Genomic DNA, 144,179 nt, shown 5'->3' with positions numbered 1-144,179 from the left:
TGGTAATCTTGCACGATATGCAACCGAGGAAGTTTCTACTGACGCCAAGAAGCAAGCAAGGTTCCGTAAGGGCCTTAGTCCTGAGCTTCGTCGCGACCTCCGTCTGCATGAGTGCACATCTTTTTCGAAACTTGTCAACAAAGCCATCAGTGCTGAAACTGGTCAGACTGATTATGACGCAACACGCAAGCATGGACGTGATATGGGTTCCTCATCCGGTGCTGGTCCTCAGAAGCGCCGCGTGTGGGTACCCAATACCGCCCTGCCACCCAGGTTCACACCGAGGCCATCTTTCCAGGCGCCTCGCCCTGTTCAACAGTCTGCACCAGCCAAGCCCTATGGGGGTCCATCCAATAATGCTCCTCCACGTACCAGTTTCGTGACTTGTTTCAAGTGTGGGGAATCTGGTCATTATATGCGTGAGTGTCCCCAGACCAACCCCAATCAATCTGCTAAAGCTGTTGGCCGTGGCAAGCCGACAGGAAAAGTGTTTCATGCTAAACCGGTCACCGCTTCACGTGGCCATGTCAACTGTGTCTCTGCCGAAGAAGCTCAAGAGGATCCCAACGTCGTTCTCGGTACGCTTCTTGTTAATTGCCACCCGGCATCTGTTCTTTTCGATACAGGAGCCTCTCATTCCTTTATATCTGAAAATTATGCTCGTTTGCATAACGTTGCATTCTGTGATCTGCCGTCCACTATGGAAATCTCTACCCCTGGGTCTAGATGGCAGACCTCTAGGGTAAGTTATGGAAATGAAATCCAAGTCGACAGACTTGTTTTTCTCGCATCTTTGATAGCCCTTAAATCTTCAGATATTAATATCATTTTGGGTATGGACTGGATGTCAGCTCATCAAGCCAAAATTGATTGCTTCTCTAGGACCGTTCAACTCACCCATCCTTCGGGGAAGATAGTCAATGTTTTGACCCGAATAGCCAAGCGGCAGTTATATTCTCTTAACGCCAGCCCTTTACCAGACCTTGAGGACGTTCCGGTAGTCCGTGACTTTCCGGATGTCTTTCCAGAGGAATTGCCAGGTGTTCCACCTGACAGGGATGTTGAGTTCGTAATAGACCTCATCCCCGGAACCATTCCAATTGCTAGAAGGCCTTATAAGATGGCACCCCTAGAACTAGCCGAGCTTAAGAAACAACTCGATGAATCCTTGAAAAAGGGTTTCATCCGTCCCAGTTCATCTCCGTGGGCTTGCCCCGTCCTATTCGTTAAGAAGAAGGATGGTACGGACCGGATGGTTGTAGATTACCGACCTGTCAATTTGGTCACAATCAAGAACAAATACCCGCTTCCCAGGATCAACGATCTGTATGATCAGCTCGCTGGATCCTCGGTCTTCTCCAAGATGGATTTGAGGTTGGGCTACCATCAAATCAAAATCAGAAACGGGGACATTCCTAAAACGGCCTTTGTTACTCGTTATGGCCAATACGAGTACACCGTCATGTCCTTCGGTTTAACCAACGCTCCAGCCACCTTTTCTCGGTTAATGAACTCAATCTTCATGGAGTATTTGGATAAATTCGTCGTAGTTTATCTCGATGATATACTCATATACTCCAAGAACGAGGAAGAACATGCCGAACATCTAAGACTAGTGTTGCAGAAACTTCGAGAGCATCGCCTTTATGCCAAATTTTCTAAATGTGAATTCTGGTTGCCAGAAGTGACCTATCTGGGTCATGTAATATCTGGTAAAGGTATTGCGGTTAACCCTGTGCGAGTTCAAGCCGTCCTTGACTGGACTCCACCCGAATCGGTCAAGCAAGTTCGGAGTTTTCTAGGCTTAGCGAGCTATTGCCGTCGCTTTGTCGAGAACTTCTCCAAAGTTGCTAAACCTCTAACCGAACTCCTCAAGAAAGATAAGAAGTTCGAATGGACTCCACAATGTGAGCACAGTTTTCAGGAACTGAAAAGACGCCTGACTTCTGCTCCTGTGTTGGTACCACCAGACTTCTCCAAAGACTTTGTTATCTACTGCGACGCCTCGCGACAAGGATTAGGTTGCATTCTCATGCAAGATCGACACGTAATTGCTTACGCTTCACGGCAATTGCACCCACATGAGGAGAATTATCCTACTCATGATCTAGAACTTGCAGCCGTAGTCTATGCACTTAAGACCTGGCGAAATTACCTCCTCGGTAATCGTTGCGAAATATTCACTGATCACCAAAGTCTGAAGTACATTTTCACCCAACCGGATTTGAATCTCAGACAAAGACGTTGGGTTGAATTGATCACTGACTTCGACCTAGGAATAACCTATACCCCAGGGAAAGCCAACGTCATGGCTGATGCGCTAAGTCGTAAATCTTATTGTAACAACCTGATGTTACAACAAAGTCAACCGCTTCTCCATGAGGAATTTCGGAAGCTTAACCTTCACATTGTACCTCAAGGTTTTCTCTCCACCTTGGTGGCAAAACCTACCCTTACGGATCAAATTATCAAAGCACAGAAGGTAGATCCGGGAATCTCCCGCATCAAGAGGAACATTCAGAAAGGAGTTGCGAATTGTTTCTCCGTTAATGATCAAGGAGTCGTATACTTCGGGGATCGACTAGTGGTTCCCAAGGTGCGCAACCTGAGGCGATTGATCCTTAAGGAAGCTCATGAATCTCCTCTCACCATTCATCCCGGTAGTACTAAAATGTATCAGGACCTACGCCAGAGGTTCTGGTGGACTAGGATGAAGAGAGAAATTGCTCAATATATTGCCAATTGCGACGTCTGTCGTCGTGTAAAAGCAGAGCATGAACGGCCTGCTGGCACCCTTCAACCCTTAGCTATTCCTGAATGGAAATGGGATAAGATTGGTATGGATTTCATTACCGGTTTTCCCCGGACCAAAAGAGGGAATAATGCTATTTTCGTCGTGGTCGATCGTCTTTCCAAGGTAGCTCATTTCTTACCTGTTCGTGAGAGTATAACCACTAGTCAACTGGCAGACTTATACATCTCCCGGATAGTGTCCCTCCATGGTGTTCCTTTGGAAATCAATTCGGATCGAGGAAGTCTTTTCACCTCTCGATTTTGGGAAAGTTTCCAAAACGCTATGGGAACTCGTCTCTTCTTTAGCACCGCTTTCCACCCTCAGTCAAGTGGTCAAGTGGAACGCGTCAACCAAATTCTAGAAGACATGCTTCGAGCCTCTGTTATCTCTTTCGGAATGGACTGGGAGAAGTGCCTTCCATTTGCCGAATTCGCTTACAACAACAGCTATCAATCTAGCTTGGGTAAAGCCCCTTTTGAAGTTCTCTATGGACGACGATGTCGAACACCCCTTAACTGGTCAGAGACCGGGGAAAGACAATTCTTTGGCCCGGATATGATTCAGGAAGCAGAAGAACAAGTTCGTATCGTTCGTGAAAAGTTGAAAACAGCCCAATCCCGTCAAAAGAGTCAATATGACCGAAAACATAAGGCTATGACTTTCGAGGTTGACGAGAAGGCTTATCTTCGGGTCACCCCTCTGAAGGGAACCCATCGCTTCGGTATCAAAGGCAAATTGGCTCCTCGTTACATTGGACCTTTTCGCATTCTTGCCAAACGAGGAGAAGTTGCCTACCAATTGGAACTACCTCCGCACCTCTCCAGAGTTCACGATGTCTTCCACGTTTCTCAACTCAGGCGTTGCTTCTCAGATCCTATCCGTGAAGTGGACCACGAAACGCTTGATCTCCAAGATAATCTTACATATCGGGAGTACCCCATTCGTATCCTCGATCAAGCCAAGCGTACCACGCGACGTCATAATATCAAGTTCCTCAAAGTTCAATGGTCGCACCATTCTGAAGATGAAGCAACTTGGGAAAGGGAGGATCGTCTTCGACTTGAATATCCTGCCTTCTTCTCGGAGGAACCCAAATCTCGGGACGAGATTCTTTTGAGTGGGGGTGAGTTGTCACACCCTAGCTAGTCATGCATTAGAGTGTTGCATCATGTTTATTCTTTCATCAGAAACTTGAAATGGGGATGACAGAACCCCCAGTCCCCTCTGAAACCAATTAGGGTTACTAAAATAATTTTTCAATGAACCTGAAATGCCCTTCTAAAATGTCCATCATTTTAGCCTTGGTTCAGAACCTCTGACAAAAGTGGTGCACATTTTTCTAGGCCATCATAGGGTCTTTGAATTAAATCATAGATATTTGAATTTGGGCATTTGAAATAATATAAAATATTTAAATGCTCAAATATCTCCAAACTGAAATGTTTCATGTTGGAAATATTCCAACTATGGACCAGGAGTAGTTTGGTGATTTTTGGAGTTGCCTAGGTATTTTATTTAACTCAACAAAGTTGCAGAATTATTAAATAAAACAGAAAATAGAAAAAAAACAGGGAAAACCCTACCTGGCGCCACCGCAGCCCACTAGCCAGCCCACCTGCCGGCCCAGCCCAGCACCGCTCCAGCGAGCTGCTTCGGCCAGGCAGGCAGGCAGGTGCCCGACGGCGACCGCGGCGTGCGCCACGCACCTGCTCGCCGCCTCGCCGCTCCCCTCGCCAGGTGACGACGTGGATCGTCCTCCCTCTCTCCCCCGAACCCCCCAGACACCCCCTCTCCTCTCCAGCTCCTCCCCCTCGCACGCCCCAGCCATGGCCGACGCCACCATCGCCGCACCACCGTCGTAGCCGTGCTCCCCGTCGTCTCCACGCCGTCTCACCGTGTCCAGGAGCTTCGCCGCTGTCCACTTCATCGAGCAGCCGAGCCCCGAGCGCTCGCAACGCCCGAGACCACCGCACCGACCTCGCCCGAGCTCACCGTCGCCGGAGATCCCCTTCAACGCCGACGTCGCTCCGGTCCATCTCCGACCGCACCAAGGACTCCGTCGCACTCACTGTGAGCTTAGCCATCTTCCCCTCCCTTCCGTTCTTGCTCCCGAGCCGTGTAGCAACCTCCCGGAGCTCAACCGCACCCACCGCCGTGGACCTCGTTGCCGACGTGCTCCCGGTCATCCTCCGGCCACAAGATGGTGTCCATCTTGCTCACCGCGTTCCACAGCACCTAGCTAGCCACTCCACGAGCCTCACCGAACCCTCTAGCACCAAGTTCACCTCCGACCGAACCTCGGTGGCCGCCAAAGTCGTCGCCGGCGTCGACTCCGGCCACCCCGACCCCAACGGACTCCGCCAAGAGCCGCGGGTCGTCCTCAGCTTCACTCCGGTGGTCGCCACGTTCCATTTGGTGGCCGAAACGACCAAAACCACTATCGCCGCCGCACTGTTGGTCGCCGCCGGCCAGAACTCCGGCGAGCTGACGTGGCCTAGTTGATTAACCACTAATCCATCACCTACTGACGCTGACAAGTGGGCCCCAGGGGTTAGTCAAAGCTAACCAGCCCGGGGTCAACGCGGGATTAGCACCTGGTCACTGACGTGTGGACCCCACACGTCAGGTTTGACCCGAGCCAGCCCTGTTGACCTGCTGATGTCACTGTGATGTCAGGCTGACGCAGTAAATGATATTTCTGGATTTAATTAAATCAGGAAATTCCAGAATATTATTTAAACTCAAAAATTCATAACTTTTATTCTGTAACTCCAAATTGGACAAATAATATATGAAAAATGATCAGAAAAATCCAATCTATCCATCTGTACTATTTTCATGCATGATCAAACAAGTTAACTTGATGTTTCAATCAGAACAAGAAAAGGCACTTTAAAAGGCCATATTTGAATTGGAATTTGAATCTTTGATTCAAATTTACTCAAACACATCTGGTTTTAGTTGCATTAGCCCAACACACTCATATTGCCATGTTTCATGCATGCATCATATTGTTGCACATTGTTTGGTAATGCCTGTGTATCGTTATCCTTTGCGACAGGATCTGTTCCCGAGGAGTACCGTGATTACCCTAACGAGGAATCGTATCCGTGCAACGAACCATCAGGCAAGCAACCAACCATTTGATCATATCGATACAATCCCATGTTCTCGCTCCTGCTCTCTTTTACTGCATTAAGACAACGCGATTCAAACTGCTGTGTGCTACGGTAGTTGAACCCATTTCCTCTGCATGACCTGTCATTGCCACAGTAACTAGATGAAACCCACTAGCATGTGTAGGAGTTGATTGAGCCATATGTATGTGTTGTTCCTACCTTGCTATGCCTGCTATGCTTAGAGTTGTGTCAGGTCTGGTTCATCTGGGTGATGGGCTAGAGTGAAATGATTATGTCGGTAATGAGAGTGGTGTGGTGAACACGATTTGGTAAAGGTATCGATGAGAGGCCATGTAGGAGTACATGGTGGGTTGTTGCATTAGCCCGTGGGTATTGAACCTTCACATTGTTCCTCAAGGTTTTCTCTCCACCTTGGTGGCAAAACCTACCCTTACGGATCAAATTATCAAAGCACAGAAGGTAGATCCGGGAATCTCCCGCATCAAGAGGAACATTCAGAAAGGAATTGCGAATTGCTTCTCCATTAATGATCAAGGGGTCGTATACTTCGGGAATCGACTAGTGGTTCCCAAAGTGCGAAACCTGAGGCGTTTGATCCTTAAGGAAGCTCATGAATCTCCTCTCACCATTCATCCCGGTAGCACTAAAATGTATCAGGACCTACGCCAGAGGTTCTGGTGGACTAGGATGAAGAGAGAAATTGCTCAGTATATTGCCAATTGCGACGTCTGCCGTCGTGTAAAAGCAGAGCATCAACGGCCTGCTGGCACCCTTCAACCCTTAGCTATTCCTGAATGGAAATGGGATAAAATTGGTATGGATTTCATTACCGGTTTTCCCAGGACCAAAAGAGGGAATAATGCTATTTTCGTCGTGGTCGATCGTCTTTCCAAAGTAGCCCATTTCTTACCTGTTCGTGAGAGTATAACCGCTAGTCAGCTGGCAGACTTATACATCTCCCGAATAGTGTCCCTCCATGGTGTTCCTTTGGAAATCAATTCGGATCGAGGAAGTCTTTTCACCTCTCGATTTTGGGAAAGTTTCCAAAATGCTATGGGAACCCGTCTCTCCTTTAGCACCGCTTTCCACCCTCAGTCAAGTGGTCAAGTGGAACGCGTCAATCAGATTCTAGAAGACATGCTTCGCGCCTCCGTTATCTCTTTCGGAATGGACTGGGAGAAGTGCCTTCCATTTGCCGAATTCGCTTACAACAACAGCTATCAATCTAGCTTGAGTAAAGCCCCTTTTGAAGTTCTCTATGGACGACGATGTCGAACACCCCTTAACTGGTCAGAGACCGGGGAAAGACAATTCTTTGGCCCGGATATGATTCAGGAAGCAGAAGAACAAGTTCGTATCGTTCGTGAAAAGTTGAAAACAGCCCAATCCCGTCAAAAGAGTCAATATGACCGAAAACATAAGGCTATGACTTTCGAGGTTGACGAGAAGGCTTACCTTCGGGTCACCCCTCTGAAGGGAACCCATCGTTTCGGTATCAAAGGCAAGTTGGCTCCTCGTTACATTGGACCTTTTCGCATTCTTGCCAAACGAGGAGAAGTTGCCTACCAATTGGAACTACCTCCGCACCTCTCCAGAGTTCACGATGTCTTCCACGTTTCTCAACTCAGGCGTTGCTTCTCGGATCCTATCCGTGAAGTGGACCACGAAACGCTTGATCTCCAAGATAATCTTACATATCGAGAGTACCCCATTCGTATCCTCGATCAAGCCGAACGTACCACGCGACGTCATAATATCAAGTTTCTCAAGGTTCAATGGTCGCACCATTCTGAAGATGAAGCAACTTGGGAAAGGGAGGATCGTCTTCGACTTGAATATCCTGCCTTCTTCTCGGAGGAACCCAAATCTCGGGACGAGATTCTTTTGAGTGGGGGTGAGTTGTCACACCCTAGCTAGTCATGCATTAGAGTGTTGCATCATGTTTACTTTTTCATCAGAAACTTGAAATGGGGATGACAGAACCCCCAGTCCCCTCTGAAACCAACTAGGGTTACTAAAATAAATTTTCAATGAACCTGAAATGCCCTTCTAAAATGCCCATCATTTTAGCCTTGGTTCAGAACCTCTGACAAAAGTGGTGCACATTTTTCTAGGCCATCATAGGGTCTTTGAATTAAATCATAGATATTTGAATTTGGGCATTTGAAATAATATAAAATATTTAAATGCTCAAATATCTCCAAACTGAAATGTTTCATGTTGGAAATATTCCAACTATGGACCAGGAGTAGTTTGGTGATTTTTGGAGTTGCCTAGGTATTTTATTTAACTCAACAAAGTTGCAGAATTATTAAATAAAACAGAAAATAGAAAAAAAAAGGGAAAACCCTACCTGGCGCCACCGCAGCCCACCTGCCGGCCCAGCCCAGCACCGCTCCAGCGAGCTGCTTCAGCCAGGCAGGCAGGCAGGTGCCCGACGGCGACCGCGGCGTGCGCCACGCACCTGCTCGCCGCCTCGCCGCTCCCCTCGCCAGGTGACGACGTGGATCGTCCTCCCTCTCTCCCCCGAACCCCCCAGACACCCCCTCTCCTCTCCAGCTCCTCCCCCTCGCACGCCCCAGCCATGGCCGACGCCACCATCGCCGCACCACCGTCGTAGCCGTGCTCCCCGTCGTCTCCACGCCGTCTCACCGTGTCCAGGAGCTTCGCCGCTGTCCACTTCATCGAGCAGCCGAGCCCCGAGCGCTCGCAACGCCCGAGACCACCGCACCGACCTCGCCCGAGCTCACCGTCGCCGGAGATCCCCTTCAACGCCGACGTCGCTCCGGTCCATCTCCGACCGCACCAAGGACTCCGTCGCACTCACTGTGAGCTCAGCCATCTTCCCCTCCCTTCCGTTCTTGCTCCCGAGCCGTGTAGCAACCTCCCGGAGCTCAACCGCACCCACCGCCGTGGACCTCGTCGCCGACGTGCTCCCGGTCATCCTCCGGCCACAAGATGGTGTCCATCTTGCTCACCGCGTTCCACAGCACCTAGCTAGCCACTCCACGAGCCTCACCGAACCCCCTAGCACCAAGTTCACCTCCGACCGAACCTCGGTGGCCGCCAAAGTCGTCGCCGGCGTCGACTCCGGCCACCCCGACCCCAACGGACTCCGCCAAGAGCCGCGGGTCGTCCTCAGCTTCACTCCGGTGGTCGCCACGTTCCATTTGGTGGCCGAAACGACCAAAACCACTATCGCCGCCGCACTGTTGGTCGCCGCCGGCCAGAACTCCGGCGAGCTGACGTGGCCTAGTTGATTAACCACTAATCCATCACCTACTGACGCTGACAAGTGGGCCCCAGGGGTTAGTCAAAGCTAACCAGCCCGGGGTCAACGCGGGATTAGCACCTGGTCACTGACGTGTGGACCCCACACGTTAGGTTTGACCCGAGCCAGCCCTGTTGACCTGCTGATGTCACTGTGACGTCAGGCTGACGCAGTAAATGATATTTCTGGATTTAAATTTAATTAGGAAATTCCAGAATATTAATTAAACTTCAAAAATTCATAACTTTTATTCTGCAACTCCAAATTGGACAAATTATATATGAAAAATGATCAGAAAAATCCAATCTATCCATCTGTACTATTTTCATGCATGATCAAACAAGTTAAATTGATGTTTTAAACAGAACAAGAAAAGGCACTTTAAAAGGCCATATTTGAATTTGGAATTTGAATCTTTGATTCAAATTTGCTCAAACACTTCTGGCTTTAGTTGCATTAGCCCAACACACTCATATTGCCATGTTTCATGCATGCATCATATTGTTGCACATTGTTTGGTGATGCCTGTGTATCGTTATCCTTTGCGACAGGATCTGTCCCCGAGGAGTACCGTGACTACCCTAACGAAGAACCGTATCCGTGCAACGAACCATCAGGCAAGCAACCAACCATTTGATCATATGGATACAATCCCATGTTCTCGCTCCTGCTCTCTTTTACTGCATTAAGACAACGCGATTCAAACTGCTGTGTGCTACGGTAGTTGAACCCATTTCCTCTGCATGACCTGTCATTGCCACAGTAACTAGATGAAACCCACTAGCATGTGTAGGAGTTGATTGAGCCCTATGTATGTGTTGTTCCTACCTTGCTATTCCTGCTATGCTTAGAGTCGTGTCAGGTCTGGTTCATCTGGGTGATGGGCTAGAGTGAAATGTTTATGTCGGTAATGAGAGTGGTGTGGTGAACACGATTTGGTAAAGGTATCGATGAGAGGCCATGTAGGAGTACATGGTGGGTTGTTTCATTGAAGCCGACCTTAAGCACTGAGATCTGTATGTGTGATTTAAGAATCAGCTACTACCATGCATTGGGCCCGAAACCAATGAACCCTCTCGACTTCTTATTCACCCTAGTTCTCCGTCCAGGAGTTGCAAGTAGTTTCTGGTGTTTGTAGCCTACTGGAGGCCGTGGACAGCGCTGACCGTAGGGGTGGGCTGTGATGCGGTAGGTACGTGGCCGGGTGTACCGAATACCCGTTAGGTATCTCGGGAACCCTGTTCACATCGTTCGGGGCCGTATGGGAAACCTCGGCCGGACTCCTTGCGGATGGAACCTGAATAGGCGATAAACCTGGACTGGAGGCTTAGGTGATTAGGTAGGTCGTGGCCGACACCCACGTTGGGCTTCCGCTTGAAGGTTGCCGAGTACATGTCGTGTAAACGACGATAAGTGGTGAGAGCGTGTATGAAGAAGTACACCCCTGCAGGGTTAACATGATCTATTCGAATAGCCGCGTCCGCGGTAAAGGACTACTTGGTTGCCTATACAGTTCATAGACAAGTAAATGGAAACTATTAAAAGCCTCAAGATAAGTGTGAGTGCCGAGGATGGCTCTTCCGTAGGAAGACGGAGGTGGATCCTCGGTAGTGTATTGAAGTGGTGAGTAGTGGACTCGTGTGCGCAAAACATTTCAAGTTGGAGTATCGTAGGATAGTCTAGCCAAGAGTCAAAGCTGGCTTGCTGCAATAACTCCACCAACCCTTCTTGATACTATGCATGTATGTAGGGTCTGATGTAAGTCTTGCTGAGTACCTTTGTACTCATGTTGCTATAATCTACATTTTTACAGAAGACGCTGCAACCCCTTCTGATGGGTTCTATGTAGACGTTGACATCAACGAGTAGGCTAAAGACCCAGGTGGTGACCCTGAGCTTGTGATGGACCACGTAGTATAGTTAGGCTTCCAAGCCTCTTTTATTTTGCTAGTTGTCTGTACCCAGACGAAGTACTTCCGCTGTTGGCTTGTATGACTGTATGACTTGTATGTTGGGTCGTGAGACCCGTACCTTTGTGTGTATGTTATGTATGGCTCACTGAGCCTTAAATAAAGTACTTGTGTCGTAGAGTCATGTTGTGATGCTTCGTTGTATTTGCACATATCGAGCATATTGTGTGTATGATTGAAATGCTTGGTATGTGTGGGATCTGACTATCTAGTTGTTTATCTTTAGTAGCCTCTCTTACCGGGAAATGTCTCCTAGTGTTACCGCTGAGCCATGGTAGCTTGCTACTGCTCTGGAACACTTAGGCTGGCCGGCATGTGTCCTTGTTCGTTCCTGTGTCTGTCCCTTCGGGGAAATGTCACGCTTTGAGTACCGGAGTCCTGTTAGCCCGCTACAGCCCGGTTTACCGGAGTCCTGCTAGCCCAGTGCTACAGCCCGGACCCACTTGCTGATGACCGACACGTTCGAAGCTGGGTCATGGATGCCTGTCCCTGTAAGTCTGTGCCACTTTGGGTTTACAACTAGTCATGTCAGCCCGGGCTCCTTATCATATGGATGCTAGCGACACTATCATATACGTGAGCCAAAAGGCGCAAACGGTCCCGGGAAAAGGTAAGGCAACACCCGTGGGGATACCGTGCGTAAGGCCGCAAAGTGATATGAGGTGTTACAAGCTAGATCGATGTGACATCGAGTCGGGGTCCTGACACTTAGGTACGTGGCCGGGGATACCGGGCACCCGTTAGGTGTCACGGACCCCTGTACACATCGTTCGGGGCCGTATGGGAAACCTCGGCCGGACTCCCTGCGGATGGAACCTGGATAGGCGATAAACCTGGATTGGAGACTTAGGTGATTAGGTAGGTCGTGGCCGACACCCACGTTGGGCTTCCGCTTGAAGGTTGCCGAGTACATGTCGTGTAAACGATGGTAAGTGGTGAGAGCGTGTATGAAGAAGTACACCCCTGCAGGGTTAACATAATCTATTCGAATAGCCGCGTCCGCGGTAAAGGACTACTTGGTTGCCTATACAGTTCATAGACAAGTAAATGGAAACTACTAAAAGCCTCAAGATAAGTGTGAGTGCCGAGGATGGCTCTTCCGTAGGAAGACGGAGGTGGATCCTCGGTAGTGTATTGAAGTGGTGAGTAGTGGACTCGTGTGCGCAAAACCATTTCAAGTTGGAGTATCGTAGGTTAGCCTAGCCAAGAGTCAAAGCTGGCTTGCTGCAATAACTCCACCAACCCTTCTTGATACTATGCATGTATGTAGGATCTGATGTAAGTCTTGCTGAGTACCTTTGTACTCATGTTGCTATAATCTACATTTTTACAGAAGACGCTGCAACCCCTTCTGATGGGTTCTATGTAGACGTTGACATCAATGAGTAGGCTAAAGACCCAGGTGGTGACCCTGAGCTTGTGAAGGACCACGTAGTATAGCTAGGCTTTCCAAGCCTCTTTTATTTTACTAGTTGTCTGTACTCAGACAAGTTACTTCCGCTGCTGGTTTGTATGACTGTATGACTTGTATGTTGGGTCGTGAGACCCGTACCTTTGTGTATGTTATGTATGGCTCACTGAGCCTTAAATAAAGTACTTGTGTCGTAGAGTCATGTTGTGATGCTTCGTTGTGTTTGCACATATCGAGCATATTGTGTGTATGATTGAAATGCTTGGTATGTGTGGGATCTGACTATCTAGTTGTTTATCTTTAGTAGCCTCTCTTACCGGGAAATGTCTCCTAGTGTTACCGCTGAGCCATGGTAGCTTGCTACTGCTCTGGAGCACTTAGGCTGGCCGGCATGTGTCCTTCTTCGTTCCTGTGTCTGTCCCTTCGGGGAAATGTCACGCTTTGAGTACCGGAGTCCTGTTAGCCCGCTACAGCCCGGTTTACCGGAGTCCTGCTAGCCCAGTGCTACAGCCCGGACCCACTTGCTGATGACCGACACGTTCGAAGCTGGGTCATGGATGCCTGTCCCTGTAAGTCTGTGCCACTTTGGGTTTACGACTAGTCATGTCAGCCCGGGCTCTTTATCATATGGATGCTAGCGACACTATCATATACGTGAGCCAAAAGGCGCAAACGGTCCCGGGAAAAAGGTAAGACGACACCCGTGGGGATACCGTGCGTGAGGCCGCAAAGTGATATGAGGTGTTACCAGCTAGATCGATGTGACATCGAGTCGGGGTCCTGACAGACCCCTTAACCCATGACTCCCTCAACAATATTCATCACTTTTCCTCTCGTAGGCAACGATTTTGTTTAGTATGTTAATGGCAATACTGGTTATTCAATATCTTCTATTCTTGAATTGGAAGATTAACATTAAATCTTTAATTTGGCTTGTAGAAGCATGGCATGCACTTCAACACTGCCATGTGGACCACATGCACATGGGCATTCACTAGTGCAGGATGCTGCTAATGCGACACTACGATCATAGACCCTTCGAGAAACTGTGTGCAATGCACTAATCGCAAATGGCGGTGTAAGAGAACCATAAAAAATGTGCAAAACGTTTGCGATGACGGATGCATCAAACACAGTTCAGATTTTAGTTATGTGTGTGATGCAGGGCATACAGTTCAGTTCAATTAACTATTTGCGATGAGGAGTAACAAAAGAAACGGGCAGCTAGATGAAGGCGTGTGCAAGACACAACATATGGTTCACTAGGACGAATTGTTTGTGATTTGGGAACACAAAAGAAATAGTCAGCCTGATCAAGGTGTGTGCGATATACAACATGCGGTTCACTCGGATGAACTTTTTGTGTTGAGATGAGAGAACATAAGCGGTTCAATATAACAAGATCTGTGTGATATGCCGCAAATAGGTCTGTAATCAGAAATGTTTGTGAAGATCGATAATAACACAAGCAGTTGCTGTTAATATGACGTGTGTGTTGTTCGATGGGATTGCATACAGAACAACAACGTATATATTACATGCATGATTAACAAAATTCAACATCCAATTACATAGTTGTCTACTACATCATGGCATTTGCACACACCAAATTAAACTATTACATGCATAATTTCATAGGTGGCTACTACACACATGACACTTCCACACACCAATAAAGTAAACTATATATTACATGCATGATTAACTAGCATAAACGATCATCTGATCATCATCTACTTCTTCTGACGCTTGGTCTGCTAGTGGCTTGATCCGGGCTCGTCGATTTGGGTAACGAGGCACTTCCTCATGTCATCGATCCGCCTATGCATCTTGTAGCATGTGTACACGCTCTTGGCAGCGAACCTGAGGTGAGGTTCATCAAGTCGCCACATCCAAGCCCTGTGCCAGGATACAGGATTTGTTCTCTGGACATCCTGCTTCATATTTTCGTAGTAGGGGTCGATGATGGCTGAGGCAAGTTCTTCCAGGGAGTCCTTCTTCGTGCTGGCCCATACCCTGTAGTGGTCACGGATTTCAACAAGGTTCTGGCAGGACAAGCCCATAACACTGAGTGCTTTTACGTTGTTGGTGGTTTCCACTATGGCAAACTTGTAGTCGGTGCTGCTGACAAACCTATTAAAACGGTCGCAAGGCTCTCTGCCCATGCAGTAGTGGTAGATTAGGACATGATGACCCACGCACAAGTGGGCGACGGCAACCTTTTGATCTATGCCTGGATGACCGGCGGTGTACTGGAGGTCGATGCCGACTAGCTTGTACTTGTCTCCAGCAAGCAACTGCTCAAGGGTGTTTATGTAGTCGTCCACCATGGCCGGTTCGATGGTGTACACCACCGAGAGATCCGTCTCCCTCGCGTGGGTCTCCACTTTATGCTCGTTGAATGATATGTCTCCAACGTATCTATAATTTTTGATTGTTCCATGCTATTATATTACCTGTTTTGGATGTTTATGGGCTTTACTTTACACTTTTATATCATTTTTGGGACTAACCTACTAACCGGAGGCCCAGCACGAATTCCTTTTTTTTGCCTATTTCAGTGTTTCAAAGAAAAGGAATATCAAATGGAGTCCAAACGGAATGAAACCTTCGGGAGCGATTTTTTTGGAACAAATGCAATCCAGGGGACTTGGAGTGGACGTCAAGAAACAAACGAGGCGGCCACGAGGGTGCCCGGCGCGCCCCCCATCCTCGTGGGCCCCTCGAACGTCAACCGACCTACTTCTTCCTCCTATATATATCCACGTACCCCAAAAACATCCAGGAGCACCACGAAAACCTAATTCCACCGCTGCAACCTTCTGTATCCGCGAGATCCCATCTTGGAGCCTTCGTCGGCGCTCCGCTGGAGGGGGAATCGACCACGGAGGGCCTCTACATCATCTCCAAGGCCTCTCCGATGAGTTGTGAGTAGTTTACCACAGACCTTCGGGTCTGTTGACGCCTGATTTTGGCAAGATACAGAGTGAAAGGGTTTTCAGCATGAAAAGTTTCACATCACCGAGTGGAACAACTTTGATGTTTAGGTTATCATCGTCTGACTCCATCTTAGGGGCCGAAATTATATTCTGAGTGGCAGAATTCAATATTCCGAGTGGTTTTCGGCCGATCATGCCTTCGAGACGACCTCGGATGAAGGAGTACTCTAAAGGAATTGTCTTTGTCTCATCGAAGCAATCAATTTTGATATATAAACCATCTCAATCCGAGTTTGTATGCAAAAGTTACAATCAATACAGACCAGCCCTACCAAAGACCAAAATATTACGCTCGACACCAGACACATGTTAATGAGTGTCTAATACAATGCGTGAGCAATTCGGCCTTCTGGATGGCCTTGAATGGAAAAACTTTCAACATAAAAAAGTTTTGTCTCGTCGAGCCGATCGATTTTCATATACAATTGGTCTCAATACGATGTCATATGCAACCTGGAGAGGCAAATCAAGATCAGGCTGTCTTTTCAATCGGGAAATTCGAGTGGAAAGTTTTACCATCCGAGTGAAAACCTACCGATAGAGTAAAAGGTCGAGTGAAAACTTACCGATCGATTAAAAGGTCGAGTGAAAACCTACCGATCGAGTAAAAGTTCGTGAAAACCTACCGATCGAGTAAAAGGTCGAGTGAAAACCTAACGATCGAGTAAAAAGTCGAGTGAAAACCTACCGATCGAGTAAAAGGTCGAGTGAAAACCTAACGATCGAGTAAAAGGTCGAGTGAAAACCTATCGATCGAGTAAAAGTTTGTCTTCCGAGTGAAAATATAGTCATCCGAGTGAAAGATTGTTTTCCGAGTGAAAAGGTCGAGTCGGATGGTCCGAGTGAAAGTCTCTAATATCCGAGTGGATGAGCTCGAATCCGAGTGAAACTGAACATGTGCCCGAAAGTTTATCAAGATGAGCTCAGATGAAGAAGTGTTCAATATAGAAGTTATGCATATCATCAAGACGGTAAACTTTGGTTTTGGAATCATCATCATCAAAGATAGTATATGGCCTACAAGTTCACTACGAGACTCGGATGATCCAGTCTACTGCAAGACCGAGTCCGACTGGAAGGTAAAGATGACCTCGAAGAGTATTCAAGATGACCTTATTTGAAAAAGTAATCAACATGAGAGTTGTTCGTATCATCGAGGCGCACAAGTTTGATAATTGGGTCGTCTTAATCGGAGATCATATGCAAGCTCGGCGGCCCGCGCAAGAAGGAAGACAGAGTTTGGGCCAGATTCAGACTGAATCCGGGTTGGAATAGAACTAGGACTCTAGGACGCGAATTGATGTAATTTTTCTTGTAAGGAAAGCCTAGATGAATCCTTTACTTGTACGGGAAGTCCAGCCGCCTCTTATATATGTTGGGGGTGATGGCCGATTGGACAACACACAATCGAACAAATCAATATACTACTTTTCCTGTCTACGTTTTACCTCTCCACCATTTTCTCTCTCATTCTTTGATGTTCTTCGTGTTTGAGAGCTGCTAATCTCGAGGCTCTAGGGGCGAGCGAATCGACCTATGGTAGCCCATGGCCGCCGCACTCCCTGACGGGGTCGCTCCCGGGGGTGTGGGGTTTTCGGGTCTGCAAAAAGCGCCCTCCGATTGTCTTGCGTATCGCGCTGTCGGTCGGGTCTCCTTCGACGTGAGCTGCGGTGCATCACCCCTGGCATCGAGGGTACACGTGACGTGTTCGTGTGTCAACACACTTTTTGGCGACTACGCTGGGGAACGAAGATCAATCATCATCATCCACCATGTCCGATCTTCCCAAGCCATCCGAGGTAGACGCCGATAACATCATTAAGCCCAGTCTTGATGAGATATCGGCTGATCATCGCCAAGTCTATGAGGAGTACAACAATGCGTGCGAAGAGAAGGATTTGCAAGAGTTCCTTGCAAAGTTCAAGAAGGATCGCCAAGGCAACATCACTCCGATTGAAGAAATCAAGTTCCCTCCTCTTCAAGCCGAGCAGATTAAACCTTCTGTGAGTACTACCTTTTCTCCTGAGCAGTGGGCTGAGATTGAAAGTCGTATTGCTGATGGTAACAATCTAGTCTATCAAACTTTCATAGAAAATACTAATGCTCAGAAGAATACATCTCAATCGACTAGTGGTAATGATGGTGTAGCTGCTAGTGTGCAAAACCCTAATCTGGCTTCACCTATTGCATCGGCGCCTCCCGTGCCGATGGCTTATTATCCTACCCAAACAAATTAGATTGTGGCTGCACCCATTAATCCTATTATGAGCATGCCAGGTTCGGTGGCAACGCCGAACCCAACCTTACCTACAGCTACAACCACTCGACCACTAGCAAATTATGGGTCGACATACCTGCCACAATTCCTACCTACAGCTAGTAATCATACTCCTCCCATGCCACTGCCACAAGCTTCATCTTCCACTATGGATGATGGTCTAGCTAATCTTAGAGAGGATATGGCTAAGATGCTTCGAGAGAATTTTGGGGTTGAGTTACCTCGGAATCGGATTTACCAAAAGCCGTACCCTGAGTACTTTGATGCCATCCAGTGCCCTCCAGGATATATATTCCAGATTTTGTTAAGTTCAATGGAGAGGGTACAAAAACCACATGCGAGCATGTTAGTCAATACTTGGCACAATTAGGTGAAGCAGGTTCACTAAATGAGTTGAAAGTGCGTTTATTTCCTTTATCATTAACTGGTACCACATTTTCATGGTTTTCTTCTTTACCACATGGTTCCATTCGAGTTTGGTCGCAGCTAGAGCAGAAATTTCATGATCACTTTTACAGCGGCGACAATGAACTCAAGTTGTCACATCTAACATCGGTTAAACAGAAGCATGATGAATCGGTCTCCGATTACTTCAAGAGATTCAGAGAAACGAAAAACCGATGTTTTAGTTTGGTGATAACCGAGAGAGACTTGGGAGACCTAGTGCTGAGTGGTTTGAGAACTCCCATTAGAGAAAAGTTAGAAGGCTATGAGTTCTTAAATATTAACCAAGTCTTACAAAGGGCTTTGGCTCAGGAAAGCCGAAGCAAAGATCTCAAAGAAGTGCATAGATACAAAGCCTATCGTCCAAAGATGAATATGGTGGAATATGATAATGATCACTCGGACGATGAGGGTGATGTTTTTGCTACTGAATTTGTTTGGCCATCTAAGGCCAAACCCTTTACTTGCAATGATCTGAAACCGATTCATAAGAATCATGATGAAGATATGAAGTTTACTTTTAACATTGCTAAGTGTGATAGAATATTTGATGCTTTGCTGCAGGCTAAGATTATTAGAATATCTCATACTTTACCGCGTTTGAAGAGCTGAAACGGCGTGCTTATTGCAAATATCATAATTCTTTTTCTCATGCTACTAACGATTGCAATGTTTTTTGACGACAGATACAATCGGCCATTAATGACGGACGATTGAACTTTTCTGAGATGCAAGTTGATAAACAGCCCTTTCCAATGAACACCATGGATTTAGAAGGGAAGAAGCTGCTCATTCGGCCGAAGGTAGCCGAATCTGCTAATAAAGCTAATGTCATTGTTGGTGAGCCCAGGAATGACAAGGAGGGCGACAAGGTTTTGGGGAGACATGTTGTGCTTGATAAGCAACCCGATGGCAAGAAAGTGATCAAGATCACCATCAAGAATCCTACACTCGGGGGGCAAACACAGGTGCAGCAGGACACTCGAGTTAAATTTGTCAAGCCCAAGAGTCCAGAAGTTGGCAAATGGAAGAGGAATGAAGCTAAAGTGCAATGCAAGCGGATCAAGCCAACTTTTGATATGTTGCTATCCAAATATGCTAATTAGTCGGCTGGTTCCAACTCTAACCGGCCATCATACTTGAAATGACCAAGGTCACCATCAGATGATATATTCAGTCAGTATGTGAAACCGAGTGGACCAAGGGCGTAGTTTTCAGAAGAGCAGAGGCAATCTGTGTGGAATCGACTTGATTACTCATATAATGGCCGACTGAACATTGGTGACTATCAGTCGGCTGGTCAACATATGCGACCAAGTGGAAACTATCCTAGTGTAAGAATGCACCCAGGTGGAAGCTATCCAAATGAAAAAATATGGATGGGTAGATTTCATCCGAGTGAAATCCATCCGAGTGAGTTCCATCCGAGTGGATTCCATCAGAGTGACGCCCATCCGAGTGGATTCCATCTGAGTAAAAAGGTGCGCCCGAATGGAAATTTCTTGCATCTGGAAAGTCGAAAAGAATGGTGTGTTAAGTCACCAAGTGTTGCAGTAGTTGAGTCGGGAAAAGGCAAGGAGAAAATGGATGTCGACTCACTTATCTTGGGCACCGAAACATTCCCCATACAGCAGCCGACTTTGCATAACCACTCGACTGAGCCGATACTTGCTATCGCGCCAAAGCACTCGGCTAATGACCATGAAGCAAGCACCAGCCAAGTAAAGGTGAGAGATGCTAAATACACTCGACCAAAGTGGTGTCCTCTAGGGCTAACAAAGACACAGAAGAGGAAACTACAGAGGTTAAGGAGTCAAGAGATGGCAGAGCAGGAGACCGAGAAGCAAAAGGACAAGTTGTTCAATGACACTCGGCCCATGGTTCCAGCAAAACAAGTGTGGAGGCCTAAACAAATACAAGATACATCAGCTTCTACATCTATCACAGAAGTGCCTACACCACCCAAGGAGGATGATGTGACAGCTATTACATCGTCTGCAACACTTCTTACTTCTCCTTCACTCGACCAGATTTCAGAATCGGTCGATCCACTTGAAGAAGAGGCTGATATGTTGGACTATGAGTCTACACCGGTCCATGAAGGTATGGATATCAATATGGTATATTACTTACCTGCTGAGTTTCGTGCTGTAGATGAGGAAGGGGAAGTGGCTCAATTGGATTTTGGCCCTAAAAACACAATATTCGAGAAGCCAAAAGAACTAGTAACACATTTGAAACCGTTGTATCTCAGAGGTCATATCAATGGATCGCCACTCAGTCGAATGCTTGTTGATGGTGGTGCTGTGGTAAATATTATGCCCTATTCGGTCTTCAGGAAATTGGGTTTGCCTGATGAAGAATTGATCAAGACCAATATGGTGCTCAATGGGTTTGAAGGCAAAGAGAGAACTGAAGCCAAAGGTGTGATGTATGTGGAGCTTACAGTCGGAAGCAAAACTTTGGCTACTGCATTCTTTGTCGCTGAGGTGCAAGGTAACTACAACGTTATACTAGGCCGTGATTGGGTTCATGCAAACCAGTGCGTGCCATCCACTATGCACCAGTTTTTGATTCAGTGGGTTGATGATGAAGTGGAAGTCATTCATGCGGATAACTCGGCCTGTGTTGCTTTGGCCGATGCATCGGTGGATTGGCAACATCCCAATGCTACTTGCTTGACGGGACGTGACTTATTAGAGTTTGATTTTCTCAGCGCAACCAAGAATGGTTTTGTGCCCGTGTCTTTAAAGCCGACTGAATGCAATCGGCTCCAAGGTATGATATGTTTAAATGGATCCTAATTCTGAGTGGTTACAAAAACGTCTTGTAAAATATCGGTCCAGTGAGGACGATATGTATGAGTCTATAGAGGAGTTGGATGACATGGATAAACTTGGACAAGGTTTTACATCGGCTGATCCATTAGAAGAGATAGATTTTGGAGATGGTTTAGTCACTCGACCGACATTTATAAACAAAAATTTGAAAGCCGATTGTAAGGCTAAATTAATCGAGCTATTGAAAGAATATGTTTGTTGCTTTGCATGGGAATATCATGAGATGCCAGGGTTGAGCCGAGAGCTAGTGGAGCATCGGTTTCCTATAAAGGCCGGTTTTAGACCTTATAAACAGTCGGCCAGAAAGTTTAATCCGAAAACATATGACCGGATCAAGGAAGAGATCGGTCGACTGCTTGAAGCTAATTTCATTCGACCATGTAGGTATGCCGAGTGGATTTCTAACATTGTCCCAGTGGAGAAGAAGGGATCTGGCAAGTTGAGGGTGTGCATTGACTTCAGAGATTTGAATAGGGCTACACCCAAAGATGAGTATCCCATGCCAATAGCTGATATGCTTATTAATGATGCTTCTGGACATAAGGTTATTAGCTTTCTAGATGGTAATGCCGGATACAATCAAATTTTTATGGCTGAAGAGGACATGTACAAAACGGCTTTCCAATGTCCTGGTTTCCTTGGTTTATTCGAGTGGACAGTGATGACATTTGGATTAAAAAATGCTGGAGCCACATATCAAAGGGCTATGAATTTGATTTTTCATGATTTACTCGGTATCATACTTGAAGTTTACATTGATGATATTGTTGTCAAATCGGATGCTTTTGAATCTCACTTGGCCGATTTGCGTTTAGCTTTTGAAAGAATGAAAAAGTATGGACTGAAGATGAATCCTTTGAAGTGTGCATTCGGCGTGTCAGCTGGCAAATTTTTGGGTTTCATTATTCATGAAGATGGCATCGAAATTGATCCCAAAAAGATAGAGGCCATACAGAAAGTGGAGGCTCCAACATGCAAGAGAGATATGCAAAAGTTCCTTGGCAAGGTCAATTATTTGAGAAGGTTCATAGCTAATCTGTCAGGGAAAGTTGATGCATTTACTCCTATCCTTCGGTTAAAGAATGATGTTGATTTCACTTGGGGGGCAAAACAGCAAGAAGCCTTTGATATGATCAAGTATTATTTGTGCACTCCTCCGGTGATGAAATCACCCAAGCATAGAGAGCCTTTTAAGCTTTATATCGCAGCAGAGGAAGGTGTTATTGGTGCTATTTTGACTCAAGATACCGAAAGAAAAGAGCATGCCATTACGTATTTGAGCAGACGCTTATTGGATGCCGAGACAAGGTATACATTTATTGAAAAACTATGTCTATGCTTATATTATGCTTGCACAAAATTGAGACATTACCTAGTGCCGAGTGTTTGTGTAGTAGCTTGTCAAACCGATGTCATTAAGTACATGTTGCATAGGCCAATTCTTAGTGGTAGAATTGGCAAGTGGGCTTATGCTTTGATTGAATATGATTTTGCTTATGAATCTCTAAAATCCATGAAAGGCCAAATTGTTGCTAATTTCATTGTTGAACATCGGATTAATGACAAGCATGATGTTGATATGAACCTTGTTTCATTAGTGCCATGGAGATTATACTTTGATGGTTCAGTTTGTAACAATGGCCAAGGTGTTGGTATTGTTTATATATCTCCTCGTGGTGCTGTTTTGGAAGCATCATGCCGCTTAGAATATATTTGCACAAACAATCAAGCCGAATATGAAGCATTGTTATTCGGCCTAGAGATGTTGCTTGCTATAGGTGTTACACATATTGAGGCTTATGGTGATTCATTACTAGTGGTGCAGCAAGTATCCAAAGTCTTTCAGTGTTTGGACGAATCACTTAATGTTTACCTTGATAAATGTCTAGATATAATTTCTACTTCGGATTGTTTTAGCATTGCTCATATATCTAGGCATGACAATTGGAAAGCAAATGATCTGGCACAACAAGTATCTGGATATCATGTTGATCATGGCATGTTTCATATCTCTCAAAGAGCGATGTCTTGTCTTGCCAATATGGGAGAGGCTGAACTTGAACTCACTGATTCGGCCATTAACAAAAAATCTAGTGCAGGTGATAATTCCGACTGGAGAAGGCCCATTGTTGATTACTTGTGCAATCCGAGTGAAAGGGTGGACAGGGCTGTTCGGCATATGGCTTTCAAGTATACAATGAGAGATGATGGTCTTTATTGCCGAACAGTCGATGATGTTCTTCTAAAGTGTTTGGATGAGGACCAGGCAAGAGTTGCTATGGGAGAAGTACATGAAGGTATTTGTGGCACTCACCAGTCGGCTCCCAAGATGAAATGGTTATTGCGACGTGCTGGGATTTATTGGCCGACTATGATTAATGATTGCTTCAGATATTATAAAGGATGTGAAGCTTGTAAAAAGTTTGGTGATATTCAATTGGCTCCTGCTGCTATGTTACATCCTATTATCAAACCGTGGCCTTTCAGAGGTTGGGGTTTAGATTTCATTGGACAAATCCACCCGTCTTCTTCAAAAGGGCATCGGTTCGTATTGGTGGCAACTGATTATTTCACTAAATGGTCTGAAGCAGTACCTCTCAAGAACATGACACATACGGAGGTAATTCAATTCGTAACCGAACACATTATTCATAGATTCGGTATTCCTCAAACGTTAACTACGGATCAAGGTTCATCTTTCATGTCACACCAAGTCAAAGAGTTTGCCGAATCTTATAACATAAAGTTGCTCAATTCCTCTCCGTATTATGCCCAAGCTAATGGACAAGCTGAGTCTAGCAATAAAATTTTAATCAAGCTCATCAAGAAGAAGATTGAGGATAATCCGAGGAGATGGCATGAGTTGTTGTCTGAAGCTTTGTGGGCACATAGAATTTCAAGGCATGGTGCTACCAAGGTGACTCCATATGAGCTTGTATATGGCCAAGAGGTTGTTTTACCAGTGGAAGTAAATTTGAATGCTTTGAGAATAGCCAAACAAAATGATTTATCGGCAGTAGACTTTTATAAGTTGACGATGGACAATATTGATGAAGTTGCCGATAAACGTTTGGTTGCTTTGAAGTCCATAGAGAGAGACAAGTTGAGGGTTGCAAGAGCTTACAATAAGAAAGTTAAGTTGAAGAATTTTCAAGTTGGTGATCTCGTTTGGAAAGTGATTTTGCCGATTGGTTCAAGAGATAGAAAATTCAGGAAGTGGTCTCCGACTTGGTAAGGTCCTTTTAGAATTACAAGGGTAGTTCCCAGAAACTCTTATTTGGTGGAATCTGTATAAGGGACGGTGTTACCTAGAGCTCTCAATGGCAAATACTTGAAGAAATACCACCAGAGTGTGTGGCAAGAAGCCTAAGTAGGCAATGGCCGATATATGATTATCGCCCTTAGCACAAATATGGCCGATACATAATTATCGCCCTGAGGAAAATAAATGGCCGATGGAGTGTTGACATCGTCCTTAGAACGAACACTATGCATATTATTTTTCGGCGTGCAAGCTTTGCCGAAAAATAGGGGGGCATGTGTTGATGCCTGATTTTGGCAAGATACACAGTGAAAGGGTTTTTAGCATGAAAAGTTTCACATCACTGAGTGGAACAACTTTGATGTTTAGGTTATCATCGTCCGACTCCATCTTAGGGGCCGAAATTATATTCCGAGTGGCAGAATTCAATATTCTGAGTGGTTTTCGGCCGATCATGCCTTCGAGACGACCTCGGATGAAGGAGTACTCTAAAGGAATTGTCTTTGTCTCGTCGAAGCAATCAATTTTTATATATAAATCATCTCAATCCGAGTTTGTATGCAAAAGTTACAATCAATACAGACCAGCCCTACCAAAGACCAAAATATTACGCTCGACACCAGACACATGTTAATGAGTGTCTGATACAATGCGTGAGCAATTCGACCTTCTGGATGGCCTTGAATGGAAAAACTTTCAATATGAAAAAGTTTTGTCTCGTCGAGCCGATCGATTTTCATATACAATTGAGACATTTGTCTCAATCCGAGGTCATATGCAACCTGAAGAGGAAAATCAAGATCAGGCTGTCTTTTCAGTCGGGAAATCCGAGTGGAAAGTTTTACCATCCGAGTGAAAACCTACCGATCGAGTAAAAGGTCGAGTGAAAACTTACCGATCGAGTAAAAGGTCGAGTGAAAACCTATCGATCGAGTAAAAGTTCGTGAAAACCTACCGACCGAGTAAAAGGTCGAGTGAAAATCTAACGATCGAGTAAAAAGTCGAGTGAAAACCTACCGATCGAGTAAAAGGTCGAGTGAAAACCTAACGATCGAGTAAAAGGTCGAGTGAAAACTTATCGATTGAGTAAAAGTTTGTCTTCTGAGTGAAAATATAGTCATCCGAGTGAAAGATTGTTTTCCGAGTGAAAAGGTCGAGTCGGATGGTCCGAGTGAAAGTCTCTAATATCCGAGTGGATGAGCTCGAATCCGTGTGAAACTGAACATGTGCCCGAAAGTTTATCAAGATGACCTCGGATGAAGAAGTGTTCAATACAGAAGTTATGCATACCATCAAAATAGTAAACTTTGGTTTTGGAGTCATCATCATCAAAGATAGTATATGGCCTACAAGTTCACTACGAGACTCGGATGATCCAGTCTACTGCAAGACCGAGTCCGACTGGAAGGTAAAGATGACCTCGAAGAGTATTCAAGATGGCCTTATTAATCAACATGAGAGTTGTTTGTATCATAGAGGCGCACAAGTTTGATATTTGGGCCGTCTTGATCGGAGATCATATGCAAGCTCGGCGGCCCGCGCAAGAAGGAAGACAGAGTTTGGGCCAGATTCAGACTGAATCCGAGTTGGAATAGAACTAGGACTCTAGGACGCGAATTGATGTAATTTTTCTTGTAAGGAAAGCCTAGATGAATCCTTTACTTGTACGGGAAGTCCAGCCGCCTGTTATATATGTTGGGGGTGACGGCCGATTGAACAACACACAATCGAACAAATCAATATACTACTTTTCCTGTCTAAGTATTACCTCTCCACCGTTTTCTCTCTCGTTCTTTGATGTTCTTCGTGTTTGAGAGCTGCTAATCTCGAGGCTCTAGGGGCGAGCGACCTAGGGCAGCCCATAGCCGCCGCACTCCCTGACGGGGTCCCTCTCGGGGGTGTGGGGTTTTCGGGTCTGCAAAAAGCGCCCCCCGACTGTCTTGCGTATCGCGCTGTCGGTCGGGTCTCCTTCGACGTGAGCTGCGGTGCATCACCCCCGGCGTCGAGGGTACACGTGACGTGTTCGTGTGTCAACCGGGTCCATAGTTATTAGCTAGATGGCTTCTTCTGTCTCGTTGAATCTCAATACAAAGTTCTCCTTGATCTTCTTGGAGATCTATTCGATGTAACTCTTTTTGCGGTGTGTTTGTCGAGATCCGATGAATTGTCGGTTTATGATCAAGTTTATCTATGAGAAATAATTGAATCTTCTCTGAATTCTTTTATGTGTGGTTAGTTATCTTTGCAAGTTCTTCGAATTATCAGTTTGGTTTGGCCTACTAGATTGATCTTTCTTGCAATGGGAGAAGTGCTTAGCTTTGGGTTCAATCTTGCGGTGTCCTTTCCCAGTGACAGCAGGGACAGCAAGGCACGTATTGTATTGTTGCCATCGAGGATAAAAAGATGGGGTTTATATCATATTGCATGAGTTTATCCCTCTACATCATGTCATCTTTCTTAATGCGTTACTCTGTTCTTCATGAACTTAATACTCTAGATGCAGGCAGGAGTCGGTCGATGTGTGGAGTAATAGTAGTAGATGCAGAATCGTTTCGATCTACTTGTCACGGACATGATGCCTATATACATGATCATGCCTAGATATTCTCATAACTATGCACTTTTTTATCAATTGCTCGACAGTAATTTGTTCACCCACTGTAATGCTTATGCTATCTTGAGAGAAGCCACTAGTGAAACTTATGGCCCCCGGGTCTATCTTTTATCATATAAGTTTTCCATCTACTTTTATTTGCATCTTTTACTTTCCAATCTATATCATAAAAATACCAAAAATATTTATCTTATCATATTATCTCTATCAGATCTCACTTCCGCAAGTTATCGTGAAGGGATTGACTACCCCTTTATTGTGTTAGTTGCGAGGTTCTTGTTTATTTGTGTAGGTGCGTCAGACTTTTGAGGAGCCTCCTACTGGATTGATACCTTGGTTCTCAAAAAATGAGGGAAATACTTACGCTACTTTGCTGCATCACCCTTTACTCTTCAAGGAAAACCAACGCAGTGCTCAAGAGGTAGCATCGAACTCCATTGGTGCGCCGCTAAGCATCCCCTCTCTATGGGTCGTCGTGGGTGTGCTTGTTGTGGGGCGCGATCGAAAGGTTGAAGAGACTAAGGTTATAATGCCCGTGGGAATTAAAGGGGAAGCCAGACGGCCTGGAATATCGATTGGCATGCCATGATGGCAGTTCTAATTTGCAGCGTGTAACTCCATCGTGTCGCACGTAACTGCATCGCGTGGCAATGAACGCAGCGCAACCGCATGCATATGGGGCCCCGACGTGATCGTGCGCAGGCCCAACCTGAAGGAAATATGCCCTAGAGGCAATAATAAAGTTATTATTTATTTCCTTATTTCATGATAAATGTTTATTATTCATGCTAGAATTGTATTAACCGGAAACTTAGTACATGTGTGAATACATAGACAAACATAATGTCACTAGTATGCCTCTACTTGTCTAGCTCATTGAGTCAAAGATGGATAAGTTTCGTAGCCATAGAAATGAGTTGTCATTTGATTAACGGGATCACATAATTAGAGAATGATGTGATTGACTTGACCCATTCCGTTAGCTTAGCACTTGGTCGTTTAGTATGTTGCTATTGATTTCTTCATGACTTATACATGTTCCTATGACTATGAGATTATGCAACACCAGTTTACCGGAGTAACACTTTGTGTGCTACCAAACATCACAACGTAACATGGTGATTATAAAGGTGCTCTACAGGTGTCTCCGAAGGTACTTGTTGAGTTGGCGTATTTCGAGATTAGGATTTGTCACTCCGATTGTCGGGAGAGGTATCTCTCGGCCCTCTCGGTAATCCACATCACTATTAGCCTTGCAAGCAATGTGACTAATGAGTAACTTGCAGGATGATGCATTACATAACAAGTAAAGAGACTTGCCGGTAACAAGATTGAAATAGGTATTGAGATACCGACGATCGAATCTCGGGCAAGTAACATACTGATGACAAAGGGAACAACGTATGTTGTTATGCGGTTTGAACGATAAAGATCTTCGTAGAATATGTAGGAGCCAATATGAGCATCCAGGTTCCTCTATTGGTTATTGACCGAAGACGTGTCTCGGTCATGTCTACATAGTTCTCGAACCCGTAGGGTCCGCATGCTTAAAGTTCGGTGACAATTTATATTATGATTTATGTGTTTTGATGTACCAAAGGTAGTTCGGAGTCCCGGATGAGAACGAGGACATGACGAGGAGTCCCGAAATAGTCGATACGTAAAGATCGATATATTGGCCGACTATATTCGGACTTCGGAAAGATTCCGAGTGATTCGGGTATTTATCGGAGTACCGGGGAGTTACGGGAATTCGCCGGGGAGTATATGGGCCTTATTGGGATTTAAGGGAAAGAGAGAGGGGAGGATGCCCCCCCAAGGCCTAGTCTTAATTGGACTAGGGGGAGGGGCTGCGCCCCCTCCTTCCTTCTCTTCTTTTTTCCCTATCCTTGACTCCTACTCCTACTACATGGAAGGAGGGGAATCCTACTCCCGGTGGGAGTAGGACTCCCCAGGGCGCGTCATAGAGAGGACCGACCCCTCCCCTCCTCTCCTCCTTTATATACTGAGGCAAGGGGCACCCCAAAGACACACAAGTTGATCTGTTGATCTCTCCCAGCCGTGTGCGGTGCCCCCCTCCACTATATTCCACCTTGCTAATATCATAGCGGTGCTTAGGCGAAGCCCTGCGTCGGTAGAATCATCGACACCGTCATCACACCGTCGTCCTGACGGAACTCTCCCGCAAAGCTCTGATGGATCGGAGTTCGTGGGACGTCATCGAGCTGAACGTGTGCTGAACTCCGAGCTGTCGTACATTCTATACTTGGATCGGTCGGATCGTGAAGACGTACGACTACATCAACCGCGTTGTGCTAACGCTTTAGCTTTCGGTCTACGAGGGTATGTGGACATCACTCTCCCCTCTCTCATTGCTATGTATCACCATGATCTTGCGTGTGCGTAGGATTTTTTTTTGAAATTACTACGTTCCCCAACAGTGGCATCCAGGCCAGGTTTTATGCGTAGATTTTATATGCATGAGTAGAACACAAGTGAGTTGTGGGCGATACAAGTCATACTGCTTACCAGCATGTCATACTTTCGTTCGGCGGTATTGTTGGATGAAGCGGCCCGGACCAACATTACGCGTACGCTTACACAAGACTGGTTCTACCGACGTGCTTTGCACATAGGTGGCTGGCGGGTGTCAGTTTCTCCAACTTTAGTTGAACCGAGTGTGGCTATGCCCGGTCCTTGAGAAGGTTAAAACAACACTAACTTAACGAACTATCGTTGTGGTTTTGATGCGTAGGTAAGAACGGTTCTTGCTCAGCCCGTAGCATCCATGTAAAAGTTGCAACAACAAAGTAGAGGACGTCTAACTTGTTTTTGCAGGGCATGTTCTGATGTGATATGGTCGAGACCTGATGAGATATAAGTTGTTGTATGAGATGATCATGTTTTGTTGAAGTTATCGGCAACTGGCAGAAGCATTATGGTTGTCTCTTTATTGCATAAAGATGCAAGCGCCAAATAATTGCTTTGCTTTATCGCTATGCGATAGCAATAGTTGCAAGAGCAATAGTTGGCGAGACGACTATGTGACAACACATTGATACAGATCAAGATGATGGAGATCATGGTGTCATGCCGGTGATGATGGAGATCATGATGATGCTTTGGAGATGGAGATCAAAGGCACAAGATGATGATGGCCATATCATGTCACATATTTTGATTGCATGTGATGTTTATCTTTTATACATCTTATTTTTCTTAGTTCGATGGTAGCTTTATAAGATGATCTCTCACTAAATTTCAAGGTATAGGTGTTCTCCTTGAGTATGCACCGTTGCGAAAGTTCTTCGTGCCGAGACACCACGTGATGATCGGGTGTGATAAGCTCTACGTTCTAATACAACGGGTGTAAGACAGTTTTACACACGCAGAATACTCAGGTTAAACTTGATGAGCCTAGCATATGCAGATATGGCCTCGGAACACTGAAGACCGAACGGTCGAGCGTGAATCATATAGTAGATATGATCAACATAGTGATGTTCACCATCGAAAACTACTCCATCTCACGTGATGATCGGACATGGTTTGGTTGATTTCGATCACGTGATCACTTAGATGAGTAGAGGGATGTCTATCTAAGTGGGAGTTCTTAAGTAATATGATTAATTTAACTTTAATTTATCATGAACTTAGTCATGATAGTATTTTGCAAATAATGGTGTAGATCAATAGCTCGCATTGTTGTTTCCCTATGTTTTATATGTGTTCCTAGGGAAAACTAAGTTGAAAGATGATAGTAGCAATAATGCGGACTGGGTCCATGATCTGAGGTTTATCCTCATTGCTGCACAGAAGAATTATGTCCTTGATGCACCACTAGGTGATAGACCTATTGCAGGAGCAGATGCAGACGTTATGAACGTTTGGCTAGCTCAATATGATGACTACTTAATAGTTTAGTACACCGTGCTTAACGGCTTAGAATCGGGACTTCAAAGATGTTTTGAACGTCATGGACCATATGAGATGTTCCTGGAGTTGAAGTTAATATTTGAACCAAATACCCGAGTTGAGAGATATGAAGTCTCCAACAAGTTCTATAGCTAAAAGATGGAGGAGAATTGCTCAACTAGTGAGCATGTGCTCAGATTGTCTGGGTACTACAATCACTTGAATCAAGTGGGAGTTAATCTTCCAGATAAGATAGTGATTGACAGAGTTCTCTAGTCACCATCACCAAATTACTAGAACTTCGTGATGAACTATAGTATGCAAGGATGACGAAAATGATTCCCGGGCTCTTCGTGATGTTGAAATCGACGAAGGTAGAAATCAAGAAAGAGCATCAAGTGTTGATGATTGACAAGACCACTAGTTTCAAGAAAAGGGAAAGAAAGGGAAACTTCAAGTAGAATGGCAAGCAAGTTGTCACTCCCGTGAAGAAACCCAGAACTGGACCAAAGCCTGAAACTGAGTGCTTCTACTGCAAAGGAAATGGTCACTGGAAGCGGAAATACCCTGAATATTTGGTGGATAAGTAGGATGGCAAAGGAACAAGGGTATATTTGATATACAGGTTATTGATGTGTACCTTACTAGTGTTTATAGTAGCCCCTGGGTATTTGATACTTGTTCGGTTGCTAAAAATTAGTAACTCGAAACAGGAGTTACATAGTAAACAAAGACTAGTTGAGGGTGAAGTGATGATGTGTGTTGGAACTAGTTCCAAGATTGATATGATCATCAACTTTCGGGATTAGTGTTAAACCTAAATAAATGTTATTTGGCATTTGCGTTGAGCATGAATATGATTTGATCTTGTTTATTGCAATACAGTTATTCATTTAAAATCTGAGTATAATTGTTGTTCTGTTTACATGAATAAAACATTCGATGGTCATACACCCAATAAAATAGTTTGTTGGATCTCGATCGTAGTGATACACATATTCATAATGTTGATGCCAAAAGATGCAAAGTTGATAATGATAGTGCAACTTATTAGTGGCACTTCCGTTTGGGTCATATCGGTGTAAAGCGCATGATGAAACTCCATAAAGACGGATTTTTGGAATCACTTGGTTATGAATCATTTGATGCTTGCGAACCGTGCCTTTTGGGCAAGATGACTAAAACTCCGTTCTCTGGAACAATGGAACGAGCTACTAACTTGTTGGAAATAATACATACCGATGTATGCGATCCAATGAGTGTTGATTCTTGTGGCGAGTATTGTTATTTTCCGACTTTCACAGATGATTTGAGCAGATATGGGTATATCTACTTAATGAAACACAAGTCTGAAACATTTGAAAAGTTCAAAGAATTTCAGAAGGAAGTGGAGAATCATCGTAACAAGAAAAATAAAGTTTCTACGATCTGATCGTGGAGGAGAATATTTGAGTTACGAGTTTGGTCTTCATATAAAACAATGTGGAATAGTTTCACAGCTCACACCACATGGAACACCACAGCGTAATGGTGTGTCCGAACGTCGTAACCGCACTTTATTGGATATGGTGCAATCTATGATGTATCTTACCGATTTACCACTATCGTTTTGGGGTTATGCATTAGAGACAGCTACATTCACTTTAAATAGGGCACCATCAAAATCCATTGAGACGACACCTTATGAACTATGGTTTGGCCAGAAACCAAAGTTGTCGTTTCTTAAAGTTTGGGGCTGCGATGCTTATGTGAAAAATTTCAACCTGATAAGCTCGGACCGAAATCGGAGAAGTGCGTCTTCATAGAATACCCAAAGGAAACTGTTGGGTACACCTTCAATCACAGATCCGAAGGCAAGATATTCGTTGCTAAGATGGATCCTTTCTAGAGAAGGAGTTTGTCTCGAAGGAAGTGAGTGGGAGGAAAGTAGAGCTTGATAAGGTAATTATACCTTCTCCTGAACTGGAAAGTAGTTCATCACAGAAATTAGTTCCACTGATTCCTACACCAATTAGTGAGGAAGCTAATGATGATGATCACGGAACTTTAGATTAAGTTACTACAGAACCTCGTAGGTCTTCCAAAGTACAGTCCGCACCAGAGTGGTACGGTAATCCTATTCTGGAAGTCATGTTACTAGACCATGATGAACCTACGAACTATGAGGAAGCGATGATGAGCCCAGATTCCGTGAAATGGCTTGAAGGCCATGAAATCTGAGATGGGATCCATGTATGAGAACAAAGTGTGGATACTTAAGTCTGTCGGAATCATGTTAGCAATTGCCACATTTTATGAAATCTGGAAAATGGATGACAAAACTGCATTCCTTAATGGATTGTTTAAAGAAGAGTTGTATATGATGCAACCAGAAGGTTTTGTCAATCCTAAAGATGCTAACAAAATGTTCAAGCTCCAGCGATCCATCTATGGACTGGTGGAAGCATCTCGGAGTTGGAATATATGCTTTGACGAGTTGATCAAAGCATATGGTTTTATACAGACTTTTGGAGAAGCCTGTATTTGCAAGAAAGTGAGTGGGAGCTCTGTAGCATTTCTAAAACTATATGTAGATGACATATTGTTGATTGAAATGTTATAGAAATTCTGGATAGCATAAAAGGATACTTGAATAAGAGTTTTTCAAAGAAAGACCTCGGTGAAGCTGCTTACACATTGTTCATCAAGATCTATAGAGATAGATCAAGACGCTTGATGAGATTTTTCAATGAGCACATACCTTGATAAGATTTTGAAGTAGTTCAAAATGGAACCGTCAGAGAAAGAGTTCTTGCCTGTGTTGCAAGGTGTGAAGTTGAGTAAGACTCAAAACCCGACCATGGCAGAAAATAGAAAAGGAATGAAAAGGCATTCCCTATGTGTCGGTGTACAAAAGTAGGGGTTCTCCTTTTGACCCCTTTACTTGTGCATGGGCAGTCAGAGCCACGCGCCGTGGTCACGCATAGTAGGGCAAAGGAGGGAAGCCGGAGAGAAGCCGAAGGCTCGAGACGAATAGGGCAACATCAAGGACCAAGGCCACAAAGTGCAGATGGGCGAAGCAGGTTTCCCCAGCAAGACCCTTCCCGGGGGCAGCCCCGGCGAGCCCCTTGCCGGGGCAGCTCGCCCACACCAGCGAAGCGGGCCACCCGGTGGCATGCAGATCTTTGTGAAGACATAGAATGCTCAAGATCAGATGAGGATTGGAAAGAAACACTCCCTGCCGAGATCCCTACCGAAGAAATCCATAAGACCCCCGGCAACGTCCTTGCCAGGGACGCCAGTGCGCCACGGCAAGACCCTTGCCAGGCCACCCGGCAAGACCCTTGCCGGGCCACCCGACAAGACCCTTGCCCGAGGCGACAGCAGGGCCACTACCAGACCCACACCAACCAACTCCCCACCGCCGTCCGCATGTAGCTGCCAGCCCAACCAGCTAGGCAGGCACCTGCGTGGCAACACACAGCTTCCAGGCCAACTCAGCATGCACCTGCGTGGCGGCATGCAGATCTTTGTGGAGGCTCCACCATCGAGCCACCTCAGCTGCTTGCCTACCTACATGGCACCGCATGCATCACCGGCCAGGGCGCGTGTCGAAGCGAGGAGGAGCGGTGACGGACGGGACGGGCCTCACTCCCATCCCCGATAAAGTGAGGGACACCTAAGCCATGCATTAAATGCATCTTGTCTGGTAATACGGGCGATAAGCTCGCAATACTGTAGGCCTTTCCACCTCCTGTGTGCCACTGTGGCAGCCCCTTCGCCTATAAAAGGAGGCTCGTGGCATACAGGGAAAGGATTCGGCTCTTTCGAACCACGCAGCACCCGTAGCTAGTTCGAAAGCTCAAGAACACTCAATACATCCACCAAGCAGGACTAGGGTTTTACGCATCCTTGCGGCCCAAACCTGGGTAAACGATCCCCGTGTCAATTGCTAATCCTACTCTTCTCACAAACACGCGCCCCGCAACCGTAGTAAGGATTCTTGTGATCCCATAGGTGTCGTTTCCCACCGACATCTTTAGTGCGCTAGGTATGGGCTGGCAATTGTTAGAATCTGGTCTGGTAGTTGGCCTAGCAGTTCTTCGTTGCCGCGAATCCCGCAGAGAAGGCGACCAAGAGAGCAGTGCTGCCTGCGAGCGCAAGGGATGCCTGCGCGGCGACGAAAAAGCTAAGTCATGCCAACCTTTAAACTCTTCTCCTTAATATGAGGTTATCATCCTCGAAAATTCTGCCTATGTATGGAAAACCTGTACGCAGAGGGGCCCTCCCGCGATTGGCAACGCCTTTGTTCTGTTTCGAGTCTGCTCAACAGTTCAGGCGGCCGCGTCGAGAGCGGCAGGGTAGCCTTCCGCCGTCAGCCACGCTCTCGATTCTGACTCGAGTCAAACTCGACAGATTGAGCGGCCGCGTTGATGGCGGTAAGGTGGTTTGCCCGGCAGCAAGCACACCTGGCAGGCTAATGAGGATCCGTCCTCGAGATGCTTCCCTGGGTTTACGCGCCGGCAAGCCTACCCAGTTAGCGCAGGGTGGACATACAAAGGAAAATTGAATAGGAAAATAACATGCATAATGTCAAGAGTACTGAAGAGTTATATGACATAAATTGCCACCGCGGTTCTAACTAAAGATAGCAATTTTCTTGGTCATGAACTTGCAGCGGCAGTAAGGAACGGGGTGCCTAGTCCCGGCGCTGGCTCTCCAACCTCTTGATTTTGTCGATGCGGCCGAGGATGGGCTTGATATGCTCATTGAGCGCCGGGATGTCAGCATCCTCCGGCAAGCTCTTCAACGCAGCTTCGAAGTCGTGGTCAGGATGCCAGTGCGATATCTTGGCAAGCACCCTGGTCATGACACCCCAGCAAAGCATCCGGGACTCCTCGGCCAGGGAGGCCGTTCGGTCGGAGTGAAGCCGCTCCAGAGTGCCGATGACCTTCTCAAAGTACAGGGTCAGGTTGGCGTTGGGGCTCAGGCTCGCCTCCGGGGCGTACCTCATGTTTGGCATCCCCATGATGCCCAGCTGCGTGGCGGCCGATTCCGCAATGACGGCGAGGCGTTCAAGCCAACGCTTCTTGCCCTCCATGTGGTCCTTGAGGTTGGTGGTCTCGTTCATCCGCCGCTGCTTCTTGGTCTCCAGCTCCTTGGTCAGGTTCCCCTCTCGGGCTTTGGCCTCCGACAACATCTTTTCGAGATCCCCCAGCTTCTGCTTGAGGTCTCTGATGGAGTTGTTGGCTTTCGAGAGTTCTCCAGCCTTGCTGACATACGTGCCCTGCGCCTCCACCAGGGCACTGTTGAGCGTGTCCTTCTCCGTGGATAGCTTCAAAGCTTGCTCCTCCAGCTCCTTCACCTTGCCGGTGTGGGCCAGAGCCTGGGCATTGAGTGCCTCCTAATGCCTCTGCTCCAGCTCTTGGGTCTGCCGCACGACGAGCTTGTCTACCTCCTCATCCTTGCTACGGAGCGTGGCGGCAAGCTTCCCCTCGCGATCGGCAAGATCCTTCTTGACGTCGGCCAGCTTCAGGGTGATCTCCACGTTGCGTTTGGACAGCTCACCCTGGGCGGCCTTCAGCTCGTCGTGAGCCTGGCGGAACCAATCCTACGCCTCGGCAACGCGCCCTTCGAAGTCTGCCTCCGCCCTCTCCACCACCGCCGTCCTGGACTTGGCCTTGTCCAGACATGCGCGGTGGAGTGCCTGAAGCTTCCGGAAGCCGGCACCTATGGCCTGGAGCAGCCGCTCCTCCTAGGAGCCAACGCCGCCAACGCCCAGCTCGTTGACGACTTCGAGCCCAGCGGCGGCAAGCACCTCCTCGTCGAACACCTCTCCCTCAAGGGGAGCCCTGGTGCTCGACACACCTAGGACGTGGACGAAGAGATCGTAGCTCACCCTCAAGTACCTGCCAGAGCCGGAGGCAGCGGAGCAGGAGGGAAGGTCGTCAAACACCACCTCCTCGGCAGCGCCCTTGCCGGCTTCCCCGGCAGGCTCCTTGCTGGGCTCCTCGGCGGGCTCCTTGGCGGCATCCTCAGCAGGGCCCTCGGTGCCCTCCTTGGCAGCGAGCTTCTTGGCCTGCACCGCGGCATCTGCGTCGACATCCTTGATGATGGTGTCGACGTTCTCTGAGTCCATCGAGGAGGGGTCTGGATGCCAAGAAGGAGACAGGGCGGGGCCGAGATCAAAAGCCAGTAAGGAAGGGGAGAAAGAAAGAACGCCAGCGGAAATGGAGAGCGAGTGGCTTACCCGTGCCAGGCCTAGAGGAGGAAGTCCCTTCTCCGCCAAGGTTCGGTGTCGAGGCAAAGCCACCGGCGCCCATGTTCTCCTCCTCCTCCTCCGTGTGCATGGCCTCGACGCTTGGTGCCCTTGCCGGGGACGCCCTCGGGCCGGTGTGGTCGACGGGGCGGCACGATGGGAGACGCCCTCTGTGGCTCCCCTTGGTGTTGCTCCCCTCCTACATCCATGGCAGGGTCAGTACCAAAGCGTCGTGCATTGTGCATGCTGAAAAAGGATGGGTGATGGGCTCACGCTGGGGGCTGGGCTGGGGGCTGCTGTCCGGGCTGCTCAACACCACCAGTGGCATGCTGGAGGGGCTTGCCGGGGGTTAGCCACTCCTTGAAATCCTGGCCCTCTTCACCCTTTGGGCGAGCGTCTTCACGTCGCTGCAAAATAAGGATAATTCAGAATGGGCGGCATCATTGGGGAAAAAAGAGAGGGCAGGGAGAAAGCAGAGCTTACTCCTCCTCCTCCTCCTCCTCCTCCTCTGCTGTTTTCCTCTTCCTCTCCGGGCTGAGGGGTCCGAAGTCAAATGCAATCCCCACGCTGATGTTTGCCGGAAAAGGGGGAGGCGATGGCATCCGAGCACGATTGGACGATGAAGAAGCAGATGCCTTCTTCTTCGATACTGCGGCCTTCGCCGCTTTCTTCGTCGCCGCCGCCCTTGTCTGGCGCATCGGTGCCTCCTAGGCCTACCACAGCTGCGTGGCCCGGTCGGGGCAGACCGGCTCGCCGGAGGTGGCCCGCCACAGGACCCGCCCTTTTCCGGCAATTGGAGGGTCGACGGTCGCGGTTTTCTCCCCCTCGCCCTCTGTCGGTGTCAAAACCGGCAGATCTCGGGTAGGGGGTCCCGATCTGTGCGTCTTAGGCTGATGGTAACAGGAGGCAAGGAAAACAATGTTTACCCAGGTTTGGGCCCTCTAGATGGAGGTAAAACCCTACTTCCCACTTGATTGATATTGATGATATGAGTAGTACAAGAGTAGATCTACCACGAGATCATAGAGGCTAAACCCTAGAAGCTAGCCTATGATGATTATGATTGTGATCGTGATCGGCCTTCTAAGGACCAACCTCTCCGGTTTATATAGACACCGGAGAGGGCTAGGGTTTTTATGGAGTTGGTTACAAGGAAGGAAATATAATATCCGGATCGCCAAGCTTGTCTTCCACGCAAAGGAGAGTCCCATCCGGACACGGGATAGAGTCTTGAGTCTTGTATCTTCACGCTCCAACAGTCCGGATGAAGTATATAGTCCGGCTGTCCGGATACCCCCTAATCCAGGACTCCCTCAGTAGCCCCTGAACCAAGCTTCAATGATGATGAGTCCGGCGTGCAGTCTTGTCTTCGGCATTGCAAGGCGGGTTCTATCTATGAATTCTCCAAAGTAATTATCAAACACTTAGATCGTGTCCGGATCTGCAAGATGATCTTCACATACCACCGTAAGGAGCATATCTTAAATCCAATCCGCTGGCAATCTTCGTACGTCGCACCCTTGCATCATGGCCCAGCCCAACACGAACTGGTGTACCTTAGCCCACCTCGACTCACGTTGTGAGGCAGCTTTATTGGCACGCCCTGCCAAAGCAGAGATCGTGTTCCGCTTATTACGGGATCTTCCATCAATACGGGCGTGCGCCACCCATGACGACTGTTGGTATAACTTCGTGTGTTTTTAGATAAGTCTCCAGCGGTCACGCTGAGGACTCTTGATATTCACCCCCTTTATAAAGGGGTCGAGGCCAATACCTCTTCTCCACCACCCTTGCGCCCTTTCGCATCTCGAGTTCTATCACCCGAGACCCAAACTCAAACACCCCAGATCCTCCGATATGTCCGGATCCAACCCTCATGGCCGGTGGGTGGCTTCCTCGATTAAAGAGGAGGACATTGTGAGGCTTAGGTAGGTCGGATATCTGACTGCCGATATCCAGCACAGGCTTCCCGCTCCAGGGCAGGTCGTCCCTACTCTCGAGCCCAATGAGAGCATCGTATTTGTTCCTCACTTCCTCCTTGGCTTGGGCCTCACCCTTGATCCCTTTGTGAGGGGGCTCATGTTTTATTACGGGTTAGATTTTCATGATCTAGCTCCGGACGCTATCCTCCATATCTCGTCATTCATCATTGTGTGCGAGGCCTTTCTCCACGTCACTCCACACTTCGGCTTATGGCTGAAGACCTTTAATGTGAAGCCGAAGATGATCGAGGGGCGACATGCGGAGTGCGGAGGTGCCATAATAAGCAGGAACGCCGATGCCCCATGGCCAGAGGGTTCTTTCCAAGAAGTATCTGATGTATGGCAGCGGAGGTGGTTTTACGTCACGGCTTCCAGAGGTACAAAGTGGGTGGCCGCCCCCGACTTCCGCTCGGGCCCTCCATCACAAGTGGCGTCATGGACCGACATAGGATGGAATTGGGGGCCCGCTAGTGACGTACCAATACTGCAGAGCCGTATCCGGGAGCTTCTTGAGAGGGACATTAACCTTGTCAGCATAATTCAAGTAATGCTAATCCGACGGATGTTGCCGTGCAAATGCCGGCGTCTCCGGATGTGGGAGTTTAATCCAGAGGTTCCGTGGACCATTAAGCACTTCTTGGCCTGAAGCTCGAAGGGATGTGTAAACTATTCTTCGGACCACAAGTGAAGTGTCCGGACACCACTGAGGATGCGGGCCTAAGCTGCAATTGCCTAGATGCCCAAGTAAGTAACCTTGAAACCGGACACTTCGTTTATATTTGTCATAGTCATTATTCTGAAAATCCTCCGTGGCCAGGAATGGCTCAGCATGACGGAGAGAATCAGGTGTCCGGCGCCACATCCCGAAGGCTCGCCTAGTCCAACCATTGCCAAGATGCTTGGCCGGGTACTCAGCAAAATGTCCTCAGGGAAAGACGAAGGGAAGAACAGAGAAGTCGAACATCACACACTGTGCATCCAAACTGGGGGAATTGCTACCTCCCCTAAGGAGGATAGTCGGGAAGGGGAGTCTAAAGCCTCCTCCCCGTGCTGGAAGAAGAGGGCCGCCTCCGAAGACTTGGAGACGGAGGTGCCCAAGCAGGGGAAGAAAGCGTCACCAGGGGGCCTGCCCCGAAGGGTGTCCTTACTGTGTCATGCCTGCCAACGGGCCAGCCCTCCACCGAGCTGTAAGTTAACCATAAATTCGAAGGTACTTGTTTTCTTCGAGTACACTAACCAGGATCCATTCTTTGAAGTCCGGCTAGCAGCTCTTCTCAACAGAGTTCATCTTCGGGGGATCTTCCTCCGGAGATGATGGAGAGTGAGACCCCACCAGCCTCTCCGGCTCATGAGGCGGGCGACACCGAGGTGTCATCACGGAGGAGTTCGGCTCTGCCGAAGCCAGAAGCTAATCCTTCAGCCGCCCTGAGCCCGGAACGTTTGGCTTCCACGGGGGGCGATGAGAAGGGTCTGGCACAGTTTGGTGTCCGGCCGGACATACTAACGGACCTTTTGGAGCAAGCTGCGCTCTCGGAGGAGCACTGCTCATTAATGAGAACGGTGCTCAAGAAGATTTCATCCGCCACAAGCGGTTTGAATGAAGCATTTACGAGCCTGCTCAGAGGCTTTGAGGTATGTAGTAAAAAATACATAATTTTTTGGTTGTGAGGCACGCGCTAGGTGTGCTCCATATGGATAGTAGCCCCTGAGACTCTGGTTTCCCGCCCTAGGCGGCAAATGGAGATCATATTGTGTAAGTAATGATTGTGCTGTACATATGCACAGGTATCTAAGGATCCAGCAGCCGGCCAGTCCGTTGAAGTTGCCGAACTAAGGAGGCAGATTGGGTCTATTGATGCCGACATCACGCTGGTGAATGAGCGGCTGATTGAGTCACAAGGTATGTGCTCTGCTTTCCTTATTATGTTGTGTAGGAAAATATGAGAGATGCATGATATTAAAGCGACATGCTTGGACTACAGACGGTGCTGCTGAGGGCGGAACATGCCCAGGCCAAGGAACAAGCTCGGGCTAGCAATGCAGCTTCCCTAAAGTCGGTCGAAGAGTTGAGAGCCGAACAGGCTTCTCATCGCCGAAGTGAAGACAAGATAGCCGAAATGGCTGTGGAGTTAAAAAATGCTGCTGACCAGTATGAGCTCCTTGAAAAGGAGAATCAGGTTAATTCGGCTGACCTGAACAAGGCACTTAATGCGGCCAAGGAGATGTGGACCGAAATTAGGGAGTTGCGGGAGGAGCTTCGACAGGCCGGAAAAATCACGGCCGGGAGCCCCTACTTGCTGCGGATGAAGTTTTTGGATCCGAAGTATGCTCTCCTGGATCGATGCTGGAGTCCTGCAGATGCTTATGCGGACTTGGCGAAGAGTACAGCTGATGCCGCCAAGTTTTTTGAGGGTCAAGGTGATAAAGAAGTGGAGAAGCTATTCTGGTCCCAATTCAATGCTCCTGCGCGTCCATTGCCGTTGAGTGAGAAGATGGCTGCTTTGGCGGAGCTTCATAGGTGTTCCGGGCTTGCCTTGCGGTCTGTAATAGACCATCTTTAGCCGAAGGGGCCTAAGCAAGACAGTTATTTTGGTTTGGTGCAACAATTCCTTGGTGCCGTATCTCAAATCGATGCCATGAGGAGGTCGGCATGTATAGAGGGTACACGGATGGCACTTGCCCATGTTAAAGGATATTGGACAGATATGGAGGCCACCATCATTGCGACCCAGACTCCGGCGGGAGGCCAGGATCCGGCCGAGCACTACTTGGAGAAGGTAACAGAAGGTGCTCGCTTAATAGAGGCTATGTGCTCGAAGAATGTCATGTTCGAGTGACAAATCGTGTCATTGTAAAAACAATGTTATTTTGATTATGAGGCCATATTTATACTTTGTGCCCGAATGTATTATTTGTGCCTCCTGTGCGGCCGTTTTTATGTATATGTGTAATTCTCAAAGTTAGCAGTCGGCTTCAGCCCCCACGCATACAATGCGGGGGTGTTCGCGAAAAAAAATATGCATAATCACACTTTATCCAACGTCTTGGTCCATGAAGGAGGTGATCGCACGACGAACTAGGCAACCAGACTATATAGCTGTAACACTTTCACTTAGCCATAGGAGTTTGACAGTGGGGCTACTATGTAGCCCCTACTAATTTTGCATGCATCCGAATACGGGCGTGTATGTACATGACCGGGAAACGGCCCTTCGTTAATGCGGAGGAATCCTAAAGACTCCAGTAAGTCTTCGAGTGGTTGAACAGTCTCTCGTTGTATCATGACAGTCAGTTTTCGGCATTCTCTACTGAGGTGCTCATCCGGAATAACTAGGGCACAATCGCAATAGTTCTCCTTTCGCCGCCTTAGCCGATAAGAACGAAATGTAAGGCGGCAAACCCAGGAGCTGGGCAAACCCAACATTTTACCAAAGACATGATTCGGAGCTGATGCATATAAGGCCAAACTCGTGACGCCGAACACTCCCGAAGGTATTCAGACTTTATAACAGAAAATGGGCTGAAGAATTCCCTTTCATTATAAACCCAGTATTTCCAGGTACATGCATTAGTCTGTCATGGCAAAATGCCAATAACGGGAGTATCCTCTGTGGATATAGTACCCATGGGATGTGTAAACAACAAGAGGCAATAAAAAGGTTTACACAGGGGCTTAATCTAAAGAGAAACCTTTGAGCGGGACCCTACTGCACGTCTGCACCTTTGTCTCCGTTGTGCCGTATCCTGGAAGGGTATCCCGCGAATGTTGTTTGTAGAAAGGAAACTTGTGTAGAAGAGTACAACGTAAGCATGCGATGGATAGTAAAAGTGTAAGACGTTGGTCTGCCAATAAGGTTAAGCCAAGAGTGGGGCTTTACTAAATATTTATAGCCCCTGGTGTCCTCTATGGGATTACATATACGGCGCCCTGGCTCAGTTTTATCTGGGCTTCCGGACTTGTCTAACCGTGTCCGTGGTCTTAATGACCAGTCATGCTTTTTGGTATTGGAGGCCGCTTAGGGTCCGGCCGCTACGGCCGTCCCGTGTTCCTCCACGCGTGAAGAGCGCTCTGTCTTTCCGTTAACGGTGATGATGCCTCGTGGACCGGGCATCTTGAGTGTGAGGTAGGCGTAGTGCGGTACTGCGTTGAAGCGGGCAAAGGCCGTTCTCCCAAGCAATGCGTGATAGCCGCTCTGGAAGGGTGCGATGGTGAAGAGTAACTCTTCGCTTTGAGAGTTGCTCAGGGAGCCGAATGTTACCTCCAGTATGACGGAGCCCCTGCTGTAGGCTTCAATGCCTGGTATCACCCCTTCAAAGGTGGTGTTGCTTTGGTTGATTCTGGATGAGTCTATTCCCATCCTGCGAGCAGTGTCCTGGTATATTAAATTGAGACTACTGCCGCCGTCCGGAAGGACGCGGGTAAGATGGTATCCGTCAATTATTGGGTGGAGCACCAAGGCATCTAATCCTCTGCGCCGAATACTAGTCAGGCAGTCCATGTGATCAAAGGTGATCGGACAAGCCGACCAGTGGTTAGGTGTGGGTACGACGGGTTTTATGGCGTATGCGTCTCTGAGCGTGCATTCATGCCTTCTCTTGGGTGGGTGAGTCGCGTGGATCGTGTTTACCGTTTTTACCTCTGGTGGGAATTTTTTCTGTCCCCCAGTGTTCGGCTGGCGAGGTTCATCTTCGTCTTCACTTGGTGTTTCCCTTCCCTTGTGCCCGGCGTTTAATTTGCCGGCCTGCTTGAAGACCCAGCATTCTCTGTGAGTGTGGTTCGCAGGTTTGTCGGGGGTGCCATGAATTTGGCACAGTCTGTCCAGGACTCTGTTCAGACCGGACGGTCCTTCTTTACTGCCTTTAAATGGCTTCTTTTGCTGACCAGGTCGAGAGCCCCTGAATCCAGCGTTGACCGTTGTGTTGTCCGGGCTCTCTTCCTTGTTTTGATTTTGTTTTTATTCCGCTATGGCTTCCTGTTGCCATCCCTTATTTCGGATGTGCTTGGGTCGCTGGTGCCTTTATGGGCCAACCAGCTATCTTCACCCGTGCAAAAGCGGGTCATAAGGCTCGGTGAGGCTACCATTGTCCTTGGCTTTTCTTGGCCGAGGTGTCTGGCGAGCCACTCATCTCGGATGCTGTGTTTGAACGCCGCTAATGCCTCGGCATCCGGACAATCAACAATTTGATTCTTCTTAGTGAGGAATCTGTTCCAAAGCTTGCGGCCGGACTCTCCGGGCTATTGGATTATGTGACTTAAATCGTCCGCATCCGGAGGCCGGACATAATTCCCTTGAAAATTGGCCTTGAAAGGATCCTCGAGTTCCTCCCAACTTCCAATTGAATTTTCGGGGAGGCCTTTCAACTAGTGTCGAGCTGGTCCCTTCAACTTGAGGGGAAGATATTTGATGGCGTGGAGGTCATCTCCATGAGCCATATGTATATGCGGGATAAAATCCTCGATCCAGACCCCTGGGTCTGTCGTTCCGTCGTATGCCTCTATGTTCACAGGTTTAAAACCCTGTGGAAATTCATGGTCCAGTACTTCTTTGGTGAAGCATAGGGGGTGAGCGCCCCCTCTGTATCTGGACGTGCTGTGGCATGCAGTCGGCTGTCATTGTGTCCGGTGTTTATTCTGAACTGGTATCCGATCGTTATGATCATTTTGGTGACCATAGTCCCGCGCTGGGGTGTGTCCTTTAGATCCGTAGATGGACCTAGCTGCGCCGGCCTTCTTATCCAGGAGCTCGCGTAAATCATGTTCGGCGTCAGTAGCTGGCCGTGTTGTTCTTTGGTGGACGGCCTCGTCGTTGAATTCTGGCAGCAGCTTGCGTTTTGGGTAGCTCTTTGTATGGCGATTGTCGCCGTACTTTTCTTCAGTGTCTAGCACTTTATTCCATCTGTGATTGAGCATTTCCTGTGCGGCTTTTAGCCGTTGCTTCTGCGTCTTTAGACTTCTCGCAGTGGCCATAAGCCTTCTGTGGAGGTTATCTCGTTCCACGCGTGTTTCCGGGATGATGAATGCATCATCGTCCGGACTGTGTTCTTGTCCTGGGGTGGTTTGATGAACTCGTCCCTCGGGATCATTGTGATCGGGCGTCTACTCCAAACTGTGTCGCGTGGCCTGGCTCATCCTGCTCCATTGCTGGGTCCGTATGGTCTTTGTTGCCTTCAGAGTTGACTGGGGTGTCGATCTTTCTGGCGCTCTTGTCGCTATTTTTACTGTTGCTGGACTTTGAGTGGCGTCTACCCGTCATTTTTGCTTTTGCCCGGGGGTTTTATCCTCCGGATTGTCGCCGTCGTCCTCCTTGGGCGTATCCACCATGTATATATCGTATGACAAGGTGGTAGTCCAGCGCTCCAGTGATTCTGAATCTTCTCCTACATCATCGTCCATACCGTCGGTGCCTTGGACTCGAAGTCAAGCACGTCGGTTAAATCATCAACCGTGGCAATGAAGTGGGTGGTGGGTGGGCAACGAATTCCTTTGGCGCCTGCTTCCCACTCAAGCCGGGCATAGTTCGGCCAAGAGTCTCCTGACAAAGAGAAAGACTTCAATGAGTTCAGCACGTCGCCAAAGGGCGAGTGCAGGTAGATATCTATGGCGGTGAACTCCATTACAGGAGCCCAATCAGGTTCGGAGCGCGCGGACTTGAGTCTACAGCCGGATACGAGTCCGGGGGTCCAGTGTCACAAGCTTCTTCGGGGATGAGGCATGTGTTCGGCTCTACCGCCATGGGTGTGCGTGCCACGGGACAAGGTCCATCCACCCGTCCTTGGGCAATACAATCTGCTCCGGATTTAGGTCCGGGGCTACTGCGGGGGTGATATCCTGAGCATTGTTCGACAGCAAGTCTAAGCCGTGCTCATCGTGACTGTTCGGCGCTCCTGGCGCAGGCCCGAATCTATTGAAGATCATGTCTCCCCGGATATCCGCAGTGTATTTCAGGTTTCCGAACCTGACCAGGTGGCCAGGGGCGTAGCTGTTGATCTGCTCCAGTTGGCCAAGCGAATTAGTCTGCAGTGTGAAACCGCCGAACACAAAGATCTGTCCGGGGAGGAAAGTCTCACCCAAGACCTTGTTCTTGACGATCGAAGGAGCCATCAAGCCTTGCAGCAACAACACACAGGAACTCTCAATGAAAGCACCAATGTCGGTGTCAAAACCGGTGGATCTCGGATAGGGGGTCCCGATCTGTGCGTCTTAGGCTGATGGTAACAGGAGGCAAGGGACATGATGTTTACCCAGGTTCGGGCCCTCTCGATGGAGGTAAAACCCTACTTCTTGCTTGATTGATATTGATGATATGAGTAGTACAAGAGTAGATCTACCACGAGATCGTAGAGGCTAAACCCTAGAAGCTAGCCTATGATGATTATGATTGTGATCGTGATTGGCCTTCTATGGACCAACCTCTCCAGTTTATATAGACACCGGAGAGGGATAGGGTTTTTATGGAGTCGGTTACAAGGAAGGAAATATAATATCCGAATCGCCAAGCTTGTCTTCCACGCAAAGGAGAGTCCCATTCGGACACGGGATAGAGTCTTGAGTCTTGTATCTTCATGCTCCAACAGTCCGGATGACGTATATAGTCCGGCTGTCCAGATACCCCCTAATCCAGGACTCCCTCACCCTCATCCTCCTCCGACGACCCGTGACTGAGTCCCCGATGAGGGGAGCCCCGGTGCCGGCACTGCTGGCCTCCCCAGCGGCTGCTGCCCACCGGGCGACCTCCTCTTCCTCCGCCTCCTCCGCGGCCTTGTCTGCCACGTCGGCGGTGCTGCCAGCCTCCTCGACGAGCTTTGCCTCCTCCGCGGAAAGCCTCGCCTCCTCCACCCTGGCGGTGATGTAGTCCATCTCCGCCGGAGAGGTGGTCTGGATAAGCTGGTGTGACGTACACCTCATGCAAGGTGTCGAAGAACTCCTACACCTTGAGCTCCTCCGGCTCGACCAAGTTCGGGTCAAGGCCATGCGCGTTGAAGAGCGGCATCCTGGCGATGATCTTGGACCGACGAGAGTTGTTGCACAGCGGGACCACCCCCATCGGCAACATGAAAACGGGCTCCTTGACGACCTTGCCGGCCTTCACGGCAGCCCTGGCAAGCTTGTCGGACCGCTCCACCTTGCCTTCGTCATTAACATCGAGCTGGAAGATCCGCTGACAGAGATGGGCGTGCCGCAGCACTGTCAGGTTGTTGTCGAGGCCGGGGTGGAGCCTCATCATGTCGGCGGCGTTCACGAAAAGCCAGGCCGGCCTCCCCTTGTCATGCAAGGGGGCAATTCGGCGGCGGATGTAGTCCGCCCCGGTCATTTCGAGGGTGAGCCCGGCCTGGGTAAGCCAAAGAATCCTGGTGGTGGCGATCGTGAGCTTCGCGTCGTCAGCATCAACGTCGCTCCAATCGCCCCCACGCAGCGGCGGCTCCGGGCGAACCTCGCAGAATGCCGGTGGGTCCTTCTCCTCAATCCAGCACCACCGGCCCCGCCATTCTTCCCACCTCTCCTTTGAGGCGCCATCCGGGTACGCCCCCTTGGCCCTCAGGATCCAGGCGACGCAGCCAGAGATGGCGCCCCCTTTTTGGATCCGAGGGGAGAAGTAATGGCGGAAGAGCGCCGTGTTGGGGTGCACCCCGGCGAAGCCCTCGTAGAGGTGTGCGAAGAGAGTCATGCACGCCACGACATTTGGAGTGAAATCCAGAAGACGAAAGCCGTAGGTGTGCATGATATCCTTGAAGAAATCGGAAAAGGGGGGACAAAGCCCACAGGAGAAGTAGTCGACAAAGAAGGGGCACCAATTTGGGGAAGCTCCGGCGCTTGTAGGGACGACGTGCATGGCTGGATGCCCCGTCTTCTCTCCTCCCATCTTCACCCCCCTCAGATCCTTGAACATCTCCTGGAGCTCGGACACGTCGACCATCGAGGGGAAGTAGGCGAACTGCGCCCGTCACCCCACCAGCTCGCTCTCTGGCTGCTCCGTCGACCCAACGTCTTTAGCCACCCCCTTGCTTTTGGTGGATTTGGGCGCCATGGCGAATGCAAGAAGCAAGAAAGCAAAGGATGGCGGAAGCGCAGCGGCGATGGAAGCAGAGGGGCTCGAGAAGAAGGAAGAAAGGAGGCGGTGTTTTTGAGATTGGAGACGGCGCAGGGAGGGGGGTAAAGTGAGCAGCGCGCCCGCGGTTATTCCTTTTTACGGGGAAGGCGCGGGCCGCCTCCTTTCCCATCAACTGCGATACGACGCATGCGTGCGGGAACCGTCCCATGCACGCCACCCACGGCATGCACGCGCACACAACCCCCATGTCACGCGTTCAACGCAGGTCATGGGGAAGCGCAGCAGACGGAGTAGTTACCGCGGTAAAATCCTCCCCGCCTGCCCGCACACCGTTCAGTGCCTAGCCCAACAACGTGTCGCGCTTATGTATGGCCCAGGCCCGGGGGCTCCTGTCGGTGTACAAAAGTAGGGGTTCTCCTTTTGACCCCTTTACTTGTGGACGGGCAGTCAGAGCCACACGCCATGGTCACGCATAGCAGGGCAAAGGAGGGAAGCCAGAGAGAAGCTGAAGGCTCAAGACTAACAGGGCAACATCAAGGACCAAGGCCACAAAATGCAGATGGGTGAAGCAGGATTCCCCAGCAAGACCCTTGCCGGGGGCAGCACCGGCGAGCCCCTTGCCGGGGCAGCTCGCCCACATCAGCGAAGCAGGCCACCCTCAAGCCGCGGCCTCCAACGCCAACAACCACGTTGGGCCAGGGGCTCGGGAGGCACCTCCATGGTGGCATGCGGATCTTTGTGAAGACATAGAATGCTCAAGATCAGATGAGGATTGGAAAGCAACACTCCCTGCAGATATCCCTATTGAAAAAATCCACAAGACCCCCGACAAGGTCCTTGCTGGAGACGCCAGTGCGCCATGGCAAGACCCTTGCCGGGCCACCCGACAAGACCCTTGCCAGAGGCGACAGCAGGGCCACTGCTAGGCCCGCACCAACCAACTCCCCGCCGCTGTCCGCATGTAGCTGCCAGCCCAACCAGCTGGGCAGGCACCTGCATGGCAACATGCAGCTTCCATGCCAACTCAGCATGCACCTGCATGGCTGCATGCAGATCTTCGTGGAGGCTCCACCGCCGCACCACCTCAGCTGCTTGCCTGCCTACATGGAACCGCATGAATCGTTGGCCAGGGCGCATGTCGAAGCGAGGAGGAGCGGCGACGGACGGTACGGGCCTCGCTCCCATCCCCGATAAAGTGAGGGACACCTAAGCCATGCATTAAATGCATCTTGTCCGGTAATACGGGCGATAAGCTCGCAACACTGTAGGCCTTTCCACCTCCTGTGTGCCAGTGTGGCAGCCCCTTTGCATATAAAAGGAGGCCCGTGGCATACAGGGAAGGGATTCGGCTTTTTCGAACCACGCAACACCCATAGCTTGTTCGAAAGCTCAAGAACACTCAATACATCCACCAAGCAGGACTAGGGTTTTACGCATCCTTGTGGCCCGAACCTGCGTAAACGATCCCCGTGTCAATTGCTAATCCTGCTCTTCTCACAACCCCGCGCCCCGCAACCGTAGTAGAGGTTCTTGTCATCCCATAGGTCTCGTTTCCCATCGACACAATGCCTCAGTCATAGGTTCTATAAAGTATGCTATGCTGTGTACTAGACCTATTATATACCTTGCTCTGAGTTTGGCAAGGGAGTACAATTTTTGATCTAAGAGTAGATCACTAGACAGCGGTCAAGAATATCCTTAGTGAGGACTAAGGAAATATTTCTTGATAATGGAGGTGATAAAAGAGCCCATCTGGATACATATTGAAAGTGGGAGCAATTAGCTGGAGTAGCTCCATCCAGAGCATTGTAGACATAGAATATTTGCAAAATACATATGGCTCTGAATGTGACATACCCATTGACTAAACTTCTCTCACGAGCAAAACATGATCATTCCTTAGTACTCTTTGGGTGTTAATCACATAGCGATGTGAACTAGATTATTGACTCTAGTAAACCCTTTGGGTGTTGATCACATGACGATGTGAACTATGGGTATTAATCACATACAGATGTGAATATTGGTGTGAAATCACATGGTGATGTGAACTAGAGTATTGACTCTAGTGCAAGTGGGAGATTGAAGGAAATATGCCCTAGAGGCAATAATAAAGTTATTATTTATTTCCTTATTTCATGATAAATGTTTATTATTCATGCTAGAATTGTATTAACCGGAAACTTAGTACATGTGTGAATACATAGACAAACATAATGTCACTAGTATGCCTCTACTTGTCTAGCTCGTTGAATCAAAGATGGTTAAGATTCATAGCCATAGACATGAGTTGTCATTTGATTAACGGAATCACATCATTAGAGAATGATGTGATTGACTTGACCCATTCCGTTAGCTTAGCACTTGATCGTTTAGTATGTTTGTATTGCTTTCTTCATGACTTATACATGTTCCTATGACTATGAGATTATGCAACTCCCGTTTACCGGAGGAACACTTTGTGTGCTACCAAATGTCACAACGTAACTAGGTGATTATAAAGGTGCTCTACAGGTGTCTCCAAAGGTACTTGTTGAGTTGGCGTATTTCGAGATTAGGATTTATCACTCCGTTTGTCGGAGAGGTATATCTGGGCCCTCTCGGTAATGCACATCAATATAAGCCTTGCAAGCTATGTGACTAATGAGTTAGTTGCAGGATGATGCATTACATAACGATTAAAGAGACTTGCCGATAACAAGATTGAACTAGGTATTGAGATAACGACGATCGAATCTCGGGCAAGTAACATACCGATGACAAAGGGAACACCGTATGTTGTTATGCGGTTTGACCGATAAAGTTCTTCGTAGAATATGTAGGAGCCAACATGAGCATCCAGGTTCCACTATTGGTTATTGACCGGAGACGTGTCTCGGTCATGTCTACATAGTTCTCGAACCCGTAGGGTCCGCACGCTTAAAGTTTGGTGACAATTTATATTATGAGTTATGTGTTTTGATGTACCGAAGGTAGTTTAGAGTCCCGGATGAGATCGAGGACATGATGGGGAGTCTCGAAATGGTCGAGACATAAAGATCGATTTATTGGATGACCATATTCGCACTTCGGAAAGGTTCCGAGTGATTCGGGTATTTATCGGAGTACCGGAGAGTTACGGGAATTCGCCAGGGAGTATATGGGCCTTATTGGGCTTTAAGGGAAAGAGAGAGGGGAGGCTGCGCCCCCCCCCCAAGGCCTAGTCCGAATTGGAATAGGGGGAGGGGTTGCGCCCCCTCTTTCCTTCTCTTCTTTTTCCCTTTCCTTGACTCCTACTCCTACTACATGGAAGGAGGGGAATCCAACTCCCGGTGGGAGTAGGACTCCCCAGGACGCGCCATAGAGAAGGCCGGACCCTCCCCTCCTCTCCTCCTTTATATATTGAGGCAAGGGGCACCCCATAGACACACAAGTTGATCTGTTGATCTCTCCCAGCCGTGTGCGGTGCCCCCCTCCACCATATTCCACCTCGGTAATATCGCAGCACTGCTTAGGCGAAGCCCTGCGTCAGTAGCATCATCGACACCGTCATAACGCCGTCGTGCTGACGGAACTCTCCCGCAAAGCTTTGCTGGATCGGAGTTCATGGGACGCCATCGAGCTGAACGTGTGCTGAACTCGGAGGTGTCGTACGTTTGGTACTTGGATCGGTTGGATCGTGAAGACGTATGACTACATCAACTGCGTTGTGCTAACGCTTCTGCTTTCGGTCTATGAGGGTATGTGGACATCACTCTCCCCTCTCTCGTTGCTATGCATCACCATGATCTTGCGTGTGCATAGGAATTTTTTGGAAATTACTACGTTCCCCAACACAACCGCTGGCAGAGCGCGCGTGGAAAATTTGTCCACAACCATATATATGCATATAGAAGTTGAACACGCAAGGAAAAGTTGTCCACAACCCGAGCCTGCCAACGGACGCGAGCAGAGCGCGCCGCGGCGCCTAATGGCGGACACCACGTGCTGTGGCGCCTAAAGGTGAGCACAGTGTGCTGTGGCGCCTAACAGCGAGCAGAGATGCCGAGGGACGGGAGCAGAGGCCGGCGCCGCGTGTGTTGTGAGCAAACACTTGCTGGTATATAACCTCAAATTTAACCAACAAAATGATAATGCATTTCACAAAAATTATATAACTGGAAACTATGTTCAAATACGAATCTGACAATATAACCTTTGGCGAATCTTTGGCGACATGCATTCATATTTTATTAATTAAATCATAGTTATAAACCAGGACGGGCGTATACTAGTTAATTAAATCACAAACATTTTTTTATTGAATGTATGTATACGTGTCCTTTCGTCCTTCTCTCGCACGTCTTGTCACCCCGCTGGAGCAGACGGTTTGAGCGCAAGCTTGAGCAGCGCACGGGGGCGTTCTTTTGGCCAAACGGTGCTGAGCCCATTTCCGTGCAACCACGCAGGTTCCCGTGCAAGCTTCCCGCCTGACTCGGTGAAATACCCCAAAATCCCAATGCTTATCAGCCTACTATATAAACCCTCACAGCCGGCAAGTCATGCGTCGCATTTCCCCCTCCCTCCCTGTAGCTTATCTCGTCTGCTTCTCCCAAAATTGGCAATGGCACCAGACCGTCATCGTCGCTCAGCCACTCCGCCGTCATCAGAGCACAGCTCCAGCTGGGAGGCTACACCGCGGCGGTGGCGCAGTCCCCGGCATAGTGTAGTGCGTGCGGCATCCCAGTTGAGTGTGCGTGGAACACGCTCCACACGCTCGGCCGCCGGTGCCCATCGGTAGCTGTTGCCGGCCGCCGTTGCTGCCATAGCTCCGTCGAAAGATAGGGCCATCACCCGCTTCGCCGCCGTGGCCATCTCCCCACTTCCGGCCACCCTGGCCATGATCCGCTCCGCCACCGCGGCCCGAAGGCGGGACGTGGTGGTCGTGGCTGCTAGCCCACCGTCGACCGCCGGGATCATTACGCTCTCTGCCACCACCGCCCGCAGGAGGGATGCAGAGGTGGAGGCCCGCACGTGCGGCAGCGACCTTGCGCGCTACATCGAGTTCCTGTGGGAGGAGGAGGAGCGCCTCATCGAGCATTCAAAGAGCCTTACTGCCGCCGTGGCCGCGGCACACGCCGACGCAGAGGCGAGGAATCAGGAGATCTACGAGGAGAACCATCGCTTCGAGAGGGGTCGTCTGGAGAAGTAGAGGGTATTTGAGGTGAGCGTCGCTGAAGGTGCAGCAGCGGCAGGCACCGTATTACAGTTGTCCAGCTCGTCGGTAGCCTCCTCCTCCTCTCCCTCTTACTGAACGCGCTCGGTAGATGAGAGATTGTCGGAAGTAGTACAAAGCCCCTCTGTAGTAGTATTTAGGGGCTATTTTGTTCAGTTCATCTGACTATAGATGTGGTGAAACTGTACAACGTACTTAAAATTAGCTAGTATATATAGTTGACCTAGCTATTTCAGTATGTGGTTGGAAACAATTGGGGAAACGTTTGGTCGGTTCAGCTGTAAAGTTGAACTGTTTGTATAAATTAAGCACGACTGCTTAATATATGAATGAAATATATGCTTAATTACTGAATTTTAGTTGCAAAAATTAGATAGTGCTAGTGATTTTTAGTTGCATGTCTTGACAAATCACAGTGTTACAAGGATTGACAAATGGCAATGTTACTAGATCAACAAATGGCAATTTTTCCAGTTTGACAAATGCCAATATACTCAATATGGCAGATGCAAATCTTACCAAACTGTCTGTACGTGGTTGCACATGGGTCATTCGAAAAAACTGTTTGCATTGAAGGGAGGTAGAAATCCTGCTTGCCAAATTTTCTCTTGGCTTAGCGCCGAAGTCTCGCTTTTCATACCTTATTCAATCTGAACCACTTGCGTTGAAGAGATGCACAAATCCCGCGTAGCGAATTTTCCCTTGGCTTATCGTGGAAGACCATAGCTCTCACTTTGCATATAGGTGTTCTATATAAAACGTTTGCCATGAAGAGCTGCACAAATCCTGCTCGATACTTTTTCCCTTGGCTTACTTGGGAAGCTATCAGTGTACATACGAGTGTTCTATCTAAAACGTTTGTGCTGTTAGAGTGGCAGCTAGTTGTTTCAAAATTTCTTTGTTGACTGTTATTCGAGTGCACCTTCTCTCAATATGGACATAAAAATTACCACATCATGTTGGGTGCCATTCCATGATAGCATGCCAAATTTCATGATTCAGACGAGTTTTGGATTTACTAGAATTTAAAAACAAAGTATTTGAACGTTTTGCCGGCAGTCAGTAGTGCTGGTGTTTGAAATTCATTCACATTTCTTGCATGGGACTTAAGCATGCACCCAAGGACACAAATTTGATTTTTCAACCAATTTATATGCATTGGAGCATGTGCATGTAGTTCAAATTTGAATTATGCACATAAAATGCCTTCACCCTCGTGGCCGCCTCGGCTGCTTATTGGCTTGCACTCCAAGTCCTCTGGATCACGTTCGTTCCAAAAATCACGCTCCCGAAGGTTTCATTCCATTTGGACTCCGTTTGATATTCCTTTTCTTCGAAATACTGAAATAGGCAAAAAAACAGCAATACGGGTTGGGCCTCCGGCTAGTAGGTTAGTCCCAAAAATGATATAAATGTGTAAAATAAAGCCCATAAACATCCAAAGGGGTAATACAATAGCATGGAACAATAAAAAATTATAGATACGTTGGAGACGTATCAGTAACATACCGATGACAAAGGGAACAACGTATGTTGTTATGCGGTTTGACAGATAAAGATCTTCATATAATATGTAGGAGCGAATATGAGCATCCAGATTCCGCTATTGGTTGTTGACTGGAGACGTGTCTCGGTCATGTCTATATAGTTCTCGAACCCATAGGGTCCGCACGCTTAACGTTCGGTGACGATTGGTAATATGAGTTTATGTGTTTTGATGTACCGAAGGTAGTTCGGAGTCCCGACAGAGATCGGGGACATGACGAGGAGTCTCGAAATGGTCGAGACGTAAAGATCGATATATTGGACAACTATATTTGGACATCGGAAAGGTTTGTAGTGATTCGGGTATTTATCGGAGTACCGGAGAGTTACGGGAATTTGCCGGGGAGTATATGAGCCTTATTGGGCTTTAGGGGAGAGAGAGAGGGGCTGCCTAGGTTAGCCCGCGCGCCCCCAAGGCCTAGTCTAAATTGGACTAGGGGAGGGGCGGCGCCCCCTCCTTCCTTCCCTTCTCTCTTCCCCTTCCTTCTCTCCTACTCCTACTAGTTGGAAGGGGGGAATCCTACTCCCGGTGGGAGTAGGACTCCCCTTGGGGCGCGCCTAGGAGGGCCGGCCCCTCTCCCTCCTCCACTCCTTTAAATACAAGGGAGGGGGCACCCCATAGACACACAAGTTGATCATTGATCTTTTAGCCATGTGCGGTGCCCCCCTCCACCATAATCCACCTCGGTCATATCGTAGAGGTGCTTAGGCGAAGCCCTGCGTCGGTAGCTTCATCAACACCGTCATCACGTCGTCGTGCTGACGGAACTCTCCCTCAAAGCTCTACTGGATCATGAGTTCATGGGACGTCATCGAGCTGAACATGTGCAGATCGCGGAGGTGTCGTATGTTCGGTACTAGGATCGATCGATCGTGAAGACGTACGACTACATCAACCGCGTTGTCATAACGCTTCCGCTTACGGTCTACCAGGATACATGGATAACACTCTTCCCTCTCGTTGCTATGCATAACCATGATCTTGCGTGTGTGTAGGATTTTTTTTGAAATTACTACGTTACCCAACAGTGGTATCAGAGCCAGGTTTATGCATAAATGTTATATGCACGAGTAGAACACAAGTGAGTTGTGGGCGATACAAGTCATACTACTTACCAGCATGTCATACTTTGATTCGGCGGTATTGTTGGATGAAGCGGTCCGGACCGTCATTACGCGTACGCTTACGCGAGACTGGTTCTACCGACGTGCTTTGCACATAGGTAGCTGGCGGGTGTCAGTTTCTCCAACTTTAGTTGAATCGAGTGTGGCTACGCCCGGTCCTTGTTGAAGGTTAAAATAACACTAACTTGATGAAATATCGTTGTGGTTTTGATGCGTCGGTAAGAACAGTTCTTGCTAAGCCCGTAGTAGCCATGTAAAACTTGCAACAACAAAGTAGAGGACGTCTAACTTGTTTTTGCAGGGCATGTTGTGATGTGATATGGTCAAGACGTGATGAGATATAAGTTGTTGTATGAGATGATCATGTCTTGTTGAAGTTATCGACAACTGGCAGAAGCCTTATGGTTGTCTCTTTATTGCATAAGATGCAAGCGCCAAATAATTGCTTTACTTTTTATTGCTATGCGATAGCAATAATTGCAAGAGCAATAATTGGCGAGACGACCATGTGACGACACATTGATATAGATCAAGATAATGGAGATCATGGTGTCATGCCGGTGACGATGGAGATCATTACGATGCTTCGGATATGGAGATCAAACGCACAAGATGATGATGGCCATATCATATCACTTATATTGATTGCATGTGATGTTTATCCTTTATGCATCTTATTCTGCTTTGATTGACGGTAGCATTATAAGATGATCTCTCACTAAATTTCAATGTACAAGTGTTCTCCCTGAGTAAGCACCATTTCCAAAGTTCGTCGTGCCGAGACACCACGTGATAAGCTCAACGTTCACATACAACGGGTGCAAGCCAGTTTTGCACACGCAGAAATACTCGGGTTAAACTTGACGAGCCTAGCATATGCAGATATGGCCTCGAAACACTAAGACCGAAAGGTTGAACGTGAATCATATAGTAGATATGATCAACATAGTGATGTTCACCATTGAAAACTACTCCATCTCATGTGCTGATCGGTTTTGGTTTAGTTGATTTGGATCACGTGATCACTTAGATGATTAGAGGGATGTCTATCTAAGTGCGAGTTCTTAAGTAATATGATTAATTGAACTTTAATTTATCATGAAGTTAGTCCTGATAGTATTTTGCAAATAATGTTGTAGATCAATAGCTCGCATTGTTGCTTCCCTATGTTTTATATGTGTTCCTAGAGAAAACTAAGTTGAAAGATGATAGTAGCAATGATGCAGACTGGGTCCGTGATATGAGGTTTATCCTCATTGCTGCAGAGAAGAATTATGTCCTTGATGCACCTCTAGGTGATAGACCTATTACAGGAGCAGATGCAGACGTTATGAACGTTTGGCTAACTCAAATATGATGAGTTGATGACTACTTGATAGTTTAATGCACCATGCTTAACGGCTTAGAATCGGGACTTCAAAGACGTTTTGAACGTCATGGATCATATGGCATGTTCCAAGAGTTGAAGTTAATATTTCAAGCAAATACCCAAGTTGAGAGATATGAAGTCTCCAACAAGTTCTATAGCTAAAAGATGGAGGAGAATAGCTCAAGCAGTGAGCATGTGCTCAGATTGTCTGTGTACAACATTCGCTTGAATCAAGTGGGAATTAATCTTCCAGATAAGATAGTGAGTGACAGAGTTCTCTAGTCACCATCACCAAGTTAGTAGGACTTCGTGCTGAACTATAGTATGCAAGGGATGATGAAAATGGTTCCCGAGCTTTTCATGATGATGAAATCGATGAAGGTAGAAATCAAGAAAAAGAATCAAGTGTTGATGATTAACAAGACCACTAGTTTAAAGAAAAGGGCAAAGGGAAAGAAAGGGAACTTCATGTAGAATGACAAGCAAGTTGTCACTTCCATGAAGAAGCCCAAAGCTAGACTAAAGCCTGAAACTGAGTGCTTCTACTGCAAAGGAAATGGTCACTAGAAGCGGAAATGCCCTTAATATTTGATGGATAAGGAGGATGGGAAAGTGAACAAGGGTATATTTGATATACAGGTTATTTATGTGTACCTTACTAGTGTTTATAGTAGCCCCTGGGTATTTGATACTTGTTCGGTTGCTAAAAATTAGTAACTCGAAATAGGAGTTACAGAATAAACCGAGACTAGTTGAGGGTGAAGTGACGATGTATGTTGGAAGTGGTTCCAAGATTGATATGATCATCATCGCACACTCCCTATACTTTCGGGATTAGTGTTAAACCTAAATAAATGTTATTTGGTGTTTGCGTTGAGCATGAATATGATTTGATCATGTTTATGTCAATACGGTTATTCATTTAAACTCAGAGAATAATTGTTGTTGTTCTGTTTACACCCAATGGAAATAGTTTGTTGGGTCTCGATCATAGTGATACACATATTCATAATATTGATGCCAAAAGATGCAAAGTTGATAATGATAGTGCAACTTATTTGTGGCACTGCCGTTTGGGTCATATCGGTGTAAAGCGCATGACGAAACTCCATAAAGATGGATTTTTGGAGTCACTTGGTTATGAATCATTTGATGCTTGCAAAACGTGCCTTATGGGCAAGATGACTAAAACTCTGTTCTCCGGAACAATGGAACGAGCTACTGACTTGTTGGAAATAATACATACCAATGTATGTTGTCCAATGAGTGTTGATGCTCGTGGCGGGTATCGTTATTTTCCGACCTTCACAGATGATTTGAGCAGATATGATTATATCTACTTAATGAAGCACAAGTCTGAAAAGTTCAAACATTTGAGAGTGAAGTGGAGAATTATCGTAATAACAAAATAAAGTTTCTACGTCTGATCGTAGAGTAGAATATTTGAGTTACGAGTTTGGCCTTCATTTAAAAACAATGTGGAATAGTTTCACAGCTCACGCCACATGGAACACCACAGCGTAATGGTGTGTCCGAACGTTGTAACCGCACTTTATTGGATATGGTGTGATCTATGATGTATCTTACTGATTTACCACTATTGTTTTGGGGTTATGCATTAGAGATAGCTGCATTCACTTTAAATAGGGCACCATAAAAATCCGTTGAGACGACGCCTTATGAACTGTGGTTTGGCAAGAAACCGAAGTTGTCATTTCTTAAAGTTTGGGGCTGCGATGCTTATGTGAAAAAGTTTCAACCTGATAAGCTCAAACCCAAATCGGAGAAGTGCGTCTTCATAGAATACAAAAAGGAAACTGTTGGGTACACCTTCTATCACAGATCCGAAGGCAAGATATTTGTTGCTAAGATGGATCCTTTCTAGAGAAGGAGTTTCTCGCGAAAGAAGTGAGTGGGAGGAAAGTAGAGCTTGATAAGGTAATTGTACCTTCTGCCGAATTGGAAAGTAGTTCATCAGAGAAATCAGTTCCAGTGATTCCTACACCAATTAGTGAGGAAGCTAATGATGCTGATCATGAAACTTCAGATTAAGTTACTACAGAACCTCGTAGGTCTTCCAAAGTACAGTCCGCACCAGAGTGGTACGGTAATCCTGTTCTGGAAGTCATGTTACTAGACCATGATGAACCTACGAACTATGAGGAAGCGATGATGAGCCCAGATTCCGTGAAATGGCTTGAAGGCCATGAAATCTGAGATGGGATCCATGTATGAGAACAAAGTGTGGACTTTGATGGACTTGCCCGATGATTGGCAAGGCATTGAAAATAAATGGATATTCAAGAGGAAGACAGACGTTGATAGTAGTGTTACTATCTGCAAAGCTCGACAAGTTCAAGGTGTTGATTACGATGAGATATTCTCACTCGTATTGATGCTTAAGTCTGCCCGAATCATGTTAGCAATTGCCACATTTTATGAAATCTGGCAAATGGATGTCAAAGCTTCATTCCTTAATGGATTTATTAAAGAAGAGTTGTATATGATGCAACCAGAAGGTTTTGTCAATCCTAAAGGTGCTAACAAAGTGTGCAAGCTCCAGCGATCCATTTATGGACTGGTGCAAGCCTCTCGGAGTTGAAATATACGCTTTGATGAGTTGATCAAAGCATATGATTTTATACAGACTTTTGGAGAAGCCTGTATTTATAGGAAAGTGAGTGGGCGCACTACAACCTTTCTGATAAGTATATGTGAATGACATATTGTTGATCAGAAATAATGTAAAAAAATTCTGGAAAGCATACAGGAGTGTTTGAAAGGAGTTTTTCAGATAAAGACCTCGGTGAAGCTGCTTAAACATTGAGCATCAAGATCTATAGAGATAGATCAAGACGCTTGATAAGATTTTTCAATGAGTACATACCTTGATAAGATTTTGAAGTAGTTCAAAATGGAACTGTCAAAGAAGGAGTTCTTGCCTGTGTTGCAAGGTGTGAATTTGAGTAAGACTCAAAACCCGACCATGGCAGAAAATATAAAAAGAATGAAAAGTCATTCCCTATGCCTCAGTCATAGGTTCTATAAAGTATGCTATGTTGTGTACCAGACCTATTGTATACCTTGCTCTGAGTTTGGCAAGGGAGTACAATTTTGATCTATGAGTAGATCACTGGACAGCGGTCAAGAATATCCTTAGTGAGGACTAAGGAAATGTTTCTTGATTATGGAGGTGATAAAAGAGTTCGTCGTAAAGAGTTACATCGGTTCAAGCTTGTACACCGATCCAGATGACTCTAAGTCTCAATCTGGATACATATTGAAAGTGGGAGCAATTAGCGAGAGTAGCTCCGTGCATAGCATTGTAGACATAGAATATTTACAAAATACATACGACTCTGAATGTGACACACCCATTGACTAAACTTCTCTCACGAGCAAAACATGATCATACATTAGTACTCTATGGGTGTTAATCACATACAGATGTGAATATTGGTGTTACATCACATGGTGATGTGAACTAGATTATTGACTCTAGTGCAAGTGGGAGGCTGAAGGAAATATGCCCTAGAGGCAATAATAAAGTTGTTATTTATATTTCCTTATATCATGATAAATGTTTATTATTCATGCTAGAATTGTATTAATCGGAAACTTAGTACATGTGTGAATAGATAGAAAGACATAATGTCACTAGCATGCCTCTACTTGACTAGCTCGTTGAATCAAAGATGGTTAAGTTTCCTAGCCATAGACATGAGTTGTCATTTGATTAACGGGATCACATCATTAGAGAACGATGTGATTGACTTGAACCATTCCGTTAGCTTAGCACTTGATCGTTTAGTTTGTTGCTATTGCTTTCTTCATGACTTATACATGTTCATATGATTATGAGATTATTCAACTCCCTAATACCGGAGGAACACTTTGTGTGCTACCAAACGTGACAGCGTAACTGGGTGATTATAAAGATGCTCTACACGTGTCCTCGATGGTGTTTGTTGAGTTGGCATAGATCAAGATTAGGTTTTGTCACTCCGACTGTCGGAGAGGTATCTTTGGGCCCTCTCGGTAATGCACATCATTAGAAGCCTTGCAAGCAATGTGACTAGTGAGTTATTTATAGGATGATGCATTATGGAATGAGTAAAGAGACTTGCTGGTAACGAGATTGAACAAGGTATTGAGATAGCGACGATCGAATCTCAGGCAAGTAACATACCGATGACAAAGGGAAGAACTTATGTTGTTATGCGGTTTGACCGATAAAGATCTTCGTAGAATATGTACGAGCCAATATGAGCATCCATGTTCCACTATTGGTTATTGACCAGAGACATGTCTCGGTCATGTCTACATAGTTCTCGAACCCGTAGGGTCCGCACGCTTAATGTTTGGAGACGATCGGTAATATGAGTTTATGTGTTTTGATGTACGGAAGGTAGTTTGGAGTCCCGGATGAGATCGGGGACATGACGAGGAGTCTCGAAATGGTCGAGACGTAAATATTGATATATTGGACGACTATATTCGGACATCGGAAAGGTTCCGAGTGATTCGGGTATTTATCGGAGTACCGGAAAGTTGCGGGAATCCGCCGGGGAGTATATGGGCCTTATTGAGCTTTAGGGGAGAGAGAGGGGCTGCCTAGGGCAGGCCGCACGCCCCCCAAGGCCTAGTCCTAATTGGACTAGGGGGAGTGGCGGCGCCCCCTCCTTCCTTCTCTTCTCTCTTCCCCTTCCTTCTCTCCTACTCCTACTACTTGGAAGGGGGGAATCCTACTCCCTGTTGGAGTAGGACTCCCCTTGGGGCGCGCCTAGGAGGGCCGGCCCCTCCCCCTCCTTCACTCCTTTATATACAGGGGAGGGGGGCACCCCATAGACACACAAGTTGATCATTGATCTTTTAGCCGTGTGCGGTGCCCCCTCCACCATAATCCACCTCGGTCATATCCTAGCGGTGCTTAGGAGAAGCCCTGCGTCGACAGCTTCATCAACATCGTCATCACGCCGTCGTGCTGACGAAACTCTCCCTCGATGCTCCACTGGATTGTGAGTTCGTGGGACGTCACCGAGCTGAACGTGCGCAGATCGAGGAGGTGTCGTATGTTCAGTACTAGGATCGGTCGATCGTGAAGACATACGACTACATCAACCACGTTGTCATAATGCTTCCGCTTACGGTCTACGAGGGTACGTGGACAACACTCTTCCCTCTCGTTGCTATGCATAACCATGATCTTGTGTGTGCATAGGAATTTTTTTCAAATTACTACGTTACCCAGCAAATACCCCATTGTCACCACGGTTATTCATATGCAATAAATTTATCAAGTGATCTCAAACGCATAAAAGTATTAAATCCGATAAAATGAAATCTCAAAGGGAAAACTCAATTCATCACAACAAGATAGAGAGGGAGAAACAAAACATGATCCAACTATATTAACAAAGACCGCAATACATCAAGATCGTGCCATCAAGAACGAGAGAGAGAGAGAGAGAGAGAGAGAGAGATTAAACACATAGCTACTGGTACAAACTCTCAGCCCCGAGGGTGGACTACTCCCTCCTCATCATGGAGACCATAAGGATGATGAAGATGGCCTCCGGTGATGATTTCCCCCTCCGACAGAGTGCCTGAACGGGCTCCCAATTGGTTTTTCATGGCTAGAGAAGCTGGCGGCGGTGGCACTTCCGATCTAGCGTTGTTTTTGTTTTTTTGGCATATTTGGGAATTTATAGGGCGAAGAGGCGGTGCGGGAGGCCACCGAGGTGGGCACAACACACCAGGGCGCGCTTGGGCCTCCAGGCGCGCCCAGGTAGGTTGTGCCACCCTCGGGGCAACCCTATAGTACTTCTTTGGCCCATGTTGTTGCCTCTCGTCCATAAAAATTCACCAAAAAGTTTCGCTGTGTTTGGACTTCGTTTGGTGCTGATATTCTACGAAGTAAAAAACAAGCAAAACACAACAACTGGCACTGGGCACTATGTCAATAGGTTAGTCCCAAAAAATGATATAAAGTTGCTATAAAATGATTGTAAAACACCCAAGAATGATAACATAACAGCATGGAACAATAAAAAATTATAGATAAATTGGAGACGTATCAGTCATCCACCACAACACTCATTAGATTTTTATTCATTTAATTAGCAAGAACTCTTGCCTAGAAAGATCCCTCGTCATAATGGCATTCGTTAAGCACATGCAAGGCAATGCTAGATTTGCTTTGATTGTGCTTAGAAATGTTTGAAAAATCTTACATCACTTCTATGAGTTAGTCATACCTTGCCAAATGTTTCCGTCTAAAATTTGATAAAAATCAAGGTTACCGTACATCCTGCCATCTAAAGTTTTAATATATAATTGCTATTATGGAACATAGATGATATACCTATTTGTTTCTATTATGGAACCTAACCTTTCTTGACACTAAGATTCATGAAAATAAACTCCAAACACTAGACTAGCTAAGTTCACAGTCATAAATTATGATGCTTCTTAACACTAGGTAGTATTATGTGTGCAGAGTACGACATATGTGATCCGTAGCTATAAATTTCACAATTGTCGGTGTCAAAATTGGCAGACCTCAGGGTAGGGGTCCCGAGATATGGACCTGAGATTGATGGGGAACAAGGGACGATGAACACGGTGTTTACCCAGGTTTGGGCCCTCTCGAAGAGGTAATACCATATGTCCTGCTTGATTATATTGGATGTATAGTACGCTTACATAGTAGATCTACCTCGAGATCAGCGTGAGCTAAACCCTAAGTTATGAGGTGATGGATGTCGCTCTACCTCTAAAGACTACAGCCCTCGGTTTATATAGACACCAATAGGGTTAGGGTTACCGAAGATTGATTACAATGAAGGGTAAAGAGATCATGCCTATCCTTGACTTGGAGGGCACACCATGAATTCATAGATCTTCTGTCAGTATGCGGCTTTGCCAGTCCATCCCATAATCGATGGGCCGATGCCCTCAGGACCCCTTAACCCATGACTCCCTAAGTATCCGTCAAACTTGCCTCCAACGCCAAGGCTTGTGTCTGGCATCCGCTCACCCAACAATATTCAGCTTGCGAGGCGATTTCCCCGGTGTGCTTTGCTCATGTTCAGAGTCTAGTGATGTCTGGAACCCGAAACAGCCGTTTTATTTAACCACGAAGGAAAAAACTCGTTCGAGTGTAAACACTGCCTTCGTCTGACAACGTTTTCTGGAAGATTCGCATCCGGCCATGACGCCGAGTGGTTAGTATTTCTCAAAGCGCGGCTCGAGGCCTACGCCACATATATCATGTCTCATCAAGGTGGAGATTGTGCCCCCACCCTTCAGGGGATATGATCAATGACCTTGATTTCCCACCCCAGACATAACGTTGCGAGCATATCGGGAAGTGGAGAAGCCAACGGCGTGAAAAAATGAACTCGTGGCTTATCATCAGCCTATAAAGGGGGTGTGCTACAATAGCCAACATCCCACGCCTTCTTCCAGCTTCCGCTCATGCATATCTTCAGAACTCCAATGCCCCTTTTCTTTGCTTCCACAGCAAATCCCACCCGCCTCCTCAAGCCATGGCCGGATCCGGTGCCAACGGGAAGTGGGATGCCTCCATTGTCACTGATAGCAACACCCTGAAGCTGAAGTAGGATGGATACTTGTCGGCTGACATTGTCGATCGGGCCCCTGAAGCAGGCCCGATCATTCCCATGCCCAGGCTGGGTGAAAGGGTTGTATTCCTCCCCCATTTCCTTAGGGGGCTTGGATTTCCCCCGCACCCCTTTGCGCGGGGCTTAATGTTCTTTTACGGGCTACATTTTCACGATCTAGCCGCTGATACGTCTCCAAAGTATCTATAATTTTTTATTGTTCCATGCTATTATATTACCCGTTTTGGATGTTTATGGGCTTTACTTTACACTTTTATATCATTTTTGGGACTAACCTACTAACCAGAGGCCCAGCCCGAATTGTTGTTTTTTTGCCTATTTCAGTGCTTTGAAGAAAAGGAATATCACACGGAGTCCAAACGGGATGAAACCTTCGGGAGCGATCTTTTTGGAACAAATGCCAACCAGGAGACTTGGAGTGGACGTCAAGCAATGAATGAGGCGGCCACGAGGGTGCCCGGCGTGCCCCCTGGGGGTGGGTGCGTGAAAGTGCAACTATTCCTAGGTGGTTTTGGTAATTCCTAACAACATATAGCTCATTGAGCTAATGCTATTTCAAGATAAATATTTCAGGAAAGCTCAATGATTGGCATGACATGGATGAGAAAAGTGGAACCCTCAAAATACTAAGGACAAAAGGATTGGCTCAAGCTCAAAGCTGAAGACTCTACATTTTCCATTTTAGTGACCCAAGATCACATTGAGTCTATAGGAAAAGCCAATACTATCAAGGAGGGATGAGGTGTTGCTTAATGAGGCTCTTTCTCAAAATGCTTAGTGATATGCTCCAAAGCCCTCAACTACTTTCTCACATCCGCATATGACCTAAACCAAAAGTCAAACTCGGCCCCACCGATTCTTTCTATCCGGCGCCACCAGATGTCATAGCCACTGCCACAAACCCTAGGCAAATCGGTCTCACCGATAGCAATCTCGGTCTCACCGAGATGGGATTACAATCTCTCTGTTTCCCTTCGTAACGTTTTGGTCCCACCGAGATGAGCGATCGGTCCCACCGAGATTGCAATGTAAACTCTCTGTTCCCTTTCGTAACATTTCAGTCTCACCGGAATGAGCGAATCGGTCCCATCGAGTTTGCCAGACCAACTCTCTGGTTAGCTTATTACCAAAATTGGTCTCACCGAGTTTGTGTAATCGGTCTCACCGAGATTACGTTATGCCCTAAACCTAACCATATCGGTCCTACCGAGTTGCATGTCGGTCCCACCGAAAATCCTAACGGTCACTAAATTTGCTGAATCTGTCTGACCGAGTTTCAAAATTTGGTCCCACCGAGATTGGCAAGTTGTGTGTAACGGTTAGATTTTGTGTGGAGGCCATATATACCCCTCCACCTCCTCTTCATTCGTGGAGAGAGGCATCAAAACGAACCTACACTTCCAACTTACTTTTTCTGAGAGAGAACCACCTGCACTTGTGTTGAGGCCAAGATATTCCATTCCTACCATATGAATCTTGATCTCTAGCCTTCCCCAAGTTGCTTTCCACTCAAACCTTCTTTCCGCCAAATCTAAATCCTGTGAGAGAGAGCTGAATGTTGGGGAGACTATCATTTGAAGCACAAGATCAAGGAGTTCATCATCAACACACCATTTCTTACTTCTTGGAGAGTGGTGTCTCCTAGATTGGCTAGGTGTCACTTGGGAGCCTCCGACAAGATTCTGGAGTTGAACCAAGGAGTTTGTACTGGCAAGGAGATCGTGTACTTCGTGAAGATCTACCGCTAGTGAGGCAAGTCCTTCGTGGGCGACGACCATGGTGGGATAGACAAGGTTGCTTCTGCGTGCACCCTTCATGGGTGGAGCCCTCCGTGGACTCGCGCAACCGTTACCCTTCATGGGTTGAAGTCTCCATCAATGTGGATGTATGATAGCACCACCTATCGGAACCATGACAAAAACCTCTGTGTCTCCTATTGCGTTTGCACTCTCCAAACCCTTCCCTTTACATTCTTGCAAGTTGCATGCTTTACTTTCCGCTGCTCATATACTCTTTGCATGCTTGCTTGGATTGTGTTAAGATTGCTTGACTTGTCCAAAGTTGCTAAAATCTGCCAAGAACTAAAATTGGGAAAAGGATAAGTTTTTATTTGGTCAAGTAGTCTAATCACCCCCCTCGAGACATACTTTTGATCCTACAAGTGGTATCAGAGCTTTGGTCTCCATTTGCTTTTATTTCCATGGCTTTTGGTAGTCATAGCCATGGTTTCACAACCTAGGAGAGTATGGCGTCTAGTGAGGGAAATTACCACCGTAGAGGTCCTTACTTTGATGGGACTAATTTTGCTAGTTGGAAGCATAAGATGAAAATGCATATTCTTGGTCATAACCCCGCCATTTGGGCTATTGTTTGTATTGGCTTGCCAGGTGAATTCTTTGATGGGAGAAAACCGAACCGTGAAGCTACCGCGGAAGAGTTGAAGATGCTGCAATACAACGCTCAAGCTTGTGATATCCTCTTCAACGGATTGTGCCCTGAAGAATTCAACAAAATCAGCCGTCTTGAGAATGCAAAGGAAATTTGGGATACTTTGATTGATATGCATGAAGGTGCCGACTCCGTCAAGGAATCCAAGTTGGATGTGCTTCAAAGTCAGCTTGACAAGTTCAAAATGAAGGATGGTGAAGGTGTCGCTGAAATGTACTCTAGGCTTGCTCTTATCACAAATGAGATTGCTAGCTTAGGAAGTGAAGAGATGACCGACAAATTCATCATCAAGAAGATCCTAAGAGCTTTGGACGGAAAATATGATAACGTCTGCACCTTGATCCAAATGATGCCCAATTACAAAGATCCCAAGCCAACGGAAGTCATTGGAAGAAATGTTGCTCATGAGATGTCACTCAAGGATAAGGAGGAGCTCCACAACAAGTCAAGTGGTGCTTACAAAGCCTCATGTGAAGCTCCCACATCATCAAGTGAGAAACAAACCTTCAATGAAGAATTGAGCCTAATGGTGAAGAACTTCAACAAGTTCTACAAGAGTAGAAGCAAGGAAAGAAGTTCCAAGTCAAGGTCCTACAATGACAAAAGATCTTCTAGTCGAGAGCGTAATTGCTAAAATTGTGGAAGACCCGGACACTATTCCAATGAGTATACAGCACCCTACAAAAGAAGAGAAGACTCTCAAAAAAGAAGTAGAAGAGAAGATTCACCACCAAGAGAGAGAAGGAGTAGAGATGATCGTTATGAACGAAGAACATCCCGAAGAAGCAAGGATTCGGAAAGGAAGGACAGGTCATCAAGGAGCTACACAAAACAAAGACATCAAGCTCATGTTGGTGAATGGGTATCTGGCTCCGACTCCGACAATCACTCCGAGAGAAGCTATCACTCGGACTCAGAATATACTCAAGATGAAGGTGTTGCCAGTCTAGCACTTGTGTCAACCAACTCCTACGACATATTTGATTCACCAAATGAAGGACTTGGAAGATGCTTCATGGCTAAAGGCCCAAAGGTATCACACCCCGAGTATGTTGATTTCAATAGTGATGAAGATGACTTGTTAGGTGATGATGATTTACTTGTTGACAACTCTAGTGATGAATACTATGATGAAACGTCAATTAATCATGCTAATCAAGGTAAAACAAATGACAATGATAAGGAGAAGATTGAGCTTCTAACTAAAGAACTAAACACTCTTAAGTTAGCTCATGAAACTATCTTAGAAGATCATCGAGAACTTTTAAGGACTCATGAGAAGTTACGCTTTGAAAAGCTTTACCTTGAGCAAGAGCATGAGATCTTAAAGGCAATCAATGATGATCTTCGCAAGAAAAATTCTTCTTACATTGCCAAGCATTTACTCTTATCTACTTACATGCCTCAAGTCAAGTCTAGTAACAAGAACAAGAAAGATTCTTCCTCTAGTAGTAACAATAATCATGCTAAATCCAATACTGTTGCTTCTAGTAGTTCTCTTGATTCCACTAATGATTCTCTTAGCCAGGTTACACTTGAGCAAGAAAATAGCTTATTGAAGGGAATTATAGAGAAATGTGTTTACAAGAGCCTTGCCGGGAGTAAGCAATTCGAGGAAATTGTACTCAAGCAAGGAAGGCACTGGAAGAACCAAGGTGTTGGTTTTGAACGAAAGTTCAATGCCTATGGAGTTGAGTGGGAAGAAGATCAATACCCCAAGACGAAGTTTGTTCCTCAACAAGAGAAGTATGATCCTACTTCTTTCATAGGGACACAAGCTCAAGATGATCTTCCACTACAAGAAATATGTCAACTTATGACCTTCTATCAGTGACCCTGGAAGAATTGGTCATAGATTTATGACCATTTGAGACCAATTGGTCAAAAGATGTTCGAGGGGCTCCAAACACTAAACCATTGCGACCATTTTGGTCAGAAAGGTCGTAATTTCCTTACACGAAATGGTCATAAAGCAAACAGCGCTAGTCCGCTGCCTTATTTCTAGTTGTTAACGACCAATATAGATGGTCATAGCCTTGTAAATTGTGGTGGGTTGCTATGACTAGGCGCCACCTCATCAGTTTTGCCTATGTGTCATGTCCATGTGGCAGTTTTGCCCTAGGTTTTGAAGCAACCTATATTTCTGTAATTCCCAAAATTCCCTAAAAAATCACATAAATTCTTTGGGTCATATCTTTGTCAAATATGTAAAAACTTTCCTTGCCTAGTTCAAAAATAATTCAAAAATATTCATTTTCCTATTATGTTCAGAACAACAGTTTGTGAAGGAAGTACCACTTTGGCATGTCCAAATAGCATCCATTTTCTACAGTGCTTTCCTATGCCCAAATAACCATCCTCCACCAAATGCCAGCTCAATCCATTCATTATTTTGAGCCGAGCTTCAACATTCGTAGTTATGTCCAGTGTGGTAGTTTGCAAAGCAAGTACCACCTAGGCTCCTCCTTTTGAGCTGAAAATTTGTGAAAACGGTCTTCTTAGTAACTGATCATCCTCAGCCAAAACTCACGCCCATTAGCCATGTACATTTCCCGTACCGCTAATCAAACACTTGGCTGCTAATTCATGTTTGAGCATCGATAGGTCTCCTCGTGAGAATCTTATGTTGTAATTTTCTTCCTAGCACCAACCTGGGGAGTGCCCAACCCACTAGACATGCCTAGGCCGCCCAGAACACATGGCAACGCCACGGTCACGCGGTGACCACGCGGCGGGCATGCGAGTTTACGCGCTCTAGAGTTGGGGCCCTCGGCCACCGCCCAAACCTCGACGTATCGCCACCAAACCATGTATTTATGATTAAATAGGTCCTTATGTAACTAGAAATGATTTTTGGAAAAAATAAATAGCAAACTATGAGGCAACTGCAGTTCAAATTTGACCCGCTTCCAGCTGAATCGGTAGAAATTTGTCTTTTTCACAGAGGTGGATCAAAAATTTTACACCAGACCATTTTGTCAATTGTGCATTAAATATGGCCTAGTATTTTATAAAAATGATTTGGTCCAATTTTGCAACAATTATTTGGTAGTTCCTTCACAAAAAAACCTCCTTTTGGGCACTCGAAAAATGGAAAATGGTTTTTTCGTCCAACGAAAATGAAAACTTCCTTAGGCAACATTGTTTGCCATTCCAATATGCACCCTTGTGCACAATATGAGATCATTTGAACAAACTATGCCATGAATGTGGCCATAAGATTGATCATTTGGCTTGAAAGCCATGAATCTTCACACTTGATAGCTCATTTCTGAGAACACTTTTTTAAAATAATTACCGTATTACAATTTTATTATTTTCCTGGAAACTTGTTCACATATAATGACACAATGCGAAGGTTTTCCAATTTTTTGATTTTTTTTGAATTTTTTATGCCCGTTTCAAAATGCGGTCAAAACGGCGGGAATGACCGTTCCTAGCTAGTGGTTGAATCTTGGAATTTTTTTGGTGTTTCTCTGATTAAATAGATACTTATGTACCTAGAAATGATTTTTGGAAAAAATAAATAGCAAACTATGAGGCAGCTGCAGTTCAAATTTGACCCGCTTCCAACTCAATCGGCGGGAATTTGTCTTTTTCACCAGAGGTGGATCAAAATTTTTGACACCCAACCATTTTGTCAATTGTGCATTAAATATGGCCTAGTATTTTATAAAAATGATTTGGTCCAATTTTGCAACAATTATTTGGTAGTTCCTTCACAAAAAAACCTCATTTCGGGCACTCGAAAAATGGAAAATGGTTTTTTCGTCCAACGAAAATGAAAACTTCCTTAGGCAACATTGTTTGCCATTCCAATATGCACCCTTGTGCACAATATGAGATCATTTGAACAAACTATGCCATGAATGTGGCCATAAGATTGATCATTTGGCTTGAAAGCCATGAATCTTCACACTTGATAGCTCTTTTCTGAGAACACTTTTTAAAATAATTACCGTATTACAATTTTATTATTTTTCCTGGAAACTTGTTCACATATAATGACACAATGCGAAGGTTTTCCAATTTTTTGATTTTTTTTTGAATTTTTTATGCCCGTTTCAAAATGCGGTCAAAACGGCGGGAATGACCGTTCCTAGCTAGTGGTTGAATCTTGGAATTTTTTTGGTGTTTCTCTGATTAAATAGATACTTATGTACCTAGAAATGATTTTTGGAAAAAATAAATAGCAAACTATGAGGCAGCTGCAGTTCAAATTTGACCCGCTTCCAACTGAATCGGCGGGAATTTGTCTTTTTCACCAGAGGTGGATCAAATTTTTTGACACCCAACCATTTTGTCAATTGTGCATTAAATATGTCCTAGTATTTTATAAAAATGATTTGGTCCAATTTTGCAACAATTATTTGGTAGTTCCTTCACAAAAAAACCTCATTTCAGGCACTCAAAAATGGAAAATGGTTTTTTCGTCCAACGAAAATGAAAACTTCCTTAGGCAACATTGTTTGCCATTCCAATATGCACCCTTGTGCACAATATGAGATCATTTGAACAAACTATGCCATGAATGTGGCCATAAGATTGATCATTTGGCTTGAAAGCCATGAATCTTCACACTTGATAGCTCGTTTCTGAGAACACTTTTTTAAAATAATTACCGTATTACAATTTTATTATTTTTCCTGGAAACTTGTTCACATATGATGACACAATGCGAAGGTTTTCCAATTTTTTTGATTTTTTTTGAATTTTTTATGCCCGTTTCAAAATGCGGTCAAAACGGCGGGAATGACTGTTCCTAGCTAGTTGTTGAATCTTGGAATTTTTTTGGTGTTTCTCTGATTAAATAGATACTTATGTACCTCGAAATGATTTTTGTAAAAAATAAAGAGCAAACTATGAGGCAGCTGCAGTTCAAATTTGACCCGCTTCCACCTGAATCGTCGGAAATTTGTCTTTTTCACGAGAGGTGGATCAAAACTTTTTACACCCAACCATTTGGTCAATTGTGCATTAAATATGGCCTAGTATTTTATAAAAATAATTTGGTCCAATTTTGCAATAATTATTTGGGAGGTCCTTCACAAAAAAACCTCCTTTTGGGCACTCGAAAAATGGAAAATGGTTTTTTCGTCCAAAGAAAATGAAAACTTCCTTAGGCAACATTGTTTGCCATTCCAATATGCACCCTTGTGCACAATATGAGATCATTTGAACAAACTATGCCATGGATGTGGCCATAAGATTGATCATTTGGCTTGAAAGCCATGATTCTTCACACATGATAGCTCATTTTTTAGAACATTTTTTAAAAAAATTCCTTACTACGGGTCTTCGGTCACCGGGAAGGTGACGACGACGAACTCCTCGCTCGCGACCACCTCCTCGATGCCCTGCTCTTCTACGTGCCGAGGTCCTTGCTGGCGGCCTTGCCGGATAAAAATCCAGAGCTTCTTTATTCAGTATTGCCGCCCCCGCCCCCGAAGTCGAGACATCGAATGATCCAAAAACCTAAGCTACTAGGACCTTAAAACCTAAAGCTAAAATGATCTACACACGTGGGATCTGATGACCCTCCTCACCGCCGACGACCAAGAAGTCTCCGGCGGAGGGGAACCGCCGAAAGACGCCGCCAAAATAGTCGGTTCTCTTAGCCAAAGAGATTTGCACTTTATTTTCAGCCGGTTATGACCTACTTAGATGGTCATGGACGTCGCACACATGTACTCTGTTTTGATTGGTTCAGAGGCATGTCACGCGGATCATGGATCGAGCACCATCCGATCCACCCGGATCCAACGGCAGCGCTCCCTCCTCACCTTCTCACCCCACCTAGCCCAACAACCCACACGCCACAACCCGCACTCCTCCCTCCGTCCCTCGTCCCCCGCGAACCCTAGTGCTCCCCGATCCCTCCCACCTCCCCTCCCCTCGCCTCCACCCACCCCTCCCCTCACTCTCCTCCCTCCCGCCCTCCCCTCCGGCAAGATCCAGCGTCCTCCCACCCTCCCCTCCGGCAAGATCCAGCATCCTCCCTCCCTCCCCTCCGGCAAGATCCAGCGTCCTCTCCTCGATCCAGATCGAGGCACCCCGCCGCCCCGCCTCCGTCTCCCTCTGTTTCCCACCCGATGGAGGCCGCGGTGGGGGGAAGCGAGGGGCCAAACACCCGCTTCCAACACACAAGGTCTCGGCTTCCCCTCCCATTGCCGCACCACTCGTCCGCTAGCTCCCCACGCAGGCGGATTCTGATAGAGGAGGCCGTCGGCGGCGGCGGCAGCGGGCTGGGTACCATGAGCGCCTTGCTCGCCATCTATCAGAACCGGGATCTGAAACCATCCTCCAGTGGTGGGGATTCAACATCGCCGTCATCAACAAGCAGATATTCTAGGTATCCCCTTCTCCCCTCTTGCATCTCATGTTACAACTGCCCATACCAGGATGCCTTCTCCGTTGCTCAGATCTGCATTTCAGGATGCCACCACGCTCCACTTCCTGACCAGATTTGGTAAAGGTGCCGCCAGATCTTGCCACACTGGGCATCAGGACCGCTGGATGCTTCTCTCACGGTGGTCAAGCCAAGCTCTCCTACGGTAGTCAGAACGGGCGTCGTCAACCCCTCCACTCCCTCTTCCCCATGACTCCACCTCGACAATCTGGTAAGGTCCAGGTGCCCTCTACGTACTTCTAGTACTCCCACGAGGCCACCTAAATCTCTATGAATCCAACGTTGCTGGTGGTACCTGGAATATTACCCCTGTACAGCATCATTTGTGTTAGCAAGTAGAGGATAATCAGGTGCTCTCTCCTTCTAGTTGTCGCACACTGAAACTATACTGTGCAGTGATACCTGTTTTTTCTTTTGTGTTAGCAAGTAGAGAATAATCAGATTGTGGCTGTGAAAAAGGGGTAGCGTTAGGATGGAATATCTGAATTGGATCAGGGACATCCACTTCATAACATACTGACTGTGCATCAATATATTTGTTGTAAATCCAGTTCTCTGCCATACAGTATAAGTACGAACTGCCCCTGTCGGGCCCGTGTCAAGGGTTCATCCCCGATTCTACTTTGAGTCATTTGCCACAACGAGAGCTTAGTATGATGGTGCATCGCGTTATCACCCGGTCGCCAGCTCACATGTGCTTGTGATTGCATACATGTGGTGCCTGGTGCCTGGCATTTGTCCTGTTATGTTAGTTAGTCACAGTTTTGTCTGTTCATGAAAAATTAAGGTAATGTGGTGCACCTATGATTGCTACTCTCTAGTACTTTTAGCTTGGACCACATGAAACTAACAGTATTGGTAGTGTCTATCTTATTACAATAGCAGTCGGCACTTGTTAGATGTGTAGACGTGTATCTGCTCTTGTAAGTATTTGATTGGATGATTTCTGGATTTAATCAGTTATATGCAGATACTACCTCCTTTGCTTGTTTCCGGTGTTGCCTTACATGTGCTCTATTGTTTCCTTTGATGCAGGTACACTGGAATACCTGTCGGCATGCCCTTGATACGTTCAGAGTTTAGCACTAAGACTCTCACACCGCAAGTTTGCCACTGACAGGGAAGTCGGTCAAAATCAATTCTCCGTGATTTTTTCTTGTGCATGTGCCGGTGAGATAAATAATGGAAACTGTATTACCTAAGCATATCTGACTACCTAAGCTGTATGCATTGTTTGTGGAAGGCGATCTCTGGATGCTGAGACCACGTTTAAGCCAATGTATATGATACAGTTGCATTGCACCTGTCACTTCTAATCTGCCATTAATTCAAATATGCTTGCGAGGGGCTAGTCCTAGCTAGTATTTCTCCGACTAGGCTAAGTCGATCTGGTTGGCATGCTCTTACTCTCTGCTAGCAGCCTGTTCCATTTGACTCATTCTAATTACTACTGCATATATGACAATTCAGACCTGGCATAAGTTACACTTGACAAGAGTATCTTGCACACTTTCTGTCTTCTGTGTTACTGTTCATTTCTATATCTGGTCTCAGTTTCAAGCATGCTTTATAGTCTCATATATATTGTATTTATACATCTCTGTGGAGCTTAATTTGATCCTAAATAAAAGATGCTTGGACATTGGTGGAACTTTATCTAATGCTCTTGTTCTCCTGTGTTTACCAGCTTCAACTCTAGTTAATTTGGTCTATTATTATCCCAGAAGCTGCAATGACGGAGGTCACACGCTCCTTCGACCAGCCACGGCTAGCCTCCGTCTTCGGCCCCTTCAACCTCGCCCCCGACCTCGCCTGTTGCTCCTTCGACCACACGCTCCGCTGCGAGGTGAGCACCCCTGTCCTCTCCGCTCGATCCATGCCAGATCCTCAGTCTGGATACATGTGCACTAGATAGGTTATTTCTGGGCACATGGCCGGAGAGTCTGACTTAGCTCTCTCATTCTCCATTAGTGAGCATGGTAATTGGGAAACACTATGTAATGATAAACTGGTTTGCTTCTGGTTTTTGAAATAGAGCTGACTATAGTTATGCATGAACAAGAATATGCTTGTAACTGGTGACAAATATGTTCTGTTGACCAGCTTTGCAGTTTGGCACAATCATGATGTAAATGCCCCTAAATTATGATATCTTAGCAAGTGCTTTCTTTGATGTTTAACCTTGTTACTATCGTCCATAAGTATAGCCGTTGATTTTGGTATATGAGCACTAGTGTTTCTTGCTTACAGCAAGCTATGTATTGTACATGTGTCCATTTTACCTCTGTAAATAGTTTGTTTCATACCTAGCAACATGTTTCCTCATAATGAATTATTCGTGTCATGTGAATCATTGCTGTTATCTTGCTACTAATGGATACAAGGATGAAATGCACAGTTTCGTGTCAAGTAGTGTTTGCTTGGTGACAGGATGCTGTTTTTTCCTTCCAAGTATAATGCTCCATTCATGTTTATGCCTCTTCCAGAAAATATGATGCACCTACAGTCTAACTTATCCATTTTATTGTATAGGCCTTCGAGTACAAGAGGTTGCTGCTTGACTAACACGACCAACAAGTTCCGCCAGCGCGAGGCAAGCGACCGAGGTGGATCAGAAGAAGCCTGGAGATGTCCTCAATAGTTTTGGTGCCTCTCTATTTGTTTCTGATTGTATGTACACTTGATGGATCGTGCAGATGTGCTGTTCTGAGTTTCATAGTGTGATTTTTGGATTTGATCATTTAATTGTGAGAATTATTGATAGCTTGTTGTTGAAATGTGTAAAATTGAAATCTGTGAATGAAAAAGGCTGAATGTTCGTCTATTGGATCGAATAATATTTGGGCTCTAAAATGGCTATGGCCCAAACAACAGTGGACTGGAATATTGTGCATTTATGAAAAACAAAAACAAAAGGCTGAATGAAACGGAATGCAAAATGGCCTATGCCCAGAAAATAAAAAGGCCGAATTGTAGGGCTTGGCCCATGAACCTGACCAAAAATTGACAGAAAAAACAAAAATAGGTTGAATTATTGGGCTCGGCCCATGTAAAACACCTAATTGGACCGGGCTGAATCTTGTGCCACATCAGCTTGCCACGCTGGATGCCTACGTGGCTTGGGGAGGTTGCTAGTGACCAAAACGCCACAGTAGGAATATTTTGGTCGTAAACGTCCTTGACCATTCCAGAAGAAAGGTCGCTATAGTCAGTTTACGACGACCAGCTTTTGACCTTCTGTTTTTGGTCACAAAAAGGTCGTAAATGGAAATTTGTGACCTTTCAGTGACCAATAGTGGTGGTCACAAGTTGACATATTTCTTGTAGTGTTCCACCACAAGACCACAAGCAAAAAGGCAAGGACAAGCTTCAAGAGGAGATTGATGCATTTGAAGAAGCTCCTAAGGCCTTGGTAAAGTGGGTTCGCAAGACCACATCAAGTTCTACTTCGTCAAGTACGACTACAACACCAAGGATTCCTATCAAGATGATGTGGATCCCGAAGAAGAAGAACTAGAGAGTTCTTGAGGGTGACTCCGCCAACATACTTCACTCTTATCATTTTGGCAAGAACAAGTGCAATCAACTTCCACATCTTGCACTAGTTCATGGATTCACAAACTCTCTTGTTGGTAAGACAAGGGAAAAGGTAACCTAATGCCTTCATAGACATCATCTTGTGTGTGCATCACTCTATGTCTATGGATATCCTTGTTTGTTCCCTGTGGGACTAACCCGTGTAGGTATTGAAAGTGCAACTCACTCCAAAGGATTGCTCCAAATGATCTACATCAACATTGAGCATCCACATCTTCAACACCTACATGAAGTCATCATCGACAAAACCCAAGGTTAGTTCATCCCTCTTAGAGGGGATCTCACATCTAGGGGGAGCTTTACTCTAAGAATTGAGTCAAATCAACTCTAATGGTGTGAACACAACAATGCTTTATGTAAAAGTGGTAACCCCACTTGTGCTTAAACGATGAGTATGACCTATGACCAAATGTTCTCATTTGACTCCTAAGTCAATATACTCATATATAGATGACCTAGTCATTGCTAATTGCTTGGTAGATGCTAGAATTGGTTGTGCATGCTTTTGCCACATATTTCATTTGCCATTTCACTGTGTGAGCATGTTGGTTGCATAATTTACTCATTCGAGGACATCCACTTGTTGTTTTGACTGTTTGGCTTCTTTTCTTTTGCCAAGTGGATGGACAAGGATGCGTAAGAACCTTCTCTAGCTATCTATGCTTTACTTGTCTCAAACTCTATTCATGCTACATCACAAAGTTTGATCAAGTCAGATTCGAACCACTCCGTGTGAGGAGCACTCGGAGTCCCCGATTTGTCATAGACTTAAAATTCCAAAATTCTTTGTGTGTTTCGATCTGACCGATTCATCCATTTCGGTCATACCGAGATCACTAAGTCGATCTAGGTTTTCAATCTCGATGCAACCGATTTGAACTTTTCGGTCACACCGAGTTGTAGTAACTGCTTGTAGTTATGCATCTCGGTGCCACCGAGTTGTTCCACTCAGTCACACCGACAGGGTCAGGCTATATATATCCCTGGGCCAAAATTTGGAAATTTCTCCGAACCCTTTCGCCCGCGCTCAGCCTGATCTGCCTCCCTGGGTCTCCGGATCGTCCTCCTCGTCGCCAGGAACCTCCAGTCGCTGGTCTCCGCCGCCATCAATAGGAATCGTCTCCGCCATTGCCGCCGTAGCAGGTCCATCACCGCCCTTAGGGTATGGACTTGATCCTTGTGCTAAGCTCACTCTGATTCCTAACACACCGTTTTTGCCATGTATCTTGCCACGATTGAGATCACTCTATCCAGCGAAATCACTCCGTAGTTTAGTTGTGGATTGAAAATTTAGGGTTAGGTTTCCGCCGAAATCATCTCGGACCAAACGAGTTGTAGAACTCGGTGCCAGCAATTTGGCTAAGGCCAGTGCACATGTGATTCTGGGTCTGACCGAGAATTGCAAATCGGTGTGACTGAGTTCAAGACTTTGTGAAACCCTAGCAGTCTCGGTGCCACTGAACTGTGACTTGGTCTGACAGAGTTCACTAGTTTAGGTTCCAAAAACTACTTCGGTATCACCGAGTTTTCAAATTAGTAGATCCGAAATGCTTTCTGTGGAAAACTAAAACTAAGTTTTTGACCCATTTTTTTGCAAAAACCTCTGTACTTTGTGATGCTCATCCAATCTATCTCATCTATATCTATTCACAGGGTCTGCTGTCAGTGTTTGCATCATGTCAGATCAGAGTGATAGTCATAACAAGTCTGAGGAGCAGGTTCAGATGAGTGAGGGCACTAGTCCCTCTAGCAGCATTAAGATGGTAGCAGGAGCACACCCAGCAACTTGCCTAAGGCAGCCACTAGGGCCAGAAAGAAGAGAACCTCAGATTCTGAGGATGAGGACTATGTGGCTGTTGAGGATGAGGCCACTTCCAAGAAGAAAGTTCTGAAGAAGGAATGTGGCACCACTGCTGCCACCAAGCCAGGAATGCAAAAGAAGGCACCTGCAAGAAGGATTCCCATGTCCAAACCTAGGAAGGTTTCCACTGGTGAAACCATGAAATTCACCATTGAGTCTGAAGATGAAGCTGCTAGCCAGGACAAGAAGAAGAAGAGAGTCAGAACCACTACTGCCAAAGTACTTGGCAAGCCCTCTATGAGGAGAGACTCTGAAGGTGAAGAGGAAGAGGTTGTTGCACCAGCACCTAAAGCTCAGAAGCTTATGGGAGATGCCATAAGGTCAGGGGCTGCTCCATCAAAGCCCAAAGAAGCTCAAAAAGCTGCTGCTCCAAAACCCATGTCTGCACCCAAGAGGAACACCAGGAGTATTCCAGCTGCAGAGAAGAACAAGGCCCCAGTGCTTGAAGCTTCTATTGAAGAAGATGATGATGAATCACATGTCTTGAGGAAGTTGAAGCCCAAAATTCCAGATCACAATGATGCTCATCCAGTAGCTGAGGATATGAAGCTCAGGAAGGATGCAGGACTCAGACAGTGGAGATTGACTGATCCCTATGCAGTCAAGAGGAGAACTGCTATGGACTACAGGTTCCATACAAAGGAACAGTAGGACTTCTATGAGACAGTGTTGCTTGACAAGAAGCCTATAGTCTATGATATGAGATGGGTGGACTAGAAGTACATCAGGGAAAATGAAAAGCACTATCCTGGAGTCTATGATAGTTTCAAGTCTTGTGGAGTAGAGGACTTTGTTGGGCAGAAGCTCACAAATTGGAATGATGAGCTTATTATGCAGTTCTACTCCACAGCTCATTTCTACCCAGATGGAAGGATTGTCTGGATGTCTGAAGGTACTAGGTACCAATCATCAGTTAAAGAATGGGAAAAATTGATCAATGCTCCTAAGGAAAATGAGGATGACTTGGATGTCTATGCGAAGAAGAAGAAGGATCACAACTCCATGGCACATATGTACACAGAGATCCTAGATGATGCTGTTGAGACACACAAATTTGGATCAGTACATTACCTTCTCTCAGGTTTGCCAACAATCAACTGGATCCTCAGGCATACTCTATTGCCAAAGTCAGGTGATCACAAGATGATCAGAAGCCATGCAATTAACCTGCTTCACATATTTGATGTGCCTCAAAAGTTCAAGGTCATGAGCCTAATTGTGGAAACTATCAAGAGGACAACTGCAGATCAGAAGAGAAGTTGTGGGTATGCCCCACAAATCCAGGAGCTAATCAACTCCAAGATGGGCACTGGCACATATCTCTTGGACAAGGATCACATGCCCATCTACCCAGACTTTGAGGACAACACTATTGTGATGGAAGAATGAACCATCCTCTGTGCAAGCTCAAGAGAAGAAGGAGAAGGCAAGGACTGAAAAGGCTGCAAAGATGCCAACCATTGATGAGGCATCTCAGTATTTCCTGAAGAGCAAGCAAGATCAGCTTGGCTACTTGATTGCCTCCACTCTGAGGATTGAGAAGGGATTGGCCACCCTGACTCAAAACCATGAGAGACTGGAGACGATCATGGAGCAAAAGTTCTATGATTTAGATGTGAAGGTCACTGAGATACAGTCAGTTGTTGAGAAACTTCAGGATTAAGTGCATGAGAAGAACGGCAAGTCTACCACTGATGCTTTTGTTAGAGTGCCCAGGAGTTAGAGATCTGCTGCAGTGCCAGTGACAGACACCAGAGCAACTTCATCTGCACCAGCTACAGCTTCTGTGCATCCAGCTCCAGCACCCACTCCACCATCTCCATCTACATCTACTAATGCTTTCGTCCTTGGAGTTCTATCTACACCACCACCTGAAGACCAAGCCTGAGAGTCGATCTAGCACTATGCATTTTTTATGAACTTTTTGGTAACTTGTTGCCAAAGCGGGAGAAAATGTACAGATCATAGGCTTCGAGAGAGAGTGTTGCTTTTGTTCTCTCTTATTTTGCTTTTGGTGGTTGAACTTTGTTATTTGCTTGGTTGAGATACTCTATGCTTGTGTGTGATACTTGGATGATCATGTGTTTGATCATATGCTACCTTAATGCTTGTTGGATGACATTATCCGTTAATATCCCTATATGATCATTCACTTTGCTTGGTGATGAGTGCATGTATTTAATTATTATCATTTTGAGCGCTCCGCCAAGATGTATGTGACATGGAAGAGTAACTCATGATCCTAACTCTTTGTGCATTTGCAGTCCAAAGCAAATCTTTAACTATGCACAAATTTAGGGGGAGCTCTTGCTTTTCACATACTTCTCAAAGCGACAATGTTTTTCACTCTTATTATCATGTGTCGAAGCTTTGATCTATATGTTGTCATCAATTACCAAAAAGGGGGAGATTGAAAGTGCAACTATCCCTACGTGGTTTTGGTAATTCCTAACAACATATAGCTCATTGAGCTAATGCTATTTTAAGATAAATATTTCAGGAAAGCTCAATGATTGGCAAGGCATGGATGAGAAAAGTGGAACCCTCAAAATACTAAGGACAAAAGGATTGGCTCAAGCTCAAAGCTCAAGACTCTACATTTTCTATTTTAGTGATCCAAGATCACATTGAGTCTATAGGAAAAGCCAATACTATCAAGGAGGGATGAGGTGTTGCTTAATGAGGCTCTTGCTCAAAATGCTTAGTGATATGCTCCAAAGCCCTCAACTAATTTCTCACATCCACATATGACCCAAACCAAAAGTCAAACCCGGCCCCACCGATTCTTTTTGTCCGGCGCCACTGAGTTCGGATGGCATAGCCACTGCCACAAACCCTAGGAAAATCGGTCTCACCGATAGGGATCTCGGTCACCGAGATGGGATTGCAATCTCTCGGTTTCCCTTCGTAACGTTTCGGTCACACCGAGATGAGTGATCGGTCCCATCGAGATTGCAATGTAAACTCTCTGTTTCCCTTCCGTAACATTTTGGTCTCACCGAAATGAGCGAATCGGTCCCACCGAGTTTGCCTGACCAACTCTCTAGTTAGCTTATTACCAAAATCGGTGTCACCGAGTTTGTGTAATCGGTCTCACCGAGATTACGTTATGCCCTAACCCTAACCATATCGGTGCCACCGAAAATCCTAACGGTCACTAAATTTGCTGAATCGTTCCGACCGAGTTTCTCAATTTGGTCCCACTGAGATTGGCAAGTTGTGTGTAACGATTAGATTTTGTGTGGAGGCTATATATACCCCTCCACCTCCTCTTCATTCATGGAGAGAGTGATCAGAATGAACCTAGACTTCCAACTTACTTTTTCTGGGAGAGAACCACCTACACTTGTGTTGAGGCCAAGATATTCCATTCCTACCATATGAATCTTGATGTCTAGCCTTCCCCGAGTTGCTTTCCACTCAAACCTTCTTTCCACCAAATCCAAATCCCGTGAGAGAGAGTTGAGTGTTGGGGAGACTATCATTTGAAGCACAAGAGCAAGGAGTTCATCATCAACACACCATTTGTTACTTCTTGGAGAGTGGTGTCTCCTAAATTGGCTAGGTGTCACTTGGGAGCCGCGGACAAGATTGTGGAGTTGAACCAAGGAGTTTGTACGGGCAAGGAGATCGTCTACTTCATGAAGATCTACCGCTAGTGAGGCAAGTCCTTCGTGGGCGACGGCCATTGTGGGATAGACAAGGTTGCTTCTTAGTGGACCCTTCGTGGGTGGAGCCCTCCGTGGACTCGCGCAACCATTACCCTTTGTGGGTTGAAGTCTCCATCAACGTGGATGTACGATAGCACCACCTATCGGAACCACGACAAAGACATCCGTGTCTCCTATTGCGTTTGCACTCTCCAAACCTTCCCTTTACATTCTTGCAAGTTGCATGCTTTACTTTCCGCTGCTCATATACTCTTTGCATGCTTGCTTGAATTGTGTTAAGATTGCTTGACTTGTCCAAAGTTGCTAAAATCTGCCAAGAACTAAAATTGGGAAAAGGATAAGTTTTTATTTGGTCAAGTAGTCTAATCACCCCCCCTCTAGACATACTTTCGATCCTACAGCACGCCCCCACCCTCGTGGGCCCCTCGAGCATCAACCGACCTACTTCTTCCTCCTATATATACTCTCGTACCCTGAAAATACCATAAGCGACCATCAAAACCTAATTCCACCGCCGCAACCTTCTGTATCCCCGAGATCCCATCTTAGAGCCTCCGTCGGCGCTCCGCCAGAGGGGGAATCGACCATGGAGGGCCTCTACATCATCTCCAAGGCCTCTCGTAGGAGTTGTGGGTAGTTTACCACAGACCTTCGGGTCCATAGTTATTAGGTAGATGACTTCTTCTCTCTCTTTGAATCTCAATACAAAGTTCTCCTCGATCTTCTTGGAGATTTATTCGATGTAACTATTTTTGCGGTGTGTTTGTCGACATCCGAGGAATTGTGAATTTATGATCAAGTTTATCTATGAGAAATAATTGAATCTTCTCTGAATTCTTTTATGTGTGATTGGTTATCTTTGCAAGTCTCTTCAAATTATCAGTTTGGTTTGGCCTACTAGATTGATCTTTCTTGCAATGGGAGAAGTGCTTAGCTTTGGGTTCAATCTTGCGGTGTCCTTTCCCGGTGACAGCAGGGGCAGCAAGGCACGTATTGTATTGTTGCCATCGAGGATTAAAAGATGGGGTTTATATCATATTGCATGAGTTTATCCCTCTACATCATGTCATCTTTCTTAATGCGTTACTCTGTTCTTCATGAACTTAATACTCTAGATGCAGGCAGGAGTCGGTCGATGTGTCGAGTAATAGTAGTAGATTCAGAATCATTTCGATCTACTTGTCACGGACCTGATGCCTATATACATGATCGTGCCTAGATAATCTCATAACTATGCGCTTTTCTATCAATTGCTCGACAGTAATTTGTTCACCCGCCGTAATACTTATGCTATCTTGAGAGAAGCCACTAGTGAAACCTATGGCCCCCGGGTCTATCTTTTATCAAATAAGTTTTCATCTATCATTTATTTGCATCTTTTACTTTCCAATCTATATCATAAAAATACCAAAAATATTTATCTTATCATATTATCTCTATCAGATCTCACTTTCGCAAGTGGCCATGAAGGGATTGACAACCCCATTATTACGTTGGTTGTGAGGTTCTTGTTTGTTTGTGTAGGTGCGTGGGACTTTTGAGGAGCCTCCTACTGGATTGATACCTTGGTTCTCAAAAACTGAGGGAAATACCTACGCTACTTTGCTGCATCACCCTTTCCTCTTCAAGGAAAACCAATGCAAGCTCAAGACGTAGCAGCCGCCAACTCCCTCCTCCACATCTCGTCCTTTATTTTTTTCTGTGAGGATCTCCTCCAAGTCCAACCACACTTAGGCCTATGGCTAAAGGTGTTCAACGTCAAGCCCTAGGTGGTTGGCAGGGAACATGCGGACTATGGCGGGGCCATGATCAGGAAACTAACGCGGGTCTCGTGGCTGGAGGGCAAGTTCATCGACACCATTAAGGTGTGGAAAAAGGAATGGTTTTACATCACCGAGCCAATGGGAGCTGTCCGCATTCAGATGCGGACCCCCTACTAGGCTGGCCTCGTGGACCACCAAGATGCCGGATTGCGGGTCCGCTGATGACTTAAAGGTGCTGCAGAAGCGCGTCATCGGTGTAATGGGGATCGGTGAGAAGCTGGTTAATGTGATCCAGATCATGCTCAAGCATCGACTCCACCCCTGTCAGGAGAGGGCCAAACCAATGTGGGAGTATGACCCCGAAGATCCGGCCAGAGTGCAACATCTCTTTGACACAACCCACAAGAAAGTGTGGGGTCTACTATTCAAGCCACAGAAGGAGTGGCCGGTCGAGGGGAGGACATCGGCCTCGACGTTACGAACCCTCCGAAGAAATACTTACTGCAGAGTGTGTTTAGAGGCAACATGTTCGCCTTGCTAACGTGAGTCTGGTGCTCCGCAGGCGTCTTCGCCGAACTTCCGAAGAATGTGGCAGCCACATCGGAGGACTATGCCACTCGCGAGGAGGACTCCTAGCAATGGCTCTTCTGATCAGAGTTTTCGGCTTTCGGGTGTCCTCCCCTCCTCAGCAACCAAATGAAGCAACTGATGGAGATGCACTGGATGTCTGAGCTGGCCGTGAAGGACATCTGTGTCAATCTGTGGCCCACCGAGCCAATTCCGGACATCTAACTTCGGCCTTGTGCATAAGCTGCTGGAGGCGCCGCTCTGGGTTGATGCCATGAAGCGCTCAACGTGCCTTGATGGGGCGAGGCTTGCATTTGCGAAGATCATGGTGCATTGGCTGAAGATTAATCCGATGGACGTGGCCACCAGTCCTCCGCCCAAGGGAAAGGAGCATAGCCGCCCTGAGCAATACTTTGCGCAGGTGATGAATGGCGCGCGGATGATAGAGGGCTAGTGTTTGAAAGATGTAATGCTTGAATAACTATATTATGTTTTTATCAATTGGACCATATGTTGTATGATGCGTCGACCTGACTTATTTGTCTTGTCCTAATTTAATTTTGACTCCTGTGTGGCCGTATGTTTATTCTGAAAGCTACCAGTCGTCGGCTTCAGCCCCCAGGTGAATATCACGAGGGGTGTTTTCTCTCTGCACTGTTACTCTTAGCCAACGTCTTGGTACCCGGAGGCAGTAGGGCGTGAGCGAAACTAGGAAATCGGCCTATTCGATTTTTATTGCTTTTACTTAGCCTTAGGAGCTTGATGGTGGGGACTAAGGACTAGCCCCCAGAGTTTTGTGATGTATTGGGGGATCAATTCCTACCCCTTTCCGATCACATGGTTTCTGTTAAAGCAAACCCTTCGTGTGACACGGCAAAATTGCCAATGATTTTTAGAGTCAAACCTCATCATCGGATCACTAACCAGTTCGCGCTTACTATGCCGGTCAGTTTTCGGCTTTCTCCTCCTAGGGTATTTGATCTAGCAAGACGGAAGTACAATTGCAGGGGTTCTCCCTTTGCCCTCTTAGCCAAACGTGTGGAACGTAAGGGGCAAGCACAGGAGCCGGGCAACCCAACTATTGACCTGAGACATAGTTCAGAACTGATGCATATAGTGCAATATCCAAGAAATCGAACACTCAGCGGAAAGCGGTGTCGGACTTTAGGACATGGAACTGACGTGAAAGTTGAGCTTTTGGTTAGTTAACTGATCATGTTTTTATGTCGGGCTGTTCGAAGAGTGAGAGGAGAAGTGGGAAGGAGGAGACAATAGCAAAATGTGGATATCCGAACACCATAAAGGGCGTTTTTATTACTTCACATAGGCTCAAGACGTCTATCTATACAATTCGAGATGCCAAGGCATTATTTGTAAAAGAAGAACTTTTACAAAGTAAAGGTTTATGCAGGGCCTTGATGCATGGGTCGAAGCCTCAACTGTGCCCTGCTGCACGTCTGCGCCTTTGCTTTCGAGAGGTGGGGGTTGGGACCTTCGATGAAACATTAAGGGGCGGGGGTCCTGCTGATGAAGCTTTACGCTGAAGGAGGGGGACGCCCAGAAGTGGCCCTCGGATTGTCCGAAGGCAAGGCGATTTTGAAGTTTGGGTTAGTCGAATACATGCTTCGGATCCATTGATATATGCCCCCTAGCTGCCCATGGTATTTTATGTGCGAAATTGTGCTGATGAGGCACATGCAGCGCGAAGGTTTTGGGTGTGCCATGGGACACGCATCCCTATTTGCGACGAACGCATGTGAGTTCCCATGATGGGGAACAGGTTCAGGCCCGTTTATTGTTGCTGCCGGCCTTTACGGCGTGCCGGTATCGGGACCCATACGGGTCGGTTTGGTCTTCGGCCGCGAGGGCCGTGGTGTGCTCTTCGTTCCGAAGTGAGCGTACTATGTTGCCATTGATACTTATGACACCTGAAGGACCCGACATCTTCAACTTAAGGTACGCGTAATGCGAAACGACATTGAATTTGGCGAACGTCGTTCGGCCGAGGAGGGCGTGATAGCCACTACTAGGAAAAGGGCTATAGATAATATGGACATTATGTGTGGTGCGCCACTACTATATACTAATGGCGCACCATGTGTTGGTGTGCCATTAGTGTCCAAATACTAATGGCGCACCACATCCACGGTGCGCCACTACTAACAATTTTTTATTTTTTTTTCAAAACTAGTAATGGCGCACCAGGGGATAGTGTGCCATTACTAGTTAAACTAGTAATGGCGCATCACACCCTCGGTGCGCCACTACTAATTTTTTTCAATTTTTTTTTATTTTTTTTTCAAAACTAGTAATGGCGCACCAAGGGATAGTACGCCATTACTAGTTAAACTAGTAATGGCGCACCACACCCTCAGTGCGCCACTACTAATTTTTTTTCATTTTTTTTAAAACTAGTAATGGCGCATCATGTGTGTGGTGCGCCATTACTAGTTCAACTAGTAATGGCGCACCACTCCCACGGTACGCCATTACTAACTTTGACAAAAAATTCCACCGAATGCACCCCCAGTGGACCGCCTTTTCAGTTTTAAAAAAACTAAAATAAAATGATGGAAATTTCGAAAAAAAATAAGTTTCTCATGTGTTATGTGGTCTACTTGTTGGGAAAATTTACAAATATGAATTTTGACATTATTTGCAAAATCTTTCTAGAATTTGTAAAATGGGCATAACTTTTGCATACGAACTCGGATTAAAAAGTTTTTTATATGAAAAATCATCTACTCGAAAAGTTACATCCGAATTTAACGGGAACCATGTTAAACATTTTCAAAATCCTCAAAAACCTAACAGAAAAAAGTTACAGGGCTTTTAAGATCTAGAGGGGAAAATGGAAAAATTTCAAATTTACTAGTGGCGCACCATTTGCTAGGTGCACCACTAGTAACAGAAAAAAAATTGGTTTCGGTTTTTTTTGGAAATTATTTTCAAAAAATGATACGTAATATGACTGGGAAGTTTGAAATATTTTTCAAAATTTCATCATACTCATGAATATGAACAAAGTCCTAGACATCAACAAGGTTTAATAGGATTGATATGATAGATATATCAAGAACTGCCTGTTAAGTGAGGTGGTGCTGGGCTTGGATAGAGCTGTGAAGTTAAGCGTGCTCGGGCTGGAGTAGTGTGAGGATGGGTGACCTTCTGGGAAGTTTGACCACTTAGTGCGATTTGACTTGAGATTAAGCATATTGACCCGAGATTAAGCCATAGTGACCTGATATTAAGAAGAAAAGGAAAAAATTTGAAAAAAAATATCCGAATTTTTTTTGATAAAAATTGTTAGTAATGGCGCACTTCTATGTGGTGCGCCATTACTAAGTCAGATAGTAATGGCGCATCGTGTGATATACTAATGGCGCACTCCCTGGTGCACCATTAGTATCTGGTATACTAATGGCACACCAGGGGTGTGCCATTAGTATTAAATTCTAATGGTGTGATGCTAGTGGAGCACCTGTAGTGCACCATTAGTAGCCAAAATAGGTGCGCCACTAGCAGGCCTTTTCCTAGTAGTGAGATGCTGCGAAAGGGTGCAATGTTGAAGATCAAGTCCTATCTTCGGAAGTTGTCGAGAGAGCCGAACACTACCTCAAGCGTCATGGTGTCTGTGTAGCGGGCCTCCACTCCCAGAATGACCCCCTTGAAGGTGGTGTTACTGGGTTTGATCCTTGACGGATCAATCCCCATCTTCCTCACTGTGTCTTCGTATATCTGATTGAGGCTACTACCCCCATACATTAGGACTCTAGTGAGGTGGAATCCATCAATGATCGGGTCAAGCACTAAGGCTATAGACCCTTCGTGGCGTATGCTGGTTGGGTGGTCCCTGCGATCGAAAGTGATCGGGCAGGCTAACCATGGATTGAACTTTGGCGCTATGGGCTCGAGGACATATACGTCTTGCAGTGCTCGCTTCCTCTCCTTATTTGGTTTGTGGGTTGCATAGATCATGTTCACCGTCTTAACCTCCGAAGGGAAGGGTTTCTGACCTCCATTATTCGGCCTACGGGGAACGTCATCGTCCTCGCTTCGGGGGCTTTCCCCGAGTCTTCGGCTGTGAGCTTGCCGGCCTATTTGATTATCCAATAGTTACGGTTGGAGTGCTTGGCGGGCTTCTCTGACGTGTCGTGGATCTGGCAATGCCTGTCCAGAATTGTGTCTAGTTTTGACGGGCCATCGCCGTTGCCCTTAGGGGCCTTCTTTCATGGTCCGGACTTCACATTTCGGAATCCGACATTTACTGTCGTATCCTCACCTTCGCCTTCATTGTGGCGAGGTTTACTCTTACTGCGTCGCGGCTTTCTATTTCCATCCTGAACCTCGGAGGTACTGGGTGTGTCAGGGTTGGTGTTTTTGCAAGCGAGCCAACTCTCTTGGCCTGCAGAAAAGTGGGTCATGAGAGAAGTAAGGGCTGGCATAGTTCTTGGTTTGTCCTGGCCGAGTTGCCTTACGAGCCATTCGTCCTTGACATTATGCTTGAAAGCGGCCAGGGCTTCGGCATCCGGACAGTCGACAATCTTGTTCTTCTTGGTCAGGAATCGTTCCAAACTTGTTGGGCAGATTCTCCGGGCTATTGTGTGATGCGATTTAGGTCATCAGCGTCAGGAGGCCAGACATAGGTGCCCTGAAAGTTTTCTTGAAAAGTGTCCTCAAGCTCTTCCCAATAGCCTATAAAATCTTCGGGAAGGTTGTTCAACCAGTGTCGAGCCGATCCTTTAAGCTTTAGTGGCGGATATTTGATGGCGTGGAGGTCATATCCTCGCGCCATGTGAATGTGGAGGAAATCCTCTATCCATACGGCCGTGTCTGTGGTTCTGTCATATGATTCAATGTTCACAGGCTTGAAGCCTTCTGGAAATTGGTGTTGCATTACCCTCTTTATGAAGCACATGGGGTGTGCGGCGCCGTGAACACGGGATACATCACGTCGCAGGTCTTCGGCCATCTGAGTCTGCTGCTGCTCCCGGACTTTATCATTTCGGTTGAGCCAATCGTAATATCCTTCCCGGTGAGTGGCTGGGTATTCTATGGGTCCGTAGACAGACCTGGCACGGCCTCCTCAGGCATCTAGGTCGTGGTGGAGGTTGTATTTGTAGACAGGCCGCACTTGGTCCTTGCCCTGACAGCGAGGTGGGTGGTTGGGTGCTCGTCCTTGTCATCTTCTCTGTCCACCCTCTAGGGGGGCGGTTCGGCTATTCAGCGGGTGTGTATGTCCAACGTGTTGGCTCTATGTCTTCGTCGTCGAATTGCGGCAGAAATCTTCACTTGGGATAAGTTTTGATTGGTTGTTCGTGGCCGTACCCTTCTTCAGTGGCTAGGAAATTGGTCCATCGATCATTGAGGGTGTCCTATTCGGCCTTGATTTTGCGCTTTTGTTTCTTCAGGCTGCGGGCGGTGGCTAGAAGCCTCCGTTTGAACCGTTTCTGCTCCAGCGGGTCTTCGGGGACGATGAAATCGTCTTATCCGAGACTGGCCTCCTCTTTAGAAGGTGGGAGGTAGTTGCTATCTTCGGACTCATCGGGGTTTTCTAGGTTGAGCGGATCCTCCTACTCGCGGGTTCATTCTGATGATGTTTGTTGGCTGTGGCTTCGGTTAGGTCATCCATATTATTTGTGGTGCCGCTCTCCACAGAGTCCATGTTGCTCACATGGCTTCGACATGGCTTTGATCGATGGTGATGTCTTTGGCGTTTGGGCGGCTCATCTCCATGCTTGCCCCTGTCCTGATTTGGAGTGCCATCGCCGTCCTTGGGGGTGTCCACCATGTAAATATCGCAGGTGGACGTGGCCGACCAGCGACCGATGAGGGGCGAGGCAACATCGGTACTAGTCGTGGTTCCGATATTCTCGTACATGTATTCGGCATTTTCTGAATTATTATCTAACATATTGGTTAAATCATCGACAGTGGCTACCACGTGGGTGGTGGGTGGGACGTAAATTTCTGTAGTATACTCCTCGAAGGGTTGATGATTTTCAGCTGAGGACAGGTCCTCCTGGATGGTTATTTTCTGGATTTGGTCTAGTGTCTTGTTAAACATAGCGAGGGTCGCCAAATTCGAGGGCTCTAGGCCAAATTTCCCTGTAACGAGGTGGGGTAGTCTGTGCCCTGGCCGGTCCTTGGTTTCCGTGGGTAGAGCTAAGCTCTGGGTCTGGAGCCGGATCCTTGAGGGGGGCGGATAATCACTGGAGACTAAGGACGAGCCCTGGTTTTCACGTGTAGTTTCTATGCCGGATTCGAGATCGAGCTGCTTCGGGCCGGGGGTGACCCCTGGCCATCGGTTGCCGGTTCGTTGTAAGGGCCCAGGGCCAGAGGGGCGTTGTGATGGGAGCGTTCGGCCGAGATTGACTCTTGGTTTCTAGCACCTGATTCTGCCTTGAAGGCCGAGGATAGGCCCTCCGTAGACATGATGGATCCGGCCGAAGGTGGAGTTTGGCCCCTGCTTGAAGCGGAGCCCTCTTGGCTGGAAGCTGTTCGGAGGGCTGGGGCCCATCTGTAGATCGAATCGGAGGGGGGCTCCAGAGTGGGCACGACGAGGCCCGCGAGGATGTGATAGGGGCAGTGAATTTGGTGAAGATTGGATCGCCCCGCGTGTCCGCAATGTATTCCAGATTACCGAATTCAATTTGGTGTTCAGGGGCAAAGTTGTCGATCTGATCCAAACGACCAGTTGGGTCGGCGTGCAGCACGATGCTGCCGAACGCGAAGAATTGACCTAGGATGAAGAAGTCCCTAGATCTGATGCCTTTTCCTATGATCAAGCGAGCCATCGATCCTTTGGGCGACCCTATAGCGAAACTCTCAAGGAAAGCACCAATGTCGGTGTCAAAACCAGCAGACCTTGGGGTAGGGGTCCCGAGCTATGGATTTGAGATCGATGGGGAACAAGGGACGATGAACATGGTGTTTCCCCAGGTTCGTGCCCTCTCGAAGAGGTAATACCCTATGTCCTGCTTGATTATATTGGATGTATAGTACGATTACAGAGTACACCGACCTCGAGATCAGCATGAGCTAAACCCTAAAGTGATGAGGTGATGGAAGTCGCTCTACCTCTAAAGACTACAACCCTCGGTCTATATAGACACCGATAGGGTTAGGGTTACCGAAGACAGATTACAATGAGGGGTAAAGTGTAACATCCCAAAATTCTAAATTTTGGAATGTTATAATAAATAGATAGATTTGATTGATTGTTTGATTGAATGTGTGAAATTGAGTGAAATTCAAAACTTTTTGAAAGTTAAATGAGAGGGAATAAAAGGACTTTCCCAAACTTTCATTTTGCATTCGTGATCTCCGTGAATTCAAATTCTTTTCACCACAAAACCCTGGAGAGAAGATGACATGACTTCTTCCATTTATTTAAATGACAAGGGGTGTTGAAAATATTTGAATTTCATTTGGAAAATATTTCCAACTTAGGAACTTTATGCAACTCAATGATTTTCACGAGCGAAGAAAAAGTGACTTCTTCAGAACATATGAAATATGAGTTGTGAGTTTCAAAGAATTAAATTCAAAGTTCTTTTGAATTTATTTTCAATTTGGAGTTATTTGAGTTTTATTCAAATTATTTTTCTCCAAAAATAAAATATATAGAAAATAGGGTAACATGATTCCCTACATCATAAAGTTGGAGAGAAATAAATTTGAATTGATTTTGTTATTTATAAAATGATTTTTACTGGAATTTACTAGAGCAGAAGCACTCTTTGTTTTATTTTAATTTGTTTTTATTTTATTTGACTCTAGAAAAATGTTCAGCTTGTAAGAAATCTTTTTCTAAAAATTCTGATATATAATATGCCTATATAAAGTTTTACTTTATTTTATTTATCCGGTTTTCGTTCTGTTTCTATTTAAAAAAACTGTACATGCGGCCCATAATTATTTACCACCCACACGCGTAGCATACTAGCAGCGGGCGCCTCATTTTTTTTCTCTCTCCTAAATGGGCCAGGCCCAGCCAACCTTTTTATTTTTCTTTACTTAGGCCGATTTTTGTTAAAAACAAAATGCAGCACGTACGCGCGCAGCCGGCCAATGGGCTTTAGGCCCGTGCGAGGCGTTAGCCTTTTTTCTTCTCTGTTTTGTTTAATTACGTCTACGATTGTCTCAAAAAATAATTACGTCTACGTTTAGTTCCACATTGCCTAGCCTTTAACCTTTAAACCTCTTTTCCACCTATAAATATAGACCCATAGAGCTTTCAAAAATTATCCGATTCGGGTTAAATCAATATTTTGGTTTGACTAGATTCATTTAAGAAAAACATTTTTCTCCTCTCCAGCGCGACTTCTGGAAATTGTCTCTCTCCGAAGGATACAATAATTACCAATTAGTCTACGTATTTATACATTAGACCTTAGCCGTAGCTATTTTTTTCTTCCATAAAACAGCTTAGCCCTGATTTTTCAAATAGACTTTTTACTCGTTCATCTAAATTAGATGAAACCAACGCCCACTTCTTCGTTATGATCTCCTCTATCCAGTAATCCAGCTCAAACATGTTTTTGAAAGTTTAAAATTTGAATTAGATCAGATTTGAATTTGAACTTCGTTTGATCATAACTTGAGTTTTGTAACTCCGATTTAGTTGATTATTTTTGCAAATCGAAGCTCTTGACCTAAACTTTCTGATAAGGCCAAATTCACATAATTTTGGTACTATTAGAAATTGTTTTATGTTGCAATAGTTATTTGCTTTGTTTTGATGTTTTCCGAACTGTCTTCTTCGTACTTCCCGATCTTTTGAGTGATTGCTTATGTCTGGTTACTATTGCTTGCCTACGATAGATTGAACGGAGTGTGACGAGTAGAACTATCAAGAGTTATGAGTGTGAATCATCTTCATCAACATTGCAGCCAAGTTCACACTTTGATCATATCCCTTTTCATACCCAGTTTTATGCATTAGATCAATCCTCAAACAATTGCATGATTATGATCTGATTAATATGTGGGTTTTGGGATGTAGTTGAGGTAGTACCTATCACCTGTTTTATTATCAAACCCTTGGGAGTTACTTCTACGTTTGCTTATTATGCCATGCTATGCTAGTAGACGTGGATTGGGTGAGTGTATCCATGACAGATGTGAGATTGTTAATTAATGGTTTATATAAGTTGGCAACTTTAATACACATCTGGGTGGATTGAGGTACCTGGGTATTCCAGGATTGCCTGTTTGTTTTTGGACCGCCACCCAGGCTCAAAGGGATCGTAAGATTATTCATGCTAGAAACTTCCGTGTGCAGCCACATGCTATTATGGGCTCTAGCATAGTTGACTAAGTCATGTGAACTCTTACAGTGGTAGACTAGCAGATGTAGGGGAAAGTAGGTGTACAGGTCTACCCATCGTAAGGTGCTAGCGCTTCTGAAAGACTATGTCTCGGTCATCCGTTTCTCAAACACCATGTAGTGCGAGAAAACCAACGGAGGAGATCGAGTCTTGTGGGGAAAAGTGCACAAACCTCTACAGAGTGTACAAACTAATCATGGTTAGCCGTGTCCCCGGTTATGGACATCTTGAGTATCTAGTACTTGGATTATCATGTGAATCTCATCATGTTACTTTAATCAATATTGTTGGGTTTTAATGATGATGATTAATTGGGATTGAGAATGTATACAACCATTCTCAATGTTTAACAACCACCATGATAGTTAAATAAAATTTATTCCTTTACAGTAGGGAAAAATTGGCTTTTCGCAAAAACATTATAACCATAGAGCTTTTCCACCAGCCAAATATGCATGTAGTGATAGCCTTTATTCATCATTATCCTATGGTGTGAATTTGCTAGTACATTCAATGTACTGACCCTTTGTGGCTGCAACGTCTCATGTTGCAGGCTCTTACGACGAGTAAGTGATACGTTAGGGTTACGATTTCTACACTCAACTTTTCCGTTGGTGTTGATGGGAATCCACAACCTTGTTACTTCCGCTATTTGGATTGAGGTAACAGTATTTACATTACTTTATACATGTGATTTACCTCTGTTATAAATCCTCGAGTACTGTGTGTGTCAGCATACCGATCCAGAGATGACACTTAAGCACAGAGACTTGATCCATTCGGGTCGGGTCAATACAAGATGGTATAAGAGCACATGTTGACTGTAGGACGTGGCCCTAGAAACTGGCAAGCCCATAGGAAAGATTTTTCTCTACAACTTTCTTTTCAAAAGAATCTTTTACCTCTCTTATCTTCTGAGCTTATTAAAATATTCCCTTTTAGTGAGACCATACCCCTTTCCACTTTTGACCCCTCGAAGATTCGACTGATGAGACCACTCCAAGAAGGACCAGATATCGGATAACTAAGACAACTTTGGAATGAAGAGGATTTTACCAAGCATTATAATGGAAACTACGACGGATAAAGACTTCGAACACTAGGAGAATATGACGAATTTCCAGATTTGGTATGACCAAGGAAGGCTACACTTATGGAACTTGATAGACTATTGAAGCTGTCAATACCCGAGATCAAAGTGTTGGAGAAAGACCGGAACATGGAGCATAAAAACTTAAGGTTTTGTGAAGAAAGCCCCAAGACAGGAGATACCAACTATGAAATGATAGCTCATGGCAGAGACATAGTCATAAATATGGATATCCAAGATGTTATCACTCTCTTATGCTATTATTACCGTGTTGAGTTACGCATGCATTCCTTCGGAAGTATTGGATGATAGAAAGCTGATGGAGCACCCATCAGCAAAGGATGCAGTTTTAACCTTAGCTGGTGCATCGCCAGGATCTGGAGTATTACATGAAGAAGTTTAAGGTGGATCTGCAGGAAGCCGTATTTGACAAGGAAGCAGTTCGTGAAGAACTCAGGACCCTGAAGCTGAAAGTAGCCAAGCTGGAGGAGCAAACCTTGAGATACTGGAGATTAGTCAGGAGCTGAAAGACAGTAGGACCATGGATCATGTCAAGGATGTTGAAACCAGAAGTTTGGAACACAACTCCAGAAATATTAAAGGATGTCATGAGAGACTTCGCGTCAACAGAGATGATTTGGCAAAAGAACTTGAGAAGGACAAGCATGATCAGAAGAAGCCATCGGAGACATGACCAAGACTTGAAGAGTTTGATGACGTTGAGATCTATAGACCATTAGAAGACCAAACCCCTGTTTTATACCTACGTTAGATGCGACGTTTGTGAGCTGTCATTTGTTTGATGTTTTTCCGACAGCCACAATAAAATCTGCCTTTTCAAAACTTTTGTTTGTATTGTGTGCATCCCTATCTATCTCTCTTATCCCACCCCAATACCCTTGAACCCAATAGAGGATGAATGGAGATGAGCTCGTATTTTCTAGACCGATGAGTCAATTGGAGACGGACCAATGGATTCAGAACATGGAGGATCACATGAAGAATAACTCTATAGCCGGAAAGGATATGACCCAGCATGCTCTTCAAAGTTTTGAAAGAGGTGCTGCTACTTGGTGGAGGATGTACGAAACCATCAATGGATGGAAAGGAGTAACCACTTGGAAGCAATTTAAGTTGACTTTGCCAAAGTCTCAGTTTGTGTCCCAGAAAATGAAGCCTTATGGAAATGATATGAAGAAACCTTGTGCATACAAGCTTTGTGGAGAAATAGGACACAACCATAAAGAAAACAAGGATGAATACCCTCATAAGCGGAGGATTGCCAAAGGAGTTAGCCGAGGATTTTCAGGGAACTTCGGTTGGAGATTGTTCCCAAAGGTTTTGTTGCAGCAATGGAAGTTCAGTCTACGTTGTTGAGAAAGACTTGTGAAGTTCAGAAGGCTGACCAAGAGATTGCTGAGTTAAAAGAGAGGATAAGCAAAGGAAAGAGCAAAGGTTTTCGTAAGGATGAGCATGACACCTTATGGTTCGAGGACCGTGTATATGTTCCCAATAACACAAAGTTCAGGAAGTAAATACTTCAGGAGGCTCACGACTCACCATACTCGATTCGCCCTGGAAACACCAAGAAGTATTTGGATTTGAAGGAGTGTTTCTGGTGGAGTGGTATGAAGAAGGATATTGCGGAGTATGTAGTCGTAAGTGATGGATGCTAGAGGGAGTAAAAGCAGAGCATCAAAAGCCAGTCAGATTACTACAGCCTATGCCGATACCCGAATGGAAGTGGGATAAGCTTGGCATGGATTTTATTACCGGATTTCCTAGAACCCGAACGGGACATGACTCTATCTGGGTAGTAGTTGATTCGCTTGACCAAAGTGGCTCACTTTATCCCAGTGAAAACCACCTATACAAGTGCGAAGTTGGCCAAGATATATTTGACCAGGATCGTATGTCTGCATGGAGTTCCGAGGACCATCGTATCAGATAGAGGAACACAATTTACCTCAAAGTTTTGGAATCAGCTGCACTAGACTTTGGGTACTAGGCTAGAGTTCAATACAGCCTTTCATCCGCAGACAGACAGATAGACCGAGAGAGTCAATCAGATTCTAGAGGACATGTTGAGAGCGTGTGCACTAGATTATGGGTCTAGTAGGGATGATAATCTACCTTACGCGGAGTTCTCATTCAACAACAGCTACCAAGTCAGTTTGAAGATGGCCCCTTTTGAAGCTTTGTATGGGAGAAGGAGCCAGACACCATTGATGTGGGATGAAGTTGGGGACCATCAGTTGTTTGGACCAAATGTGATCAATGAGTCAGAAGAGAATGTTAAGTTGATTCGAGATAGACTGAAGGTAGCTCAGTCCAGGCAGAAGAGTTATGCAGACTCAAAAACACAAGGAGGTAGTTTATGAAATTGGAGATAGAGCATGTCTTCATGTGTCCCCTCTACGAGGAGTTAAACGATTTGGAGTTAAGGGAAAGTTATGTTGGAAATATGCCCTAGAGGCAATAATAAATTAGTTATTATTACTATATTTCCTTGTTCATGATAATCGTTTATTATCCATGCTATAATTGTATTGATAGGAAACTCAGATACATGTGTGGATACATAGACAACACTATGTCCCTAGTAAGCCTCTAGTTGACTAGCTCGTTGATCAATAGATGGTTACGATTTCCTGACCATGGACATTGGATTGATAACGGGATCACATCATTAGGAGAATGATGTGATGGACAGGACCCAATCCTAAGCCTAGCACAAAGATCGTGTACTTCGTATGCTAAAGCTTTTCTAATGTCAAGTATCATTTCCTTAGACCATGAGATTGTGCAACTCCTGGATACCGTAGGAATGCTTTGGGTGTACCAAACGTCGCAACGTAACTGGGTGGCTATAAAGGTACACTACGGGTATCTCCGAAAGTGTCTTTTGGGTTGGCACGAATCGAGACTGGGATTTGTCACTCCGTGTGACGGAGAGGTATCTCTGGGACCACTCGGTAGGACATTATCATAATGTGCACAATGTGACCAAGTGGTTGATCACGGGATGATGTGTTACGGAACGAGTAAAGAGACTTGCCGGTAACGAGATTGAACAAGGTATCGGGATACCGACGATCGAATCTCGGGCAAGTACTATACCGCTAGACAAAGGGAATTGAATACGGGATTGATTGAATCCTCGACATCATGGTTCATCTGATGAGATCATCGTGGAACATGTGGGAGCCAACATGGTTATCCAGATCCCGCTGTTGGTTATTGGCCGGAGAGTTATCTCGGTCATGTCTACGTGTCTCCCGAACCCGTAGGGTCTACACACTTAAGGTTCGATGACGCTAGGGTTATAGGGAATAGATATACGTGGTTACCGAATGTTGATTGGAGTCCTGGATGAGATCCCGGGCATCATGAGGAGTTCCGGAATGGTCTGGAGGTAAAGATTTATATAAGGGAAGTCCTGTTTTGGTCACCGGAAAAGTTTCGGGTGTTATTCGTAATGTACCGGGACCAGCGGGAGGGTCCTGGGGGTCCACCAAGTGGGGCCACCGGCCCCAGAGGGCTGCGTGGGCCAAGTGTGGGAGGGGACCAGCCCTAGGTGGGCTGGTGCACCCCCCCCCCCCACAAGGGCCCAAGGCGCCTAGTGTTTGGGGAGGGGGCTCCTCCACCTTGCTTGGGGGGCAAGTTTCCACTCTCCCCCCCTTGGCCGCCACCCTAGATGGGTTTTGGGGCAGCCGCACCCCTTGGGGTGGGAACCCTAAGGGGGGCGCAGCCTAAGGGGGGCGCAGCCGCACCCCTTGGGGTGGGAACCCTAAGGGGGGCACAGCCCCCTCCCTCTCCCCTATATATACTTGAGGTTTTGGGGCTGCCACATATAAGGTTTTCCACCTCTCCTTGGCGCAGCCCTACCTCTCTTTCTCCTCTTCTCCCGCGGTGCTTGGCGAAGCCCTGCAGGATTGCCACGCTCCTCCATCACCACCATGCCATTGTGCTACTGCTGGACGGAGTCTTCTCCAACCTCTCCCTCTCTCCTTGCTGCATCAAGGCGTGGGAGACATCCCCGGGCTGCACGTGTGTTGAACGCGGAGGTGCCGTCCGTTCGGCACTAGGATCTCCGGTGATTTGGATCACGACGAGTATGACTCCTTCAACCCCGTTCTCTTGAACGCTTCCGCTTAGCGATCTACAAGGGTATGTAGATGCACTCTCCTCTCTCTCGTTGCTAGTCTCTCCATAGATAGATCTTGGTGACTCGTAGGAAAATTTTGAATTTCTGCTACGTTCCCCAACAGTGGTATTAGAGCTAGGTCTATGTGTAGTTACTATGCACGAGTAGAACACAAAGGAGTTGTGGGCGTAGATGTTGTTAATTTTCTTGCCACTACTAGTCTTATCTTGCTTCAGCGGCATCATGGGATTAAGCGGCCCGGACCGACCTTACACGTACGCTTACGTGAGACAGGTTCCACCGACTGACATGCACTAGTTGCATAAGGTGGCTAGCGGGTGTCTGTCTCTCCCACTTTAGTTGGAGCGGATTCGATGAAAAGGGTCCTTATTAAGGGTAAATAGAAATTGGCATATCATGTTGTGGTTTTACGTAGGTAAGGAACGTTCTTGCAAGAACACCTATAGAAGCCACGTAAAAACTTGCAACAACAATTAGAGGACGTCTAACTTGTTTTTGTAGCAAGTGTTTTGTGATGTGATATGGCCAAAGGATGTGATGAATGATATATGTGATGTATGAGATGATCATGTTCTTGTAATACGAATCATGACTTGCATGTCGATGAGTATGACAACCGGCAGGAGCCATAGGAGTTGTCTTTATTTTTTGTATGACCTGCGTGTCATTGAAGAACGCCATGTAAATTACTTTACTTTATTGCTAAACGCGTTAGCCATAGAAGTAGAAGTAGTCGTTGGCGTGACAACTTCATGAAGACACGATGATGGAGATCATGATGATGGAGATCATGGTGTAGTGCCGGTGACGAAGATGATCATGGCGCCCCGAAGATGGAGATCAAAGGAGCAATATGATATTGGCCATATCATGTCACTATTTGATTGCATGTGATGTTTATCATGTTTTACATCTTATTTGCTTAGAACGACGGTAGCTTAAATAAGATGATCCCTCATTAAAATTTCAAGAAAGTGTTCTCCCTAACTGTGCACCGTTGCGAAAGTTCGTTGTTTCGAAGCACCACGTGATGATCGAGTGTGATAGATTCTAACGTTCACATACAACGGGTGTAAGCCATATTTACACATGGAATACACTTAGGTTGACATGACGAGCCTAGCATGTACAGACATGGCCTCAGAACACGGAAGACCGAAAGGTCGAGCATGAGTCGTATAGAAGATACGATAAACATGAAGATGTTCACCGATGTTGACTAGTCCATCTCACGTGATGATCAGACACGGCCTAGTTGACTCGGATCATGTAATCCCTTAGATGACTAGAGGGATATCTATATGAGTGGGAGTTCATAAGATGAACTTAATTATCCTGAACATAGTCAAAAGATCTTTGCAAATTATGTCGTAAGCTCGCGCTTTAGTTCTACTGTTTAGATATGTTCCTAGAGAAAATTCAGTTCAAAGTAGATAGTAGCGATTATGCGGACTAGGTCCGTAACTGAGGATTGTCCTCGTCGCTTTGTAGAAGGCTTATGTCCTTAATGCACCGCTCAGTGTGCTGAACCTCGAACGTCGTCTGTGGATGTTGCGAACATCTGACATACACGTTTTGATAACTACGTGATAGTTCAGTTAAACGGTTTAGAGTTGAGGCACCAAAGACGATTTTGAAACGTCGCAGAACATATGAGATGTTTCGAGGACTGAAATTGGGATTTCAGGCTCGTGCCCATGTCAAGAGGTATAAGACCTTCGACAATTTTCTTAGCCTGCAAATAAGGGAGAAAAGCTCAATCGTTGAGCATGTGCTCAGATTGTCTGAGTACAACAATCACTTGAATCGAGTGGGAGTTGATCTTCCAGATGAGATAGTGATGTTTCTCCAAAGTCATTGCCACCAAGCTGCTAGAGCTTCATGATGAACTATAACATATCAGGGATAGATATGATGATCCTTGAAATATTCGCGATGTTTGACACCGCGAAAGTAGAAATCAAGAAGGAGCATCAATTGTTGATGGTTGGTGAAACCACTAGTTTAAAGAAGGGCAAGGGCAAGAAGGGATACTTCATGAAACGGCAAATCAGGTACTGCTCCAGTGAAGAAACCCAAGGTTGAACCCAAACCCGAGACTAAGTGCTTCTGTAATAAGGGGAACAACCACTGGAGCAGAATTACCCTAGATACTTGGTAGATGAGAAGGATGACAAGGTCAATAGAAGTATATTGGATATACATTATGTTAATGTGTACTTTACTAGTACTCCTAGTAGCGCTAGGGTATTAGATACCGGTTCGGTTGCTAAGTGTTAGTAGCTCGAAATAAAAGGCTGCGGAGTAAACGGAGACTAGCTAAAGGTGAGCTGGCGATATGTGTTGGAAGTTTTTTCCAAGCTTCATGTGATCAAGCATCGCATGCTCCCTCTACCATCGAGATTGGTATTAAACCTAAATAATTGTTATTTGGTGTTTGCGTTGAGCATAGACATGATTGGATTATGTCTATCGCAATACGGTTATTCATTTAAGGAGAATAATGGTTACTCTGTTTATTTGAATAATACCTTCAATGGTCTTGCACCTAAAATGAATGCTTTATTGAATCTCGATCGTAGTGATACACATGTTCATGCCAAAATATATAATATAGTAATGATAGTACCACCTACTTGTGGCACTGCCATGTAAGTCATATTGGTATAAAACGCATGAAGAAGCTCCATGTTGATGGATCTTTGGACTCACTCGTTTTTGAAAAGTTTGAGACATGCGAACCATGTCTATTGGTGTATATGCATGAAGAAACTCCATACAAATAGACCGTTTGGACTCACTTGATTTTGAATCACTTGAGACATGCAAATCGTACCACATGGGCAAGATGACTGAAAGCCTCGTTTTCAGTAAAATGGAACAAGAAAGCAACTTGTTGGAAGTAATACATTTTGATGTGTGCAGTCCAATGAGTGCTGAGGCACGCAGTGGATATCGTTATGTTCTTACTTCACGGATGATTTGAGTAGATACTGAGAATATTTACTTGATGAAACACACGTCTGAATTATTGAATGGTTCAAGTAATTTCAGAGTGAAGTTGAAGATCATCGTGACAAGAGGATAAAATGTCTATGATATGATCATAGAGATGAGTATCTGAGTTACGAGCTTTGTGAAAGTGCAACTATCCCTAGGTGGTTTTGGTAATTCATAACAACATATAACTCATTGAGCTAATGTTATTCGAAGACTATTATTTCAGGAAAGCTCAATGAATGGCATGGCATGGATGATGAAAGTGGATCCCTCAAAATACTAAGGACAAAGGATTGGCTCAAGACTCTTCATTTTATATTTTAATGATCCAAGATCACATTGAGTCTATAGGAAAAGCCAATCCTATCAAGGAGGGATGAGGTGTTGCTTAATGAGCTTCCTGCTTCATATGCTTTGTGATATGCTCCAAAACCCTCAACTACTTTCCCACATCCACAAATAACCTAAACCCAGAGCCAAAATCGGTCACACCGATTCTTCCTATCCGGCGCCACCGATTCCAAAAGTCATAGCCACTACCACAAACCCTAAGCAAATCAGTCTTACCGATAGGGATCTCGGTCTCACCGAGATGGGATTGTAATCTCTCTGTTTCCCTTCGTAACATTTCGGTCTAACCGAAGTGAGCGATCGGTCCCACCGAGATTGCAATTTAAACTCTCTGTTTCCTTTTTGTAACATTTCGGTCTCACCGAAAAGAGCAAATCGGTCCCACCGAGTTTACCTGACCAACTCTCTGGAAAGCTTATTACCAAATCGGTCTCACCGAGTTTGTGTAATCGGTCTTACCAAGATTACGTTATTCCCTAACCCTAACCGAATTGGTCTCACCGAGATGCATGTCAGTCCCACCGAAAATCCTAACGGTCACTAGGTTTACTAAATCGGTCCGACCGAGTCGGTTGAATCGGTCCCACCGAGTTTGGTAAATTGCGTGTAACGGCTAGATTTTGTGTGGAGGCTATCTATACCCCTCCACCTCCTCTTCATTCGTGGAGAGAGCCATCAGAACGAACCTACACTTCCAACTTACCATTTCTGAGAAAGAACCACCTACTCATGTGTTGAGGCCAAGATATTCCATTCCTACCATATGAATCTTGATCTCTAGCCTTCCCAAAGTTGCTTTACACTCAAATCTTCTTTCCACTAGATCCAAAACCTATGAGATAGAGTTGGGTGTTGGGGAGACTATCATTTGAAGCACAAGAGCAACGAGTTCATCATCAACGCACCATTTGTTACTTCTTGGAGAGTGGTGTCTCCTAGATTGGCTAGGTGTCACTTGGGAGCCTTCGACAAGATTGTGGAGTTGAACCAAGGAGTTTGTAAGGGCAAGGAGATCGCCTACTTCGTGAAGATCTACCGCTAGTGAGGCAAGTCCTTCGTGCGCGTCGGCCATGGTGGGATAGACAAGGTTGCTTCTTCGTGGACCCTTCGTGGGTGGAGCCCTCCGTGGACTCGCACAGCCGTTACCCTTCGTGGGTTGAAGTCTCCATCAACGTGGATGTATGATAGCACCACCTATCGGAACCACGCCAAAAACATCCGTGTCTCCAATTGCATTTGAATCCTCCAAACCCTTCCCTTTACTTTCTTACAAGTTGCATGCTTTAATTTCCGCTGCCTATATACTCTTTGCATGCTTGCTTGAATAGTGTGCTGATTGCTTGACTTGTCCTAAAGTAGCTAAAATCTGCCAAACTCTAAAATTGGGAAAGGGTTAAGTTTTTATTGGTCAAGTAGTCTAATCACCCCTCTCTAGACATACTTCAAGGTCCTACAAGTGGTATCAGAGCTTTCGTCTCCATTTGCTTTGATTTCCATAGCTTTTGGTGGTCATAGCCTTGGTTTCACAACCTAGGAGAGTGTGGCGTCTAGCGAGGGAAATTATCACCGTAGAGGTCCTTACTTGGATGGTACTAATTTTGCTAGTTGGAAGCATAAGATGAAAATGCATATTCTTGGACATAACCCCGCCGTATGGGCAATTATTTGTATTGGCTTGCAAGGTGAATTCTTTGATGGGAGAGAACCGAACCGTGAAGCTAATGCGGAAGAATTGAAGATGCTGCAATACAACGCTCAAGCTTGTGATATCATCTTCAACGGATTGTGCCCCGAAGAATTCAACAAAATCAGTCGTCTTGAGAATGCAAAGGAAATTTGGGATACTTTGATTGATATGCCTGAAGGTACCGAGTCCTTCAAGCAATCCAAGTTAGATGTGCTCCAAAGTCAGCTTGACAAGTTCAAAATGAAGGATGGTGAAGGTGTCGCTGAAATGTACTCTAGGCTTGCTCTTATCACAAATGAGATTGCCGGCTTAGGGAGTGAAGAGATGACCGACAAATTCATCATCAAGAAGATCCTAAGAGCATTGGATGGAATGTATGATACCGTGTGCACGTTGATCCAAATGATGCCAAACTACAAAGATCTCAAGCCAACGGAAGTCATTGGAAGAATTGTTGCTCATGAGATGTCACTCAAGGATAAGGAGGAACTTCACAACAAGTCAAGTGGTGCTTACAAAGCCTCAAGTGAAGCCCCCACATCATCAAGTGAGAAACAAACCTTCAATGAAGAATTGAGCTTAATGGTGAAGAACTTCAACAAATTCTACAAGAGTAGAACCAAAGAAAGAAGCTCCAAGTCAAGGTCTTACAATGACAAAAGATCTTCTAGTCGAGAGCGCAATTGCTACAATTGTGGGAGACCCGGACACTACTCAAATGAGTGTACGGGACCCTACAAAAGAAGAGAAGATTCTCCAAGAAGAAGAAGCAAAAGAGAAGAATCACCACCAAGAGAGAGGAGGAGTAGAGATGATCGTTATGAACGAAGACCCTCACGGAGAAGCAAGGATTCGGAAAGGAAGGACAAGTCATCAAGGAGCTACACAAAACGAAGACATCAAACTCATGTTGGTGAATGGGTATTGGCTCCGACTCCGACAATCACTCCAAGAGAAGCTATCACTCCGACTCCGAATATACTCAAGATGAAGGTGTTGCCGGTCTAGCACTTGTGTCAACCAACTCCTATGACATATTTGATTCACCAAATGAAGGTGTTGGAAGATGCTTCATGGCCACAGGTCCAAAGGTAACACATCCTGAATATGTTGATTTCAATAGTGATGAAGATGACTTGCTTGTGGACAATGATTTACTTGTTGACAACTCTAGTGATGAATACTATGATGAAACGTCAATTAATCATGCTAATCAAGATAAAACAAATGACAATGATAAGGAGAAGATTGAGCTTCTAACTAAAGAACTAAACACTCTTAAGTTCGCTCATGAATCTATCTTCGAAGATCATCGAGAACTTTTAAGGGCTCATGAGAAGTTACGCTTTGAAAAGCTCAATCTTGAGCAAGAGCATGAGTTCTTAAAGGCAATCAATGATGATCTCCGCAAGAAAAGTTGTTCTTACATTGCCAAGCGTTTACTCTTATCTACTTACATGCCTCAAGTCAAGTCTAGTAACAAGTACAAGAAAGATACTTCCTCTAGTAGTAACAATGATAATGTAAAATCCAATATTGTTGCTTCTAGTAGTTCTCTTGATTCCACTAATGATTATCTTAGCCAAGTTACACTTGAGCAAGAAAATATCTTATTGAAGGGAATTATAGAGAAAGGTGTTTACAAGAGCCTTGCCGGGAGTAAGCAATTCGAGGAAATTGTATGCAAGCAAGGAAGGCACCGGAAGAATCAAGGTGTTGGTTTTGAACGAAAGTTCAATGCCAATGGAGTTGAGTGGGAAGAAGATCAATACCCCAAGACGAAGTTTGTTCCTCAACAAGAGAAGTATGATCCTACTTCCTTCAAGGGAACACAAGCTCAAGATGATCTTCCACCACGAGACCACAAGAACAAAGGCAAGGACAAGCTTCAAGAAGAGATTGATGCATTTGAAGAAGCACCTAACGCCTCATTCAAGTGGGTCCCCAAGACTACGTCAAGTTCTACTTCATCAAGTACAACTACAACTCCAAGGATTCCCATCAAGATGATGTGGATCCCGAAGAAGAAGAACTAGAGAGTTCTTGAGGGTGACTCCGCCAACATTCTTCACTCATATCATTATGGCAAGAACAAGTGCAATCAACTTCCACATCTTGCACTAGTTCAAGGAGTCACAAACCCTCATGTTGGTAAGGCAAGTGACAAGGTAACCTAATGATTTCATGGACATCATCTTGTGTGTGCATCACTCAATGTCTATGGATATTCTTGTTTGTTCCTTGTGGGACTAACCCATGTAGGTAAGTTGAAAGTGCAACTCACTCCAAAGGATTGCTCCAAATGATCTACATCAACATTGAGTATCCACATCTTCAACACCTACATTAAAGTCATCATCGACAAAACCCAAGGTTAGTTTATCCCTCTAAGGGGGGATCTCACATCTAGGGGGAGCTTAACTCTAAGGATTGAGTCAAAGCAACTCTAATGATGTGAACACATCAATGCATTATGTAAAAGTGGTAACCCCACTTGAGCTTAAACAATGAGTATGACCTATGATCAAATGTTCTCATTTGACTCCTAAGTCAATATACTCATATATATAGATGACCTAGTCATCGCCAATTGTTTGATAGATGCTAGAATTGGTTGTGCATGCTTTGCCACATATTTCATTTGCCATCTTATTGTGTGAGCATGTTGGTGCATATTTTACTCATTCAAGGACATCCACTTGTTGCTTTGATTGTTTGGTTTCTTTCCTTTTTGCCAAGTGGATGGACAAGAATGCCTAAGAACCTTCTTTAGCTATCTATGCTTTTCTCGTCTCAAACTCTATTCATGCTACATCACAAAATTTGATCAAGTCAGATTCGAACCACTCTGTGTGAGGAGCACTCGGAGTCCCCGATTCGTCATAGACTTAAACTTCCAAAACCTCTTTGTGATTCTCGGTCTGACCGATTCCTCCATTTCGGTCCTACCGAGATCATTAAGTTTATCAGAGTTTTCAATCTCGGTGCAACCGATTTGAGCTTTTCGGTCACACCGATTTGCTGTAACTGAACACAGTTATGCATCTCGGTGCCACCGAGTTGTTCCACTCGGTCACACCGACAGGGTCGGGCTATATATAGTCACGGGCAAAATTTTGGAAATTTCTCCGAAACCCTTCGCCCGCGCAATAGCTCGCTCTGCCATCGGAGGTCTCCGGATTGTCTCCTCGTTGCCAGCAGCCTCCTGTCGCTGGTCTCCGCCGCCGTCAACGGATTTCGCCCCCACCATTGTCGCCGTAGAGAGTCCACCGCCAAGTTAGGGTATGGACTCGATCTTTGTGCTATCCATGTCTGATTCCTAGCACATTGTATTCTTATTGAATCTTGCCACGATTGAGATACTCCTATCCAGACAGAGCAGTCTGTAGATTAGATGAGATTCAAATTTTTAGGGTAGGTTTCCGCCGAAACCATCTCAGACCCACCGAGTTGAAAAACTCGGTCTCGCCAATTTGGCGTATGCTGTTGCACTAGTGACTCTCGGTCTGACCGAGAATTAATAATCGGTGCGACCGATTTGAGGATTCTGTGAAACCCTAGCAGTCTCGGTGACACCGAACTGTGACTCGGTCCAACCGAGATCATCAATTCAGGTTCCAAAACTGCTTCGGTATCACCGAGTTTGAAAATCGGTTGATCCGAAATGCTTTCTGTGGAAAACTAAAACTGAATTTTTTTAACCATTCTTTTGCAAAAATCTCTGCATTTTGTGATGCTCATCCAATCTATCTCATCTATAACTCTTCACAGGGTCAGCAGTCAGCCTTTTGCAGCATGTCAGACCAGAGTGACAGCCAGAACAGGTCAGAAGCACAGATGGACTTGAGTGAGGGCACTAGTCCCTCAACCTCAGATGAAGGGAGCAGAAGCACTCCTAGCAATTTGCCTAAGGCTGCTACTAGGCAAAGAAGGAGAAGGCCGCCAAGATGCCAACTCAAGAGGAGGCATCTGAATATTTCCTGAAGACCAAACAGGAGCAGCTTGGTTACTTGATAGCATCAACACTGAGGATTGAGAAGGGACTGGCCACCCTCACTCAGAATCAGGAGAGACTTGAGAGAATCATGGAACTCAAATTCCATGACCTTGATGTCAAAGTAACTAAGATTCAATCAGTTGTGGAGCAACTGCAGGAGGACATGCAGGAGAAGCAAGGCAAGACTACAACAAATGTGTTTGCCAGAGTACCCAGAGCCCAGAGGTCAGTTGCAGTGCCAGTGACAGACACTATAGCAACAACTTCAGCACCAGCTACTGCCCCTTCAGTTCCAGTGCAACCAGCTCCAGCATCCACTCCAGCACCCTCTACTTCAACTGAAGCCTTCGTCCATGGAGTTATCAGGACACCACCACCAGAAGATCAAGCCTGAGAGTCGTTCTAGCACTATGCATTTTCTATGAACTTTTTGGTAACTTGTTGCCAAAGGGGGAGAAAATGTATAGATCATAGGCTTCAAGAGAGAGAGAGTGTTGCTTTTGTTTTCTCTTGCTTTATTTGGTGGTTTTTAAACTTGTTTGCTTTTGGTCATTTGAGTTACTATGCTTGTGAGACATTGATGATCATGTGTTTGATCATAAGCTACACTTATGCATGTTTGATGATATTATCCTATCTATCTTATGTGATCATTCACTATGCTTGGTGATGAGTGCATGTATTCAATGTTTATTATTTTGAGCGCTCCACCAAGATGTATCTGACATGGAAGAGTAACCCATGAGCCTAATTCATTGTGCATTTGCAGTCCAAAGCAAATCTTAAACTATGCACAAATTTATGGGGAGCTCTTGCTTATCACATACTTCTCAAAGCGACGATGTTTTTCAATCTTATTATCATTTGTCGAAGATTTGATCTATATGTTGTCATCAATTACCAAAAAGGGGGAGATTGAAAGTGCAACTATCCCTAGGTGGTTTTGGTAATTCATAACAACATATAGCTCAATGAGCTAATGCTATTCCAAGACTATTATTTCAGGAAAGCTCAATGAATGGCATGGCATGGATGATGAAAGTGGATCCCTCAGAATACTAAGGACAAAGGATTGGCTCAAGACTCTTCATTTTATATTTTAGTGATCCAAGATCACATTGAGTCTATAGGAAAAGCCAATACTATCAAGGAGGGATGAGGTGTTGCTTAATAAGCCTCTTGCTTCATATGCTTTGTGATATGCTCCAAAACCCTCAACTACTTCCCCACATCCACAAATGACCTAAACCCAAAGCCAAAATCGGTCACACCGATTGTTCCTATCCAGCGCCACCGATTCCAAAAGTCATAGCCACTGCCACAAACCCTAAGCAAACCGGCCTTACCGATAGGGATCTCGGTCTCACCGAGATGGGATTGTAATCTCTCTGTTTCCCTTCGTAACATTTCGGTCTAACCAAAGTGAGCGATCGGTCCCACCGAGATTGCAATGTAAACTCTCTATTTCCTTTTTGTAACATTTCGGTCTCACCGAAAAGAGCAAATCGGTCCCATCGAGTTTACCTGACCAACTCTCCGGAAAGCTTATTACCAAATCGGTCTCACCGAGTTTGTGTAACCGGTCTTACCGAGATTACGTTATGCCCTAACCCTAACCGAATCGGTCTCACCGAGATGCATGTCAGTCCCACCGAAAATACTAATGGTCACTAGGTTTACTAAATCGGTCTGACCGAGTCAGTTGAATCGGTCCCACCGAGTTTGGTAAATTGTGTGTAACGGTTAGATTTTGTGTGGAGGCTATATATACCCCTCCACCTCCTCTTCATTCATGGAGAGAGCCATCAGAATGAACCTACACTTCCAACTTACCATTTCTGAGAAAGAACCACCTACTCATGTGTTGAGGCCAAGATATTCCATTCCTACCATATGAATCTTGATCTCTAGCCTTCCCCAAGTTGCTTTCCACTCAAATCTTCTTTCCACTAGATCCAAAACCTATGAGAGAGAGTTGAGTGTTGGGGAGACTATCATTTGAAGCACAAGAGCAAGGAGTTCATCATCCACGCACCATTTGTTACTTATTGGAGAGTGGTGTCTCCTAGATTGGCTAGGTGTCACTTGGGAGCCTCCGACAAGATTGTGGAGTTGAACCAAGGAGTTTGTAAGGTCAAGGAGATCGCCTACTTCGTGAAGATCTACCGCTAGTGAGGCAACTCCTTCGTGGGAGACGGCCCTGGTGGGATAGACAAGGTTGCTTCTTCGTGGACCCTTCGTGGGTGGAGCCCTCCGTGGACTCGCGCAGCCATTACCCTTCGTGGGTTGAAGTCTCCATCAACGTGGATGTACGATAGCACCACCTATCGGAACCACGCCAAAACATCCATGTCTACAATTGCGTTTGAATCCTCCAAACCCTTCCCTTTACTTTCTTGCAAGTTGCATGCTTTAATTTCCGCTGCCTATATACTCTTTGCATGCTTGCTTGAATAGTGTGATGATTGCTTGACTTGTCCTAAAGTAGCTAAAATCTGCCAAACTCTAAAATTGGGAAAAGGTTAAGTTTTTATTGGTCAAGTAGTCTAATCACCCCCCCTCTAGACATACTTCAAGGTCCTACACTTTGGCACACAATTAAGACATTGTGGAAATTGTTTCACAATTAATACTGCCTGGAACATCATAGTGTGATGGTGTGTCTGAACATCATAGTTGCACCCTATTGGATATGGTGCGTACCATGATGTCTCTTATCAAATTATCACTATCGCTCATGGGTTAGGCATTAGAGACAACCACACTCACTTTAATAGGGCACCACGTAATTCCGTTGAGAAGACACCGTATGAACTATGGTTTGGAGAAACCTAAGTTGTCGTTTCTTAAAAGTTTGGGGCTACGACGCTTATGTGAAAAAGTTTCAGGTTGATAAGCTCGAACCCAAAGCGGATAAAATGCATCTTCATAGGACACCCAAAATAGTTGGGTATACCTCCTAATTCAGATCCGAAAGCAATAGGGATTGTTTCTTGAATCGGGTCCTTTCTCGAGGAAAAGATTGTCTCGGAAAGTTGAGTGGGAGGATGGTGGAGACTTGATGAGGTTATTGAATCATCACTTCAACTAGTGTGTAGCAGGGCACAGGAAGTTGTTCCTGTGGCGCCTACACCAATCGAAGTAGAAGCTTATAATAGTGATCATGAAGTTTCAGATCGAGTCACTGTTGTACCTCGTAGGGTGACAAGGATGCGTACTACTTCAGAGTGGTACAGTAATCCTGTCTTGAAGGTCATGTTGCTAGACAACAATGAACCTACGAGCTATGGAGAAGCGATGGTGGGCCCATATTCCGACAAATGGTTACAAGCCATGAAATCCGAGATAGGATCCATGTATCAGAACAAAGCATGGACTTTGGTGGATTTGCCCGATGATCGGCAAGCCATTGAGATAAATGGATCTTTAAGAAGAAGACGAACGTGGACGGTAATGTCACCATCTATGAAGCTCGACTTGTGGCGAAGAGTTTTTCACAAGTTTCAAGGAGTTGACTACGATGAGTTTTTCTCATCCGTAGCGATGCTTAAGTCCGTCGGAATCATGTTAGCAATAGCTGCATTTATGAAATCTGGCAGATGGATGTCAAACCGAGTTTCCTTACCAGTTTTTGTAAGGAAAGGTTGTATGTGATACAACCAGAAAGGTTTTGTCGATCCTAAGGATGCTAAAAGGTATGCTAGCTCCAGCGGTCCTTCCATGGACTGGAGTAAGCATCTCGAAGTTGGAATATACACTTTGATAAGATGATCAAAGATTTTGGGTTTATAAAAAGTTTATGAGAAACTTGTATTTCCAAAGAAGTGACTGGGAGCACTATAGAATTTCTGATGAGTATATGTTGTTGACATATTGTTGATCAGAAATGATGTAGAGTTTTTGGAAAGCATATAGGGTTGTTTGAAAAGTGTTTTTCAATAGAAAACCTGGAGTAAGCAGCTTGAACATTGAGCATCAAGATCTATAAGGATAGATCAAAAACGCTTAATGATACTTTCAAATGAGCATATACCTTGACATGATCTTGAAGGTGTTCAAGATAGGATCAGTCAAAGAAGGAGTTCTTGCGTGAGTTTTAAGGTATGAAGTTAAGACTTAAAGCTCGACCACGGCAAAAGAGAGAGAAAGGATGAAGGTCGTCCCCTATGCTTTAGACGTAGGCTCTACAGTATGCTATGTTAAGTACCGCATCTGATGTGTGTCTTGCCACATGTCTGGCAAGAGGGTACAAAGGTGATCAAGGAGTGGATCACCAGACATCGGTCAAAAATTGTCCTTGGAGTAATAAGGACATGTTTCTCGATTATGGAGGTGATAAAGAGTTCGGCGTAAAGGGTTACGTCGATGCAAGCTTTAACACCTATCCGAATAACTCTGAGTAGCAAACCGGATACATATAGTGGAGCAACCATTTGGAATAGCTCCAAGTGGAGCGTGGAAGCAGCATTTAGAATATGACCTAGAGATTTGCGAAGTACATACGGATCTGAATGTTGCAGACCCGTTGACTAAAACCTCTCTCACAAGCAAAACATGATCAAACCCCAGAATTCATTGAGTCTTAATCACATGATGATGTGAGCTAGTTTATTGATTCTAGTAAACTCTTTGGATGTTGGTCACATGGCGACGTGACCTGTGAGTGTTAATCACATGGCGATGTGAACTAGATTATTGACTCTAGTGCAGGTGGGAGACTGTTGGAAATATGCCCTAGAGGCAATAATAAATTAGTTATTATTACTATATTTCCTTGTTCATGATAATCGTTTATTATCCATGCTATAATTGTATTGATAGGAAACTCAGATACATGTGTGGATACATAGACAACACTATGTCCCTAGTAAGCCTCTGGTTGACTAGCTCATTGATCAATAGATGGTTACGGTTTCCTGACCATGGACATTGGATGTCGTTGATAACGGGATCACATCATTAGGAGAATGATGTGATGGACAAGACCCAATCCTAAGCCTAGCACAAAGATCGTGTAGTTCGTATGCTAAAGCTTTTCTAATGTCAAGTATCATTTCCTTAGACCATGAGATTGTGCAACTCCCGGATACCGTAGGAATGCCTTGGGTGTACCAAACGTCGCAACGTAACTGGGTGGCTATAAAGGTACAGTACGGGTATCTCTGAAATTGTCTGTTGGGTTGGCATGAATCGAGACTGGGATTTGTCACTCCGTGTGACGGAGAGGTATCTCTGGGCCCACTCGGTAGGACATCATCATAATGTGCACAATGTGACCAAGGGGTTGATCATGGGATGATGTGTTACGGAACGAGTAAAGAGACTTGCCGGTAACGAGATTGAACAAGGTAGCGGGATACCGATGATCGAATCTAGGGCAAGTACTATACCGCTAGACAAAGGGAATTGAATACGGGATTGATTGAATCCTCAAAATAGTGGTTCATCCAATGAGAACATCGTGGAACATGTGGGAGCCAACATGGGTATCCAGATCCCGCTGTTGGTTATTGGCCGAAGAGTTGTCTCGGTCATGTCTACGTGTCTCCCGAACCCGTAGGGTCTACACACTTAAGGTCTGATGATGCTAGGGTTATAGGGAATAGATATACGTGGTTACCAAATGTTGTTCGGAGTCCCGGATGAGATCTCGGACGTCACGAGGAGTTCCGGAATGGTCCAGAGGTAAAGATTCATATATGGGAAGTCCTGTTTTGGTCACCGGAAAAGTTTTGGGTGTTATCGGTAATGTACCGGGACCACCAGGAGGGTCCCAAGGGACCACCAAGTGGGGCCACCGTCCCCATAGGGCTGCATGGGCCAAGTGTGGGAGGGGACCAGCCCCAGATGGGCTGGTGCGCCCCCCACAAGGGCCCTCCTAGGGTCTTCCCCAACCTCTCCCTCTCTCCTTGCTGGATCAAGGCATGGGAGACGTCACCGGGCTGCACGTGTGTTGAACGCGGAGGTGCCATCCGTTTGACACTAGGATCTCCGGTGATTTGGATCACGACGAGTACGACTCCTTCAACCCCGTTCTCTTGAACGCTTGCGCTTACCGATCTACAAGGGTATGTAGATGCACTCTCCTCTCTCTCGTTGCTAGTCTCTCCTTAGATAGATCTTGGTGACTCGTAGGAAAATTTTGAATTTCTGCTACGTTCCCCAACAAGTTAGCCCCGAGATTTGTAGGACCATACCGAGTTTTGGAGCGTTTGGGGGCAGTGGCCAACAAGTTGGAGTCACCCGAAGGTCTGTCAGGAGTTCATGATGTGTTTCACGTTTCCCAGTTGAAGAAGTGCCATGCAGAGATGGCCAATATTCCCCTGTAAGGACGCTTGACCCTGGAAAGGATAATGATGTTCCACGAAGTGGAGTATGGACTTAATAAGTATAAGTTTTTATCTCGGTAGGTGGGATATCCCACGAGGATGAAGAGATGAATTACTATTGGATATAAAGGAGGTATGATGTTGGAAATGTGGATCAAGGTAAATTCCATGATGAGTCTGAGTAATCATGTCCTAGTTTGGTGCCAATAGAAGGAAGGAAGACAATACAATTGGATGGATTTAAGAATACTAGGAAGTTGGAAGTTGGAATAATGATCAGAATCCCGAGGATAAGGTCAAGGACTACAAGTGATGAGATGGGCCATAACCCACAGGCCCCAGGACCTGCCAAGAAGCAAGCACATTCTTGCTGAAGGAAAAACCCTGGAAGAAGTTACAATTTTCTGAACCGATGATTCTATAGGAGTTTATGCAAAACCTGAGAGTTGTTAAGGATAGATGTTTGTTTGGCTTGCAGAATCAATGGATTTATCCGAACTTGGTTCATTGACAAGAGAAATTCTGCAATGCTTGTGAGGATGACCGAGTGTTAGAATGTGAGATTCGCTAAACCATGTACAAGGTAATGATTTGGGTGCATGTCGGGGGTTGGGTATGACATATGCCAAAGGATGGCTTATCGTGGTGGGAGCGAGTAGAACGTCGCCGGTGCCTGGAAGCGGGATGAGGCGAAGACATGCACGCCGGCGGAACTTACCCAGCTTCAGGGCTCTCCTAGGAGATAACACCCCTACTGCTGCTCTGCGGGGTCCCCGCATGATCACTAAAGCAACGTGGCTACAATGGTGCTCCTGGAGCTGTTTCGGGAGGCAGGAGAGGGCAGGGCTAGCTCTTCTCTCCTGGTGCTATCTGGTCTATCTCTCTTTAGGTTTGAACCCTTTGCATGGGTGCCCCGGGGGCTTTATATAGGCCTACCCCCCGGGGGTACAATAGTAATCCGGCTGGGCGCGGGTCCCAACCGTCTATCTCTCAGGCCGCCGTCCTTCCCGCCGGCTTCTGGGGCCCGCCGACTGGCGGGTCCCGCGGACAGGTTTGATACTGTAGCGGCACTCTTGATGACGCAGGCTCGGTCATCGGGTCGTGGCAACAGTGCCGCCGTCTATCGGGCGATCACTGTCGCCATTCCCCATCTTATCTGGTTAATGGCTCGTGGGGCCCTGGGAGGAGTCGGTCGACTCCAGGGAGGCCGACTCCCACAGGTCCGTCTTCGGGTTGCCCAGGCCGCCTTTGGCCTACCCACTGACAGGCGGCCCCGCCGCCTTCGGGTCGTATAGGCCGGCATCATGGGGACAGTGTACTGCGCACTGTGGCTGAGGTCAGGGCAGGCATGGCAACAGTGTCGTATCTCGCCGGAGATCTTCCAGCGATACGGCTCACTATAGCCATGCCGGCCCTTCGTAAGCAGGGGGAACGGCCATGCCGTGACCGTACCCCGCGTCGTACTTCGAGATGAGGGAGGAGTCTTGGGCCGACTCTCCATAGTCGGCCTCTCTGGAGGTCGCCAGCTTGGAGTCGGCTTATCTGGGAGTCGCCGTCTGGGACTCGGCATATCTTGGAGTCGCTCCTGGGACTCGGCCTGAGGGGCGCGGCCTGCCCCGATGTCTTGAAATGTCCTGGGGCTCGGGTTAGCCTACCCGTGGCCCATTACTCCAATGCTAAGTCCAGTCGGATGCCCTGCGTCGCGCAGAAACGGGCCAAGGCGCCTTTGGCAAAATTCATGCCATTGTCGGTGATGATGCTGTGTGGGATGCCGTACCGAGTTGTGATGTCAGCGATGAAGGTCACTGCAGTCGGACGATTCAACTTTTTGATGGGTTTCACCTCCACCCACTTGGTGAACTTGTCCACTGCGAAAAGTAGGTGAGTCAAGCTACCTCGTGCCGTCTTGAATGGTCCCACCATGTCCAGGCCCCAGACTGCAAAGGGCCAGGCGATGGGGATAGTCTTGAGTGCGGAAGCCGGCTGATGTGGCTTGGAACGGAAAATCTGGCACCCCTTGCACTTTTGGACTAACTCTTCGGCCTCTTCCTGAGTGGTTGGCCAGAAGAAACTGTGCCGGAAGGCTTTGGCGACAAGTGCCCTGGAGGCCGCGTGGTGACCGCACTCGCCTTCATGGATGTCTCTGAGGATTGCTTGGCCTTGTCCTGGCTCAACGCAGCGTTGGAAGACGACGGTAAAGCTGCGCCTGACCAGCTCTCTGTTGACTATGGTGTAGGCTGCTGCTCGGTGTTGCACTTGCCGAGCCAAGATTTCATCAATTGGCAGCTCTCTGTTTACTAAGAATCTGAGGATGGGCTGGGCCCATGAAGGCGCTGCTATTTCTTCAACTGCCACTAGTGCGACTTGGATAAGGGCGGCCGTGCTGGGAGGCGGCGGGTTGGAGTCCGCAACCGCTTGGTGATTTGACAAAGTCCCGGGGCCGACTGGAGCAGTCCCCGGGCCGAGCTCTGGAGTCTTCGATCTTGCTACTGCAGTCCCCGGGCCGGGCTCTGATGTCCCTGTGCCAGCTTCGACTGTATGCTTCTTGGAGTCGGATCCATCATCCTCAGGTGGAGCCGGCACATAGATTGAATATGATTCGGGTGATGGCTTGATAGAAGGCTTGAGGAGGCACCGGAGGGCGACACCAGATGGTATTGCCTGGCGGGTGGAGCCGATCCGTGCCAAGGCGTCTGCTTGGTCGTTGTCGTTCCTTGGCACGTGGAGGAACTCGCACCCCTCAAAGTATCCACTAAGTTGCTGGACGAGGAAATGATAGCTCGCCATATTTGTATCCTTGGCGTTCCAATCGCCAGATGATTGTTGGACCACTAAGTCAGAGTCGCCATAACACAGGATCCGGTGAATGCCGAGTTCTTTGGCAAGCCGGAGCCCGTGGATGAGCGCCTCGTACTCGGCCACGTTGTTGGAGGCGGCAAAGTGGATCTGCAGCGCATATCTGAGCTTGTCGCCCTTGGGGGAAGTGAGGACGACGCCGGCTCCCAAGCCGGTGCGCATCTTGGAGTCATCAAAGTGCATCCGCCAATGGGTGGAGTCGGGCGCTGGCAGCAAATACTGGGTCTCGGCCCAGTCGACGAGGAAGTCGGCCAGTGCTTGCGACTTGATGGCGGTGCGGGGCTCGTAGTAGATGGTCACTGGCCCATTTGGCCACTCGGCCAGAAGCATCTCGGCTTCCGATGATCTCGGCCAGTGGAGTTGTATAGACCATGGTGATTGGATGCTCCTGGAAGTAAGGCTTCAATTTCTTGGCGGTAAAATGCACGCCGTAGCACATATTCTGGTAATGGGGGTAGTTCTGCTTGGAGGTCCACAGCACCTCGCTCAAGTAATATACCAGTTTTTGGACAGGTAGCGCCTTGCCTTCCTCCTTGCGGTCGACTACAATGACTGTGCTGACTACTCGGCTGGTGGCGGCAATGTATAGGAGCATGGGCTCTTTGGGAGTCAGAGCCGCCAGCACAGGGGGAGTAGTCAACATCTTCTTTAGTTGGAGAAAAGCCTCATCCGCCTTGGGAGTCCACTCAAAGAAGGTGGTCTTCTTCATGAGCTGATAGAGGGGGAGAGCCTTCTCGCCCAGCCGACTGATGAATCGGCTGATGGATGCCAAACAACCGGTGAACTTCTGCACATCTAACAGTCGTCTGGGTGCTTCCATCCTCTCGATGGCCTTGATCTTCACAGGATTGCACTCTATGCCGCGTTCGGAGACCAGGAAACCGAGGAGCTGGCCGGCCGGTACTCCGAAAACGCACTTCTCTGGGTTGAGCTTGATCTGGAATTGGTGCAGATTCTCAAATGTCTCCTTGAGGTCCTCCAGCAAGGTTCCATGCTTCTCCGTATTCACCACCACGTCATCCACATAGACGTAGGAATTTCTGCCGAGTTGCTTCAGGAGGCACTTCTGCATGCAACACTGAAAGGTGGCGCCGGTGTTTCTCAAACCGAACGTCATGGTCAGGTAGCAGAAGACTCCAAACGGCGTGATGAAGCCGGTCTTCAGTCTGTCAGCCGGGTTCAGCTTGATCTGGTGATATCCTGAATATGCGTCTAGGAAACTCAACAGCTCGCATCCGGCTGTGGAGTCTATCACCTGATCAATTCTCGGTAGAGCAAATGGGTCCTTGGGGCAGGCTTTGTTGAGGCTCGTGTAATCAATGCACATCCGCCACTGCTTGTTCTTCTTCAGCACCAGTACTGGGTTTGCCAGCTACTCTGGAAAAAACACTTCCATGATGAAGCCGGCTGCTAGGAGCCGGGCTATCTCTTCTCCGACAACTCTTCTGACAGGCGGCGCAGAGGCTGCCTGACGGGCTTCATATCAGATCGGACGTGTAATTTGTGCTCGGCGAATTCCGTCGGGACACTAGGCATGTCCTTGGGGGACCATGCGAAGATGTCGCGATTCTCACGCCTTCCTATTTGTTGTCAAGGCCTGTGCCCATGACAGCGTACCTCTCCGGGTGCTCCGGGTCCAACGATATCTTCTTTGTTTCTCTGGCCGGCTTGAATGATCCTTCTGCTTCCGACTCCTTGGGGTCGGGCGATAACTCGGGCTGGTTGCCGTCCATCGCCACGACCCGATCAAGAAGTCGTTTCTCAGCCGCGATCACCAAGGACTCGGCCAGTCGACTGCTTTCGGCCGCGCAAGCGGACGACTTCCTGTAGTCGCCGGACACGGTTAGGATTCCCTTGGAGCTCGGCATCTTCATCTTGAGGTAGGCGTAGTGGGGGACCACCATGAACTTGGCCAAGGCGGGTCGGCCAAGCAGTGCATGATATGGGCTTTCAAGGTCCACCACCTCAAACCAAACTGTCTCTCGTCGGAAATGATCCTTGTCTCCGAAGAGGACATCTATCAGGATCTTGCCGATTGGCGAGCAGGAAAGGCCAGGAATGATTCCGTGGAACACAGTCCGGCTGCTTTGAAGCTGTCTTCGTTTGATTCCCAATTTCTCCATTGTATCCTTGTACACGATATTGATACTGCTGCCTCCGTCTATCAGTACTCGCGAGAAGCGAGCGGCCCGTCTATCTGTGGCGAGTGTGGCGCTTAAGACCAAGGCGTAGGAGCCTGGACTCGGCATCACCTCTGGGTGATCAGCTCTGCTCCAACTGATAGGCTTCTCGGACCAATGCATGAACTCTGGAGGGCTTGATGCAACCGCATTCACTTCTTGCTGCTGTTGGCACCTGCTGCGCCGATCATCCGCCACACTGGTGAACACCACATAGGCTTCGTGCTCATCTGGGAACTCGTCTTGTATCGCGCCGACTGGCCTGACGGCCGGCTGCTGGGGCGGTGGTGGAGGAGGCGGCCCAGCAGGAGGGGGAGGGAGCTGGCCGTCCCCCTTGGCGATTCTGGTCAGCCAGTGGAATTTCCTGGTGGTGTGGTTCGACGGCTTTGTGCCGCTGTGAAACTTGCAGGGACCATCTAGAGTCTGCTCATAGGAGAAAGCCGGAAGCCAACAGGACTTGCCGCCCTTCTGTCGCTTCACCGGAGGCGGTCCCTCCAACTGCTGGTCCTCTGCTATCACCACTTGCCGACTAGTGGAAGTCGGCTGCGGGGCTTTGCGCTTCTGGTCATTCTGCAGTTGCCGCCGACTGGTGTCCCCAGCCGGAGTTCTTGGAGCTTGAGGGGCGACTTTGCCAGTTGTGCTGACTCGAATCTCCGCCTTCATGGAGGAGTCGGCCGTGGCGTATTTGTCTGCTGTGATCAGCAGCTCATCGAGGGTCTCCGGCTTGTCGCAGAGGAGCTTGTGCTTGAGGAGGGTGCCTTCTCTCCACCCGGCAGTAAAGTACTCGATGGCCTGCACCTCGTGCACGCCCTCGCAGGAGTTCCGGAGTTCGCCCCAGCGCGTGAGGTAGTCGCGAGTAGACTTGTCAGGGCCTTGCACGCACAAGGAGAGTTGGCGCGGCTTGGGAGGTCGCTTGTACGTGCTGGTGAAATTGCGGACGAAAGCCTCGGTGAAGTCGACCCAGCCGTTGATGCTGCGAGGCTTCAGACTGTTCAACCACGTCCGGGCCGAGCCCTGGAGCATGAGCGGGACGTATCTTATGGTAACGCGCTTGTTGCCGTTCGCTATGTTGAACGCTGTGGAGTAGTCGATCAGCCAATCTTCCGGCTTTATAGTGCCGGTATATTTGGGCGTGTCTCGGGGGAGCGTGAACCCTTTGGGAAAGGGCTCGTCTCAGATGCGGGGTCCAAAGCAGGGGGACCCATCTCGTCTTCTTCTTCCAGCGCCAGGGATCGGTGGAGTCGGTCGATCCGGTGGCGGGCGTCGTTCTCTCTGACACCCTCTCGGTGGCCAAGGCGGTAGCCGAGAGTCGGATGTTCCACGGGCGGCGGGGAGACTCGCCTTTCTCTGTGAGGAGAGGGAGGCAGGTAGTCGTCCCGCCGTTCCACCGCTTTGGGGCGGCCGTCTTGGTCGCGCTCAATGGTGATGCGAGTCCGACTATGGCTGACAGCCGGCTCCTTGTCCTTCTTCCCACGGGCCCCGCCAGTCGGCGTCCGAGACGTCGCACCTTGGTCTCGGCGAGGCGGTGGGGCGTCATTTTGGCGCTGCGGCGCCTCGGTGCGGCAGCCGGCATCATTCTGCGCGGCTGCCGCGTCGAGGAGCTGCTGAACTCGCTCCGTCATTATGCGGCGCTCTTCGCCATCAAAGTTGTCGAGCTCGTCTGCCGCCGCCTGGGCGGCACGGATATTCTCTGCGGGCGTGGCATACACTGGGCGATCAACCCCGAAGAGGTTGGCGATTGCCGCACCGCGTTGTCGGACCGCGCCTAGGCGGCTAGGCCCGGTCGGAGCCGGCGAGCCGCCTACGGCGCGATCCATCTCGCGTTGGTAAGCTTCTGACAAGCGCCTCATGCTTGCCAGCTTCTTCGCGCCTTCGACGAGATGAAGGCGGAGCGCCTCCAGCGTCTCGGCGTCGGTGTCTTCTAGAATCGGCACCGCAAGGCCTCGCAGGGCTGCGTCGAGCGGGTCATGCGCTCCTTCGCCGGAGCGCTCGCCGTGCTCGAGGACGATGACCTCAGTGACGGTGCTTCCGCCGCTCCCCGCGCAAGGGAGTAGCTCGTCGTAGACCACCACATTGGTGGGGAACGCGTCGAGCGACGTGGTGTCGGAGTCGACCAGCATCGGGTCGGTGGATCCTATGGACTCCAGGTCCGCGGCAGGCTCGCCAGCGACGTGGAGTTAGTCGAGGAGGCCCGCGAGGAGGCTCTCGGGGACACCCGTGCCTGCGTCGGGCGCAGGCTCATCGGAGAGGCGAACCTCGCCGATGAGATCGACGAGGCAGCTGGCTGCACAGGCGATCTCAGCGCCGTGCAGCGCGTCGGCACAGACGCCATCCGGCGTGCCGGGCTGGCTGTGCACGTCGGGGAGGAACAGGGTTCCCGTCCACAGCAGATCTGCGGACAACGGTGCACCTCGCCCCATGGTGGGCGCCAAATGTCGGGGGTTGGGTACGACATATGCCAAAGGATGGCTTATCATGGTGGGAGCGAGTAGAACGTCGCCGGTGCCTGGAAGCGGGATGAGGCGAAGACATGCACGCCGGCGGAACTTACCCAGCTTCAGGGCTCTCCTAGGAGATAACACCCCTACTGCTGATCTGCGGGGTCCCCGCATGATCACTAAAGCAACGTGGCTACAATGATGCTCCTGGAGCTGTTTCGGGAGGCAGGAGAGGGCAGGGCTAGCTCTCCTCTCCCCGTGCTATCTGGTCTATCTCTCTTTAGATCCGAACCCTTTGCATGGGTGCCCCGGGGGGTTTATATAGGCCTACCGCCCGGGGGTACAATAGTAATCCGGCTGGGCACGGGTCCCAGCCATCTGTCTCTCAGGCCGCCGTCCTTACGGGCCGACTTCTGGGGCCCGCCGACTGGAGGGTCCCGCGGACAGGCTTGATACTGTAGCGGCACTCTTGATGACGCAGGCTCGGTCATCGGGTCGTGGCAACAGTGTCGCCGTCTATCGGGAGATCACTGTCGCCATTCCCCATCTTATCTGGTTAATGGCTCGTGGGGCCCTGGGAGGAGTCGGCCGACTCCAAGGAGGCCGACTCCCACAGGTCCGTCTTCGGGTTGCCCAGGCCGCCTTTGGCCTACCCACTAACAGGCGGCCCCGCCGCCTTCGGGTCGTACAGGCCGGCGCCGTGGGCACAGTGTACTGCGCACTGTGGCTGAGGTCAGGGCAGGCATGGCAACAGTGTCGTATCTCGCCGGAGATCTTCCAGTGATACGGCTCACTGTAGCCATGTCGGCCCTTCGTAAGAAGGAGGGAACGGCCATGCCGTGACCATACCCCGCGTCGTACTTCGAGATGAGGGAGGAGTCTTGAGCCGACTCTCCATAGTCGGCCTATCTGGAGGTCGCCAGCTTGGAGTCGGCTTATCTGGGAGTCGCCGTCTGGGACTCGGCATATCTTGGAGTCGCTCCTGGGACTCGGCCTGAGGGCCGCGGCCTGCCCCGATGTCTTGAAATGTCCTGGGGCTCGGGTTAGCCTACCCGTGGCCCATTACTCCGATAGTGCGAGATGGATTGATCACCATACCGACTTACTCTTATTATTCGCCTTGCTATATGTGATGGTAAATCTGAGTGACTTACCTATAGTAGAGAGACGACGATCAAAACCTTGTTTGAACCTTAGAATGGTATAAGTATTTTCCCTTGTACACGGCAGCTATTACCAATCGTAAGATATATGGTGAGGTTCAACCCAGACCCGTTTTCTGCAGGAGAAACCATAAATTGTTGACCACCATGAGATATCGATAGCTGATTAGTATTGGCGCCAGACCCGTCAACGAAGAAGACCCAATCTCGAAATAAACTTACCAAGAAGAAAAAGGACAAAAGTATTGAGGAAAAGGTTATGCCGCTACCGGAAGAGCCCAGAGATGGAATTTCCCGAGATCTGGGAAGACCGACACTGTCAACAATAAGGATGGAGTATATGAGTTTTGATGGAACCGTAACCATGCTTCTAAGGGTGGTAGCACCCGAAACCCCCAGAGACGATCGATGGATTTTTGAAAAGACCCCAAACCTAACCTATTTCTTTCTAGCCTCTCCGAATCTCGAGGACGAGATTCATTTTAAGGGTGGTAGGTTTGTAACATCCCAAAATTCTAAATTTTGGAATGTTATAATAAATAGATAGATTTGATTGATTGTGTGAAATTCGAAACTTTTTGAAAGTTAAATGAGAGGGAATAAAAGGACTTTTCCAAACTTTCATTTTGCATTCATGATCTCCGTGAATTCAAATTCTTTTCACCACAAAACCCTGGAGAGAAGATGACATGACTTCTTCCATTTATTTAAATGACACGGGGTGTTGAAAATATTTGAATTTCATTTGGAAAATATTTCCAACCCAGGAACTTTATGCAACTCAATGATTTTCACGAGCGAAGATAAAATGACTTCTTCAAAACATATGAAATATGAGTTGGGAGTTTCAAAGAATTAAATTCAAAGTTCTTTTGAAATTATTTTCAATTTGGAGTTATTTGAGTTTTGTTCAAATTATTGTTTTCCAAAAATAAAATATATGGAAAATAGAGTAACATGATTCCCTACAACAGAAAATTGGAGGGAAATAAATTTGAATTAATTTTGGTATTTTTAAAATGATTTCTACAGGATTTTACTAGAGCAGAAGCACTCTTTGTTTTATTTGAATTTGTGTGTATTTTATTTGACTCCAGAAAAATGTTCAGCTTCTAGGAAATGTTTTTCTGAAAATTAAGATATATAATATGCCTATATAAATTTTACTTTGTTTTATTTATCCGGTTTTCCTTCTGTTTCTATTTTAAAAAAAGAAACTGTAGATGGGGCCCATAGTTATTTACGGCCCACACGCGTAGCATAGTGGCAGCAGGCGCCTCATTTTTTTTCTCTCTCCTAAATGGGCCAGGCCCAGCCAGCCTTTTTATTTTTCTTTACTTAGGCCGATTTTTGTTAAAAAAAATGCAGCACGTACGCGTGCGGCCGTGCGATGGGCTTTAGGCCCGTGCGAGGTGTTAGCCTTTTTCTTCTCTGTTTTGTTTAATTACGTCTACTCTTAGTCCCACATTGCCTAGCCTTTAACCTTTAAACCTTTTTCCATCTATAAATATAGACCCACAGAGCTTCCAAAAATCATCCGATTCGGATTAAATCAATATTTTGGGTTGACTAGATTTATTTAAAAAAACATTTTTCTCCTCTCCGGCGCGACTTCTGGAAATTGTCTCTCTCTCCGAAGTTGTCTTTTCTTTGCCTTATAAAGGTATCTTCTTCGTTTTTTTATACCTCCATAGTTTATTATTTTCTAGACTAGTATGATACAATAATCGGATTACCCATTAGTCTATGTATTTATACATTAGACCTTAGCCATAGCTATTTTTTTCTTCCATAAAACAGCTTAGCCCTGATTTTTCAAATAGACTTTTTACTCGTTCATCTAAATTAGATGAAACCTACACCCACTTCTTCGTTACGATCTCCTCTATCCAGTAATCCAACTCAAACATATTTTTGAAAGTTTAAAATTTGAATTAGATCAGATTCGAATTTGAACTTCGTTTGATCATAACTTGAGTTTCGTAACTCCGATTTAGTTGATTCTTTTTGCAAATCGAAGCTCTTGACCTAAACTTTCTGATAAGGCCAAATTTACATAATTTTGGTACTGTTAGAAATTGTTTTATGTTGCAAGAGTTATTTGCTTGGTTTTGATGTTTTCCGAACTGTCTTCTTCGTTCTTCCCGATATTTTGAGTGATTGCTAATGTGTGGTTACTATTGCTTGCCTACGATAGATTGAACGGAGTGTGACGAGTAGAACTATCAAGAGTTATGAGTGCGAATCATCTTCATCAACATTGCAGCCAAGTTCACACTTTGATCATATCCATTTTCATACCCAGTTTTATGCATTAGATCAATCCTCAAACAATTGCATGATTATGATCTGATTAATATGTGGGTTTTGGGATGTAGGTGAGGTAGTACCTATCACCTGTTTTATTATCAAACCCTTGGGAGTTGCTTCTACGTTTGCTTATTATGCCATGCTATGCTAGTAAGACGTGGATTGGGTGAGTGTATCCATGACAGATGTGAGATTGTTAATTAATGGTTTATTTAAGGTGGCAACTTTAATACACATCTGGGTGGATTGAGGTACCTGGGTATTCCAGGATTGCCTGTTTGTTTTTGGACCGCCGCCCAGGCTCAAAGGGATCATAATATTATTCATGCTAGAAACTTCCGTGTGCAGCCACATGCTATTATGGACTCTAGCATAGTTGACTAAGTCCTGTGAACTCTTACAGTGGTAGACTAGCAGATGTAGGGGAAAGTAGGTGTACAGGTCTACCCATCGTAAGGTGCTAGCGCTTCTGAAAGACTATGTCTCGGTCATCCGTTTCTCAAACACCACGTAGTGCGAGAAAACCAACGGAGGAGATCGAGTCTTGTGGGGAAAAGTGCACAAACCTCTGCAGAGTGTACAAACTAATCATGGTTAGCTGTGTCCCCGGTTATGGACATCTTGAGTATCTAGTACTTGGATTATCATGTGAATCTCATCATGTTACTTTAATCAATATTGTTGGGTTTTAATGATGATGATTAATTGGGATTGAGAATGTATACAACCATTCTCAATGTTTAACAACCACCATGATAGTTAAATAAAATTTATTCCTTTACAGTAGGGAAAAATTGACTTTTCGCAAAAACATTATAACCATAGAGCTTTTCCACCAGCCAAATATGCATGTAGTGATATCCTTTATTCATCATTATCCTATGGTGTGAATTTTCCAGTACATTCAATGTACTGACCCTTTGTGGTTGCAACGTCTCATGTTGCAGGCTCTTACGACGAGTAAGTGATACGTTAGGGTTACGATTTCTACACTCAACTTTGCCGTTGGTGCTGATGGGAATCCACAACCTTGTTACTTCCGCTATTTGGATTGAGGTAATAGTATTTACGTTACTTTATACATGTGATTTACCTCTGTTATTAATCCTCGAGTACTGTGTGTGTCAGCATACCGATCCAGGGATGACACTTAAGCACAGAGACTTGATCCATTCGGGTCGAGTCGCTACATAAAGAGATCCTGCCTATCCTTGACTTGGAGGGCACACCATGACTTCAGAGATCTTCTGTCAGTATGCGGCCTCTCCAGTTCGGCCCATATTTGATGGGCAGACGCCCTGAGGACCCCTTAACCCATGACTCCCTCTACAATATTCATCACTTTTCCTCTCGTAGGCACCGATTTTGTTTAGTATGTTAATGGCAATATTGGTTACTCAATATCTTCTATTCTTGAATAGGAAGATTAACATTGAATCTTTAATTTGGCTTGTAGAAGCATGGCATGCACTTCAACACTACCATGCGGACCACGTGCACATGTGCATTACTATGTTTTAGTTTGAACTTATCTTCATTGAAGTACCTCCATAATAGATGATGTGATCACGTGAATATACAGAAGGCAGTGTGCATCAATCCATGCAAAGGCCGGGTTTTTTTACCCTTTTTTAAACATCAATTTGCCAAAATTTGAGCAGGCTAGCCTACAAGGAAATATATCCATGGGTTGGATTTCTTGATCTAATTCAACCATGGGTGCATTGTTAGGAAAGTACAACTTATATAGAGTGTATAATCATAAATATCCATAGACCAATCAAGTATAAAAACAAATGGAAGTTGTTGATTCACCTACTTGCACTCTGTGCGTATAAATTGATATCAAACATATGAAAGTGAATGATTATGCATGGACATGAACAATGATTTGAATGCATAAATGCATGCTAGTAATTAACTAACTTGTGATATGATCGAAGCGGTGACTTGTTCTCGCATATTGGTGCTCGTTAGATTCTCCATACAACATATAGGGTGTATATCATGCACTTCATTCATCATTAGAGTTTGTCCACATTCATTTAGTGCATTCAAGTCAATTCTAGATTCAATTTGCTTTTAGAGGATATATATGTTTGAAAAAAATACTATTAGTTATGTGAATAGAGAACGTTCTCATTAGTCACACCTAACCAAAAAATTTCATTGCAAATATTAAAATAAATCACGGTTCACGGATGTCATACATCCCACCCAGACCTCTAAAGTTTGAATACATAAATTGCATACTAATGCCCACATAAAAATTTGGAAGTGTTTGCCCATGAGTTGACGTCAAAAGATGGCTACCACACAATAAATGCATGCAAGCATCTTGGTTGTGATAGGATAGAGGAGACAACACAAAGGTATATGTGTCATCGCGTGACAACATGTTGGTGCTCAAAAGCTCACTAGACTAAGAGATTGTTCGTATGACACGCCAAAACCTTTGTCCGCTCGGGGTTCCACATATGCTGACAGGAAAAAATGACACACGCCTGCCCTAAACGCTCCACGATTGTCTTTCAGCACCACACAACTCCCCCTTCTTCCGAAAACTTGATAGTGCACCATCCTCATTAGCTTTGATCAAGCTATTCTCCATTGGGAGCCACCGCTCACGTTGAGCTGGAGTTGGCACTCTCACGAGAGTTGGATGTGTCTGCTCCCATTCAATCATTAGATTGGCAACTATGGTCACTATTGCATGTTGGTCCATGATACATCTTCCTTCCACCACTCTCGATTGACCTAGCCATGCCAAGATCCAACAATGAAATGTACTATGTGAGAACACCGATGCCAGCGGGGTCGCCAGCAGGGCTCCATTTTAAATTAAATTGAATTTTTTTATGGGTATGAAAATTCATTGCATGATGAAGATATGATCATGACGTCTGTAAATCTATAGACTTTTATCCAACTGCATCTATAACTAATAATCCATGCAAGACTGCTATCCAGCATGCATCTTAAAGTATTAAGTAAAAACAGATTATTTGCATTGAGCATGATGACATGAAGTAGATGATATATTGTCTTCACTATGTGTTCAAAGGGAAACTACACAAGCATATTTTTATCCCTAGTGGCAACAACACAATACAAGACTTTTCCACTTTCTATCACTTTGGTAGCTTACTTGCACAGTTGAACCCAATTTTGGTAAACAAAGAAGAATAGATCGCAGAGCATATATTGATAAGAATTATTTAGCAAAGAAACCAAATATATCTAAAAAAGATTAATGAATAAATTTGATCATAAAATGACAATTCATCATATCCCAACAAACACAACAACATATTAGATTACATGGATCACAATCACGTAGGGAAGATCATGAGATGTATTAAGAAGCAAGAGAGAGGGAACCAACTAGCTACTGTTACGGACCCATAGTTCAAACAAAACTACTCACGGGCGATCATGACGGCCTTCAAGTTGATGGAGATGGCCACCGTGAAGAATTTCCACTACTAGGGAAAACCCTAGCAGTAGCGCGGGTATTTTGCCTATCAGTAGCGTGGGATGCCGCGCTACTGATAAGGCGCTACAGCTAACATATAGCAGTAGCGCATGTCATCCCACACTACTGTTATACATGGCTAGCAGTAGTGATCTTTAGTGCAGAGCGCTGCTGCTAATATCTGCAGCGCTTTTTAGCAGGAAGCGCTACTGGTAAGGGAGCGCTACTGCTAACTTTATTCCCCTCGCTACTGCTAGTTTTATTAGTTTCTATTTTTTTCCTGCATATTTGTTTTGTATTTGAATAGGCTTTATACAATAATCTTTAGCATATCATACACATACAAATGTAATCATAGCATATACATACAAATAGTCTCATCAAATCATGTCATCATCATAATCATCATCCAACACAAAGTGGTCTCTCGTCATCATATCAAAAATAGCGATACAAGTCTCACGGTAGTACTTCTTCCACGTGGCGTCGTCTCCAACACCGTACACGCGTCCATATGATGGTCGAGTCTCCACCCGGAGTCCTTTCAATATGTTCAACGCCCGGTTGAATGGAGTGTCCCACTTGGGCCTCGCCAATGCCTCAAACGGTGAGTCGCTTTCGGCCGCAATTATGTGCTTCTCTCTCTGCGAAAAGCACAAGGATCGTTTACAAATAGGACTAAGGTGCAGTCGAATTGATCAGAAACTAAAATTACCAGCAGTCTCATGAACTTTGTCGTGACCGCGTTCGTCTCGAAAACCTTCTTCACTGGGTCCCAAGGGTGCCGGGCCCTGAGGATGTCACGCGCCTGCGGGACGGTGAACTCCGCCAAGGGGTCTGGGATGCCCAGACTCTTGCGTTTCGCGTCCTCCTTGGCCCCTATGGACCTCTTCCCGCTGTAACCACGGCTTCCGAGGTGGTGGCACCCCATTTTCCTCTGTTGAAGCCCCTTCATGTACTTCGACTTTTTTTTGGCAGCTTCGGCCTCGCAAGCCGCCTTGAATATTTCAAAGTCCTCTTCCGTGATTGCTGGATTATCCTTTACAATCTCGGAGTAGGGTTCCTTTTTGTTGACGATCCGATGTTTCACCCTTGCTTTCCAGGCGGCCAACGCGTCACTAAACTTGGTCATGGCGTGTTTGTTTATCTTCTTCATTGACGGGTCCTTATATGGATCTTTATAATCCTTTTCATTCCAGCCCAGGAACAAGAATATTTGGTGCAACTACTTTAGGAGGGAGGGCCTCATATTATCTATCTTCTTTAGTTTCTCATCGTTGATGGTGGCGGTTGTTAGTACGATGCAGCCTGTTTGATTGTCGTACCACGCGCGCGCTTCCGTGGGCGTGTTTGGCTCAAAAATGCTGTCGTCCACCTCCGTGACCACCAGTCTAGTAGTCCTGAGCTTGTTAGGAAGCTGTTGCCTCTTTGCTTTTGGTTCTATACCGGCCCCGCTAGTCTCGGCGCTGGTCTTAGTCTCAGCACCGGCCTCAATGCCGGTCTCAGTCTCAGCGCCGGTCTCAGTCTCAGCGCCGGTCTTAGTCTTTGATATGACAGGTGGACCCAGCAACATCAACCATTGATCATTGGCTTCCCTCAAAAATTCGTCTCCCACCAGGTAGACGTTGTCGCAGTCACCAGAACCCTGACCTTCATCGTTGCTAGCCATGTTTCCTATGATTAAATCTAGATAATTAATTCTAGACCTAATAAAATGAATAATGACGTAAAAAGGCCTATGCTTTGCAGGAACGTTGACTCCTTCCCAGTGCAGCAAATCTCGGGCACTCGATATGTTCTAGTTTGTAGCACAAGTCATGCCAAAATTCACGGAAAATTTTGGCATGACTTTTGCTAAAAAGTGGACAAATCGAGAACCTGAAATTTGCCGGAACGGAAATGAATCAACATTCCGGCAAAACATAGGCCACTCGGCTTCATTTCCTGGAAACAACAAAGCCACTTGGGCACAATCAAAACATGTGCAAACACAATTGAGGAATTTGCATATATCCTGACCACTTCAAATTTGCGTCTCCTAGCGTTTGACACTTCAAGAAAATCTTCACAAATCTCATGCTCTCTCAAACTCAATTCAAAAACCAAATATAGATATATTTAGTTAACTATTAAACTAAACTTTAATCTAAACTAAACCCTACTGCCCTAATTAACATCTAGTTAAACAAACTCAATTCAAAAACTAAACCCTACTGAACTAATTAACATCTACATTATCTACTACTTAACACCTATTATTGCCCTAACTAAAGAAAATCTACTATTAACCATACTGCCCTAGTTAAGTAGTACCATCACTACAACATCTACTACTACTACTAAAAATCATTATCTATGAACCCTAGTACTAATTAACATCTACTACTACTGCTAATTAACATGGGAGAGGAAGAAAAAGCAGAGAGAGGGGGTGGGGGGCTTATAGAGAGGGGAGAGATGTTGGCGGGGAGGTGCTCGGCGACAAAGGTAGGGGGCGACGAGGGCGGGCTTGGGATCGGGAGGCGGCGGTCCTGGGCGGGCTCGGGCGGCGGCGGTGAGGTCGAGGGCGGCGACGGTGAGGTCGGGAGCGGCGGTGGGCGGCGGCGGTGAGGTTGAGGGCGGCCTCGGGCGGCGGCAGTGAGGGCAGGCTCGGGCTCGGGCGGCGGCGACAGAGGTGTTGGGGGAACAGGGGGTGAGGGGGGAAAGGAGGACTTAGCAAAATTTTGAGCCCGCGAGTGGTTAAGTCGAACTAGCAGTAGCGCTGTTTCGTAAACGCGCTATAGCAAAGTTAGCTATAGCGCGTTTTAGCAAAACACGCTACTGCTATACGAAGCAGTTATTTCTTTTGTTTATACTTACATTTTCTTTTTTCATTTCTATGTTTCCTACTTCTTTCAATTTCATTTACTTTTCTATTTTTTCTTTCATTTTTCTTTTCTTTCTTAGCAGTAGCGCTATATGCAGGAAACGCGCTGCAACAACGACCATAGTGGTAGCACGCTTTGCGCGGAATCGCTACTACTATTCCTAACCTACCGCCAACACGATGGGAATTATAGTGGTAGGGCTTTTTGCTGCACACGCGCTACAGCTATAGCGCGCTTTTCTAGAACGAGCTACTACAAAGTAGGAGTAGCGCCCTATTTTAACCAGCGCTACTGCTATACCTCTGTGTATAGGCTTTTCCCTAGTAGTGTTCCCCTCCGGCAGAGTACCGAAAAAGGCCTCTAGATTGGATCATGAAGAAACAGAGGTATACGGTGGCAGAAAAATTTGGGTTTACAAATCACGAAGGGTTTTGAAGGTATATAATGGTACAGGGACCAAGAGGTGGTGGATCGGAGATTAAGCAGGCCCACATGAGCGCACCACACACTCCCCCTCCTAGTCCGTGGGTTCCCTGTGTGCCCGCCTGGCCTATGTTGTAGCTCCCTTGAAGCGTCTAGACTTCATATTGCCGCTGCTTTTTCTGGATTTTTTCTGGTCCCAAAAAATTGATTTTCATGGAAACTCCAAAAACAACAAATGGCACTAAGAAATTTGTGCCAAAACTATACCAAAATGATATAAATATAGCATGATATAATAAAAAATATATAAATACGTTTGAGACATATCTGTTGCCTACTCACCATTTTCTCAAAAATAGTTTGAAGCACAAGACAAAAATGAAAATTTTGAAAATCTACACAAGCTTATCTCTTAACAGGCTAAGCTAACTTCACGTTCCAGTGCGTCCAAAATATTGGGTATTCATCCGTTATGGCATAGCAGCGATGTATGGGGAAAGGAAGATGTGGAGTCCATAGAAATTTGAGTCTTTGATTGGCGAGCGGTGTCGAACAGTCTCATTGTACATGTTAATAGAAAGAAGCATTGGCAAAACACTTGTGGGGTGTGTTTCTGAAGGAAATATGCCCTAGAGGTAAAAATAAAGTTATTATTTATTTCCTTATATCATGATAAATGTTTATTATTCATGCTAGAATTGTATTAACGGGAAACATAATACATGTGTGAATACATAGACAAACATAGTATCACTAGTATGCCTCTACTTGACTAGCTTGTTAATCAAAGATGGTTAAGTTTCCTAACCATAGACATGAGTTGTCATTTGATTAACGAGATCACATCATTAGGAGAATGATGTTATTGACTTGACCCATTCAGTTAGCTTAGCACTTGATCGTTTAGTATGTTGCTATTGCTTTCTTCATGACTTATACATGTTCCTATGACTATGAGATTATGCAACTTCCGTTTACCAGAGGAACACTTTGTGTGCTACCAAACGTCACAACGTAACTGGGTGATTATAAAGAAGCTCTACAGGTGTCTCCGAAGGTACATGTTGGGTTGGCGTATTTCGAGATTAGGATTTGTCACTCCGATTGTCGGAGAGGTATCTCTGGGCCCTCTCGGTAATGCACATCACTATAAGCCTTGCAAGCAATGTGGCCAATGAGTTGGTTACGAAATGATGCATTACATAAAGAGTAAAGAGACTTGCCGGTAACGAGATTGAGCTAGATAGTGAGATACCGACGATCGAATCTCGGGCAAGTACCATACCGATGACAAAAGGAACAACATATGTTGTTGTGCGGTTTGACCGATAAAGATCTTCGTAGAATATGTAGGAGCCAATATGAGCATCCAGGTTCCGCTATTGGTTATTGACCGGAAACGGTTCTCGGTCATGTCTACATAGTTCTCCAACCCGTAGGGTCCGCACGCTTAAGGTTTTGATGACAGTTATATTATGAGTTTATGAGTTTTGATGTACCGAAGGAGTTCGGAGTCCCGGATGAGATCGGGGACATGACGAGGAGTCTCGAAGTGGTTGAGACATAAAGATCGATATACTGGACGACTATATTCGGAGTTCGGAATGGTTCCGAGTGATTCGGGTATTTTTCGGAGTACCGGAGAGTTATGGGAATTCGCCGGGGAGTATATGGGCCTTATTGGTCTTTAGGGAAAGAGAGAGGAGAGGTTGGGCGCCCCCCAAGGCCTAGTCCGAATTGAACTAGGGGGAGGGGCTGCGCCCCCTCCTTCCTTCTCTTCTCTTCCCCCTTTCCTTGACTCCTACTCCTACTACTTGGAAGGGGGGAATCCTACTCCCGGTGGGAGTAGGACTCCTCCTTGGCGCGCCCTCCTTGGCCGGCCGCCCCCTCCCCCTTGGTTCCTTTTTACACGGGGACAGGGGGGCACCTCTAGACACACAAGTTGATCTTCGTGATCGTTTCTTAGCCGTATGCGGTGCCCCCCTCCACCATATTCCACCTTGGTCATATTGTTGTGGTGCTTAGGAGAAGCTCTGCGTCGGTAGAACATCATCATCGTCACCACCCCGTCGTGCTGACGGAACTCATCCCCGACACCCTGCTGGATCGGAGTCCGGGGATCGTCATCGAGCTGAACGTGTGCTGAACTCGGAGGTGCCGTACGTTCGGTACTTGGATCGGTCGGATTGTGAAGACGTACAACTACATCAACCGTGTTGTCATAACTCTTCCGCTTACGGTCTACGAGGGTACATGGACAAGACTCTCCCCTCTCGTTGCTATGCATCACCATGATCTTGCGTGTGCATAGGAAATTTTTGAAATTACTGCGTCCCCAACTGTGGCATCCGAGCCTAGGTTTTATGCGTTGATGTTATATGCACGAGTAGAACACAAGTGAGTTGTGGGCAATACAAGTCACACTTCTTACCAGCATGTCATACTTTGATTTAGCGATATTGTTGGATGAAGCGGCCCGGACCGACATTACGCGTACGCTTACACGAGACTGGTTTTACCGCCGTGCTTTGCACACAGGTGACTAGCGGGTATCTGTTTCTCCAACTTTAGTTGAACCGAGTGTGGCTACGCCCGGTCCTTGTGAAGGTAAAACAACACTAACTTGACGAACAATCGTTGTGGTTTTGATGCGTAGGTAAGAACGGTTCTTGCTCAGCCCGTAGCAGCCACGTAAAATTTGCAACAACAAAGTAGAGGACGTCTAACTTGTTTTTGCAGGGCATGTTGTGATGTGATATGGTCAAGATGTGATGCTATATTTTATTGTATGGGATGATCATGTTTTGTAACCGAAGTTATCGGCAACTGGCAGGAGCCATATGGTTGTCGCTTTATTGTATGAAATGCAAACGCCATGTAATTGCTTTACTTTATCACTAAGCGGTAGCGATAGTCGTAGAAGCAATAGATGGCGTAACGACAACGATGCTATGATGGAGATCAAGATGTCGCGCTGGTGACGATGGTGATCACGACGGTGCTTCGGAGATGGAGATCACAAGCACAAGATGATGATGGCCATATCATATCACTTATATTGATTGCATGTGATGTTTATCCTTTATGCATCTTATCTTGCTTTGATTAACGGTAGCATTTTAAGATGATCTCTCACTAAATTATCAAGAAGTGTTCTCCCTGAGTATGCACCGTTGCGAAAGTTCTTCGTGCTGAGACACCATGTGATGATCGGGTGTGATAGGCTCTACGTTCAAATACAACGGGTGCAAAACAGTTGCACACGCGGAATATTCAGGTTAAACTTGACGAGCCTAGCATATACAGATATGGCCTCGGAACACGGAGACCAAAAGGTCGAGCGTGAATCATATAGTAGATATGATCAACATAGTGATGTTCACCATTGAAAACTACTCCATCTCACATGATGATCGGACATGGTTTAGTTGATTTGGATCACGTGATCACTTAGACGACTAGAGAGATGTCTGTCTAAGTGGGAGTTCTTAAGTAATATGATTAACTGAACTTAAATTTATCGTGCTTAGTCCTGGTAGTATTTTGCAAATTATGTTGTAGATCAATAGCTTGCGTTGTTGCTTTCATATGTTTATTTTGATATGTTCCTAGAGAAAATGGTGTTGAAAGATGTTAGTAGCAATGATGCGGATTGGATCCGTGATCTGAGCTTTATCCTCATTGCTGCACAGAAGAATTATGTCCTTAATGCACCGCTAGGTGACAGACTTATTGCAGAAGCAGATGCAGACGTTATGAACGATTGGCTAGCTCAATATGATGACTACTTGATAGTTTAGTGCACCATGCTTAACGGCTTAGAATCGGGACTTCAAAGACATTTTTGAATGTCATGGACCATATGAGATGTTCCAGGAATTGAAGTTAATATTTCAAGCAAATACCCAAGTTGAGAGATATGAATTCTCCAACAAGTTCTATAGCTAAAATATGGAGGAGAATCGCTCAACTAGTGAGCATGTGCTTAGATTGTCTGGGAACTTCAATCACTTGAATCAAATGGGAGTTAATCTTCCAGATAAGATAGTGATTGACAGAATTCTCTAGTCACCATCACTAAGTTACTAGAACTTCGTGATGAACTATAGTATGCAAGGGATGACGAAAACGATTCCTGAGCTCTTCGTGATGTTGAAATCGACATAGGTAGAAATCAAGAAAGAGCATCAAGTGTTGATGATTGACAAGACCGCTAGTTTCAAGAAAAGGGCAAAGGGAAAGAAAGGGAACTTCAAGTAGAATGACAAGCAAGTTGTCACTCCCGTGAAGAAGACCAAAGCTGGACCAAAGCCTGAAACTGAGTGCTTACACTGCAAAGGAAATGATCACTAGAAGCGGAAATGCCCTGAATATTTGGTGGATAAGAAGGATGGCAAAGAGCACAAGGGTATATTTGATATACAGGTTATTAATGTGTGCCTTACTAGTGTTTATAGTAGCCCATGAGTATTTGATACTTGTTCGGTTGCTAAGATTAGTAACTCGAAACAGGAGTTATAGAATAAACAGAGACTAGTTGAAGGGGAAGTGACGATGAGTGTTGGAAGTAGTTCCAAGATTGATATGATCATCATCACACACTCCCTATATTTTCGAGATTAGTGTTAAACCTAAATATATGTTATTTGGTGTTTGCGTTAAGCATAAATATGATAAGATCATGTTTATTGTGATACGATTATTCATCTAAGATAGAGAATAAATTGTTATTCTGTTTACATGAATAAAACCTTCTATGGTCATACACCCAATGGTGATGGTTTATTGAATCTTGATCATAGTGATACATATATTCATAATGTTGATGCCAAAAGATGCAAAGTTAATAATGATAGTGCAACTTATTTGTGGCACTGCCGTTTGGGTCATATTGGTGTAAAGCGCATGAAGAAACTCCATAAAGATAGATTTTCGGAATCACTTAGTTATGAATCAGTTGATGCTTGCGAACCGTGCCTTTTTGGGCAAGATGACTAAAAGTCCGTTCTCCGGAACAATGGAATGAGGTACTAACTTGTTGGAAATAATACGAACCGATGTATGGAGTTCAATGAGTGTTGATGCTCGTGGTAGGGTATCGTTATTTTCTGACCTTCACAGATGATTTGAGCAGATATGCGTATATCTACTTAATGAAACATAAGTCTGAAATAATTGAAAGGTTCAAAGAATTTCAGAGTGAAGTGGAAAAATCATCGTAACAAGAAAATAAAGTTTCTGCGATCTGATCGCTGAGACGAATATTTGAGTTACGAGTTTGGTCTTCAATTAAAACAATGTGGAATAGTTTCACAGCTCACGCCACCTGGAACACCACAACGTTATGGTGTGTCCAAACGTCGTAACCGCACTTTATTGGATATGGTGCGATCTATGATGTCTCTTATTGATTTACCATTATCATTTTGGGGTTATGCATTAGAGACAGCTGCATTCACGTTAAAAGGGCACCATCTAAATCCGTTTGAGACGACACCATATGAACTATGGTTTAGCAAGAAACCCAAGTTGTCGTTTCTTAAAGTTTGGGACTACGATGCTTATGTGAAAAAGTTTCATCCTGATAAGCTCAAACCCAAATCGGAGAAGTGCGTCTTCATAGAATACCCAAAGAAAAACAGTTGGGTACACCTTCTATCATAGATCCGAAGGCAAGATATTCGTTGCTAAAAATGGATCCTTTCTAGAGAAGGAGTTTCTCTCGAAAGAAGTGAGTGGGAGGAAAGTAGAACTTGATGTGGTAACTGTACCTTCTCCCGAATTGGAAAATAGTTCATCACTGAAATCAGTTCCAGTGATTCCTACACCAATTAGTGAGGAAGCTAATGATGATGATCATGAAACTTCAGATCAAGTTACTATAGAACCTCGTAGGTCTTCCAAAGTATGGTCCGCATCAGAGTGGTACGGTAATCCTGTTCTGAAAGTCATGTTACTAGACCATGATAAACCTACGAACTATGAGGAAGCGATGATGAGCCCAGATTCCGCGAAATGGCTTGAGGCCATAAAAAATCTGAGATATGATCCATGTATGAGAACAAAGTATGGACTTTGATTGACTTGCTCGATGATCAGTAAGCCATGTTAAATAAATGGATCTTCAAGAGGAAGACGGACACTGATAGTAGTGTTACTATCTACTAAGCTCGACTTGTTGCAAAAGGTTTTCGACAAGTTCAAAGTGTTGAATACGATGAGATTTTCTCACTCGTATCGATGCTTAAGTCTGTCTGAATCATGTTAGCAATTGCCACATTTTATGAAATCTGGCAAATGGATGTCAAAACTGCATTCCTTAATGGATTTTTTAAAGAAGAGTTGTATATGATGCAACCAAAAGGTTTTGTTAATCCTAAAGGTGCTAACAAAATGTGCAAGCTCCAGTGATCCATCAATGGACTGGTGCAAGCATCTCGGAGTTGGAATATACGCTTTGATGAGTTGATCAAAGCATATGGTTTTATACAGACTTTTGGAAAGGCATGTATTTACAAGAAAGTGAGTGGGAGCACTACAGCCTTTCTGATAAGTATATGTGAATGACATACTATTAATTGGAAATGATGTAGAATTTTCTGGAAAGCATAAAGGAGTGTTTGAAAGGAGTTTTTCAAAGAAAGACCTCGGTGAAGCTGCTTACACATTGAGCATCAAGATCTATATAGATAGATCAAGACGCTTGATAAGTTTTTTCAATGAGTACATACCTTGATAAGATTTTGAAGTAGTTCAAAATGGAACAGTCAAAGAAGGAGTTCTTGCCTGTGTTGCAAGGTGTGAAATTGAGTAAGACTCAAATCCCGACCACGACAGAAAATAGAAAGAGAATGAAAAGTCATTCCCTATGCCTCAGTCATAGGTTCTATAAAAGTATGTCATGCTATGGACCAGGCCTATTGTATACTCTGCCCTGGTTTGGCAAGGGAGTACAATAGTGATCTAGGAGTAGATCACTGGACATTGGTTAAAATTATCCTTAGTGGAATAAGGATATATTTCTCGATTATGGAGGTGATAAAAGGTTCGTCGTAAAGGGTTACGTCGATGCAAGTTTTGGCACTGGTCCAGATGACTTTAAGTCTTAATATGGATACATATTGAAAGTGGGAGGAATTAGCTAGAGTAGCTCCGTGCAGAGTATTGTAGACATAGAATATTTGCAAAATACATACGGCTCTGAATGTGACAGACCCGTTGACTAAACTTCTCTCACAAGCAAAACATGATCATACCTTAGTACTCTTTGGGTGTTAATCACATAGCGATGTGAACTAGATTATTGACTCTAGTAAACCCTTTGGGTGTTGATCACATGACGATGTGAACTATGGGTATTAATCACATACAGATGTGAATATTGGTGTTAAATCACATGGCGATGTCAACTAGATTATTGACTCTAGTGCAAGTGAGAGACCGAAGGAAATATGCCCTAGAGGCAATAATAAAGTTATTATTTATTTCCTTATATCATGATCAATGTTTATTATTCATGCTAGAATTGTATTAACCGGAAACATAATACATGTGTGAATACATAGACAAACATAGTATCACTAGTATGCTTCTACTTGACTAGCTCGTTAATCAAAGATGGTTAAGTTTCCTAACCATAGACATGAGTTGTCATTTGATTAATGGGATCACATCATTAGGAGAATGATGTCATTTACTTGACCCATTCCGTTAGCTTAGCACTTGATCGTTTAGTATGTTGTTATTGCTTTCTTCATGACTTATACATGTTCCTATGACTATGAGATTATGCAACTCCCGTTTACCGGAGGAACACTTTTTGTGCTACCAAACGTCACAACGTAACTGGGTGATTATAAAGGAGCTCTATAGGTGTCTCCAAAGGTATATGTTGGGTTGGCGTATTTCAAGATTAGGATTTGTCACTCCGATTGTCGGAGAGGTATCTCTGGGCCCTCTCGGTAATGCACATCACTATAAACCTTGCAAGCAATGTGGCCAATGAGTTGGTTACGGAATGATGCATTACATAATGAGTAAAGAGACTTGCCGGTAACGAGATTGAACTAGGTATTGAGATACCGATGATCGAATCTCGGGCAAGTAACATACCGATGACAAAGGGAACAACGTATGTTGTTGTGCGGTTTGACCGATAAAGATCTTCGTAGAATATGTAGGAGCCAATATGAGCATCCAGGTTCCGCTATTGGTTATTGACCGGAAACGGTTCTCGGTCATGTCTACATAGTTCTCGAACCCGTAGGGTCCGCACGCTTAAGGTTTCGATAACAGTTATATTATGAGTTTATGAGTTTTGATGTACCTAAGGAGTTCGGAGTCCCGTATGAGATCGGGTACATGACGAGGAGTCTCGAAATGGTCGAGACGTAAAGATCGATATATTGGACGACTATATTCGGAGTTCGGAAAGGTTCCGAGTGATTCGGGTATTTTTCGGAGTACCGGAGAGTTACGGGAATTCGTCGGGGAGTATATGGGCCTTATTGGGCTTTAGGGGAAAGAGAGAGGAGAGGCTGGGCGCCCCCCCAAGGCCTAGTCCGAATTGGACTAGGGGGAGGGGCTGCGCCCCCTCCTTCCTTCTCTTCTCTTCCCCCTTTCCTTGACTCCTACTCCTACTACTTGGAAGGGGGGGAATCCTACTCCCGGTGGGAGTAGGACTCCTCCTTGGAGCGCCCTCCTTGGCCGGCCGCCCCCTCCCCCTTGGCTCCTTTATATACGGGGGCAGGGGGGCACCTCTAGACACACAAGTTGATCTTCGTGATCGTTTCTTAACCGTATGCGGTGCCCCCCTCCACCATATTCCACCTCGGTCATATCGTTGCGGTGCTTAGGTGAAGCTCTGCGTCGGTAGAACATCATCATCGTCACCACACCGTCGTGCTGACGGAACTCATCCCCGACACCCTGCTGGATCGGAGTCCGGGGATCGTCATCGAGCTGAACGTGTGCTGAACTCGGAGGTGCCGTACGTTCGGTACTTGGACCGGTCGGATCGTGAAGACGTACGACTACATCAACCGCGTTGTCATAACGCTTCCGCTTATGGTCTACGAGGGTACGTGGACAACACTCTCCCCTCTCGTTGCTATGCATCACCATGATCTTGCGTGTGCGTAGGAAATTTTTGAAATTACTGCGTTCCCTAACAGTTTCATATGTGATTCTGCCGAAGAGTATGTTTTTCATGTCATAGTAACTTGTATGAAGGTGTGCACTTTCCGCTTGGGTCTCTGAAATATTTGAAATTTCCCATATGAGGATGTTTTCATGAATTCAAGTGTGGATTGGTTGTTGGTCTTACTGGAAAGAGTTGATACTTCCATCCATTCCAAGATTTTATTTCTATTCCGGAGGGCCTGGCCCTTAAGGAATGATGTGATTTTTGGAGAGGAAATGCGTCTATCATGACATCTGTTAATATTTTGGACAACTATTGGTCCCTTTTTTCCTTTGAGTTTTACTATTTCTTCTTCAGTACTTGAAGTTCAAGACAAATCACTGGTGTTCCATAGCAACTTGGTGACAAACCAACTTCTAGAAGTCTGTTGTGGGAGCCACTTTCGATCGATTGTTGCACTAACTTAAATATGTGGATGCTAGATCGTTGCTCGAAATGTCCAGTTGGCTAGCCCGGGAGTTATGGCAAGAGGCTCTGAGGGCAAGATCTTGGTTTCAACCAAGGATTTTATGCATGTTTGCTCCAGTGCAGAAGAGCTTGAGTTGCATCTATGCCTACTGGGACTTTACATCGTTCTCACTTTGGTCCATCCTATTACCCCGAAGATTGATTACATGTTTGGTCATAGGATTTTTTTTCTAATCACTCTTTGAGCGGATCCACCTTGGTTTGGTTTGAAGATAGAGGTGCTTGGAATCTCTTGACTACTACTGAATTTCAATCCAGCCAAAGTCAAGAGAGAGGCTACCAAAGTGGCTCATGGGACTGACAAGTTCTGACAATGTGCATTAAGTGAGAGCAGACATTCCCGTCAACTACGTAGGCGTCTGTCGAGACTTCGTTAATCTCAATATGATGTGCCAGCTCGGTATCTCGGAGGTCCTCATAGGGTAAGGTGTCCGTGCGTGTTTGTGTCATAGGGGTGAGTGTATGTGCGTATGTATGAAGCGTCTGTATTGTGTCCACAAAAATCATTAAGTAATATATTGGGTTTTTTTCTAAAAAAGAACTTGAGGTCCTAAAAACTATGTAATCTGTGGTAAAGTAGAATTTTCTCTTCTTTTTTGTTTGCACGGAAATGAAGTAGCAGCCATTAAATTTGTCGTTAAGTTGTTTCACAATATAAATTTGTTGTGTCAACATCTTGGAGACGACAATAAAGTATGTGAAGATCTTTTTCACAAGAGAATGGGTGCCTTATCGTTTGGGCATGCACCTAGCCATATTTTGTTGAGGCTCCGCGGTGTGTGAGATAGCTGATACTAGTCGTTTCCATTTGACTCAGGAGCAACCCAATCATAATTCATAGGTATTTAGCTAAATATCAAAATATATTGGTAAACAAACATTAATATGTTAATATCACCTTGTCTCGTAGGCACGATATAATTAAGAAGAAAAATTAAAAATAGGGGGATTACAGTAGCTTAGTAAGTTGTTTATTATGCACTAGTCATTTTTTCTGCCAAGAGCCCAAGACACAATTATCAGTGAGAAAACTTTGTACCGGTGTCTATTGACCACAAATTAGGAGAGACGTGGATTAGTGGCTTACTTACGGTAGTCAAAAGAAGATATTTCTGTGGCATTTCAAAACTTCACCTCGACCATGACAACTGTCAAGCAAGTGAAAAGCTTTCCACTGAGCTCAACTTTAATATCCACTGAACGAAGTTGCATTTCTAAATTCCCTTACAATAGTCGCAATACAATGTTTACCCTCGTCTACATCAAGCAGGCGAAAAAGTTTAGCACATATTCAAAGTACAAATTAGGTTTATGTGTTATAAACCTCCAATAACAATTGTAGTTACCAATCTAAGCTCCCTATAACCCTTACTGTTGAAGTACTAAGTCTCGACCATAAAAACCATAAAAACTTGTAAGATAGACATTTAGCAGGTGTTG

Source organism: Triticum aestivum, chromosome 7B, assembly GCF_018294505.1.
Source record: "Triticum aestivum cultivar Chinese Spring chromosome 7B, IWGSC CS RefSeq v2.1, whole genome shotgun sequence".
NCBI lineage: Eukaryota > Viridiplantae > Streptophyta > Magnoliopsida > Poales > Poaceae > Triticum > Triticum aestivum.
The sequence above is the reverse complement of the archived record's forward strand: the minus strand, read 5'-3'. Positions refer to the sequence as shown.